General features: G+C 37.0%; 14 protein-coding genes and 3 pseudogenes across 28 annotated transcripts; 9 read left to right on the top strand and 8 right to left on the bottom strand.

Annotated features, from left to right (window-relative positions):
- Positions 1-13842: 13842 nt before the first annotated feature.
- Positions 13843-16420, top strand: LOC137728690 (F-box protein At5g46170). The gene is made up of 2 exons (XM_068467431.2): positions 13843-15433; positions 15954-16420. Exon 1 carries the CDS (start codon positions 14103-14105, stop codon positions 15411-15413), a length of 1311 nt encoding a protein of 436 aa, XP_068323532.2. The 5' UTR covers positions 13843-14102; the 3' UTR covers positions 15414-15433; positions 15954-16420.
- Positions 16421-20581: 4161 nt separating this feature from the next.
- On the bottom strand, positions 20582-27427 carry LOC137729771 (transcription factor TCP2). Of its 3 annotated transcripts, none has more exons than XM_068468792.2 (4): positions 27125-27424; positions 26602-26762; positions 24219-26149; positions 20582-20798 (listed from the first exon to the last, which is right to left on the bottom strand). In XM_068468792.2, the coding sequence occupies exon 3, from the start codon at positions 25709-25711 to the stop codon at positions 24266-24268; it is 1446 nt and encodes a 481-aa protein (XP_068324893.2). In that variant the 5' UTR covers positions 25712-26149; positions 26602-26762; positions 27125-27424; the 3' UTR covers positions 20582-20798; positions 24219-24265. The 3 variants fall into 3 exon arrangements, with proteins under 3 accessions (XP_068324893.2, XP_068324894.2, XP_068324895.2); XM_068468793.2 differs by having other exon boundaries at positions 26957-27419; XM_068468794.2 differs by lacking the exon at positions 26602-26762 and having other exon boundaries at positions 27125-27427.
- A 19222-nt stretch (positions 27428-46649) lies between these two features.
- LOC137728064 (endoplasmic reticulum oxidoreductin-2) lies at positions 46650-50965 on the top strand. 3 transcript variants are annotated; one of them, XM_068466952.2, is made up of 10 exons: positions 46650-47085; positions 47419-47550; positions 47712-47967; positions 48120-48230; positions 48751-48869; positions 49008-49112; positions 49270-49472; positions 49695-49818; positions 50350-50663; positions 50758-50965. In XM_068466952.2, exons 1-10 carry the CDS (start codon positions 46939-46941, stop codon positions 50759-50761), a joined length of 1515 nt encoding a protein of 504 aa, XP_068323053.2. In that variant the 5' UTR covers positions 46650-46938; the 3' UTR covers positions 50762-50965. The 3 variants fall into 3 exon arrangements, with proteins under 3 accessions (XP_068323053.2, XP_068323052.2, XP_088533844.1); XM_068466951.2 differs by having other exon boundaries at positions 46668-47085; positions 50350-50659; XM_088677718.1 differs by lacking the exon at positions 50758-50965 and having other exon boundaries at positions 46668-47085; positions 50350-50667.
- A 242-nt stretch (positions 50966-51207) lies between these two features.
- On the bottom strand, positions 51208-53753 carry LOC137728065 (uncharacterized). Its single transcript, XM_068466953.2, has 3 exons — positions 53374-53753; positions 52326-52438; positions 51208-51620 (listed from the first exon to the last, which is right to left on the bottom strand). The coding sequence occupies exons 1-3, from the start codon at positions 53507-53509 to the stop codon at positions 51534-51536; spliced, it is 336 nt and encodes a 111-aa protein (XP_068323054.1). The 5' UTR covers positions 53510-53753; the 3' UTR covers positions 51208-51533.
- A 631-nt stretch (positions 53754-54384) lies between these two features.
- LOC137728991 (uncharacterized) lies at positions 54385-57800 on the top strand. Its single transcript, XM_068467808.2, has 3 exons — positions 54385-55130; positions 56888-57185; positions 57458-57800. The coding sequence occupies exons 1-3, from the start codon at positions 54474-54476 to the stop codon at positions 57517-57519; spliced, it is 1017 nt and encodes a 338-aa protein (XP_068323909.2). The 5' UTR covers positions 54385-54473; the 3' UTR covers positions 57520-57800.
- Positions 57790-60026, bottom strand: LOC137728990 (pentatricopeptide repeat-containing protein At1g11290, chloroplastic-like). Its single transcript, XM_068467807.2, has one exon. The coding sequence runs from the start codon at positions 60023-60025 to the stop codon at positions 57881-57883; it is 2145 nt and encodes a 714-aa protein (XP_068323908.2). The 5' UTR covers position 60026; the 3' UTR covers positions 57790-57880.
- A 15191-nt stretch (positions 60027-75217) lies between these two features.
- Positions 75218-77885, bottom strand: LOC137728501 (DEAD-box ATP-dependent RNA helicase 1-like; annotated as a pseudogene). The gene is made up of 5 exons (XR_015952455.1): positions 77829-77885; positions 76698-77209; positions 76426-76631; positions 75732-75837; positions 75218-75418 (listed from the first exon to the last, which is right to left on the bottom strand). The product of XR_015952455.1 is annotated as a DEAD-box ATP-dependent RNA helicase 1-like (transcript).
- Positions 77886-78553: 668 nt separating this feature from the next.
- LOC137729058 (thymidine kinase a) lies at positions 78554-82031 on the bottom strand. Its single transcript, XM_068467880.2, has 4 exons — positions 81578-82031; positions 79246-79390; positions 79006-79127; positions 78554-78896 (listed from the first exon to the last, which is right to left on the bottom strand). The coding sequence occupies exons 1-4, from the start codon at positions 81886-81888 to the stop codon at positions 78650-78652; spliced, it is 825 nt and encodes a 274-aa protein (XP_068323981.2). The 5' UTR covers positions 81889-82031; the 3' UTR covers positions 78554-78649.
- Positions 79722-81438, bottom strand: LOC148693830 (pentatricopeptide repeat-containing protein At4g16470 pseudogene; annotated as a pseudogene).
- A 2823-nt stretch (positions 82032-84854) lies between the features above and the next one.
- LOC137728500 (CBL-interacting protein kinase 23) lies at positions 84855-89921 on the top strand. 6 transcript variants are annotated; one of them, XM_088678242.1, is made up of 15 exons: positions 84855-85614; positions 86396-86458; positions 86769-86840; positions 86934-87041; positions 87225-87305; positions 87487-87540; positions 87620-87745; positions 87893-87982; positions 88109-88228; positions 88314-88439; positions 88608-88724; positions 88859-88915; positions 89024-89098; positions 89374-89452; positions 89538-89921. In XM_088678242.1, exons 1-15 carry the CDS (start codon positions 85435-85437, stop codon positions 89591-89593), a joined length of 1404 nt encoding a protein of 467 aa, XP_088534368.1. In that variant the 5' UTR covers positions 84855-85434; the 3' UTR covers positions 89594-89921. The 6 variants fall into 6 exon arrangements, with proteins under 6 accessions (XP_088534368.1, XP_088534369.1, XP_068323372.2 ...); XM_088678243.1 differs by having other exon boundaries at positions 84886-85614; positions 89544-89921; XM_068467271.2 differs by having other exon boundaries at positions 84935-85614; positions 89532-89921.
- Positions 89922-92332: 2411 nt separating this feature from the next.
- LOC148693829 (uncharacterized) lies at positions 92333-98458 on the top strand. Of its 2 annotated transcripts, none has more exons than XM_088678236.1 (8): positions 92333-92533; positions 92944-93211; positions 93679-93802; positions 94599-94927; positions 95029-96790; positions 97101-97354; positions 97641-97742; positions 98057-98458. In XM_088678236.1, the coding sequence occupies exons 1-7, from the start codon at positions 92478-92480 to the stop codon at positions 97710-97712; spliced, it is 2865 nt and encodes a 954-aa protein (XP_088534362.1). In that variant the 5' UTR covers positions 92333-92477; the 3' UTR covers positions 97713-97742; positions 98057-98458. The 2 variants fall into 2 exon arrangements, with proteins under 2 accessions (XP_088534362.1, XP_088534363.1); XM_088678237.1 differs by having other exon boundaries at positions 92376-92533; positions 94611-94927.
- A 320-nt stretch (positions 98459-98778) lies between these two features.
- Positions 98779-99986, top strand: LOC137729057 (transcription termination factor MTEF1, chloroplastic pseudogene; annotated as a pseudogene).
- A 527-nt stretch (positions 99987-100513) lies between these two features.
- LOC137729895 (solanesyl diphosphate synthase 3, chloroplastic/mitochondrial) lies at positions 100514-107598 on the top strand. The gene is made up of 12 exons (XM_068468946.2): positions 100514-100963; positions 101059-101154; positions 101525-101605; positions 101750-101821; positions 102006-102134; positions 102566-102652; positions 103250-103321; positions 104102-104187; positions 104783-104915; positions 105153-105242; positions 106336-106437; positions 107072-107598. The coding sequence occupies exons 1-12, from the start codon at positions 100823-100825 to the stop codon at positions 107249-107251; spliced, it is 1269 nt and encodes a 422-aa protein (XP_068325047.2). The 5' UTR covers positions 100514-100822; the 3' UTR covers positions 107252-107598.
- A 398-nt stretch (positions 107599-107996) lies between these two features.
- Positions 107997-111589, bottom strand: LOC137729894 (uncharacterized). 3 transcript variants are annotated; one of them, XM_068468943.2, is made up of 7 exons: positions 110908-111589; positions 109413-109963; positions 109218-109294; positions 109063-109119; positions 108870-108959; positions 108474-108650; positions 107997-108322 (listed from the first exon to the last, which is right to left on the bottom strand). In XM_068468943.2, exons 1-7 carry the CDS (start codon positions 111384-111386, stop codon positions 108278-108280), a joined length of 1476 nt encoding a protein of 491 aa, XP_068325044.2. In that variant the 5' UTR covers positions 111387-111589; the 3' UTR covers positions 107997-108277. The 3 variants fall into 3 exon arrangements, with proteins under 3 accessions (XP_068325044.2, XP_088534364.1, XP_068325046.2); XM_088678238.1 differs by having other exon boundaries at positions 108474-108587; positions 110908-111496; XM_068468945.2 differs by having other exon boundaries at positions 108134-108322; positions 109413-109942; positions 110908-111492.
- Positions 111590-115203: 3614 nt separating this feature from the next.
- LOC137729359 (Tetratricopeptide repeat (TPR)-like superfamily protein) lies at positions 115204-119095 on the bottom strand. The gene is made up of 2 exons (XM_068468294.2): positions 116289-119095; positions 115204-116067 (listed from the first exon to the last, which is right to left on the bottom strand). The coding sequence occupies exon 1, from the start codon at positions 119012-119014 to the stop codon at positions 116384-116386; it is 2631 nt and encodes an 876-aa protein (XP_068324395.2). The 5' UTR covers positions 119015-119095; the 3' UTR covers positions 115204-116067; positions 116289-116383.
- Positions 119096-119815: 720 nt separating this feature from the next.
- On the top strand, positions 119816-124273 carry LOC137729033 (Metallo-hydrolase/oxidoreductase superfamily protein). 2 transcript variants are annotated; one of them, XM_068467852.2, is made up of 10 exons: positions 119816-120097; positions 120204-120339; positions 121361-121488; positions 121837-121984; positions 122074-122179; positions 122820-122878; positions 122970-123005; positions 123081-123190; positions 123385-123445; positions 123800-124273. In XM_068467852.2, exons 1-9 carry the CDS (start codon positions 119934-119936, stop codon positions 123440-123442), a joined length of 945 nt encoding a protein of 314 aa, XP_068323953.1. In that variant the 5' UTR covers positions 119816-119933; the 3' UTR covers positions 123443-123445; positions 123800-124273. The 2 variants fall into 2 exon arrangements, with proteins under 2 accessions (XP_068323953.1, XP_068323954.1); XM_068467853.2 differs by having other exon boundaries at positions 123385-123464.
- Positions 124274-127957: 3684 nt separating this feature from the next.
- LOC137730106 (uncharacterized) lies at positions 127958-129916 on the top strand. The gene is made up of 3 exons (XM_068469170.2): positions 127958-128246; positions 128374-128439; positions 129238-129916. Exons 1-3 carry the CDS (start codon positions 128073-128075, stop codon positions 129754-129756), a joined length of 759 nt encoding a protein of 252 aa, XP_068325271.1. The 5' UTR covers positions 127958-128072; the 3' UTR covers positions 129757-129916.
- The last annotated feature ends 2364 nt before the right edge of the window (positions 129917-132280 follow it).

The following is a 132280-nucleotide window of genomic DNA, read 5'->3' as shown; positions in this document are numbered from 1 at the left end:
CACGGGGATATATATTCTCACATTCTCTGTCTTGGGTGTCACTTACCTTTTATCTTACTTATCACATTTTACGTGACACATATGACCGAGAGAGTTGGAATATATTCTCATTATAAGTAAGATAGTCGTCCCCTCACTGGATTAGACTCTACTACTAGGATTATAGTCTAATAATATTCATCTTCACTTGTAACGAGAGATCTTAAGTTCAAACTCTTGTGAACGGTGAGCTCGATATCTTAACTTTTTTGGTATTTTGTGCAGATTTTGTGATCACATTCACATGATATGTTTAGTCCTATGGTGTTGGTGTTGGTTTGGTGATGAGGGGGGAGTGGTTGTTAATTTACTTGCAATTATGTAGTGTGCGCTGGTTTCCACATGTGAGATGTCACGTGTTTACTTCTACATTATATCAATGAGGATCCTAGTATATATAATCTTCTCTGTAAATGAAGTTTATTTTAAAAATTTAAATAAAATTTTACAATCGTCTACTCTCAACTAACCAACTTTCAGTATATCTTTCTTAGTTCAAAGTAAAACAAAATATTTGATGAAAAAAAAGGTTAAAAAAAATGTACTAGTTTCTTTTCTTTAGAATATTATTTTAATGCTCGTGACATGTATTTTTGCTTACATAAAATGAGAATGAAAATTGCGTTCAACATGGTGAGAAATTACCTTAATTCTTGACTTCCTCTATATTTTGTAATACATGTAAAATATAAAAAATATACGAGTTCCACATTAACCGATGTCAAGTAGCTACAAGATCATGAACCATATCATGCAGTAGTGCTAGTTTACCACATTATGGTTCTTCTTTTCCTATTCTACGATTCAGAACTCTTATTTCAAGTGAGTAAACATATCGGGCTAATTAGCCGAATAAAACAAATTTTCCTCCCAATGTTTTCTTTTATTTAGATGGGAATATTGCAAGCTTAAAAGTTTCTTTGTTTTATTGGTATTTGATAGGTAGGAGGGGACATGGTAGAGACACAATAATGCAATACTTTTGGTTGTTACGTAATTGTAAGGCAAGAGACAGCTTCTTAATGACTATATTAAATCAAATTAATGTAAACAGATCATGTTAACCCATGAGATTGCCCTAGGAAGCTTATTATAATTAGACTTAATTATTAATTAATAATTACTAATTAACAATAATATTAGTCTAATATATTTGCTAGGTGGACACATCACATAGTGAAGCTTAGCTGGATTTCATTAGCTTAGCTGTTTCGAATTCCATTAAAATTTCGATGTGCCCCAAAAACCAAGTGCACCTAAATATCTCGATATCAAATTGTCCAATTTCTATCGAATATCAAAACCATATCATGTGATGTTGTGGCCACCATTTTTGTTGAGATTTTTTTTTTGCAAGCACTAGTCGATTAGTGGTGGTTGTGTTTTCTTTTTTTAATAACAAACGATATATTAGAAGCGAAAACACCACCTCAAGAGCTATCAAATTCATATCGCAACATACTTTTCAAAATTTATCAAGCAAGTTCGTACTGGCCAATTCTTCAAATCCACCGGGAAACTTTCAAGGAGCTGCCAATTCCCCCAAAACTTTAATTTTAGCCAATTATTATTTTTATAATTGGCAAATTCCCCCACCCCTTAAATTTTGATTTTAGCTAATTATTCCTTGAACTTTTATAATTGGCCAAATTTTCTCCTAAACTTTAATCCCCTTCCTAAACCCTAAAAATAAAAATGTATAGAGTGAACTAGCGGAAGAGAAAGAAAAAAAATATGTTGTCCACATTCGAACAAAATTATCTTTTTCCAATTACAAAAATAAAATTCAGAGAAAGATTGACTAATTATAAACATCCAGAAATAATGGACTAAAATTAAAATTCAGAAAAAAAATTGGAGCTTTTTCGTTGATTAATCCCCCTAAATACAGTTCAAATTTCAAATACGTTTATTTGAATTATTTTGGTAGAGACTAGAGAGATCTCCATTAAAGCAGGCCCCATAGGTTTTAATTCATAAAGCTTGTACAAAGAAAAATGGGGAAAAAAAGTTAGGTTATTGACCTAAGTCCTGTCCATTCCTGATGTGGATGTTTCAGCATGCATGCTGCCTCTTTCAGCAAAAATGATGCTCTAATAGTAATCTGTCCCTGTTTTCCATCCAGAATCGCCTCACAAGAGACAACAAAGAAGGAATGAAGAGGGAAAAGCAGGAAAAATTCGATGTTGTTTCGGAGTATCTTATATTACAAAGTTTTTTAACGTTAATTTTGATCATCGTATATTTAATTGAGGATCTGAAAATTAAATGCCTTAGAATATAAGATACTCCAAAGTATGTTACAAAATCCCAAAATGCGTTATACTTAATTAATGCCCACGTGAAATTGCACAAATTAGGGCAAGAAAATTGACACGAGAGAAAGGAATTTAGGTCAAAGGCTGCGACAAAAGATATGGCTGCCTATGCACCAAATGGTAATGGTGCTCTATGTCCTTCAACTTTGAAGCCAGAGCCAATGGTTTGGAGTATACGGTTAGAGCCGGCCTTGAGAATTTGGAACCTTAGGCGAGCCTTCGAAATAGGGTTTTAGAGTTCTCTGACTTCCAATCCTTTGTACATTAACATGTGTAAAAAAAATTCACTAAATACATGAAAAGTCTATTTCTACATCAAATGTCATTAAAAATTAATATCAAAAGAAGAAAGATATACAAACATTACTCAAATACTAGTATATTACCCGTCTCACATTTTTAGATGCAAATGCACTTATTAAGTTTACATAATCTAATTTTTCAACAAATTCAAACCGAAAGAGAAGTCCCTACCCAGTACGCCAAATTCAAATCATTTTTCTATTGTTACAATGTTACTTATTATATTCAATAAATAAATGAATGGTTGGATTACAGAGATAACATCTTACAACTAGGAAAAATACTAGAGTAAAGAGGATAGTTGTCACATCTCAGCCCGGGCCCCCACTACATCCCGAGCTCGACTCCACCCTAGCACGATATTGTCGGCTTTGGGCCCCGACCACACCCTCACAGTTTTGTTTCTAAGAACTCACGCGAGCAGAACTTCTCAATGGGTCACCCATTTTGGGAATGCTCTAGCCCCCTTCTCGCTTAACTTCAGAGTTCCTACGGAACTCGAAACCAGTGAGCTCCCAAAAGGTCTTGTGCTAAGTAGATATGGGAATATACCTATAAAGCTTATAAGATCTGCTCCCGTGGGCGATGTGAGATGTTACAATCCACCCCTCTTAGGGGCCCGATGTCCTTATCGGCACACTTCCAGCCATGAATTGACTATGATACCAAATTGTCACATCCCAGCCAGGGCCCCCACCACATCCCGAGCTCAAGTCCACCGTAGCACTATATTGTCCGCTTTGAGCCTCGACCACGCCCTCACGGTTTTGTTTCTGGGAACTCATGCGAGCAGAACTTCCCAATGGGTCGTCCATCCTGGGAATGCTCTGGCCCCCTTCTCGCTTAACTTCAGAGTTCCTACGGAACCCGAAGCCAGTGAGGTCCCAAAAGGCCTCGTGCTAGGTAGAGATGAGAATATACCTATAAGGCTTACAGAATCCACTCCCCTAGGTGATGTGAGATGTTACAATAGTAATTTTCGAATACGCGCCTAGGCGGACGAAATGGATTTGAATAATTTATTATATATTATATAAACTAATTAATTTGAACATTTAACAATGTCATTTTTCAAAAAGGTGAGAGTTTTAGCCCCTTAGGTACATAATAATGATATATGTGGTGTGATCTTAAAATAGGATAATAAAATCCCAAAAAAATAAACATAAAGGTGATATATAAGAGAGAAGCAAAAAAAAAAAAAAAAATGGTGGGACCATCTTAAGTAATATCATGCAATTAAAATGATATTGGGAATAGGGTTGTCTTCTTCCTCGCATGAGGCTGATTCTGCAACAAAAGATTTCCAAATTTCGGTTTTTACATATAAGCCCGCATAGCCCCCCCCCCCCCCCCCCCATCCTCGTCCAGACCCGCCTAACTCCACCTAAAAATTGGAGGCCCTAGGCTGGTGCCTACTCTGACTACCCTTAGGCCCCGCTCTGTATACGGTTGGCAGTGACTGGCATCGAGGAATGATATAGAGGAATAATTGTAGGAGATGAAATGAAGATCAAACATGACGCCTAATATGTAAACCTTTCTCATTGCCAATCTCAATAATTTTGAAGCAAATTCGAACACAAAATTGATACGAATTGAAGAGAATCACACAAATGCAAAAAGGATGACGGGGTCGGACTAGAAATTTTGTTCTAGATGAGATGGCTTTATACTTATTTTTACTTCTCACACACTATTTGTTAATTTATGTCATTTGATATTTTTTTTAATTAATTCGATCCGACGTCGAAAAGTGAGAGCGATATGAAAAGGTAAAAAATAGTGTGTGGATAGCACTATCCTTTTAAAAATGATGGGAAAAATGAGGTTAATGAGAAAGGAAAACTAATGAAAATAACTTAAAACTTTGAATTTTAACCAAAAATCATCTAATAACTTTATTTAATGATGAAGACAAAAGAAAGAAAATGACAAAAAAAAAATTCAACCAAAAACGCATGCAAGGGCATTCTAATCCGTGTTTAGTTTTATAAATAGTACCCGTGTTCAATTCAAGAACCTGTGTTTAGTTTCAGAAATAGTCAGTTTAAGAAATAATGAGTATTCAGTTTAAGAAATAGTGATAGTACCCGTGTCCAATTTTCAGAAATAATCAATGTTTAATTTAAAAAATAATGTATTATATGTGATCCGTAAATAATTAATGTTCACTTTAAGAAATAGTGAAGGACAGGGGAGAAAGTGTGTGATGGACAGTTAGGTCCCACGTGCCAATTTTTTATTATATTAAACATTTTCCATACTCATTAAAATCTAAGCCATTTTTAATAAATAAATTTATTAGACGGTTTTTAGTTAAAATAAACTTAGCCCAAACTATTTTTATTAAAGCTTCCTTTCCTAGGACTCACTACGAGTAATCTTATGAGTACTCTTCAATTGTCATACACAAAATTGCTATGCTCACTTAATATTAGTGAAGGGGTAGGATCTTGTATTTAAAGGTATAAAATGGTCCGACAAATAAAAATGCATTCTGATTTAAAAAATAAGAGACAATTAGGCGATTGACAATGCAATTAGGAGATTGATGTGCATTGTCAATCGCCAGGGTATCTCACATCCCACTTCCGAAGCTGCCTCCACTCAACTTGAAGGATCTTATACAAAAGGTTATGTGTGTGTACATAAATGTACACCTTATCTTGTCTGATGGGGATATGGATGTTTCCTCTATTGTCACTATCATTAGATTGTCACGCATTAAAATGTGCTTATCATTGAACATCATTCACCTAATAATTATTAATGGGTAAATGGAAATTTACACTCAATGGGATCCTTCATCACCACAATTTAAGGTAATCACTAATCATAACAAGGTATGGATCCAGATTATAAAAAGTTAGGGGACCATATCATTAAGATTTATGAATCCAAATTGAATCGAAACTTTATATATATAAATTTTTTTTTTTTAAATGAGACACATCAATTATATCGTCAATTAGTTTTATAATAAATAAAAAATATATCACGTAACAAGTGTTTAAGTTATACCAAATAAGGTTTTTTTAGCCAAAATGATCATTGAGATTGTCATAACTCCTCACTTTGGTCCTTGAGATTTAAAATCGATAGAAGTGATCCATGAGATTATTCACCGTCAATTATTTTGGTCATTCTATAAAAAATATATGTTAAATTGAAGAAACCACTAGTTTTAGGAGAATGGTTGATTTAACAAAAATGCCCTCAACTTAACAAAAATTTCTCACAAAATGACTAAATGGTTGACGGTGGACAATCTCAGAAACCACTTCTATTCATTTTAAATCTCAAAAACCAAAATGAAGAGTTACGCTAGTTTCAAAAACCATTTTAGATAAAAAGCTAACCAACAAATTTGTCCCTCTTGCCCTTTGATTGCAACTTTTATTTATTGCTCAACTATACACTTCTTGTGACATGAATTCAATTCAATTTCCCAGGACCATTTTTATGCATGTTTTTACAGTTTCTAATGAGTGCCATTAAAAAAAAAAAAAAAAAAAAACAGCCTGTCTCCTTATGAATGGGTCTTTCATGGGTTGTGAAGATATGGTTCTTCTCTCTTTACATTATAAAGTTCCAAAGTATATTTCCAAGTTTTTGTTTTAGGGTTCTTTTTTTCTCCCCATACATGACAAATCTAACCTTACGATGAAACCAAGAATTTGTTGCCCTACCCATGAATGATATAGTTCACTCGATCATAGATTATGAGAAATACAAAAAAGAAATGTGCTCGTGTTGAGAGTACGAATTCCATGTTGAGAAAATAAGAGATCTTATACGTGCTTATAAGTAATTGGGTGATCCCCATATATGTCAATTGGTTTTGTAGTTGAACCACAATTTTCTTCATGGTATCAAGGCAGGTTGCCTAATGTGTGAAGCCTACGTGTTTATAAGTAATTGAGTGACTCTTCATATTAGCAATTGGTTTTATAGTGGAACCTCAACTTTCTTTGTGGTATCAGAGCAAATTGTCTATGTGTGAAGCCTAATGACCACATATTCTCTACGTCATCTGATTTGTGTTGTCCACGTGTTAAGCTTGAAAATTCTTCATGTGAGGGGGCGTGTTGAACATATAAATCCTACATCTAGGAAAGAAGAGACCTTACATGTACTTATAAGTAATTGAACAACTCTCCATATTGCCAATTAATTTTACGGTGAAACGTCAACTTTCTTTACTAAAAACTATGTATTTTATATGACTTCCATATGTGGCAGATAAAAATGTGCCACTTGAACATCCAAATGGGGGAGAAATAGAAGTACTGAAATGGTTATATTCACTAGCTATAAGCAATAGTGTCATGCATGGGAACCTTTAAATTTTTGTATGGATTGGACTAACTGAATTTGAAGTCTCAAAACAAAAATTTCAGACACATATATGGAGAGTGCTATTACACACCTATTTTACTCTGACACATTCTTATTAATTTTTGGAAATTGATCTTTTTCAATTTATATAAGAAGTAAAAACAGATGTCTGGTTAGCACTACCAATATATTAGACGTATATGTGTTTTCATAAGCCAAAAGAAGAAGATTATCTTCATTCGTAAAATGAAATGAAATAAGGAGAAAAGTGCTAAATTGACAATGACACAAAATCACGTCAAAGTTCAAACCGAAAGGCGAAATTCCAAGTTTGATTGGGCAAAAGGAGAATTGAAGAATTTTATCACGGCGAAAGCAATTTGATAAACAACAAACCGACTTTAAATCTTGAAAATGATAGACTTGAGAAAATTCTCCAACCTCCAAAACTTATTTAAATACTCCAATATTCCCACCTATCAACTCTACCTCTAAAGAATATAAAAACGAAGGATAATGTTATTTACATATCATTTTTAACAATTTACACTTTTGTTAATCACTCAAAACAAAACACTTACAAAAATAACTAAAATCTATAAATGCACAATTGACCTGGCAAAAGATATCGAAATACCAAAAACGATTTAACTAACTGCAAAGTCATGCAATTTGATCGTTTGTCATTCTATTCTAAACAACGTATTATGAGCTCAAATTAGACGGTAATATCTCTAAATTTACGAATTCTAAAATTTATTTTTCTCAAATTTACGCCTGTCAAGTTGTTGAATAATCCGATTCGCATTGTGCTTTACATCAATTTGTCAAATATAATGTTCAACGTCCGTTACAAACGCCAATCTCGCCGTGAATTACACGACACAAGACATCATGAAATGAAATAGGTGATTTCATGTGTTGTAGTTTGTACCATGATACCGTCTCAAGAGTACGGACGCCACGGCACGTGTGAAAACGTTTTTATGAAGACACACATGCCATCCCAAAAGGGCCCACAACGTGCGTTCGTTTGTGATTTGTATTTTTCTTGGATCTGTTTTAATTAATTAAATAATTATTGTGCTTAAGTTCAATTAATTGCACTTGCTTAATCTGCATTTTATTCAGCCTTTCGAAGGCCATCAAGTAATTAATTATATGGTATTTAGTATTACGTGTGGAAAGTTAATTACTTTATGTAATATAAGTGGATTTAAATGTTATTCATATCATGTTTTTATACAACATTTCTATACCATTTTAGATGACATCTGATGTGGACAGTCACATCATTTAAAAAATTTGCAAAACCTAAGGAAATGAAGGAGAAAGACTTCTCGTATACCACAATCATAATTTAATTAACTAGTTTTTCTTAATTATTATTTTATTAAATAATGAACTAAATTAAAAAAATATGATGAATTCAAATGATGTGACTGTTCACATCAAATGCCGCCTAAAACGGTTTGAAAATATGGTATAAAAACATGATATGAATAACATTACTCATTTAATTCATCTGAAAAATAAATATTTCATGATATGAATTTGATTCGTTTTGGTAAAGCTCGTGCTCTATTTTTTCACAACACATCATCACCAACTATTTTCTGTCATTGGGTTTAGTGTAAGCAACCTTATATAAATATAAAGTCATGGACGGATGCACACACAGGAGTTAGAGTACGCAATTTTGCTCGCTTAATTACTGGTTAAGATGGCTAAGAAAATGCCTCAAAGAGGCTAAAGTGAAGGTATGTAACCAAAGGCAACTAGTTAAAAACTTAAAAGTGTCTTGAATTGGTTATTAGCTACGGCTTCGTGTAGATGAGTTGCATCCAACAACTTGAATTGAGGGCAGATTTTGGTAGTGTTTTGGGTCTTGTTGGCCCTGAGATTTCAGGACCCTGTACGAAAGTCAATTAGAGGTCCTAAAAAGTACTTAAATTTTTTATTTTTTTATTTTTTTGTTCAAAAAAATAATTTTAGTTTGCATTTGAGTTTCTTTAAATTCTAATAGCACAAACAAATTTAACAAATAAATAAGTAGAAAGGTGGCATATTGTTTTTCCTTAACTATTTAGAGAGTCAAGGTTTGAATTTTCATGTTATTATGTGAAAATTTTATATTATTTTGTGGAAGCTTATGCATTTAATAAAAATAAACTGAAAAAAGAAGAAGATGGAGACGAGTTTTAAACCCATCACGTAGGCCGATGTAAAGAAGCGGTAATACCACTTGCGCTTAGACTCAAGTTTATAATATTTTACGTATACTACTATATATACGTATATACATGCAAATTTGAAAAATCGGGAGCCTTTTTTATTTTGGGACCTTGTACGGTAGCACCACTTGCATCCCCTCAGGATTGGCCTGGGTCTTGTAGGATGGCGAACCTTTGTTTGAGACGGTAGCAAGTGTGTCGCCCGAGGTATAAGAAAAATGATGAGTGGTCGTCATCCCCGCCTTCCTCATGATGTGGAGAGATTTTTCAGTATGACCGGCACACGGGGTGGTACACCACGTGTCATTATACAAATAGTGAGATATGTGTGTTAAAAAGTTAATAACTTAAAAAATAAAATTTCTCACCACTTACATAAAAACACGTGGTGTACCATCCGTGTTCCCATCGCAATGAAATTTTTTTCCATAATATGTTGGGCAATGGGGGATGTTCAACTGGGGTTCGGTTCTCTTCAATTGCTCTAAGCGAAAGATGAGTAGGTTGGTTGAAAGAATAGTAGCCGACGAATAAGCTCAGGTGTGCAACTTACGAGCCTAACTTTATGTGGCCCCAGGTTTATGGGAAAGAAGAGGTTCCATACTTTGCTTTCATCTGAATCAAAGTTACCATTAAGCTTCAAGCAAATCCCAAAGCGTCATTCAAGGTACAAAACAGCAATAAAATTGTTTAAAAGGACGGGAAAAGCAAACTTGAGAGCACAACAAAAAAAAGGTGAAAAATGAAATAGGGCCGGACCAAAGCCTTAAACCAACAAAACTTGACCTACTTTGCGGCCTTATGTTGCGGCTTTTTACCGTCTTTACCCGACAATATAATCATCTAAGGATCACAAGTTGTGGACATCCGCTACCTATCCACCCACCCACCATCTTCTTACTTTCAACCACCGTAAATTTTATTTGATTCTTACTAGTTACCAATTGAACCGACGTGGATTATTCGAGTTGGTCGGAATTTAATGTTTGTTCATTGTACTTAAATTCATTTTCAATGAATTAGAGATATATTTTTTGTAAATCATCATGGGGTGGTCTAGTGGTTGGGATGAATTCCAGACACATATTCCACACGATAAGTCTTGGGTTTGATTTATGTAGTTGGTGAATCGCACGATGATGGCTAGGGAGAGGCTGAAATGCCTCTGTGAGTCTTTCCGACTTCTGAAATGATCGCCATAGATGATCCCCTTTTAAATAAAAAAATTAAAAAAAAGAGAGATTTTTTTTTTTTTTTTTGTAATATTAGATGTTTTATTAAAACCTTCGCTAAATGAAGCTCACATATTATGTGTGTAAATATAAAATTTTATGAAAAAAAAAGAGAAATGTGAGAGAAAGAGAAAATGAAAGTTTTTTTTCTTTTTTTCTAAATTATAGATGTTATAATGACATGTGTGAGGTTTTATTATTATCTTTTTTATTTTATTTTTTAATCAAACGATATTACATACACTAAGGTGGTGAAGGAGCGAGCTAAGTCTCACAATAGACTAGCAATAATGTGGTTCAAATTCGTCTTTGACGATAATTGAACCTAAGACCTCTCACTTACCAATGAAGAGAAATGTCACTATACCGTAGTACTAAATAACGACATGTGTGTGACGTTTAAAAAAAAAAAAACAGTAAAATTTAGTTTGTGTGAATTTACATTACTACCCATGATTTTATTTTGTAATAAAAGACAAACAATATTGTCTTCTCACCATCTTTTAATTGACAAGTAACTATTTGTCTAATGATACTCTTTTTTTTCAATATTGTAAGCGTTCAAGTTTGTGCTAATTACTTTATTGCAATTAGCAGAAATAATCACTGTTTGATATTTGATTGCAAAACGATAACATAACAATCACAAAATGATGACATACGACACTTGATTACTTTTGCAATTAAATGTCAAAAAGTGATCATTTATGCTAATTATTTAGCATGTTTTTTAAGGATACTATTGGACAGTGGAATTGAGATCGGTCGATTGCCGAAAAATTTGATCAACTGGTTGCAGGAAAAAGTTGGCCCGTTGTCCACACATATAGCTCCCGTGGCCCCGGCTTTTGCCTCTATCATGGTATGTTTGAGCGACAATCATGTCATTATTTTGAATTATAGCGGTATATTTTGGTTGACTTTTTCAGTGATACCTAAACTAAAAACAAGTTATATTAGCTAAAACTTTTCTTAGAATTGATACTTTTTTTTAGTACGAATTGATACTTAAACTAAAAGATCCCTAGCCCAAAAAAATAAAAAAAATAAAAAAATCTCACCACAGTCCTCTCACAGCTAGTCTATTACATGCACGTGGCTTTCGTTTACCATCGATATTAGGATGGGTGGAATTTTTTGCCAAATTACCATACTAACTATACCATATTAAAGTTGTGTCAAAAAATTTGTACCATTGGTAATGGTACGGTATTTGTACCGTACCATACATTTTTGGTACGGTAATGGTTCAAAACCATTACTAGTGGTATATCTTACCGTACCACTACTATTAATATTATATAATTTATTTATTCATTTATATATAATTAGGTATTATTATCATTATATATACATTTTATATTTTTTTCTAGTCATTTATTCAATCATCTTACCCTCTAACCTCTACTTTCTGAATAAAAAAACCTAAGCCTTCTTGCGCTGTGACTTTTCATCTTTTCACTCATCTAGCCACTGATTTCATCTCTGTTGCTCCATTTCCGGTGACTCTCTCTCTCCGAAGTCCATCTCATCTTCTCCTTCATCAAATTGGGATGTCTTTCTCCCTGGCTTCGTCTATCAAGTTAATTTTTTTTACAATTTTAAAGAATGTAGAGATGAAATTTAGGAATATTTGTACTATTTTTTTAGGGATATTGGGTTCTTTCAACAATTTTTCCATCTATTTACTTCTTGTTTCTTAAATGAATCTCTATAAAATTCTCATAATTAAATAAAAAAGTTTGAGAAACCCAAAAGGGGTGGCCAAAACACGTTTGGGCCTTGAATTGGGTTGGAAAAAAAAAATCAAATTTTGGCCCAAAACAAAGTAGTAATTACCATTACCATATCATGTCAACCGAACTATTTAGCATAGGTATACTGAAAATTTGGTACTGTAATAGTAATAAATTTTGTCATACCAAAAGTTTGGTATGGTAATTGGTACATGAGTTTTGATACGGTAATCGTACCAATACCACCCCTAAGGATAGAAGGATTAAAACTCGAGACCTCAAATGTACGGGTTAATATTTTACCAATTAAGTTATAAAATTTTTACAGTAATTATAATTGAGAGGAAAAACAAAGCGTAAACGTTGATAAGAAAAATTGAAATAAAGAATAGTTCCTCATTTTACACTTAACATATTGCCATTCCTTTTAGGAAAAACAAATTATTACAATATTTCATGTTTTAAATAGTATGGGTTCATGTCAAAAATAATTTTTAAAAGTAAAGCCTTACATCCCGGAACCATGGGGCTCTATCGGCAGCGGTCCTACGCCAACGCCAATGCCCAGGCGAACTCCAAAATTGGCATTGCCAGCTATGTCTACGGAGCAGAGAAATGCTAAGGAGAATTTAAAAAAAAAAAAAAAATCAGATTTTTTATACTTTCTGTCATTTTAAGTTTTTAGTACAATATCTTATAATATTAAGAAATAAATTAACGTTAAATTGTAGAGTGACGGAGAATCCATAAAAAGAGAGTTTCTTTAGTATTTCTCCTATAAAGAGATGTTGTCATGCCAACGCTCAACATTCAATCGCTCGCTATTCATGTATTGATGCCAACTTAATTATCATAAATGTGATAAAAAAAATATTAATTAGCAAAAGTAGGTTAACAATAAATTTCTCAACTTGTAAGAGAAAAATTTCATATTTGATATTTACGAATGACGATTTCAAGTTTCGTTTGACCAATTTGAATCTAGTCTCATGCCTCTTACATGAAAATGAATATCACAAGACTATAGTACTAGTTTGTAAACAAAATAGAGTTTTAAAAACATAAACAAAAATACAAAATAATTAAGAAAAAAACTGATTTGATTGTTTAGTTAAAATTAAAGAAAACTAATGAAAATGATTTGAAAACTTTGAGTTTATCGATAACGAAAAAATAAAAAGTAAAGTGAAATAGTGAATAGCACCATGATTGATTTTTTAGTGTAAAAATGTGATTTTTCGTTAAAGTAAATAGTTTTGGGAGTTTTTCATTAAAGTTCCCTTAAAATTAATATATTTTGTTACTTAATATTATGGTTTAATGGATCTGAACCGAAACTTGATATTTCTTTTTATTTATAAGTATAAGGTTTTAAGTTATTGTGGGTGACCCAAGTTTCTATTATATGTTTTCCGGGAATTACTTGAAATCATAGAGAAGAGATCCTCTCGGGATCTCTTTCATCAAGATTACCGGATTAAATAATCTGAACTTTTTAAATTTCATCTAACGATACACTTGTTTTGATTCCTTAAAAGTTGTAATAATTTATCTCTTCTCGAAATTATAAGCTCAAATAGAATTTACCCAAGAGGGAAAGGAATCAAAGTTAAAGGGTGAGAAAAAGGAGGGTAAAGCCAGCAAAGTAGAAGACAAAAGTAAGAATATATTTTACAAACAAACATAATATTGTGCCGCGTCTCTCTCTGTCAATCCTCTCTCTCTCTCTCTCTCCTCTCTCTACTCTGCGCATCGTAAAATGACAGAACAACAAGCCTAACCCATCAGCGTGGATATATCTCCTCCTCCTACCATTTCTTCCCCCATCTCCCCCTCTCTCTCTCTAAGATTTTCTCTCTTTCTCTCTCTAAAATCCCTCTCTGCAACCTGCGATCTGCCATGCGTTTCCCCTCTCAGATCTACGCACCTCCACCCCAATCTGATCTCTTCCAACTTTCCTATCCGTTTCAATCCGACCCAGAATCCACAAGCGAAACGATGTCCTCTGTGCGCTCAGATCTGACCTTCTCCTCTAGAGTTTACCCGGAACCCTACTCCTCCGTCGACGACGACCACTTCGATCGCCTCCCGGACTCCCTCCTCCTCCTCGTCTTCAACAAGATCGGCGACGTCAAGGCCCTCGGCCGCTGCTGCGTCGTTTCCCGCCGCTTCCACTCCCTTGTCCCCCAGGTCGATAACGTCGTCGTCCGCGTCGACTGCGTCATCTCCGACGACGACTCCTCCCCCTCCTCCGCCTCCTCGTCTTCCTCCTCCGACAAGTCCCGGGCCCCCTTCTCTGCCCTCTTCCGCCTCGTCCTCGGCGGCATTGTCAAGCCTCTGCAGGCGCTCGGGCAGTTCCTGGGACCCAACCGGCGATCCCCGAATGGGTCGCACTCCGCTCTCTCCGTCGATGACCCAGATTCCTCCGCCGCCGACAGCAACAGCCTCGACCAGTCCGGCGTCACCCACCACTCCCCGACCCAAGTCTTGAAGAATTTCAACGAGATTCGATTCCTCCGGATCGAGCTTCCCAGCGGTGAGCTCGGCATCGACGACGGTGTTTTGCTCAAGTGGAGGGCCGATTTCGGCTCCACCTTAGACAACTGCGTCATCCTCGGCGCATCCTCAGTCATCCACCCGGGACCCACCAAAGCATCGCTCCTTCCGGACACTGGGTCCGATGGGTTGTGCGCCACCAACAACGCCACCGTGACGGAAGACAACGGAAGCATACCCGACTCGTTTTACATCAACGGCGGCCTGAAGCTGAGGGTTGTGTGGACGATCAGCTCGTTGATCGCCGCCTCAGCCAGGCACTACCTGCTTCAGCCAATCATTTCCGAGCACAAAACGCTAGACAGCTTGGTTCTGACCGATGCCGACGGTCAGGGGGTGTTGCACATGAACAGGGACCAGCTCGAGGAGTTGCGGGTGAAGCCATTGTCGGCCTCTTCGGCGTCGAAGCGGACGCTCGTGCCGGCACTGAACATGCGGCTCTGGTATGCTCCCCAGCTGGAATTGCCTGATGGGGTCGTGCTAAAGGGTGCGACTTTGGTTGCTATAAGGCCCAGCGAGCAATCTCTGACCGCCAAGAAGGAGGTTTCCTCTGATCTGTCCTGGATTTCGACCGCCTTCGAAGAGCCGTACGGGACGGCGGCCAAGATGCTGGTCAAGAGGCGCACATACTGTCTTGAGATGAATTCCTTCTGATTCTATTTCAGGTGTCTCAGGTAAATTTGCTGTTAATGTATTCGTGTATGAATTATTCGGATTGAATTGGATGATTGCTTGGGTTTTAATGTCTTTTGGCTGCAATTCAATGACTGGTTGGCTTCAAATGTTCGGCAAATATTTCCTGTGCATTAGAACCAGAAGTCATTTATTTCGTCCTTGTTCTTGCTTGCAATCCAAAGTTCCCAAATTTAATGGTATTACAGGGAATTGGGTTGATCTGCATGTTGCTCTCAGTCCAAAGTTCCAAACCTTAAATTGTATTAGGTATTGGATTGCCAAGACAATGCATTATAAAGTAGCTTAGAAGCATATGTCATTTGTTAAATAATTGAATGAGAGTTTGGATAAACAATCAAATGCATAATGTTAGGTAGCGATTTTGGCACGAGTATGTTTTTGGATTTCTTATTCCGCTCTGGTTGTCTCTATGATTGCTTAATGCTAATGTACAAGTTTTCCATGTGATTACTCATTCATGGTTTGGTACTGATTTAGTTCAACTTGGGATTTTGACAGGGGAATCTCAGTGTCCTTCAAGGGAAAATGGGGAGCTGCATAATTGAAAGTGGAGAAGGGGAGAACAATTTTGCCTCATCGGAAGACTAAGTTAACTGCGGTGCCTCTCAGTTGAAACGAATCTTGATTGGAACGATGCAGAAAGAGGAGATACACTGACGGAACATGCACTGCAGATCCTCCACTCTTGTATGCTTGAGCTGAGAGTTGAAAATGCTTGCTGCATCTGCTGGATGTTACTGTTTCGGGCATTACGCTTGTAAGAGTGAGTGCTCGCATGCAACTAAGATTGATGGGTTTGCAGTGATCTAGTTTTACCTTTCTTTCTTCCAAATGTATGTGAATATTGTAGGTATCATGAAACTGTTCTCTGGTTATGTGATGTATGTCAAAAGTTCATTTCAGAAACAACTTCCATTCAAAGTTTCCGTCCTCGTAGAAAATAACAGAAATGTGCTTCGTTCTCATGACTGCGGGTATAGAATCGATAGCAGGAAATGTCCGAATGGTGTAACGTTTGAATGTTCTGTGAGAGAACTTCCATGGAGATAATGAAGTAATTGTTCCCTTTTCTTCTCCCATTTATGTGCTAGGATCAGTTTGTGAGATCCACAAAGGAGGACGAGTTCCGGGCAACCGATCCTCCTTTGTGGGTATCATGTTTGTGAGACCCACAAAACAGGACGAGTTCTGGCCCGGGCTACTGATCCTCCTTTGTGGGTATCATGTTTGTGAGACCTATAAAGCAGGACGAGTTCCGGGGGACTGAACTTGCTTTGTGGATCTCACAAGCACTTGCGATGGCGAGGATAAAAAGGAAATGTTCTTTGCGTCACTGTGTCGTTCACTCAACCTAAAAGGTCTCTTGGCTTTTCAATTTCATCACATTAAGCCATGGAAATGTTCTTTGCGTCACTGTGTCGTTCACTCAACCTAAAAGGTATCTTGGCTTTTCAATTTCATCAAGAGCTTAGTTTAGTGAAAAAATTTACCTAATAATTCTGGAATAAAACATCACTTTCTGGCTCCCAAATAGAGAGGGAATATCATCTTCTCTTGGTTTGTGAACAAATGCTTTGTCTCCCAGTAGAGAAGCAGCAGGTGGTTTAAAAATAATTACACAAATAAAATTCTGTTCAATTGCCAAGTGGGTTGAATTTTGTGTGACTAGATTAGGCGATAAATGAAGCATGAAAAAATGCCTATTAGTTTGCGCAAATAGGCCGTGTACGTATCGTTTTCGTGTTATAATGATCCAATTCGTTAACGGATTGTGTCGTTTTGTGTCAAGTTAACAGGTCATGCAAGACATTGTCATGTCTAATGTCTAGATCAGGCTAACGATATTTTATCGGATTCTTAACGTACTGGTAACCGATAATTCAAAATCTGTTATTTTCATATTATTTCGTATCAGATTAACTAATCGTGCAAAAAATAGTCAATTCTATTATTAGTATTCGTGGCTGCCCTTGCCCTGCCCTACTAAAGGGAGAGATGCTTCAAATATGTCGTCCATCGTCGTTTTGTTCTTATTTATTTCAACTTGCATGCACCAATATAATCCTTGTTTTTTTTTTTTTTTTTCCTTTCCCATAAAATAGTATGTCTTTATTTAAAATGCGATATAATATTTTGACTGGGAAGAGATCTCTTCTTCCTAATTCATCAAGACCACAAATCCGGACATTTGAAATTTGATCCAATGACTACAAATAAGGACTCACTTTAAAGGTTATAATAACTTTAATCGTTGAATCAATTTTCAAATGTCCGAATTTATGATCTTGGTAGATTAGAAGAAAGGGATTGGATTTGTGGTCTAGATTCGTATAAATCTCTATACTCAAGCGTCGTTGTATTGCCACCGTCATCTTGTAGATCGAATTCAGCCACCATCGTGACAAATTTTAGTGGGAAAGGTAACTTTCACTGTAAAACATTTATATTGTTTATTGGGAATATATTCCAACTTCCAAGTTATGGACGCATTTAATCGCATCTTCAATGCCCTTGTAGGCTGGGAGTCGGAGGCAACAGCGTATCGTTTTCCTTATATATTTTAATTTCGTGATATATCAACTATATCTTCTAATTATATTATAACATCTAAATTATCAACGAAATAAATACCACGTGATAATATTTCGTTAAGACTATAAATTCCAGAATTTCTCCAATATCATAAGCGGGAAAAAAAAAAAAGGGGTTTAGGAAGTTTCCAGGTAACGTTTTCCAGCCACATTATTTATTTAATTCAATTTATTTTGATATAATTTAAAAATATGAGCTGGTTGTGCTTCCACCTTTATCTGTTTATTATCACATGAGATTTATTTGCTTTGTACACCCACACAGTCACAATCCACGTGATTTAAATTAAAACCTGGACTCAAAACCTAACACTCCACTCTGTTAAAAATAGATAGTTTTAAAGAAAATTTTCGGTACCGTTCATTTTTAATGAAAATGACATTTTTACTCTAAAATGTCACTCCTGGTCCTTTTGATTTGATTAAAACTCAAAGTTTTCAACTTCTTTTCATTAGTTTTCCTTTAAAACTATGCTTATAGATTGACACCTACTGAAAAACTACTCATCTTAATGTTTTGATGTGATGGTCATGTTGTCGCACGCTGTTATTAATTTATTGTTTTTGTAACCAGCGTATGGTTGGAAAATAAAAACATGAAACTCAATAATCAATTTCAACAATTGAAGAAGTACACATGCTCCTTGAATTTTCCTGCTAACAGTTGGAGGGTTTGTTGATTTTAATTATTGACATTCATTGTAGTAGTACTAATTCTTGTTTTTCTATTGTTCTTCCAAAATTGATATAAGTTATGTTTAAATTGACAAAGAATCCGCCAACCAAAATTTTTAATGCATACTATGCTTCGATTCATACTAAAATACGTCATTGCGACAGACTCTGCGTATGAATATATTTAGGCATTATTGTTTGGGTACGTTGAGGATGAACTTTAATTGTATGTGCGAAAGCAAAACTTACTTCGAGTGTGTGCTCTCAAAAGAATGAAAGTACTTTGAAGAAGCTTTCTGAAAAGTACAAGTACTGCATTTGGACGTATGGATCTTTTCTTTTTCTGAAAAAGTACTTTCAACTATTAACTCTTAGATTATTTTGCCCTAAAAAGCCTTGATGCTTATATATTTTGGGCTTAATTCATGTGACCAGATTTTTGGGCTAGTACATAGGTTCTTTTTAAGTAAGTGTGAGTTTGGTTTCAGTCGGTTCGGTTGTTTGTCAAAATTGAAAATCTTATTTAGTTCGGTTTTTTGGGGTTTTTTAGTTCTATTCAATTCGCTTTCATTTTGTTTAAGTTCGCTTTTTATTTTATTTTTTATTAAAGCTGAAAATTATTATTAATTTTTTCGAAAAAACAAATCTAAAAGTTAGTCCTTTTAAAAGTAGATAACGTGTTTTGAGTTTGAGCTTGAACTTGACACCTTTGAACTCATTTGAATATAAATTTTTTCTCTATTAACATATTGATTTTTGTTATTGATTGCATCAACCAGTTTGACAAAATAAAACAAACCGGTACAACTGAACAAAGAAGACGCACCAGATAGAAACTAAGAACATAAGACCATTATTATTAAATACACTCCCCAGCTCCCATCTCAGAACCTCAAAACCATAGCAATCAAAATAAATAGCAGACTCCCCAATCGTTTTAAGGGTTTCTGAGTTTCAGTTTGATTCGGTTTGGTTCGATTTTTAAATTCTGAAACCTAAACCAAACCAACATAATTCAGTTTGGTTTGATATTTCTAATTTGGTCCTTTTTTTTTTAGGAAAACTAATGAAAAGGGTTTGAAAACTTTGAGTTTTAATGATAAGGACAAAATAAAGGGTAAAGTAAATAGTATCAAGTTTGACTTTTTAATGTAAAAATATAATTTTTCGTTAAAATGAATAGTACCATGAGTTTTTCATTAAAACTTTTTTTTTTTCCTTATTTTGGTATTCAATTTTTTTTTTTTCGATTTTCGGTTTTTTTAATCCACCCGTGCTTTTATGATGTATCAGGCAATACAAATCTGCATGCATCGTGTAAGTGGCAGTTAGTTAAGAAAGTATGTTCGTCCTGTAGAAGATATTAAATTATTTATTTGTTAGTGTTGCTTAAGCCTTGTTACTTTTGGGCCTACCTCATACACCTCTGTACCTATTAGGCTAAAGTATTACACTTAAGAAATTTTTGGGCCCACTCTAAATTGAATTTCAACAGCAAACTTTCCTGAAAAATACTTGCATTTCAAGTTCAAACTTCAAACAGCAATATCACTAAAAGAAATTGAAGAGGAACATCCTATCTGCCAGAGCAATCCACCACTTTCTCTAACTTTCAAGTTACGTTAAGCAGGATTTTATGTTTGATATGCATATAAATCATGTGCGCACGAGTTGGGCAAGACCTTGAGTGCAAAGGAGCGGGAACACTATCTCGGCCAACCTACCTAACCCCGTATCGAAGATTACCAACTTAGCAAGCATGTCAAGTATATGCATGCACATTTTCCTAGTCAACTTATTGGTCCAAACTTGAGCTTCAACAAAACCAAATACATTCAAGATCACTTGAAGAGTAAGAAAAGGAGAAAAGAAAATAACTTCAATCAAATTGTCAGTTACATCTTCTCCAACACAGACAAATAAATATATATATCCGAAAATAAAGAAACGGAAAATGGTTAAAAGCAGAAATACCAACAATTCCAGAACGATTATAATATTAAGTTATCATCCGATATGCAGAGAAAAGCACATGAATTCCCTCGCAGCTTCCCCTTGCTTGTTTAACTTCACTTTCCTGCATAAGAATTTATGATCGAAATTATCATGCATGAACTAATAAATAACTAAAGAAATAATTCCAATTGAAGATACTAGTAATAATTAGTTAAATACAAGTGAAGGACAAAGCCTGCAGTAAACTTAAGGGAAAATGCAGAAGATATTATGATTTGAGCAGTATAAATCGCAAGAAAATTGAGACTGCATGCAAATACCATTAACATCCGTCAGTGTACCAGGAACACGACCCCATATGTCATAATATAAGTGGAAGGACACTTGAATGAAAAACTTCTCTCCACCTATATTATGTCACGTGATGTAACGGGCCATGTTCCGGTCACATAGAAAAATCTCCCCTACTGAATAAAAGCAATCAACAAGAACTAAGCGTGACTACAGATTTTCTAAGATCTGACCCGTGAGCACCTTTAAATCACAGCAACAAGCAATATCTAACACATGGAGAACATGCTCGGTTGGAAAACTCAAAGATTAAGGGCTGGTTTGGTATTGCTGTGCTTTGAAAAAAAACTGCTTCTGCTGTGCTGTAAGAATAAGCAGCTGTGAAATAAAGCAGCAGAGTGTTTGGTAAACTTTTTTGTAAAAGTGTTTTTGAAAAAAAAAACAGTATTATAGTGTTTGGTAAATTTTTATGTAAAACAGATGTGAAAAAAAGCCAGTTTTTCAAAGCTGGGTTTTGCAGCTTCTTGTTTTTGGCTTTTTTTCACCAAAAACTGTGAAAAAAAGCTGAAGCTGAATGTTTACCAAACACAAAAACAGCTCCCAGCTTTTTTTGATACCAGCTTTTTTCAGAATCACCTCAGTACCAAACCAATCTGCAAATGATCCGAGGTCTCAAAGTCCAAATCTCGACCGCACTTTTAAAGGCACACTATGAAGCATTAAAAAACACTACAAGGGTTGATCACTACTGAAATGGACTAGGTTTGAAATACTACCAAGGATAATTCGATCCGACTAAGAAATTATAATATCCATGAAACCTAATTATATCTTTATTATCTGTCTGCCTCTTACCCTAATCCTTTAATCTGGAAAGATGAAATAAATACCCTTTCACAGAGTCCTTTTTCGGAAACTGTTTCGTTTAAACTACGAACAGAACTGCAAATATTTGCCTTCCTGCATTACTTAATTAACTAGCAACATCAATAGTAGTATTGAAGAAGAAGAAGAAGAAAAAGAAGACACATGCTTCAACTCTTTCCTCCAACTGCCAGTCTTAAAACACTAAACTATACAAAACAAAACAAAGATGAGGAAGAAAGAAAAGAACAAATTGGGTTGCATGGATTGTTGAGCAAAAAGATTTACGCACAACTAATTTCAAGAAATGTGTTTTGAAAGGAAGGAACCTAAAGGATAAGAAATAACTAAGCAAGCAAAATGTGTACTATAGTTCTTAAAATTTTGTCATTAATGGCAGTTCTTTAAATATGGAAACCCTAAAGGGGCGCATTGTACAACGTCTTGCCCATTAACATAAACAGATTAGTAAATATTCCGAAAGAGAAAAAGTATATTATTACTCAGAATATATGTATGGCAATTGAGGAGCTTTAACTAAATTGGAGTTGTGGTGGTGTGGCTCAATGCAAGCCAGAGATGGGTAACTGTGATCACACAGAAACATATCACAACAATCTATAAATTAAAAGTCTATTTTCCCTACAAATAACACCGAGGTCTTTTATAATAAGAGAAATATTAAGGAGACTCTCAAAAGTGGGACTCCCTATGAACTCTCTGTCACCTCATATGTTGGCACCATGTTTTATAATACTGTCACGAAAATAAACGTTAAACTGTAAAATGACACATAATCCATGGAGAGTCCCACTTTAAAAGAATCTACTTTTCATTTCTCTTTTAATAAAACACCAACTTATAGAGGTATACTTCTGAGCCAGAAACAAACTACAAGATACCCAACTATTAGATTAAGTTAACTGCCATCTAATCACTTAGGATAGAGAGTCGAGAACATACCCAATTTATGATTCATTTTAACCCTTATGTAATCAACTAAAACTAAATAAAATTCTATACAAAACATATATAGTTGTTATTTTATAAATATTTTGCTCCTTTCCCTTAACATTTATGACTTAAACATATTTCTTCTCCATTTCAAACCCTTTCTTTTTTCTCTTTGGTGTCTGATTTTCATATACACTCCTATTTTATCTATTTTCACTCATTGTTTTCTTGTTTTGGTAATTGAGTAAAGAAAAAGTAAAACTAAAGCATAAAAATACAAGGACCTGCGAACGCATAAAATGAGTGTCAAAATCGCTCCAACTTTTCTGTAAATAGGAATTATTTTTTTTAAATTCTTTTTCCATATATACATGTATTCTTATGTTTCTTGTACATTTTAGAGAGAACAGATTGAAGCAACTTAGTTTATTAATGCCAATGCTTGCCTACGTGCATGGGATCCTAATAAAAAGGAACCAAAAAGTTAGTTAGGGCTCATGCTAACTGCTATATCCTATATGCTAAATGCTAAGCAAACAAAGTTGAAAGTTAGCTCTCCAATACGATTCACCATGCTAATTAGCAAAAGACAACAACTCCTGCCAAATTATTTACAAGCAAAGACCGACAGGCCACCGAGCAGTTTGTCATGTGGTGCAGCTTGGAAGGGCAGAAAACAACAAATTAGGGGAACTGGATCCTCTCCTGAGCTCAGGATGGGGATCCTCATGAGCAGCCATCCAGGCCGTTCAAACTTGATCCAACGGCTGCAATTATTATAATTTTTAGAGAGGCCCCCTGTTTGAAGCATTTGGACCAAAATTCAACGGCCCGGATGGGTTGCTCAGGAGGATCCCCATCCTGAGCTCAGGAGAGGATCCAGTTCCCAAATTAAGTATCCTAAAGCTAACCAGAAAAGCAAAGCCTCCTCCGAGTGCCAAACGACATGGCCTGAGCCAAGTGCTTGCCAACACCTGTCAAGCCTCCATGGAGGACCTCATATGCTAAGAGAGAAGGGAACCAAAACAAGAGAACAAACGAGGAGACAACCAGCCGATCCCCCCATTCACTCCAATCCATGCAGGAATCAAAAGCAGACAGACAACAATATATTTTAAAATCTCCATGAAACCTTTGACCCGATTCCTTCACTTGTTTATGATTACCAAGAAAAGCAAGCAAACCCTACTTCTATGCAAAATTATAAACAAATTAACAATTATATATCAATAATGCTATAAAAAGATGGTATAAATAGGATTAAGTAGATACACACACATATATATATATATATATATGAGGCAAAAAACAAGCACAGAAATAGAGAAGCAAGCAACCAATGCAAAGAAAAGAAGCAGAAAATGTATATCATATGTAGAGAAAAAGAAAAGAAAAGATAAGATAATAAAAAATCAGATCGTTGAAGGTTTACCAGAAAGAAGCTTAGATGGGTTATCAAGTACTGATCGTGGAAAAAGATCAGTTCTTTGCCTTGCCCTTGTGGTCTGAATGCCGGGTTCCGTCACCGTAGAGCTGCTGCAAGCGGCGATCAAATCCACCAGGGAATTGCTGCTGGTGCTGCTGATGGTGGTGGTGGTGGTGATTCTCCATGGTTGGAGAAGCCGCAGCCGCGGCAGCTCCGATGAAGAAGGGTACATTGGACGATCCGTCTATGGGAGAAAACCTCTGAAGGTGATGAGGCAAAAGAGACGGTGAAGAGGAAGAATTGGACTGAAGGGTCCCCCTATTGAAACCAGCAAGGCCGCCGGAAGAAGAGATCGAAAAGTTCAGGTTGTAGTCAACGCCACTGCCCGGTTGCGACGAAGTAGTGACCGGGATGAGGTCGGGAACAAATGAGAAATGCTGAAGCTCCGAACTGTGATGTCCGTGATGTTCCCCGGACACATTGAACGGGGAGACAACCGACATTGTCTGCGGAATCGAGTTCATCCCCAGATGGATTTGTCCGGAGAATCCGGACGAGTGATGGGTCCGGGCCGAAGACGACAGCCCCAGAAGCCCGGGGCTGAAGTAATCCATCGGTGCTGCTGCCTTGTGGAACAAAATGGGCTCGCCGCCGCCACCATGATTCTGCTGATGATGCTGAGCAGATGCGGTCGGAGAATTGTTGTTGTGAATGTTGCCGATGCCGGCAGTGAGAAGCTCAGTGAAAGAACCATTTTGTTGGGATATGTTGTTTATGTTCCCTGGATAAGTTGACTCGATGCTCTCTTTCTCTTTGTCCTTAGCGGCTCTCTCCCTCGCTCGCTCCCGGGCCTTCGACCGGTTCACCCGAATCTCCGACCGAGAGAGGGAAAGCCCCGATCCCTTGCTGGTCTCGGAAGTACTCGAGCAAGCAGATTTCGACAACGAAAGGTGCTGGCTTTGATTCCCGGGCTGGCTCTGATTCGGGTGGTAATTCTGATCGAACTCAATCTCCGCCGAATCAAATCCGCCACGCTCGCAGCTCGCCCTCTTCTCGTCGCTGAGCTGCTTCGGCGTGTCGGGGAACGAAGAATTGTTCAGAGAAGGGAGCTCAGCGATGGCATCGGCAGCGGCTTTGATCAGCCACTCAACTGCTTTGCTGGGCTGGTCGTAACCCAACCGATCTTGGAGATCATAGAACTGAATAGCGGTGGTTACAGACAAGCGGACCCTCCGGTCTCTCAACCCTTTTGAAGTCCACACCTTGCTGTGCCGATCCTTGCCGCCGGATGCTCTGGAAACGCGGATGATGCGGGAGTGGTGCCACCCACGGAGACGGTTGCCCGCATCAGCTGCGGCGGTGGCGGCGGCAGCCCTCTTGAAGTCTAGGCATGATGGGTCTTGATTGTCTTCGTCTTCGGGTGATGGCTTATGATCTCTGCTGCTGCCATTTCCGATTCTTGGGAACTTGTTGCTGGCTTGAATCTCCTCCACCTCCATAGCAGTAGTTTCATGCCTTTCTCACATAAAGACTCATTCAATTTGGGCACTTCCGCTGTTCTGCTTTGCTGGCTTCTTATCCTTTTCACCACTTAGCTCTTTCTAGAGAGAGAGAAAGGGGAGGAGAGAGAGAGAGGGAGAAAGGGGTTGAATTTGGGGGAGGGAGAGAGTGGTTTTAGAGAGAGAAAGAAGGGGAGGAGGAGTGCAGGAGGTGGGGTTGCAGTGTCCTATGCATTGATGACGATAACTCAGAGGGTACTTTGGCTGTGTAGTGATAAAAAGGCCTTTTTTACGCTGCTGATATATCACAATCTAAGTCAGGAGAGAGAGGCTCTCTCTCTACTCTCTCTCTCTCAAGCTTTTTGCAGTTCCCGCAGTGTGCTTTCAAAAGCAGCAAACCAAAGCCTGCACAGTTTTACTCTTCACAGTCTCTCAGCTCTGCAAAAAACCATCAGCAGTAATTTTGATATTTCATTTCCATTTTTAATTCAATAAATGAAAAGAAAACGAAGAAAATTTTCCCAAAATACACATAACACAAAAGCAAGTAAAAACAGCTGATCAGATGCCTAAATACAGTACATATTTACACTAAAAAAACCAGCTTTCAGAGATCTCAAGCTAATAAAAGTTAAATGCTTAAACCTAACAAAAGGGTTTTTAAAGATGAACTTTTCAATATAACCAATTTAGAAACCAAAAAAAGTATAATTAGTATGCAATCCCTTTTCTGCTTTAGATTCAAGCAGCAGCAGTAAATTTCACACAATTTTTTTCCTGAGCCCTAAAAATGCCAGGCATGTTCTTGCTCTCCTCTATATATATTAAACAATTAAAAACTAGAAGAAATGATAATTGGTAGCTTAAATAAAAAATGGGAAAATTAAAACCTTGAATAATGTTGTGGGTTTTGATTGGGACAGACAGATGTCAAGCTCTCTTTGATTGTTAAAACTTAAACAAATGTAAAGACAGCAGAAATGGAGCAGTGTGATTCTTTGTCTGCAGATTCATGAGCAGTTTGAGATTTGGAGCACGCAAGCTCACAGATCTGCGCATTTAAACTTGATGGGATCAGTTCATTTGCTGCAAAGAATCCGTCAAATCAAGACAAAATGTTGAAACTTTATCCCTCCCATTGCCTCCAATCTCAAACCCCATATTAATGACAACCTAATTAACACTAATTAGAATTAAAAATGCAAAATTTAAACTGAATCAAGAAAATTAGACTGATGAGATGACCTAAGAACCTCCCAGGTTGCAAGGACTACCCTTGGCATACAAATCCAGACTTCCAGAAACCAGAAAAGCACCACTAACTGGCCTAACCAAAGAACCCAGAAACAAAAAGTAAACAGATTTGAGCTTTATCTGCAGAAAGTTGAAAAATTGAGTGAGAAAAAGACTCACAGAAGCTGGATATGTGTTTGTGAGCTGAGAATTCGAGAGGGGTCGGGAGGTGGGAGCGAGTTAGGGTTGATGTTTGGCGGGTAAGAAAATAATCAGAGAAAATGTGGGAAATTGATGGAAAGCGGAGGGGAGAGGTTTCAAAACTGAAAAATGGAAAGTGGGGTTTGAGAGGGTTAAGTAGCAGAAGAAGTGAACAGTGAAAGAAGAAGAGGAGAGAGATGGAAGAGGAGAGAGAGAGTTGTTTGCTTCTTCCCCATTTGAGCAAACCACCGGGCTTATCGGGAAAAGACAGCACACAGCGCCGTTCTCTCCACTTTATAGATATATATTATCTTTCTCTCCCTTTTACCCCTTATTCTCTTTCCTTTTTACCTCTATGCCATTACCCTCTTTGTTTGTTAATTTTATTATTATTATTTTTTTCTAATTATAAATTCCGACAAGAAAATTAGAAAATGGACGACTAAATATATTTTGTATTTTCTTTCATTTGGAGGGGTGAAGAGTTTGAACTAAACAATAAGATCAAATCTATTAATATGTTGTTGATAATCTAATGAATATTGTCAAACTTTTCAGTATTTTAAAATTTCCGTCATATGTAGTTAATTAATAGCAACTAGTAGGCAATTAAGAAGGCAAAAGCGGGTGAACGTGACTCATGCACGCACGATGATAGTTGGCCAAACTCAGTGTAGACTTTAGTATAACACCCACATCTATAAATGGTTAGCAATCACCAAACAGTCAGACAAAGCAAAAGTTAACAAACATCGTTCATGCATGAATTGATAATTGCTAATTGTAATTCAATGTAAATTCGAAAAAAAATTTTTGTCGAAATACAGTAAATTAGAAAGAAAGACTTTAAATATATTTTTATTTATTTCTTATATGTATAATCTGTTCAAGATAACATGGATTCCCATTATTGGAGTGCACAGTGCAGCCCATGTTATGACTTAACAGTCTTAACTGTACAAATTTAGGCTGCAAAGATCCATTATTTTACCATAAAAAGTTGATTCCCAATTAAAATCAGACTTCTTTAGATCCCCTAATTTAATAAAATCTGCCTCAATTTTCAGCCACCACTGACATTAGTTGTCATCTGATCAGAAACAAGTTAATTTGCCTCCTTGTATTTGACTTTGAAAACTTTTTTTTTTTAGGACCTGCTGGTAGTTTTGTTACGATAATTTATTTTTCCTGTCAAAATAAAAATGACTCATAGAAACATTTTATAAATCCCTCTGGCCGGATTAGATTCTCTCCCTCCAATTCCCTTTCCTTCCCTCTCCTTCTCTCACACTTTCCACTTTATCTTTCTCTAAGAACTCATCACAAGATGTTGACGTATCTTAATCGTAAGCATTCAAATATAAGGAGAGGGAAGAGGAGGGAAAAGAAAGAGGAGAAAATCATGCTCTCTTGTAACTACCATTCATACGATTCACTAATGTTAAAATTGAAACAAATTAAAGCATGGAAAAAAGTGAGAAATAAGTTAATTTTACCGGTTTGTTTTTGCAGTTATTTTAACTTTTGGTGGTAAAAGTTTTAGCATTGAATATTTTTACCCAAGAAATTAAATATTGTGTTATTAGAGTACAATGTGATTGCATAATTTGAAATCAATGAGAATCTACCAAGTTTTAAATTTACAAACTGAGGGAAAAAAAATATACCAAGAGATAAAAGTTCATAAAGAAACACTTATGAAATTAAATTCTAGAAATGAAAATGATTTCATATGTAGTGCAATAACAATTGTTCATGATTTGTGTTTTTTGACATTTGCTTTTGTTGGTTTGGCATTTTCTTGTGATTGGTTTGAATGTTCTTATCACATCCCATATCAACTCCGCTGTAACACAATATTGTCCGTTTTGGGCCCCGATCACACCATCACGGTTTTGTTTCTAGGAACTCAGACGAAAACTTCCCAGTGGGTCACCCATCCTGAGATTGCTCGCGCCCGAACTCGCTTAACTTTAGAGTTCCGATGGAATCTGAAGTTAGTGAGTTCCCAAAAGGCCTTGTGCTATAGGAGGTGGGCATGTACATATAAGGCACATCACCCCCTCTCCGTTGGTCAATGTGGGATATTAAAATTCCGAAGTTAAGTGAGTTCGGGCGAGAGCAATCCCACGATGGGTTACACATTGGGAAGTTGCTCGTGAGTTCCCATAAACAAAACCGTAAAGGCATGGTAAGCCCAAAGCGGACAATATCGTGCTACAGCGGAGCTGGTTTAGGATATGATAGTTCTGCTCATCGTCGTTGATTGATAACAAGATTTATAGATGCGTTAGAACAAAAACTTTAAATGTTTTTAAAATGTATTTGAGTTTTGAGAGGCATGTTTACGAAGAACCCATTAATTAATTATTGTTTTGAAATGGCAAAATTGTAATTGAGAGTTAAGCAGGAGGATTAGTGCTAATTAGAATCCATCACAAAAAGGAGAGCACCAACAAGTTCTCCTCCAAAAATCAAGTACAAGAATAAAAGGCCTTTCCCACCACCCAAATGTCGAGTTGAGAACTTACTCACCTTCCCAACCAATCAGCCTTTAAATAAAGTGTCCTTTGGGGGGTGATTTATATTTAATTAATTCACTTGAAGCAAGGACTTGAGGGGCATATAAAAGAGATAAAAAAAATAAAATTCTCCAACAAAATTAACAAGAATTCTCTCACCTATATTTTTTTTCTTTCCCTTCTCTCTCATTCTATTTGAATACTCAGGATTTCATCTTGTAGAGAGAGAAAGAAGAAATAAGAACAAAAAAAAAAAATTAGTTCGTGGCAGTCGATCTACTTTTTCGTGGACTAAAAAATTTACAAAGACATTTCAATATCTCTAGCCTTCACTGTGTAATTCCTACGTTTCAATAATTGAATTCATAACGTATTACGCAAAATAAGAGCATGAAATTCGTTTTCGATCACTAGACCTTCTATGGTGGTTATTTAAAAGATTTAATTAATGGGATTAAGCCTTATTGGTCCGTACGGATCATGATGTGTCTCTTTCCTACCCATCCTTATTATGTAATTAAATATTTTTGTTCTTTTTCTTTAATTATGTTTAGCGTATATACAATGTGGCAGCAGTCTATGGGCCAACCATATGAAACAATGATCTCTTTGCTGGAAAACAATGTACAAAAGGGGGAGATCAATTATTTTGATTTATTGAGCACCTATACTTAATCAAAGGGATAAAAAGTTTTGCATTAATATTAGTGACTACCGGATAAATAATTCGAACTGTTCGGTTTTAAAGATTAAATTTTGGGTATTTTATGGTTATGAGTAACTACCGGATAAATTTTTCAGTTTTGGATTCAATTATAGTTATTGTGGCATCCACCTCGAACCCATACTTGAAACCGAACTATTTTCATATATATATATATATATATTGTATTATATATATAGAGAGTTATCAATGGTCATCCATTATTAAATATGACAGTTCGTGCTAGTAATTATATGCTTATAATTATCAATAACATAATTTAATATTATTTTATTATATGCATTTTATCACTTGTATTAATAAGTAATCTAGTTAATCTTATTTTTATTTAACATTCCCTATTTACTTAATAATATAAACAGATATATAAATATCATAGTGGGAAAAACCGTTTTTTGATAGAAATTCATTATTCGACGAGTTCATTTACAGGAAAAATCCGTTCAGGGTTATTAAGGTTTCAAATTCAAAGAAAATATATAGGTTCAAGTATGGAGATGGCACATTTAAACTCGATCTGACACGTTGTCATCCCTACTCTAACATGACAAGAACAATTATATTTTTATAATTGTGTAAGGGGAGACAAGCTTAGAACCCACATTCTCATATATGCACAAACCTACAAAAATCCCATGTAGGCCACTCAAGTTATTATACTTTGGAATGGAGTGGTGTTATTTTTACCAGAAGTGCATTATTCGTGTCCACTTATGTCTTTTTATATGTTGCTATCATGTTTCGGTAAAATAATGTAAATAAAATGTATGTAACGTTTTCACTTGTAAATAGTATTACATGTTTACTTTTGAAACATACATAATTTTTTAATAAGTAGACAAAAAAAAACATCTATGACGTTGATTAAGTTAATTTTAAAACATGATAAATTTTGGTTTTAATGAAGTTTTCTTTGAGAAAGAACAAATTGTAGCAATGTAGGCCAAAATTGTTATAGATATGGAGGTATTTTCTTATTGTATAAAATGTTACAAAGAAATTTTGTAGATTTTAAAATTTTGAGAAGTTTTGCATTGCATACTGTCCTGCATGGCTTGACCTTTATATATTGAGATTTGAAAAACCCGAATACCTGGAGTATATAATAAAGCCAAAATTCATAAATATTATATATGCATAATAAAAAATAAAATAAAAACATCACTCTTGACTTCGACTGGTGGATTTATCTTGAAAGTTAGAGTCAAAATTGTCACTTCTTCCTGGGCTATCCAACGAGTTGGGCCGTTATCAAGTTACCTATTAACGAGTCAGGACGTTATTATGTTACCGATAAGATATCATTTGTTAGATATAGACACTTGGCATGACAAATTCTTAGATGACCCATTAACTCAACATGAAACAATGCGACTTGTTAACAAATCGAGTCACTATCAAATCACATGTTAAGAACTCATTAAGATAACGGGTTTAACACAACACGACCCGTTAAGACAACATGTATAACACAAAAACAACATAAATGTGACAAACACGACTTCATTGCATTGCACATTTCGTATTGGGAAGGAATGATAAGAAAGATACCATGCTGGATTTGTCCGGGTAGGGTTTGAAAGTAGAGTTGTTTGGGCCCAAAATAATATTGTTGGGCTGAGTGTGGGTTTATGCTCGGTCCAAGGCTATTTCAAATATACTACGGGCTGCTTGGTGATCTCGAGCCATTCAGCAAAGATGGTCGAGTCATATCGCAAGAATGAGTAATTCGGATGAGCAAAGGGGTCGAAAAAGTCCTAGTGCAATTTGGATTCTCGACCAACAATGAATGTAGCCTAAAAAAAGGGGTGAGTTCAAAGTCTTAATAGGGGTAGGATTGGTCGAATTAGAGTTTGAACAGAACAAAAAGTCTCAATCTAGATATGATTGTAACTCGATCTCAAGGAGGATTTGGTGCTATAAATTCAAGACATCATGCAACAATTAAAGGACCGCCAATTCAACACACAATTGCCATGCGCAAAACCTCTCAACATCTTGAGATTTTTTTCATTTTCTTTTCTCCGCCGACACATCTTCAGTTTGGATAAACAGCACTGTGAAGGCAACCGGCGAACACCTTCAGTTTGGATAAACAGCACTGTTGCCGTAGAATCAGCCAACCGAGGAGCACCTTCAGTTTGGATAAACAACACTGCGTCAAGGTCGAATGGTTAGCTATCCAAGTCTCGGTCGAGAAAGGTTTTCGAACCATTATTGGCAGAGGTCATCTTATTAGCCTTATTGGCGAAGTAAGGTGTTACGAGTTACGACATTCGGCGTATTAGACGCCGAGTGATTTTATGATTGGATACTCATAAGTGAGTTTCAGAGTTCGGCATTCTGACGGCCGAACCACATTCACCATCAAGACATACATCACATTTGAATACTTGTGTCCGTACAATCTGATGTCGATTCGACGTGCTTATACTCTTACGAATATAATCACTGTGAACGAATCCGGCACCGACGATTTGTGAACTTCACAAAACTAGCAGCCTTGTCTTCAGGCTCAAGAATCCAAAGGCCGAGATTTATTCCTTCCTCGGCCGCAGTCGTAAGATAAAGAAGTCAACGACGCACTCAACGCAACATCAACAAATTTTACTCCTCGGTCGTGCTCGGCTGACGAGTTGGCACGCCCCGCATTCAACCAAATGACGTAATTAGCTTATTAGTTACTCAGCCTGCTTACCACGTAGGCTTTGTAATTTTTAGGGTCAACAAGAGTACTACGTATACAGTTTATCCAACCTTTCATTTCTAGGCACCAAGGTTGAGTAGTTTAAACACATTGTATAATCTTTGTGCTTAGCTAATTTCGGGTTAGCAATTAGGCTGGAATGTCATGTGAGAAACATGAACCAATTTCACCTTAATCGAAGATGTAATCAACTATGCATTCGAACAAATAGACCAAAATGGATTCATTACTAAGTTTCATGCCACATTGATATTTTCTCAAACTTAACTACCCAGGTTCATCACCAAGTGACTCAAGATCAATGTTCTCATCCAATTATCTGAATGTTATGTTATTATATGAAATTGTCTTGATACTATTAGAGCACCGCCACCCATGGTCCCGATAGAGGCAATTTGGCCAAGGGCTTGTGCCCTTTCAGCTACCCATGCAAGAATTGTCTTGGCTTGTGTCTTTGTAGTTGCCAAATTGCAGCAATGGGGCTCACCCACAAGCACAGTCCAACGCCCTTGTAGACCGTTGCCTTGCCTTTGCAGACCGTTGGATTTCCAATGTTAAAAAAATTGAAAATTAAATGTTGTCCCACTTGGCACAATTTAATGCATTTGAGTTAAACAAAATTTAGTAAATCAACAGCCTGGATTAATTCGAATGTAACAAAATCTAAAAAAGTACAAATGTTTTCAATAACACACTTAAAATTACACACTTAACAAGCCTACAAATTTCAACCATCTTCTTCATTTGCCTTTTATTTTAATTAATTATTTTTGTTTGTAATGTTATGATCTGTTTTGTATTTAAAGATAAATTACGAAATTAGATACGGAGTTTCATTTTCAAATAACAAACTTACTAAGTACACACTTACGAGGCATAAAACATAAAAAAAATTATAAATAGTAACTGCATTTACCTTTGCCCTTCCTCTTCTCAAATGAGTTAACTTGTACAAAGACAATTAGTTTCCCATGTGAATAATAAGAAAAGGTCATTGTCCTTACGGGCCTTACCCTTACTTTATAATTGCCCTTCTGCCAACTACTTATATTATAATTTGTTGTGATATTTTTCGATATTGTATTTAGGTCTAGCATCAAAACAGTACTAGGCATGGAAATCATAATTCATACCATTGCCAAAGTGATGGCAAGGACGGTAGAGAATAATGAAACACCTATTTCTTTACTTAATTTCCCATGATTAAAACGGAATACGCACAGTGTCATATGCTTTTCTTTATGTCAGACAGCTCAGTAGTTTACTATTACAAATTAGACATTAATTTTTTTTAATTTTTTAATTTTTTTATAGAAAATGTGAAAACTAAGAAAAATTGGCAGTTGCACATAAAGCTGGTAAATTGGATTGTATTTATTGTGTTCGTGTTATATTCGTTATTTTAACGAGTTTTTAATAGGTGCTATTTAGTAATATGATTTAGTGGTTGTCCTCTTTATTTGTAAGTTAGAAGTCTTAGGTTCGATTTTCGTAAAAAGAGAATTTGAAGCACATTATTGCTAGCTCATTGTGAGACCAAACCCACTCCCTCCCTTTAGTGTAGATAATATTGTTTGTTCAAAAGAAAAGAGTTTTTAACAGGTGACCCGATATCGACACGATTTGTTAATGAGTCATGTTATTTTGTGTCGGTTTAACGGATCGTGCAAGAAATTATCATTCTTAATGCCTAGATCTGGCAAATGATACTTTATCTAGTTCTTAACAAGTAACCTAATAACGACTCCATTCGTTGATGAGTTCTTAAACGGATAACCCGATAAAGACCTGATTCATTATCATATTAACCCGAAAATCTGTTATTTTTGTATTATTTTATATGGATTAACGAGTCATATAAAAATTTGCTAGATCTGTTTGCACACAACACAAACACTAGGTATCTAAATCATAGTACTATGCACAGTCTCCTCCGACAGTAATTACGAAAAAACGAAATTAACGTACATGTTTAGACTAATTAACAGCAAAAAAAAATTGATTAATTTATTAAGAGAGCGTGTACTCAGAGTTCCATGCTCAATCACTTGCCGGGTAAAAAGAAGCCAACATTAATTTAATCTCCCAAAGAAAGAAAGTACTCACTTTATGCTTCTGCACTACTAATTCCTTTATCGTTGTTAGCCCTAATTATAAAATTAAAATATAATATACAAAGAAACATATATAATTTCGTACTAAACAAAAGCCAATCTCACGTACTATATACTATTAAACAAATGTAGACTTGGGTTTAACAAAATTGGCGGAAACAATGTGCTTCATTTTTTGCACTCAAGTTTACAGCTCTAAATGATATTGGTACAATTATTTTGTGCTTTGTTAAAAAAAAATCAAATAATTATTTTATTAGTTGATAAAATTTTGGATAATTACCACACGAACTAAACAATTTTACATTTAACCACTAGAATTTCATGTTATGCTGTAATTTGGTTCCCTAACTTCACGAGAACCATTTTTTAAGAAGTCATATTTTTTTTCTTGAATGAACTCTATTCGAGTGAAAGAAAAACCGTAACAAAATGGGTACGTGTTCTTCTTGCATTCTATTGTCATTATTTAATAAAAAAAATGGTGTGCGAAAATTGGCGAAATTGTAAGTTTGAATCGTAAACTACTGATTTGCATGAGTAACTTCACAAAACTGAAAAAGTTGAACTGCATGCAATTTATCCAAGTTTTTCATAAGTTAATTAAGCATGCATATGATATGAGGAAGAAAAAAGGCTGATGAAAAAAGCTTACGTTAAAGGAAGTGGGAGATGCAGAAAAGTTGGGTTATTTTGAGAGACTAATATTCTCTCTCTTTTTATTTGCATCATATTCTCTTACATTCTTTATTTTATAGAAAATTAATATAAGATATTTGTATAATTTAATCCTCATCGTTCAAAGTAAAGAAAAAGAAAAAAAGGAGAAAAAAAGAAGGAAGATAATCCTTCCTCTATTTTGAGTTAACTAAAGCAAGGCCAACTTGTGCGTCTGTGTGTGAGTGACAGACTTTGTGAGTGACACGCTCGAGAGAGAGAGAGAGAGGGGGGGTTTGAAGGAGGAGGAGGACGACGACGAAGACGAGTGAGGGAGGGAGAGAGAGAGAGGAGGCAGGGGCGCGTGTCGATGTGTAATGCATCAATACATATGCGTTGGGGTGAGATATCGATGAGTGGATGAGAAACAGAGACCAGAGCACGTGTCACGGTCTTCGTGAAGCAGTAGCCCCATCGTGCAATGCAGCTCCTGAGTCCTAATGCTGCTAGTGCTGTTGCTATTGCTTGCTAGTTGCTACCTGCAGGTGCAGGCAGAGGCAGCTGCTCCTCTCTGCACTGCATCCAAGCATTTCTTTGCTTTCCTACTTCTCATGACTTCTGCTTTCTTTCTTTCTTGCTTTGTACTTGTGTCTTTTTTCACTTTTATTGACTGCATTTGTACCCCCTTGCTAGTTTTTTGATTTTTCACTTTGGAAGATCAATTATTTTTGGTGGTGTGACAGAGAACTCCTCTAGCTTTTCAGACCAAAAGTATGACAGCATGAATCTAACCCACCCTATATATGGTTTAGTACATTACAGCGTCAGTACTCTCAATTAGATTGTTAACCACATAACATGTTTGATTATTTGGCAAAGGAGTACTACTTTTAGTGCCACTAAAAGCAACGATGTTCTCCTTTCAAAAAAAAAAAAAAAAAAAAAAGAAAAGAAAAGAAGCAACAATGTTCTTTTCTGATTCCAATCATAAACAAGGAAGCGAAAGCCAAACTATAATTGCGATCGCAATTCATTTGTATGTTCTATCATCGAAGCTACACATATCATGATAACATTTCATTTACTCGATAGCTTTAGCCCTTTTAGTTTAAAGAAAACATGTGAGACCATAAAATATGATAGCATGAAAACATGTCTTTTAAGTACATAGTTACCCTTTTTCGGTTCTCTCAAAAGAAAAGATCAGTTAAGTATCAAACCTAAGAGTAACTCCACCCCTAAAAAATGAGCTGGTTCAAAGTCCATTTAATCCAACTAAATGAATAGTAATTGACTTCAATGAACAATAATTGGCCAAGTGCACCTCCACTCGTAAAACTAAATAGCCTAGTCAATTTTATTAAATTTTTATTATAAAATAAAAAATAAAAAATTGATTTTTAATTTATGACATTTTCTTTATTTATAAAAAAAAAGTATTAACTTTTGACATTTTATAAATTTATTTATTTTAAAGTTTTTTTGTCGAAAAATCTAGACTGTTGATCTAAAAATCGAACGGTCCAGATTGTGACACGTCAGTAGCCGTTAATTTTGAATGTCAAATATTTTTTACCGTTGGAAATCCAACGACCTAGAAAACTAGCCATTGGAAATCCAGTGGACAAGGAGGTCCACGTATTCCCACGCCAGAATCCCATAATGCGCCTGCACGGTGGGCCCCACCTCTGCTACGCTGTCGGCAATTCGCGCCCACATGTGCGTGTTTTCCACATGTCTGGCGCAAAAAAAGGGTTTCATGTGGCTGATGTCAGCTATACCGCATACAACCCGGTTTCTTGCTCAATCCACTATGTGCTATGCTCAAAGCTGGCCTCCATTTTGGGCCAGCCTATTGGGTGGGGTGGGGTGGTTTTTTTTTTTTTGGGGGAGGGGCCTGAAAAATAGACTTTAAACTAGCACATTTGTTAGGGGTAGAAGTGCTCCAAGAAGTCGTTCTAACTTAGGTGCAAGTTCATAGAACCAGAAACAGATCCAACTTGGCTTTAGAAGAATGAGAAGGTACTAAGACTTGCCTTGAGGCCCAAGGAAAATTAGACTCCAAGGTAAGGGCTAAAAAAAAAACAACTAATTAAGGAGTAATCCCTTGACAAGATCCTCTCCTAAACTTTTAGTCACGCGTATAGTCTAGGTGTACGACTACCATAAGGACCCAAACTCCAAGCTATATACATACATACATATATATATATATATATACATTCATATATATATATGTAAACGCTACTCATCGTAACCCTAAGATAAAACACTTTCAAACTTCAATCAACATCATCATATTGAGCATATGTCGAACGATCCTTGGTCAGCACTACACGGATGCTTCCTAACTCTTCGAAACTCTTGTAGTTGTTGAACTCGGGATAGAATAATAGTTGAAAAGAAAAATCCTAACCAATAGGGGGCAATCCATCTCTTCTGTTAATTGTTAATATGAAATGAACTAAATTCTAACGTATTTTATCGTAATTCTATATATCAATCTTAATTATATACAAAATTAAACTTTAAACATGGAAAAAGAAAAACAAAATAGAATCTTTTGTCAGCATCACTCAAGGCAACTAATTAATGAAATTTGGTTCAAGGTTCAAACAAGTATGCATAATTTAACCACCAAGTTGATACACATGATATTTCATTTCATTAATGAAATCATATTGGTTAATGGTTTCTTCTTCGATATATCGTTTTCAATTAGGCATATGTTCTCGCAAGTGGTCATTTTTCACAGTGATGAAAAAGAGTTGAGCCCTTGCATAACAGTATGGGTTCGAATCTCGTCAATGCCTAATCTCACATCTATCGTTTGACAAAAAAAAAAAAACGAAGAAGTATATGTTCTCGAATTAATAAAAATCTTTCTATTATTATTATTATTTTAATTTTTTAAATGGACCTGCGGTCTAATAAAATCTATCGTTTGACAAAAATAAAATAAAATAAAGTATATGTTCTTGAATTAATAAAAATCTTTCTATTATTATTATTATTATTTAAAAAAAAAAAGGCATATGTTCTCGCATTAATAAAAATCTTTCTATTATTATTATTATTATTTTAGTTTTTTAAATGGACCTACGGTCTAATAAAATCTATCGTTTGACAAAAATAAAATAAAATAAAGTATATGTTCTTGAATTAATAAAAATCTTTCTATTATTATTATTATTATTATTATTTTTAAAAAATAGGCATATGTTCTCGCATTAATAAAAATCTTTCTATTATTATTATTATTATTATTATTATTTTCTTTAAATGGATCTGCAGCTTCACCGCAGCAGTTCGCATTTTCGGAGGTTGGAAAGACTCATAGAGACATTTCAGCCTCTCCCTAGCCATCCTCGTGTGATTCACCAGCATCAGAAATCCAACTCAGAACGTGCCGTGTGAAATACGGGTCTATAATTTGTCCCGAACCACTGGGTCATCCCATGGTAGTTATTATTATTTTTTAGAAATCCAAGGGACCAAGAGAAAAAAAAAAAGAGAGCTCCTCTTAGTTTAATGGGGCATGCGTCTGACTAATTGGATTGATTATCCGTTAATCACAATCTTAACAAACATGCTCAATCATGTACACGCACAAGCTTACTCATTAATTAATAATATAAAGTATAAATATTCTCTCCTAAACCCTAATAATATCTCTGTGGGATTGTACGAACTTCATACTTCTTTTAATGGAAGACTGCAATCCAAATTTAGTCTTAAATGGCTTTCTTTAGGAGATACAAAGTTGTACGAACTTTATATCATGTGACTTACAATTACAACACAATTTAAATGGTCCATCACAGTTTTCTCCCTCCCTCACACTATAGGTCATTTCGGGAGTGTTTGTTTGCCCTCACTAACTCGGACTGGACTGGACTGGACTAGCTATTAGTCCAATACTGTGTTTGTTCCATGCTGGGACTAACATTAATGAGACTAAATGAGACTAGCATGGACAAAACCCTTCACTAAGAGGTCTTAGTGAGACCCCCCAATAACCATGGGACTAGCTAAGACTATCCTCTATTTCTCGTCCTTGTCATGCTCAACGACCACTCCCGACAGACTCCTCGTCATCGCCGGTCACCTAAATCAATCATTAACTTCCCGACTCTCTTTCAGATCCATTTCACAACCAACTTTCATATAAAATATACCAAATTGAAGCTGGGAGTGACAAGATTACGATTTTACTTGAATCAAGGCCAAAAGGTGGTCGAATGTGGCCGAAAAATGGCCTGGAAGTCTCGGCCTGTTTGGGCTTCTTCAAATCCATGACAAATTCGAGCATGCAAAGCTAAGATCTCGGTCCAGGGATGGTGATGAATTTTTTGGCGGTGCTAACTTCATCCAATTTAATGAGGGTTGGCCAAAAAACACATCAGGAAACCTGCAACTCGTCGGGAAAATTGGAGCCGTGAGGTTCCGTTCGAACGCATAGCTAGAGAGGGAGGGAGGACATAGAAATAGAGACTGGAATCAATAAGGAGTTTGACCAGGAATGAGAAAGAGACATGAATTGAGAGGTTTGAGAGGAAAAAAAAAGGGAGAGGGTGGGACGATGAGAGAAAAGGAAAAGAGTGGGACGGAAATGGTAGGAAAAGATGGAGAAAAAGATAAGATCATAATAAAATATTAATAATTTATATATTAAATAAAATAATATTAGAATTTGTTATTATCCAGCTTCTTAGTCCAATACTGCATCAAACGCTTCACTAAGTTAGTCCAGTTTAGTCTAGTCTAAGCCAGTCCAGCTTAGTCCTTGAAGCTAATTCAGTCCGAGATAGTCCGGCGCAACAAACGTCCCCTTCAAGTATAAATGGTCAGTCGTTTTTTAGAAGTTTGGCTCTACCGTTGATTGAATTTGACATTTGCACATAAATTGCACTTCAATTGGATCACATCCTTAAACTCAAATAATATGCAACTCACACCAATAAAATATTTTAATGAAATTAGATTAATATCAATTTTTTTTTATAAAATAAAAGTGGATAAGTGAACGAAAAGAAAAACATCTCTTTTAAAATACAATATTGAAAATGTAGAAGAGGCCTTCCTTTTGGGAAAGATGTGACGGGCAAAGTGAAAGCAACATGTGGTATAAATTATAAAAGGCTAGAAAAACAAAATACATAGATAAATAATTAAAACCTCTTTGTTTATGATCAGTTCGTCTAGCACTATTCAGTCTCCGGTTGATTAAAAATTTACAATTTGTGTGTTCACCTCATACAAATACACAAACAATACATATGGTATACATTTAGCGAAATAAATATTAAGTTACAACCTATTGTGAGTTTTTACAAGCAAGTTAACGTCACGTTGTAAAAATATAAATAAAACCTCTCCCACGTCCAACCTTCATTAAGAGAAAATTTTAGTTGTGACGAGAATATAAGTGGTATACCACGTGTTTTAATAGGGATGGTGAAAAATTTTATTTTTTAAATTATTAACTTTTTAACACACATATCTCACTATTTATATAGTGACACGTGATGTACCACCCTATGTACCGATTACATTGAAAAATTTCTCCCTAACTAGATATTTCCAGTTTGGTAGAGAGCAAACTGTTCACTTGTTGTACAAGTGGTCCAAATCCAAGCTTGGAGTTGACTGCTTCCTCAGCCGCAGGGGATTTTTTCTGCTTTTGTTGTCAAAATTGGACCATGCATTTGCCTGATCTGATGAGCTTTGGTTTTGCTTTCAAAATAATGACATTTGAGACAAGTCAAATTATAACGACAGAGATGCATAAATCATGGTTATTATATCAAGGCATAGAGAGAATACACATTTGACGTAACGTATGGGAAGAACAATCCTTTTAGGGGAAACCCTACATGCTTAGTTGAATTTGACCTAAATGTCTAGGAATTGACCCTAACATGTAGGGTTTACTTTACTTCCACGGTGTGAATTCTCTAGTGGAAAATGGTTTGTTAGAATTGCTTAATTTTGGTAAGATTTTATGCTCCTACAAATTTTGACCCCCTCCACAACGAATGAAAGTTAGATTAGGATAATATACTGATTTTCTTTAAGAGCTCACATCGACAGAAATGTTGGCACCTATATCGGCTAATTATATTGTATATGTATGTGGTTTTTGTATCTTTAGACAAATCACGTAAAAGGAAATCATTCAAATATATGTATTAGTTGAATTTGTGAATGAAGCAAGCTAGTTAAGATAATATGTTTGTATTTTGAGCGACAATTTTATGAATTAATAAATGAGCATTGTCACTTGAGGGACAAAATTTTTAGCAGACGGCATGTTAATTCGAATGCTTCCATTGTATGGCAATAGGCGCTTATGCACTTGAAGAAACTATATCCCTTATTGGAGCATTAATTATTAATAATTTTATTACATGTTATGTTATCAAACTGTTAATAATTTATTTATAAACAATTCTCACAATTAACAGTTTTAATATATAACCACTTAGTACTATGATCTAGTAGTATTCCTCTTCACATGTAAGCAAGAGGTATTAGGTTCGATTCTCATCCCTTAGTGTAGATAATATCGTTTGTTAAAAAAATACAATTTAAAAATACAAGCACAATATGTCCGATTCTTGTTTTTTTCTTTCAAAAATACATCCGACTCTTTGATAAGACAATATTTTCTTACTTCTATACTTTAATTTCATGTACTACACAATTATTTCATTCCATGCATGCAAAGTCGAAGTGTTAAGTTCGATTACCGTCTTCAATTATCGCTTGTATTAAAAGTGGTTTAACCTTTTTATTTACTTATTTTCAGTAACATCATTAAGAAAAGGTTTACAATAGGTGGCTACTCTTCCCAGTTCTCACCCCTAAACCATAATTTTCGTGGTTTTAAACTCCCACTTAAAAGGTCAGAGATAACAATTAGTTATCAACAAATTCGACAACCTCATGATTACAATAAAATGTGCACGAATCAACAAACTCCATGACTTGATCATTTTTCATAACTTATTTTAGGGTTAAAATTTGGTAGGTCAGAGCTTTCGCATGGACGGATTACGCAATTTTTAAATACGCACCCCCCTAAAAAGGCTTCAAATACTCCTATTGGGCTAAGTCGGGCAGGAACCGCCCAACCGGGATTGTTTTGGGTGGAAAGGATTACAAAAAATCCCACGCATGATACTGCAACATGTATGAAAAATTGACAATTTGATCCAAATTTTGGGAAGAAAGTAAACCACGGAGATAAAAGTTAAACAAAGTTGACATCACAGTAATTAACTTGAATGACAATTATGGTGAAACATTCATTTAACTCAGATCATTAGTGCTCCAAACACCTCTTTTCATATCCCGCCTAACCTTTTCCATCTCTCTTCTTCGTCTCCTATTTCTCTCATCTATCCCTAATAAAAATTTTGAAAACTATAATGGAATTTTTAAAATTAAAAACAAAATAATTATCAAACGGAACTCTCAATAAAGTGTTACTCTTTTGGTTAAAATGGGATCCCATAAAGCCCAAGCAAACAGCAAACGAAAGGGAAAAAACTAGCTCACTAGGCGTATACAAACGGCCTTCGGCCTTGCAACTTCAGCCAGTTCATCGATCCGAAGACAGCAGGATTATAACCGATAAGAGAGGGAGTAGATTCAAAGGAGCATCCTATATCAATGGAGAACAAACTTAATTAGTCTGAAAATCTGCCAGTGTTCTTTTTCAAAAAAATTCTTCAATTTTTAGAAAAAGTCGATGAGTAATCTCTCATCACAACCAAGTATATTGTATTTTTGTGAGATGTGATCAATTAATGCATCGAGTCACAAATGATCTTCATTACGAAGAACAAAGTTATCACCCGTCACCTACACAAATGTTTGTGAATGCAGACTGCTAATGCAAGAGAGGCTCACATTACATCAACGATGCACACCGATGCTAACAGAACTTATGTTCAAAAACTTCAAATATATATGGGGGAAGGGGGTGGTTTTCAAAAGATGCATGATGAACTTGCAAGAACCCTAATTTAGCACCATCAATTATAAACCGGCCATATGTGAGTTAAATAAAATCAATCTTTATATATAGCATTTTCCCAGTTTAACTGTCCTGTATCAAAGGAAACCCGCAAAAAATGTAGCTCCTAAATCTACCAATATAACCAATGAACAAAAATATAAACCGGATTGGTTAATTTTGAATCCAAATTCATGCATAGAAACCTCTAGCATTTTCCCTCTTTCACAATATACAGCTTGCAACCCAAAACCAGTTAACCTACAAACTTCCCTTCAAAAACCCTAATAACTTCCCGATCGGCCTTTTCCAGAATGCCCATATTTGTTACACGCAAAACTTCATCGTTATCAAACTCTCATGCTTTGTAATTATAATGGACGCAGAACTTCACCTCACAAAAAGCCTGCCTGCCATAATTCTACGCAGAAACTCATCAACAAGCAGCAGAACGGACCCCGAAATCGACGATGAACATCGGTACACAAGTTTGAAGGACATCATGTTGAACTCACCGCAACACAGCACGACAGTTCCGGAGGAAAACGACTTCGAATTCGACCCTTCGAACATAACAATTCGGAACAAGCTGGTGCAGCGTGCAGCTTCGGCGTACGTGCAGTCAGCTTTGTTGGCCAGCAGTCGGAACCAAAACTTCATTGTGAGCTTCTGGGAGAGGGCATTAGGGTCACGCTGGTATGCTTTTGTTAGGAATCCTATAGACGCTTGTTTTCGGCCTATTTTGCAATTTTTAGCTTGCATGGTCGGGAATGTGAGGAGTACGTTGAACAATATTCCAATATCTTGAAGCTATATAATTAGTTAGCAAATATGATTGATTAATTAATATTGATGTTCTCTAAGACGGGTTTTTTTACTTTCCGGATTTTTACCCCATAATTTCTGCCTTTTTTTTTTCTTCTAGGGTTTCAGTTCCATTTGTATATAATAACATTCGTTTTGTATTATAATTTCTGAGTTACATATATATGTAATTGTATTGTAACTTTTGACGGTTTGATAGAATGCTTCTTTACTTTATAAGTGGAAGATCTGAGCTTCTTCCAAAATGCACTTAAAGTGTTTTTAGAACCTAAAAATACTTTCGTAAAAAACGCTTTCAGTTATTTTAAAAACATCCAAACGAGCACTTAATCAACTGAAACAACGTTATTTCATACAAAATAAATCCCATAACAACAACTTAAATTGGTATTGGAAGTACCTCAGACGTAAAATTGACACAATTGAAATCATGATTGTATACAGAGGAGGTTGAATTGGCAGATTATCAGTCACATTCCATAAAGACATGCCATTCATTGGCTGAATCAAATGGGAGTATGTTTCCAAGTATTTTGTCTTGGAATAGCATGGATGTACATAACGTAGTCCTCGGGTTGCTCCATCTTCAAGTTGATACCAGCAATTGCTTGAGTGCAGGGTATGCATGTGAGATCATATATACTTTCTGCATGAACAAGTCCTTTCCACTAAGGCCATGTTGGATTAAGACTTACTGAGTTCACCATCTTCCCAGCCATGCAAAACCAAGGGCAATCTCAATTGCATTCTGCACCAACCTTGTATCTTTCGTTCCATGGGAAATGTACATTTCGTAGCCATGAATAAAGAGAAAGTGTGCTTACAGCCTTCTTGAACTGCATTGCATCTCTAAAAATCAATCCAACACTCAACTGTGGGTTATTCATATCAGTTTTCTCCTCGACTATTCTGGATAAGTAACATGTTCTGTGCCTCCTTCCTCATCCTCTGAATGACAATGTTGTAATCTGACTCATGCACAACTTCAGCGTCAACCTCAACATCTCCTTCCATTTCTCTAACCTCCTCATTGAAGTCCCTTGCTCCTGATGACCTTGCCTCCTCCTCATTCCATTAAGAACTCCATCTTCTTGTACATGCACCGAAATCTATCCACATACTGCATAAACAAACTCCCCATGGCCTTATCTTCAGGGTACTCCACTACAAAGTCACTGTCATCTTCATCATCTAAGTGTTTGGATTCATCCACTTCAACATCATCACGTGGAGCCTACGTGACACTTTTTGTCTGCGTGTCGAAAATTTGGCGAGAAACAATCTCCTAAGGTGGGCTCCGCATGCGCCACATCATAATTTAACATGAATCGTAACGACAAGTTAAACCAATGTACGATATTGGTACGAAAACGGGAGTGGTTGTATGAGATTGAAAACATTGAAAAATGTTGTGCGTGTTGAAAATATTTGTGGGTTAATGAATGCTCACACAGTAATATTGATTAGGGAAATGAATAAGGATTGTATTTTCAAAAGGTGTGTGCTGTAAATTTCAAGGTGTAATTATTACGCTTGATTGAAGTTGCTCTATAAATACAGCGCTTCATGTGCTATCAAAATAGACTGAGAAGAAGAAAAAATCAATAACATCATTATCTATCCCTCCCTCTTTTATTTGTCATCCCCTTGTGTTATAATTATAGTATGATATTTTACACCTACTTCACTCCTGTTACTAATAAAGATCATCTCTTTAACTTTTACCTATTTATAATAGTGCGACATTAAAATTAGGCTAAATGTTGAAGGGCAAAGGGCCCTTAGCTCATTGCATATTCAGATTTGGGTTTTAAAACCAGCTCAGCCATAGATTGAAAAACACTAATCCAACCCAATATTTCCTGACTCGGCCCAGCCCAAAATTCTCACCTCCTTCCCCAAGCCCGCTGGCGCCGATTTTTCTAGGACCTTGCCCACCCGCCCACAGTCGGCCGTTGATCTTCCCGGCACTTTCCTTCTCGCCCACAGTTACGCCGCCTAATCAAATCAAATTAATCACCCCAAAAACCATCAAACAATACTTACCGCTCTTTAATTCTTCCCAATTAAAACTTAACCGTCCTTATAAATACATTTCCTTCCCAGCTAAGCTAGCAGAGATCACAACCAAAAACCCATAATTTTCCTCCTCATTTTCTCGGGAAACAAACAGGGTTTTATTGAGATTTATAGGCTTTTGCTCACAATTTTTGTTGCATTAATGGTTGGGGCGAAGGGAAAACCGAGGCGATGGGTTTGGGTCGTCGGGGCGGTGATCGCCGTCTTCGTTGCCGTCGCCATGACATCCCTACGTGCTCCGAAGATATCGTTCTTTGGACGGTCTAACAAGGCTTGTAATTGTACTCAGGTATGGTTTCTTGCATGTTCTGTTTGGTTGCCGAGAAAGTAGAGGGAAAATGTCATGAGAAAATTGAAAAGTTGGTTTTTGGTTGTGAAAGTTTTGAGCTTTAAATTATTGGTCATTGTAAGTAAGATGGTATATTGTCGAAATTGTTTAATCAGAATTGTGCTGAATTTAAATCCTGCTTTACATTAATCAGATGAATGATTTGTTGTTTGAATATGTGCAAAAATTGGACTTGATGTTAGTAAAAGTTAAAATTTTATTTCTGTTGGTTGTTAAAATTGGGATTTTGATTGTTCTTTTGCTTAACTTTTACCCCTGTCATGATCTGTGTAGGAAACGCATAAGTACAGTGGGATAGTGGAGGATTGTTGTTGTGATTACGAGACCGCAGACCATCTTAACAAGGAAGTTCTGCATCCATCACTCCAAGAACTTGTCAAAACTCCGTTCTTCCGGTATTTCAAGGTTAGATGATCTGTATAGTGCTAGATTTGCATGTCTGAGTATCAATTAATCGGATATTTGGTGCTTTGCTGCCGTATACGATTCTTGAAATTTATTATTAGCACTCGGTTGTTCTGCTGTGTATCTGATTTGTGGAGCATGGTTGATATAATTTGTATTAGGTTAAGTTATGGTGCGACTGCCCTTTCTGGCCTGATGATGGTATGTGCCGTCTGCGGGATTGCAGTGTATGCGAATGCCCAGATAGTGAGTTCCCCGAGTCGTTCAAGAAACCCTATCATGGCCTTCCAGTGGATGATCTTGTTTGTCAGGAGGGAAAGCCTGAAGCAGCTGTTGATCGTACACTAGATAATAAAGCTTTCAGAGGATGGACAGAAATAGATAATCCCTGGACAAATGACGATGAGACAGACAATGGTTTGTATCCTTGCTTTTCTTTCTCAACTTAACAGTTCTATTTCGTATATGTTAGCTTATGTTTGCAGTTGAATGCCATTCCTGCCAATTGTATCTTCTTCGAAAATATTTTATTGAGTTTGCAACGATTAACTGCACCTTTAAATTTGCAGCTGAGATGACATATGTGAATCTTCAACTGAATCCTGAACGATATACCGGCTACACTGGTGCATCTGCTAGAAGGATATGGGATGCTGTCTACGCAGAGAACTGTCCTAAATGTAAGATATTTTCTCCTCTTTTTTTTTTTTTTTTCACTCTAATGAATGTGACTAAAATGTTCTTGTTTATTGTTTCTAGACATGTAAGTTAGTCGATAAATGCTTATTAAAGCTTCTTAAAAGTTGCTCTACTTGCACAAGTTTAATGGGAGCTCTTATCGAACCCTTTTGTTGGACTATTGCGGGCACCATAATCTTATAACTTGGGTTAGCCGGGATCTTGTGATATCATTGTGTCCATTTCCGGTTGTACTCCATTCTACTTTGGGTGTCTATTCATTAGCAGATTAACTTCTGTTGACCGTAATTATGTTACGTAGTGGGTTTCGATCTTCCTATTCAAAATGTTTGCATGTGTTTTTCAGTTGACTTGTATGCTTATTTTTAAAATTACAAGTTAGCAGTGCTTCTGAGATATATTTCAGTTTATACACTTAGTGTTAATATTTTGGACAGTTGCACTGCATGTTTCATTGTATTTAAGACTAAGTATCGTGTTCATTTTCAACTTCGTCTCTAGATCCATCTGAAGAGTTATGCGCTGAAGAAAGAATTCTGTACAAGTTGATATCTGGTCTTCATTCCTCTATTTCAGTCCACATAGCTTCCGATTATCTCCTTGATGAAACTACACAGACGGTACAAGTTCTGATATATAATTTCCTTTAAAACTTACATTTTATGCAGACAACACACTGTTTCCATTCTGAAACATTTCATACTGTTTATATGTAAAGATCTTACTTCTTTTTCTTCTTTCTAAAATTTCTGTTTCAGTGGGGTCCAAATCTCTCATTGTTGTATGATCGGGTCCTAAGATACCCAGACCGTGTCAGAAACTTGTACTTCACGTATCTCTTCGTTCTCCGATCAGTGACAAAGGTGGGAATAAGCTAGAATCCTTTTCAAAGTATTATGTTATTCTTACTGGCAGGGATACTGAAGCATGCTGAGTCTACTGACAATAGTTTTATCTCTACGTTTTCATATTGTTTATCTTTCTGAGACAATAATATCAATCTTGGTCAAATGCATTCAGGCTGCAGATTACTTGGAACATGCTGAATATGACACTGGTAATCCTACTGAGGATCTCAAGACACAATCCTTGGTGAGACAGCTACTCTATAATCCCAATCTACAAGCTGCTTGCCCTGTCCCATTTGATGAAGCTAAGCTGTGGAAAGGCCAACGTGGACCTGAACTAAAGCAGAAAATACAGAAACAGTTCAGAAACATCAGGTATCATAGGTTTTCTTTTGGCCTTAGTGTCTTATATATAGTAGTTGATCATGATTATCATTTTCGTAGAAAATGTTGAGGGTAACCCAAAGTTTTAACTTGCATCAACTAAGTAGTGCATTGATGGGTATGAGTGTGTGCGTGTGTATTTTTGTAGGGCCGGGTGGCTTCAGAACCATATCATTTATGTGACTAATTTAAATGTTTGCATTATCATTGTAGTGCATTGATGGATTGTGTCGGATGTGAAAAATGTCGACTTTGGGGGAAGCTTCAGGTCCTTGGTCTTGGCACCGCACTTAAAATCCTCTTCTCTGTTGACGGTCAACAAAATGCTGTTCAAACTGTAAGTATCTCGTTAAAAGCTAATTCTGTATGGCACTCGGTTGAAGAAACATGTTTCCTGCAATGGTATTTAGTAAGGTCACAACAGCTATTTTATATAGTAACCAAGATTTTTTGGCTTATCTGATCGACCCTAATTATAATAGAGGTTAAGATTCTAGTTGTGATTTTATGGCTTATCTAATGGATCCTAATTATGGAACTCGCAGTAAGCCATGTCGACATCATTTCCTAGTTTGTTAAAAATGACATACGGCACATACAAACTTACCATCAACATCAAGAGTGATTTTTGTGGGAATGGACCGTATGGTCATCTCTATGACTCCTGTGTTGTGGACCGCAGGTGTACCTGCATCCCAAATGAGTATTCTCATCAATTTAAAATGGAAGTGCAATTTTATTTAATTCCGTTTGCCAACTCATGCATGAAGATTCAAATGCTACTTGTCATTTGTACATAATTTGTAGGTGTAATTGAGTGTCCGACACACTCTGTATTTCAACTGAACTCTATTGTATTGTTCTTCAGCTGCACCTGCAAAGGAATGAGGTGATTGCCTTGGTGAACCTACTAAATCGGCTCTCAGAATCCGTCAAGTTTGTTAATGAAATGGGATCAGAAGGGCAGATTTCTTCACCCACCACCCCAAATTGCCCTTTGCAAAGGATGTGGGCGTCAATGTTTAATACACCAGCCCCAAGTTGCCCATTGCGAAAGATGTGGGCGTCAATGCTTAATACACCAGCCCCAAGTTGCCCGTTGCAAAGGATGTGGGGGTCAATATTTAAAACACCAGCCCCAAGTTGCCCGTTGCAAAAGATTTGGGCATCGTTAAAACGTAGGTAGGTAACTTGATGTTCAACATGTTTAATCACCCTTCCTATTCTAGCTCTTCGATTTTTGTTGTTGCTAAGCGGATTACCTATGTTTTCGCAGGTAAGGAGAACTAATCGGCGAGACATCCATACAGAACATCTTCAAAATCGTTTAAGCAACAGCAAAGGGATATAGACGTGTACACAAACGTGAAGTAAAACAACGTGAGCATTGTAAATTTTGTACTTCACTGAAATTTGAACTTTTGGAATACAATTACCCTACTTGACTTTCTTGCGAGGATAATGCCATTGTTATACTTAATTAAGTACCATTCTTGCGAGGGCATGTTTGCGCCTTCTTTTGGAAGGTCTAAAAGCACTTTCTAACAATCAAGAGCACTTCCAAGTGAATAAGTGCTTCCAACTGAAGCAGTCCCACGCATGCCCTTTGTTTCATCTGCAACATGATTATATGTTGGCAGTTTTGTACCCTGCTACTGGAGAAATTTTTCAAAGTGTCCAGTATTCAAACGCGTACGTGTCCAAAGCGTCTAAAGAAACCCAACACTTGGAAAAATCCCTCCTGTTATTGATATTTGATGCACTCAAACAAGATACATTCTGACAAATAGCATTCATCTGATCCACATTTGATAAGTAAAACCTACACAAAACTAGACAAAGGAAGCTCCCTTGCGATTACCAATTTTTACAAACTGCTGCTTCTGCAACCGTTATGACCAAAATAACAGGGCACTTTTCGTGCATCGTTCCAAATTTACATTCATCATATGAGATGATAAACTTTTGTATCCTGTGTATATCCGAAAGTCGGGAACTACGCTTCAAGGAACTTTTCTGTGCATATCCGAGAGTAAGCTGCTAACAACAATATCAGCGTCTAGTGGGTTTCTTTAGACGCTTGGGGGGCCGCATTATCTCCTTCTTCATATCCTCTGGAGGTTTCAGGTCAATAAATGGCTGCAACCATATTCAAAATCCAACAAGAGTGAGAACCAATTGAAAGGAAATCATCATTATATGTAAAACTTAAAACCAGCGATCACGACATACATACAGCGAAATTCCATAATCGAGAAGATTAATGAGAACTAAGCAATTTTTTCAAGGCATAATAAGTTTCCGAGATATCCTTCAAGCCATAGAACGGGAAAACTATTCACCGTAGACCTACCAAACTCCAACCTACACTACATAGCATTATCGCCTAAGCCAAGAGTCATCAACGCGTTACTAGCCAAGCCCCATGCGGACCAGTCCCGATGGGAGTGAGTCTAGGGACGGAGAGAGTGCTTATACTCTAACTCCGATTTCAAGAGATGTAATTACAACTGACCAGAATGGGAAGGCATCACAGGAATTCTAATCAAACGAACCCCAGTTTCATCAGAATACTCTGGGAGCAAGCGTAACATCTCCCCGCCACCCATTTCAACTCTATTAGCTGGACAAGGTGGGGACGGAAAAACTGACCCTGCCTTTGCTTTGTTGCCGTTCCTAGACAAACTGTTTAATTTGAATATACAGATCACTTGACGAGGGAGTTAGACTGTACTGTCAAATTAACGCATTCCACAATGCGTAAACATGCATAACGTGTTCATCAGATGAGTAACAATAAATCAAAAGAAACTTGTAAATAAATAAGAGTGCATCGTCTCTGACCTCATCCGATTTCCTTTGAAGTTCCAAAATCTCTTGACAGTATGCAAGGCACTCTGCGTGGTATGCAGCAGCTAACTCTTTTATCATGGCCTTTCTTTTGATGATGCCAATCACTTCAAAAAATAATATGACAAAGGTTAGGATCTTTCTAAAGGTTCATTACAATGTCAGTGCTCGGAACCCACAAGGAACAAATAACAAATCCTGCTTTAACAGTAAATGGCAAGAACAACACATTTGACCTGAAGTTTCCGAAGGAGAGATAGCACTTGAATTGGGGAATGAATTTCAACATGTGATTTGGACGCATGACAAATTATGAGTTGGTTTGGATGTGCTTTTAAAATAATTGAAAGCGCTTTTGATGAAAATATTTTTAGAAACAATCTTTAGTAAAAATGTTAGTAAATCTTGGAAAAGCACTTAAAGTGCTTCTTGGAAGAAGCCCATAACTGGTGCTTCTTGTATAAAACACTTCATGGAACAAAAAAAAAAAACATTTTCTCTAAAAGCACTTTTAGTCATTTTAAAAGCACATTCAAACAAGCCCTCTATCATCAGTTATTGAAGTATCAACGCGTGTTCTGAGCTTCATATCAAAACCATCTCAAAGAGAATGGGAAAGATTACAGAACTCTCAATCATAAATTACATGGAAATATGTCAAACATAAGAACAAGGATTCATCTTTGTTCCAACATCCTACAGGGAAATACATTACTTTTAACACAGATGCAGTTACACAAGAAATCGCAATCACTGACCCGATATTTCAAATATCACAAGAACTCGCCCAACATAAAATTTAACAGATTGACAAGCTCTAACACGTAAACCTTAACTAAATCGCATTATACAACCTGCAGAAACTCAACTTAGATTCTGAAATTCAACACCTTTCAATAAACCCAGATTCCATAAGTAAATAAAAAAATAAAAAAACAGATGCAAAAAATTCAGATACATAAAAAGGCATCTTAAAAACATTAGTTGCAGAGAGAGAGAGAGAGAGAGAGAGAGAGAGAGAGAGAGAGAGAGAGAGGGTTACTTCGACTGGGATCGAACGGGGGAGGAGGAGGGGCGGTTTGGGTGGAGGGTTCCTGAGAGGTCGCCTGAGAAGAAGGTGGAGGAGCTTCTTCTCCTTGTCGCTGTTGCAGTTGTTGCTGTTCTTCTTCTTGACCCATTGGGTAGGGGGTCCCTTTCCCTCTCGGAATTCCCAGAAATCCTCTCCGGGCAAATCACACTAATATGAATAGCTCGGAATTACCAAGGATGTTTCTGTACACGTATATAGGTACAACATCGGTAAACAAAGTTAGGTATAATTATAAGCCGACAACATTGTACGGCAAAGGTGCCACCCTGACCTTTCTTCTACATCTCTTCTTCCGTTTGCGGTTTATGCCACGGACACGGACTCACGACCGCGTTTCCTAGTTTCCCCTCGAGTCTCAAGCATGTTGTGTTTGTTTGGGCCTCTCACCTGTCCTTTGGGCTTTTTGGGTCAATTTTTTGTCATTTAAAACATAAGAAATTTTAGCTACAATTCACATAACTTCTTATTTTGATTTTTAAGATTTGAAATTAATAGAATTGGTTTCTAAGTTTGTCAATTTTCAAGCATTTTCATTATTTCATGAAAAGTTCTGTTAATAAAAACCAAAATGATAAAAATGCTTTCAATTTAATAAATAATGAGCCAATGATTTTTCTTTTAACAAAAAAACAAATAATAGAAAATTTTCACGTAATAATCAAAATAATTGATGATAAACAAAGTCAGAGATTACTATTGATTTCAAATCTTAAGGACTAAAATGAGAAATTACGTGAATATGATGGAACATATTGGCTAAAAAACCAAAAAAATAAGGAGACTTTAACGAAAAGCTTCCGGTACTATTCACTTTAACGAAAAACCAAATTTTTGCACTAAAATGTCAATCCTTGTACTATTCACTTTACATTTTATTTTGTTCTTATCACTTTACTCTTTATTTTGTGTTAAAACTCAAAGTTAAGTTTCCAAGATCAGTTCTCCTAAAAAATAATTCCAGGTAAGAGTACTAAAACCCTTCTCCCTTCCCTAAAACCCTTGCAGACACACATCAAGCAAAATCAGCAGAACCGCTAGCGCCAATTTCCACCATGAGCCTAATCGCCGGCTCCTACGAGAAATTCATATGGGGCTTCAAGCTCAGACCCCTAAACCCTAGCCCCGATTCTCAATCCCTAACCCTAACCCCTCTCTTCTCCTACCCCTCCCACCTCTCCTCAATCACCTCTGTCGCCACCGCTGGTTCAGCCGCCGCATCCGGCGGCACCGATGACACCGTCCACCTCTACGACATGTCCTCCGCCACCTCCCTCGGGTCCCTCCACGACCACTCCGCCACCGTCACCTCCCTATCCTTCTTCACCCCTCCCCACCTCTCCTTCCCCCTCAACCTCATCTCCGCCGACGCCGAGGGGTCCCTCTGCATCTATGAGGCCGACCCTTTCGTCCTCCTCAAGACCCTCAAGCCCCACAGGAAGGCGATTAACGACGTGGCGTTGCACCCGTCCGGGAAGCTGGCGTTGACGGTGGGGAAAGACGAGTGCTTGGCGATGATTAATTTGGTGAGGGGGAAGAGGAGCTTCTATTGTAGAGTGGCGAAGGAGGCAAGCTTGGTGAGCTATGATTTCTCCGGAGAGAAGTTCTATATGACTATGGAGGAGAAGGTGATGGTTCATGAGGCTGAGGATGCTAAGTTGCTTTGTGAATTCGAGAATTCGAAGCGGGTTCTGTGCATTGAGCCCGGTGAGGTGAGTTTTCGGGCATTTGGGTTTTCGGTTCCGGGTTAAATTTGTCTCCTTTTTGCAGTTTATGATCTGCACATTGATAATGTGAGTAATCGGGTTATCTGCTGTTGTGATTTGTGCGTAAGAATCCCAAAAATTGTATCCTAAGGCACTTGATGCCCGTTTGGATTGCTTCTGTAAGCACTTCTGATCATAAGCACTTATGCTAGAACTTGTTTTATTATAAGCACAGCAAAAGTTTTGTTAAAAGTCCAAGTGCTTCCAGGAGAAGCACCTGAAAGTGTTTTCTGAATTGCAGGTGCTTCTCTAGAAAGCACCAAGCCAAACTCTTCGGGCGAAGATTTCTCCGGAGAGGGCTCCTCGGCTCTCAGCACAACTCTCTAAGGGATTGGCACTTTGGATGTCTAGTCGGGCTCTTGCCTGATGTGCTGCAAGAAGAGGGCATAGTTAGTTTTGAAAGGTGTCTTTGTGGGGTCTTAGGTGTAGGTCTTGAGGCTCGCAGTCAAAACTAACTAAGTGCTAGGCATGCCACTGCTATCTCAGTATAGCAAATGTAGAATAAGATTGTGTTTAGTCGATTACTTGCGCCCTAAGTTACTCAGACTTCTTGTTATCAAAGAATTGTCGTGGATGGGTTAAGTTCACATTAAGTTCTTTTTCTTGTCTTGTGATCAAGGACTTTCAGTTCATAGTCTTGTATATTCGAATGAGGAGAGTCCAGATCCCTTAAGTCATTTGTTTGGTTCTTGATTGGTTTTAAATGAAAGCATGTCCGTTAAGCTGACCAGATTCAGATACAAATAAGACTTTTAAAGTAGGAAAACAGGCGAAAATGAGTTGAATACATACTGGAGAATACATTAAGCAGTAGATCTATTATCTTAGAAAACACACAAAGAACTTGAAGCAAGATTTCACCTTGTCGGGCAAGGTTGAACTTCTTGCAATCACTTCTCTTTGCGTTTACAGAGGTTTCTATGTTAGAAAGGGATGGATGGTAAACCAGTTTACCCAAGGGAACCCATACTACGCCACTAGGGGTGATAGCAAAGCTTCTAAACAAGACAAAAGATAGCTTTTGTAAGGGGATATCCTGAAAAGGACTGAGATCTGAGCTAATTACAGGTTTTAGATGCAAATCTGGCTTGAGAGCAGAGTTTGTATGTTTGTTTGATTGGTTGAGTGTCCTTGTCTCGGGGGCCTCTTCCTCCTTTTATAGGCAGATTAGCCTGACTGCAGTAACTTTGCTTTTACCCGAAAGCACTTGGAGGGTAGTGAGTCATCAGCTTTTTACTTGTATTGCCATTGAAAAGTACTTTTTGGCTGATTGTGAGTTAGTCCCCATCACTTGACATTTAAATCATAGGCACATGGCCTATGCATTAATGGGAAGACGCCAATTTGTCTTTGGGCTTGATGTTGTCTTCTCTTAATTGGCATCTCTGGGTTTTCACACACTTGCAGCCCAATGTTCAAATATTAACCCAAACACAAACACTGCCATAAGCGCTTTTGGTTATCTAAGAGTGTTTCTAGCCCTTCCGAGGGCATTCCCAAATTGACCCTTACACAAAGCTATATGTGTTTGTTGTATATGGGGTAGTTCTGTTGGGTTCAACCCGTGGGGGAAATATTTATTACCCATTATTATACTGTCTTTAAACTTCCATTTGTTTAAGGGAATTGCTCCATTGCATTGCCTTTTGGTAAGATCTTTCACCTTTCAGTTTGCCTAAGTTTACATTCTTAATGTTTGCCAGAATGGAATTTTATTTACCGGTGGTGAGGACCGGAGTATTACAGCGTGGGACACAAACAGTGGGAAAGTGGCATACTGCATTGAGGATGCACATCCTACCCGTGTGAAGGGAATTGTTACGCTTACAAGCAAAGCTGGTGCTGAAGTCAATGAGGATCCCTATCTTGTGGCATCTGCCTCGTCAGATGGGATTATACGTGTTTGGGATGTTCGCATGGCTGTTACCGAGAAGCCAAATCCATTGGCCGAGGCTAACACAAAATCAAGGCTTACTTGTCTGGCTGGATCATCTCTTAAATGTAAGATTTCTGCTTGTGTGGTTGCTTGAATTACTTTATTGTTGGATGTCATGTATAGTGAATTATTAGTCGTATTGTTCTAGAGTTATCTTTTTCTCCCGAACAGTTGGATTTGCTTGTGTAGTACCATAGTACCTATCTTGATTTTCCAATTTACCTGCTCCGATGCTGCAATGTGAATATGCGATTATGTTTATGAATGTAGAATTGTTCTGTAATTCTTGTGTCAAGTGGCCAGTTCTCTTATTATTCTCTCGTTCCTTCTTGTACAGCTTTCAAACGGCCACAGGTTGGAAAAAGCGTACCAGAAGAGAAACACGATGCAGAAACATAAGGCATATAAGTTATAACCAAATCAAACTAGCTGACCAACAGAAATTGGCTTGACGGTCTTTGTAATGGCTTCCTGTGCGTGTGCCTGTGTGGTTATTGGCGTTGCTGAGAAACCGGAGACATGAGAGTTGTTACCGAAAGTGGCGTTGCTTGATCCAACATATCAATTTTGCCTTAGAACTTGTTTGTATCGATGTTAAAGCATTTAATCGTGAGCTTATTATCTGTATTTCTGGATGCTGTTTGAGTTTTGAGTAAAACTTTATGGAAGTAAAATCAAAACTTAAATGTGTTTAAGAATTTAAGTGAAGGCTAAAATGTTCCTCCAAATCCAATGTACAAATCGGAATTTATGACTGTTTCTATACGCTATCTCTGTCTCTTGCATCCTTGATTTCCCACTCCAGGTTTCTTAATGTGGCATATATACCGTCGGATCTCGGATGAGAACGGTCCGCTACTCGGAATTCATGTTGAAGTCCGTTTATCTCAACCCAGCTCAATCCGGGAGTTTTCTTCAGGCCTAAGTTTCTGAGGGAACTCCTCATCTTAGCAACTCTATCCCACTTTCCATCTGCAGCATATATGTTGGCAAGCAATATATAATTTCCGGGATTTTTCGGTTCCATAGTTATAAGCTTCTCAGCAGCGAACTCCGCAACTCCAGTCTCCGAATGCAACTTGCACGCGCTCAACAAAGGCCCCCAAACCCGAGCATCCGGTCTGAAAGGCATAGATTTTACTAGCTCTCTGGCTTCGTTGACATGCCCGGCACGCCCTAGCAGATCCACCATGCAAGCATAGTGTTCATGGCTTGGTTGGCAATCGTATTTTTCAACCATCTCCTTGAAACATTCCTTTCCTTCTTGAACAAGACCTGCATTTACACAGGCTGTCAGTACTCCGAGAAAGGTTACTTGATCTGGTTTCAAGCTCGATTTCTTCATTTGGTGGTACAACTCGAAAGAACGAGACCAGTCTCCATGCTTAGCATACGCGCTAATCATAGAATTCCACGTGATTACATCTTTAGTGTTGATGTTTTCTTCGTCAAAAAGCTTCCGGGCCATCTCTATGCATCCGCATTTCGCATAGCTGACTAGAAACGCCGTATTAACAGATGAAAGCGAGTTAAGGCTGAGTTTCATCGAGTACCCATGAAGGTACTTTACATTCTCTAGTGCCCCAAGGTTCACACAAGCAGGCAAGATGTTAATAACTGTAATGAAATCAACAACTAATCCATCAGCTTTCATCTTGGAGAAGAGAGAAAGCGCATCGAGACTCCGATCATGGGTTACATATCCTTTGATCATTGCACTCCATGAAACCAGAGTCTTGTTCGGCACCAAGTCAAAAATCTTTAGTGCCGAATTCAGATCATCACAAGCACAGTACATGTCAATAAGAGAATTGTGAATAGAAACTTGATAATCTGAACCATTTCTTATCACATGAGCATGCATTTGCTTGCCCCAATCAGTAGCTCTTAACTGCGCAATTGACAAAATTGCAGGGATTGCAGTAAATAAATCAGCTCTAACCCCTGATCTTCCCATGCATCTCAATAGCTCAAGTGATTCCTTAGGATGCCGATTTCGAGCATAAGCTGAGATCATTATATTCCAAACAACAGAGTCCTTGTCAGGCATTTTTCCAAACAACAATTCTGCATATTTCAAATCACCCAACTTGGCATACATAGACAACAATGCAGTATTCACAGACAAATCCTCACACAAATTTCTCACAACCACCACACAATGAACAGCCTTTCCCGCCTTCAGTGAGTTCAAATCCACACTTGATCTCAGCAAGTTAATCACAGTAACTGAATTAACCGATTCAGGCTCAAGTTTCTCCATTGCTTTCCCACTTCGCGAAGCCTCGGAAATCGAAAAATCCAAACCACCCTCCCAAACAGACATTTCATCAACCACCTCTCCTGCATTTCCAAATCCACCATAATTTCCGTACACATCAACCAAAGCAGCACCCACCAAATCATACGAATCAAAACCCAATTTCACCACATGCCCATGAATCTTTCCCCCAATTCTAGTATCCGAACACGATTTCAAAACAAAAGGATAAGTATTTCCATCTGGGTAAATTGATTTCATGACCATATCATTGTAAACCAAAAGGGTTTTCTCGAACTGACCAAACTCCGACAGCTTTCTGATGATTGCGTCGTAAAGAATCGGACTTGGGTCGGTGACAGAGTTGAAGACCTGTTCGGAACGACCGAGGAGGCCAAGGTTGGCATAGCGGTCGATGAGCTGGGAAGAGAGTGTTGGGTTTTGGTGCAGGCCGTGAAGGACGAACCTGGCGTGGATTTGCTGGAGCTTTCTAGGTTCGGTGCAGAGGCTGAAGAGGGAGGAGAGCGTGCTGAAAGGGGTTGTTTGGGTAGCGGGAAAGTGAAGGAATTTGAGGAGGAGAGGGTTGTGGAGAATGTGTGGTGACCGTTGAAACATGTCAGGCAGAAGTGAGGCCACCGGGGGCATATTCTTGGTGTGATGGTTTCATGTAAAATGTAAGGCATATTCAACCGATGACTGGTCACATAACTCGTTTTAACCCTCTGGTCCTCCAAGATTCTTCAAGATATTAATATTTTAATGAACAGTACAAAGCTATATTTGCATCCGTCTCCAACCGAGGGCCAGAGAGCCAGAAGGCTTGTTTTAGCCTTGTCACAAAAAACCGTCTCCAACCGAGGGCCAAAAGGCCAAACATAATTTATTATTCAAATTTAAAAACTACAACAACTTAAATTTAAAAATTACAACTAAAATTTAAAAACGACAAATTAAATTTAAAAACTACAAATTAGTTTGACAATTCCCTCATCTTCCGACACCCATCTATAAGCCTTGCAAAGAGCTTCATCTTCTTTTCGGGTCCAAGCCCTACCTTTCATTGCAGAAGAGGCCATTTCAAAATTATTAAAAAAATTGAAGGATAGATTTTTGAAAGAGGAAGGAAAATATGAGAATTGAAATGGTAGGAATGGTGAAAATTTTGTGAGGAATGGTTTAGATATTTATAGGAAAAAAAAAAGGCCCAAAAAACCCTAAAAAAAAAAAAAAAATTTGAATCCAACGGTAAATGGCGCCAGCTAGCCATTGGATTCAAAATTATTTTTAAAAATTCCTGTCGGTTATAACCAACAAGAATACATTTGTATTAAATCATATAAACGTATTCCTATCGGTTATAACCGACAGGATTTCCGGTTTTTACGGCCAGCCATTTAGCCCTCTCCGATGTCGTGGGGCCCTCTGAGATTTCACAGCCCTCTGGCCTAACCCTTGGTTGGAGACGGTTTTCAAGCTATTTTCGGCCCTCTGGCCTTTGGACCCTTCGGTTGGAGATGACCTAAGAACTACCTCTTGCTTCGGAGCACAGTAAACTCCTAATTTTTAAAAAATATTTAATCTCGATTTTTTTTATTTTAAAACAAAAATTTAACGGTTGAAAATTCGAAATATTTCTTGTTCTGGTGAATTTTAGAAAAATTTTATTTATTTAATGGAAGCATAAGGAACACATAAAAAAACACATAGCCAAACAACACAATACATCAATCTTAATTAGTTAGAAAATCCGTTACACTTATATGTGCGAGAATGAAATTTAAATTTGGGTACATCGGCGAACACAACCATCTTAATCAATGTGACATCACGTCTGCACATACCGATTTCCAAATAGAAGAGGTGATGATACTTTTTGAATAGTTTGAATCAAGTGGAAGTAATTTAACATCAACACTCACACACGAATTATCGAAATGTCAAGCGGTTTCAAAATTGTACTTGGAAAAATAGAAAGGGGATCCTTTTTTTTTTCTTCTCTTTATATTTTTTTCTTTTTTTCATGAGGAAGATTTTCTCTGTATCCTTGTACTATAAGATGAATGAAAATTTATTTTGGGTGAAATGCAAGTTGGTCTCTATTTTTAAGTAACCTACATGGAAAATGCTACAGATAGCACATTGGTGTACCATTTCACGTGGTAGATGATGTATACTTGACACATCAATTAATGAATTAATCTCATTGGCTAGCAATTGTAGGAATCATTTGCCATATCATGTAGTGCAACAATGTGGTATAAATATGTGGTTTCACAACGACTATGAATTTTCTACTATCTTTCCTAATTTTATGAAAATTGATATCCTTTTGAGTGAAAAAAAAAAAAAAACATTTAACAAGTTTCATGGATTCCATTGGCTAAAAAAAACCATAATTTGAAATTTAGTTTTAAGACATGTTCAAACATGGATTTGCCTGCAATATATTGGTTGGTGCACGTTTCCGAAACCCATCCTTCCTTTCCCTATTTTCGGAACCCTAATCATCCTTTGAGCCCTATATAATCTATGTCACTCTATCCCAATTAATTCCCAATTGAAAAACGCAATAATATTGACGATCAATTCCCTACACCATTGATTTGCTAGTTCCTTCAAAACCTTTCTTCATTCTTCTCCTAATTAAAACCCTTCACCCGAAAAATCTTCCAAAAAGAAGAAGACGACGACGAAGAAGAAGGAACTAGCAAGTCATCTTCAAAAGCAATCTTTATACAAAGAGTTTGGAGAGAAATAAAATGGGGAAGGGGTTCAAAAGCATGCAGAGTTGGGGAGAGGTTGCACCGGCGGCCATTTCGACATCCCACAACAGAAAATCTTCCAGCTTTACAAAACTAGAGCCCATAATCGAAGAGGGGTCAGAAGGGAGCTTCCAAGTTGTGCAGAAGGGGGTGTTCTTCTATGCTCTTCCTTTGTTCCTCTCTGGATTTACGTATATCTTGTTGTTCAATGAATTTGTGGCTTGACATATATATATATATATATATATATATATATATATATATATTGGTGCATGAAAGCATATATGTGGCGCTGGGTAGTCATCGCGTTCACTTCATTGTCTCTATTGATCAGCCTGATAATGTGCTCACCTAGCCTTTTTTTTATGCAAAAGTAGAAGATATGAGATATCTAGCAAATGCATGCATGTCATGTATTAGGAAGAAACTTATTGAAACAAACATTACGTTGCAATGTGAGGCATGGAATGGTTTTTATCCAAATTTTTTTGGCAATAGTGCCATCAATTGAAAAAGGAAATTGGCTTCCCACAAGGTACAATATTTCTTATCTCTCTATCTCCCCTCTCAAAGCCTTCAAGTATGATCTGGTCATAAATGAATTGGCTAACTTAATAGATTCTTTAAGGAAATGAAGTAATTTTTTGTCCTAAGGTGAGGTGAAAATAAAAATACCATGAGGAAAATTCATTCATTTCGGTCCCATAAGATAGTAGAATTAATTCTTCTAATCCCCCAGAAAAATGAAAATCGTACGCTTCTATCTTCACTTTTTCATTCATCACACATTGAATTTTATGACATATACCATCCACTTCAATCCTAGACACGAAGTGAACCATAATGATGATTGGGATATATACTACATTAGTGATATATTTTTCTTCATCAATGCTTTAAGGCGCATTTGGTTGGCGAAAAAGAATACATGGAAAATAATTTCCCATGTCTTTTCTTAGAGGATGAGAAATACATTTTCCTAGTACCATGTTTTGTAAAGATAGGAAAGTAAATATGAAATTCTGGAAAAAAAAAATTTGTATTTTTATTTCGTACTAGGGATAAAATTGAAAAAGAAAAGTACGAAGAGTAATTATGGGCATATTTGGTTTTTCAACATTTAATGAGGATAATATTGTCCTAAACAAATGTGATTGATGTTCGCAGTGCGTAATAAATGACGGGAAAAAAGAGTGGGTAATATGCAAACCCTCCATCCCTCGTGGGTTTTATTTTCCCACCTCATTTTTGGGCATTAATTACATTTTTTTCCCAGCCTGATTTACGAAAGAGAAATTTTATTTAAACTCATGTAATCTCTTTCTACACTTAATTTACTTTTTTCACCCATATTAATTTGAATTAAACTACCAATATCTTTTTAAACCCAAATTTACTACCTAAACTATTATCACAAACTTAATTCAATTTATAAATTTTTCTCCACACCCATTTAGAAATTAGAAATCCTAAATTTGAAAACAGAAGTCCATTTCAAGTTAGGACTATGAAAAAAAATTGACAAATTCATAATATACGCAATATGATCGTCCTTGCAATTATATTATAATAGGGTTACCAATCAATAATATTTCTTTTTCTGTTTCACTAAACTAAATTATGAAACTATAAAAACCATGCATTGGGTTTTTTTTTTGGAGAGAATTCATCAAAAGTTGAAATCAAACCACCTACTGAAGCATGGCCCTTTTCTCCATGGTTTAAAATCTCTCTCATTCTCTAGCCCTCTCACTCTCCCATTCGTTTATTGACATTAGTTCAGTCAATTAGGTATATTGTTACTCTTTCATATCTGAAATGGCTTTATCAATTCTTAAAGGACTTCTCAGGCGAAGTTTCATATAATCTATCCATACCAGAAGTAGATGAAGTTTCAGTGGTAGTCAGTTTCATGGCTTGAATGAATCATGTCTCATCCTTGGTACTGTATCTGTAGTGATTTAATCAAACGAAAGAACCATGCATACACTAGAAGGCCGAATGAAATCATTACATGGATTATTTGGATGAAATAAGGGGTGATGCTAGAGTTTAATTATGCAGTGGGTTTATTGATAAGTTTTAGTTTTATTGTTAATTTCATTTTGTACTTGATGGTAATTATGCAATAAAATAAAAAAGACAATTAAAATTAAAGTTTAAGTTGGGTGTAGAAAGAGGTTATTTGGGTTCAAATAAAATTTCCCTTTACAAAACATAGGAAAACAAGTGATTTTCCATTCCCAAACCAATAAATTGATTGCACAAACACACAACGAGTAAAACCCCTAAACGGCTACCACATGCACAAAACTACAAATGAAACCAATGCAAATCTATCACTAAACACGATAGACGCAACATATCCGAATCAGCATCCACACCGGTTGTCGTTGAATAGAGAAGCCACATAAAGTCATCACCGAAGAGCAAGATTATGCAATGTCATTGTTAAAAGATGAGACCACATACAGTCATCATGTGATCAATACTTTATACAATAACAAAATTTTAAGATTGAAATGCAAAATGTTATCAATTCATGAAGTCAAAGAATCTGCCTTTATACCTTCCAATGTGAATGCCATGAGCATGTACATTGCAATGAAATTAATCAATCTGTTATGATACATAATCCGGATCCATTAGCAATTAATCCTAAATATCTTCGGAGACGAATCTACCCTCGATCTATCAATCTATTCCATGTACACCAGTCAAGAATCAAACATCATATCTGTACAACAAGAAATAAGAAATACAAGAAACAAACACTGGAACCAGAAACAACGCCCTCTTTGAAAACGGTAGAATTTCAATGTTAATCTGAGGTCCAACTGGTCCCGCTTCTTCAACAATTGTCTCCAGCTCTGGACATTTCGAAGATTTCTGATGAGATATGAAAAGGGTCGGTGCAACTTCACCCCAGTTGTGCATGTAGCTCACCTCCTTCACCATCATGATCTCTGTGAGATAATACAGCTTCTCTAAATTAAGCACCTTGAAAATACAGAATATGATCAATAATCTTGTAAGATTACTAAGAGAGAAGTGGAGATATTGAGTTTGTAGGAATCGATATGTGCAAACGTTCTATATATACTGAAAACTGATCCGAGATTCTGGAAGGTGGGAGCTGGCAAATGACCATGGTGGATCAATCATAGGGTGACACGTAAGGCATTAAGTTTGAAGAAGTCCAGGAACTTTCTAAAATTTGCAGATTTGTCGTTTAACAACGTCGTAATTTTCACAAAGCCACATGTTAGAAACCGCGTGCGATGCCTCAGCCATTTGGAATTATACAAGTGTTAGGTACACAGGAAAAGTCGACGGAAGGAAATCTAGAAGACTACAAGTTTGTAACACAACGATTTTGTATACATATCCTTTCTTTTACAATTTGCCTATCATATGGCGGTTTTTTATTGTTAGAAGTGTTTCATTCTCAAGTAAAAATTTTGTAATTCGAGTGATTAAAATGTATATATATTCTTATTTGTACGAAAAAATTATAAATAAAATTTTTAGGTACTTGGCATATAACAAGCCACGAAGTTCATGTTGTATTGTATTGACATTGTAACTTTGGCTTCTCACTTATATATAGAGATAAAAACGAAATCTCCCCCAATTGCCGAATAAGATAGAGCTCAACTTAGAGTATTTTAACACAACGGCTAGTCAAAATTTGGTTAATTTTACTCAATGACACACAAGTTGCCAGTTTCATAAGGATAATGCTTCTCCAATAATTCTATTAATTGAATATGTAATTGTTTTTTTTATTGAGATTGAATCATTTAAGGGGAAGAGATCATTCACAAAGCTGATTCATAGATCGGTGAAAGATTTAAATTTAACTTCAAAGTAATAATGCTTTTACGAGTTACGAGAGTTAGGGGGTAAAATTTGAGTCGTATTGTGTTCTTGTTGTGTTAGTTTGATTTCTTTCAAGCATGACCTATTTAATTAATCGTGTCAAAACATTTAACTTTAATCTGTGAGAGAGAGAGAGAGAGAAAGAGAGAGAGAGAGAGAGAGAGAGAGAGAGAGATCAGCAATGAAAGAATCGTTTATAATGTGCAAAATGTATCATCACTTTTTTAGGTGAATACACCCCAGATTCTAGTCTGCGAATGGATCCATTCGACATACAATTTTGCCTCTAATGGCCACATCACACGAGAGAACTCCCCATACAGATTAGGCAATCTGTCTACAGAAGATGAAGTATGTCATTAAAGAAAGAAACACTGGAAAGAGAAACACCACTCGTTTCGGTAGAATCTCGAAGCTCTGGCATTCAGATCCTTCTTCAGCAATGGTCTCCAATTTCGAAACGTTATTCGAAGGCTTCTCGTGGGGGATGACAAGAGCTGGTGCAACCTCACCCCAGTTGTGCATGTACCTCAGTTCCCTTTCCATCAAACCCATATTTTACTGAATGTATAATTCTTGAGGTGGAAAGGTAATATTATATATGTTCTCTTGTAGGAATTGTATGCTCATGAATATTGTTGTGTTGGAGAAAAAGGGTTTGGTGAAGCATGGTATATATAGGTGCAGGTTCGTGAAGGAAGAAGGGTGCAAAAATAGGAGGGTGGTGGGTGGCCCTGCTGCAGCAATCAGCGGTTGACAAGATGCCTAGTCATGTGATGAGCAAAACGATCGGAGAAAATGTAGGAAACGATAGATTTCAATTTTAACAGTTAACAGAATGGCAAAAGCACGCACCTCACAAGTAGTAACAAATAAGCGCGTAATTGCCAAATTGGCAAAATTGCGTAACCCCAAAACCGCTTGTATGGGTTATGCACGGACACGTGGACGGTGTAGACCCAAAGTGCATGCATCTAGCATGGCATTCGTAGATTAATTATATAAAGGAGTAATGTTAAGTAGACTAACATTTTATACCAAATTTGTAAATTATATGATGTGTTATTAATAGAAAATAAATACGTTAATTAACACTTAAGTAATAATTCAATTATCAACAATCAAGTAATAATTCAATTATCAACAATCACTGCATATAATTTATAAAATTTAATTTAAATAACCACTTAGTATTACGGTCTATTAATATTTCTTTTTACTTGTAAGTGAGAGGTCGTAAGTTCAATTTCAATTATCGTCAATAGTGAATTTGAACCACATTATTGCTAATTCATTATGAGGTTAAGCCTACCTCCTTCTACATAATATTTTTTATTAAAAAAATTTAATTTAAATAAAAGCTCTCCCGAGCATTATCCTTATTCAAGGACGTGGAGATTTTTCTCGACCACACAATAACTAGAGCTAGGTTAATCCGCCAAAGAAGTGTCTGATGGAATCATAATAATTTCAGCATATTTTTCTTACACTTGTTGGTGAGTTGGCTCGATCAAGTACTAGATTATTTAAGGACATACATGTGAAAATGATGCTATATTAAAAAATTTGGGCCACATTTAGGAGAAGGATAGTGTTATTCATACATTCTTGTTAATTTTTAGTCATTGATTTTCTTCAATTCATTTGATCCGACAGTTCAAAATTAAAAAGAATGTATAAGAAGTAAAAATAAGTATGCAGATAACATTATTTTTTGGAGAATGGATCTCCATCAATAGTCAGAGTTGCATTATACGTGATATTACTTTTAAGTCCTCACTTAGTTTTTAAAATTGAATTGATATAGATAATTAATTAATTCACTAAAGTTAAGATATATTGGAGATGGAAGTAAATGATTTTTTTTTCTCTTCAGGTTAGAATAAGGCATTAGGCATAATTATGTACTCTCTCATTTCTCCAATTTTGAAGAGAATTGGAACTAACAAGTTTTTTCAATGCATAATCTGTCTTTACCTTTAAGTTGGCCACATTTTTATCACTTCCTTTTTTTCAACATATTTTAAATATATTAGTTTTCCATTCCAATGCAATCTTAGAGACCAAACGATCAGGGAGTTATTGGTGTTTTCTTTTATCTTCAATGACATTAGAGACACTAAGAATTATACTAATTTTTGGTTACCAACTGATGTGGAAGTATTTAATTGATGTGAATAAATTAGTTGCAAAGTAAGGTTAAATAAAAAAACAGATGAAACATCATATAGTATCTAAAAATTTAGTGCGAGAACCTTGAACATATTTCTGAACTAAGTTTATTTCCATATGGTTGCGAATTGTAATAGGGGTGGGCATGGGCCGGGCAGGTCGGGCCCAAAATTGAAAGAACCGGACCAAACTTTTTTGTAAATAAAACAGAGCGGGACGGGGTGGGTTTTGAATTTTTCAAAATGGGATCCAGACCTAACCCGGTCTCTTTTGAAACGGGCCAGTTCGTACGGGTCCAAGTGTGGGAACCTCAGCTTCCCTCGCAAGTCCACGTGTCTCCTAAACTCTTCCATCCTCGGGTACCTCGTGTCCTTTAGCCGCTTCACTGTCATGATAAACCCGGACTCCATCACCGTCCTGTATGTACTTCCTATTGTGCCCCTTCCCAGCGCCTCCGCCGACGCCTTGAGCAAATCCTCCAGACTGTAACCCATCTGCTGATCCCCTGCTCCGCAGAACACCAAACTCCCCAACCCTTCACCGTCCCAAGAAAACCCACCCTGTTTCCCACCATTATTACCTCCCTTGCCAATGGGCCCCTCCCCTTATCCTTCTCCTCTCTCTATTGCTAGCTTAGCACCCCCAACGACGACGCATTGAACAGAATCAGAGTTGGTGTCACCGGAATTTCTCCGGATAGCTGGTTAATCGACACGTTGTAGAACCGGAGGGAGGTCTGGTTGAGCGGTGGAATGGGACCGATGAACCTGTTGTCCTGCAAGTATAGAACGTAGAGGCGGCGGAGCCTGAGCAGCGATATTGGGATTTTGCCGAAGATTTTGTTTCCAACGAGGATGACGACTTTGAGGCGGTGGAGGTCGGATATAGAAGAAGGGAAAACGCCGGAGAAGTTGTTGTCGTTTAGGAAGAGGGATTTGAGGTTGAGGAGGCCGGAGAAGTCGGGGATTTGGCTGGAGAGGGAGTTGCCTTTGAAGCTGAGGACTCGAAGCTAAGCATGGAAACGGTTTAGGCCGGGCCCACTAATTCCATGGAACCGTCCCGCCCCGCCCCATTTGGTGTTTATAATTTTTGGACCCGTCCCAAACTGCATGAACCCGCCCCAACCCGCGAATCCAGAACCCATTTGCCCACCCTTAAATTGTAGCATGTAAACTAATTTCTTATCCAAAAATCTCCGCACAAATTATAGTAAAAAATGAATTAAGGCAATGGGCAAAATTAATAGAGAAAATAGGCTGGGGAAGGGGCACAGAGATTATTACAAATTAAATACTCCTTAATTTGTGATTTAATTAGGCTTAACTAGGAGCATAAATGACATAACCAGTTTACAATGGAAAAGGCTTGTAGCCAGGCAATGAAAGGATAAATGGAAGCATACACTTTTGGCTTAAGCTTAACAAAACGGTTGAAAAGAAAAATTAATTAGCTAATGGATCCTAAATATATTTAATTTCTTTTCTAAGCACAGTACTGGCATGCAATTGTAGGGCGAGTGCACGATGGAAGGGGCTTGTCCATCACTTGCAAGAAGCAGGCTGTCGAAAAGAATGATGATACCGGTGAAGAAGGCATCTGAGAACACACTTCTTCGGAAATCATATTATCGCCTTCGGATTCTTCCTCGTGTATTGTTTCCAAAATTTGCACCCTGCTAGAATTTTTAAGCAGTGGAAGAAAGCGAGAAGGTGCAACGGCAGATAATGGGGTCAATGAGGAAGTTTCAGTAGCGTTGGACATTCTGTTATAAATATAATAAGTAGGTCGGACCAGATTTTAGAACCTCAATAGGCTAAGCTTAATTTGTATATGAATATTGCAGAGGGAGAAGGAAGGATAAGTTGTGGGTTTGGTATGCCATGGTCGGTTTATATAGAGGTCCTGATGTGGTTGGAATTGAACAGGGGTATTACTTGATCATGTAGTAACTAATTTTGGATAATGGATATTGTATATTGAAGTTGAAACTTTTCAACTTGCTCCATTTCCTTTTTTGTTTTGTGGAAAAAGAAAGCAAGTTGCTCTCCTTGTTTGCAAACAAGTAGCTCACAATTACCTGCCTACTTCAATACCATTATCGAATAATTCCAGATATTTCTGAGTTTTTTTATTTATTTGTTTCATTGAATTTTGGGTACAATTGTTGGAAAATATTTTTTTGAAGAGAGTGTTGGAAAATAATTAAATTAGGACACTGTTTTTTTTTTCCCTTAAGTTAGGAAGTTGGTTTGTTTTTACGTTAGGGCTTTTTGATATTTATGTACATGTTTTTTTAGTGGGATAAAGATTGTGTTTTATTCCCTGTTTTTTATTAGGGTTAGATTGCTACTCTATTTGTTTCAGAATTAAGTCTTTATAAATACACCTTGTAATTTAGTAGAAAAATGAAGTCTTCACACGATATTTTTCTTTCTTATGTGTCTTTGAAATAAAATTCAGAGTTTTGCAATATCAGTATCTCTTTCTTTTCATCATTTCATCATTAGTTAACAACGTTCCTTTACAATTGACTACACTATGACTCAATAATGTTGAATGATCGTCGTGCTTAACCTAAATCTGTTTTGATTAATGTCTCATATATATATATATATATATATATATATATTATATAGGAAAATATGAATTCACGTAGTATAATATATTTGGTACGGGATTAAACTTTCGTTAAAGGTCGTGTAGGTTAGGACCTATCATTATCTTCTCTCCGCCGCCCCATGTGAGCTGAGCAGCCTGAGCTCAGAGGTGATTCTTCAACTAGTACAACTTTATTTGAGGAAACATTACTATAATTAACTTCATTTTAGGTAAAGAGAGAAAATTATAACATGTATTGACTGTAACTCAGTAAAATTAACAAGCACATGTATCTTCCTCTGTAAAATTTAGAACATTTACTGATCATGTATTGCATGGAATTAGGGTTTGGGGGATTGAAAATCAGATGAACACTTTGCTGCCAAGTTTAGAACTGCGTCGATCGCTTGGTAGGCAGATGAGCACGAGTACTTTATGAATTGAATGGAAATCTTGGAGCTATGTACGTACTCAGTCTTCATCCAGTAAGGTCTTTTTAGTTTTTATCCACATAAGTCAATGGAGTCATTTGACAATTTGGGGTAAGGGGGGCCTGACTGATTGTCCGTTCTCGATCACACGGCTTATTCACAGACCAACATACTGTACCAATTTCGACAACTTTATTTTAGCTCTTCGCATTTATTGGTGTCCTACTTCACACGGCACACGTACGTCAAGATCGTCATATGCAGAGGCAACCCAAAGATAAGGCGAACAAGACATGTGTTTTGAGTCTCACTTTAAATTAGGCCTCATTTATACCCTTATTATATGTCTTAAAATTTTCCTCATTAACAAAAAAAGTTATATATTCAAATAGCTATCTATAGTTATTGTTACAAAACACATGTTATTCAAATATCTAGATAGATGTATTGCATTTCTAGACCGCATTAATGAACCACATTATGCGACTAATAACATCATATTACGATCCATGGGTATTGGCACATCACGGATCATTCACTATAATATGGCCCCTCTGGCATTATTATCAAATTACTTCACTAACATATTCTTAAGATATATATTAGTCATTGGTCACACTACAAGTTGATCTGTTACTGATTCGGCGGCCGACATATTAAGCAGGGTTTGAAGTACATCAGTAAATTCCTTTCTACTATGCTCACAATGCAGTGTTCTCTATTCATGCCGTCTTAGGTCATCATTCCTTTGTTTTATCACGATCTAAAAGGCAAATGCCACGTCCGGAAAAAAACTAATTGGAAAGAACCAGCAGAAAAAGGCCCTAAATATCTGATAGGATGCAGACGAAAAGGGAAAGAGCATGGAAATTGTTAGAGCAAGAATATGAGTGTGGACCATTTGACACTTTTCTCCAAGAGTAGTGACTGTTCATGAATCGGATAAGAAGCAATTTATAAGCATGGAAGAGAAATAATGTATGAACTTTGACCAATGCATGACGATCGAGCTGAATAAATGAGGATGATCATATGGCCGATTATGCTTGGCAACCATGTATAGTGATTGTAATTTGACAACATCCATATCCCTTTCCCTTTGAGCATTCTTGTCCAAATTAGCACTTTCTAGCATGTGATTTGTAGGACCATGTATAAGTTCGTCTGTATGCCTTTTTGCTTTGCAATTTTCTTCAAGGATGTATAATTGGGCTAAGGCTAGCATTTTTTATTTAGGATCATGGGCTATGGCTGGAAAATCAGGCTGAGCAATCGATCAAGTTCCAATTAATTATAGATCGAATCATAGTCGTCTAAAATGTTCATCACTTGAATAAAAATTTGAGAGTTGTATTACGACCAGTCGCTCACGCTTGCAATAAAAAAATTAAGAACTGTGATATAGTTAGTTAGTCGTGCCAACAATACTGGCTCAACCTTTAGAAATGTCATGAAACCACAGTCGAGTACAATAATTTCTACATTCACAAGTCAGGGTTTCACTCGAAGCAAAACTTTCAAAGTTGATTAACAAAAATGAATTGGAAAAAGTTCCAAACTCAAATCTTCTTACTACATAATGATACAAGAATTGGAAAAGATATCTATCCCATCAACAATCACAGCGATTCCTCCTAATGTAAGGAAGGATTGTCGTACGAGAACCTCACCTAGCATTTTGACATTCGATTGAGTGTTGGATCACACACAAATTAGTGGTATAATCTAGGTAGGGGAACAAGTAGGTTTCCCTATGGAGGAATACAAGCATTATCCTTGTTTGAAACTTTCCTTGCAAGTGTGAGCAACTAAGTTCTGAAACCCTTTGAGTTTGCTGATGGCTTGAAGCTCTTCTCCCGACTATCATCAAGCTATGAAGGCATATGCAATGACGATAGTGGCCATCTCCTCCCCCCTCCTCCTGAAATGGGATGGGATCACTACTCTCGTACAGCTATGAAGGTTGAAGGCGATAAGACGATGTGAAATTTGCCTGTAGCTGCGAACTCAGCTGTATCTTTGATTATAGGAGCAGATCCGTTTCGAACTGAACTAATACCGAGAGTGCGCCTGAGCTTTCTTTTTTCAATTGAGCTCAAGGGCAAAGTCATTCCTGGCATACGACGCCTTAGGTCAATCAGACCCGCTGCTTTCAGAAGGGCTTGCTGGTGTGGTTGTGTTTGATGGTTTTTCCTACAACTAATTGGAGCTTGAAAGTTAGGTTTTCCCAGGGTAGCCCTTAATCCAAATCATATGCTACTCTATACCGGATGAAAGATCTGATACATGTTCAAAACTAATCAAACTCCAAACAATAATAATCACTAATCAATCATGTTTAAAAGCATACTGTTACATAATTTAATGGGCTAAATAAACTGATTATCCTGATCATTGTCAGCCCAACAAACACGGTACGTATCGCGTACTGGTAAACCATGATTGGGATATTTTCCTAACTTGTCAACCCAAATGAATTTGAGCCAGCCAAATGGTTGGACCATTATTTTCTCGGAAGAAAGAAGTTTTCTCGAGAAAATTTTGTCAGCATCACTGTGCCCAAATCAGGCCGACTAATCCGAAACGTGGCACGGTAAATGCCTACTTCGGTTGCGGGTGGGAAAAGTGCAAATTTGGAAGCCATCGTTCCCAACAAAGACCCTATCTCTCGCAGATATCTGACTTCCACCCAAGAATCGACACCTAACAATACATGGGTCCGACGTCAGCCCTAACAATTAATGTTAAAAGCAAGTGGCGGCACTAACTATTAAAACATGATTTAACGTTCTTGGACTAATACCTGTGGGCTTAATTACTACAAACCCTAACAAATTTCATCTATATAAGTTTGTGTTCATATGCTCGTATTGACGAGCAATACCTTTTTCTTCAACACATTTCTTTCTCAGATTTTCTTCTCTTTGCTCTTTCGTGATCACTTCTAAGTTCTCAATCGTTACTATAGTTTTCTTCAACTTTTAGTGAAGGAAATGGCGAATTCACGGCTAGCAAGGTTCGTCACAGAAGTTGCGCCACCACAGTTTGTGAGTGTGATGAGGCACAGAACTTCAAAGGTGTTGGATACAATCTATGAGGAGGAGAGAGAAAATGCTCATACCCCAAACGATTCTCTCACTTCTTCATCATCCAACGGTTTTGCTCATTCCTCTTCATCATCGTCATTGTTGTCGCCGTCATCGCCACCAAGTTTCGCTTCTTCTTCTTCCGCCAGAGCTGAGTCGAACTACTTTCTGAGGAAGGTTCGTAGGTCTTTGTCGGTGTTTGGACACTAAACTTACACCTTTGAAGTCCGAGCAAATAAACCGTGAAGCTCGCTAGCTAGCCTTGAAGGCGTTATTTTGTGACAAGTATATGAGTTGCAGCCGTGTTTTTGAGGCCCTATTTTATGCCAACAGGATCCCCTCTGGATGCTTTTGGTGAGAATTTTAGAAATCCGTGAATCGTGTCCTTTTTATTATACATCGTATAGTCAGTTTTTGTTTTAAATAAAAATATTTAAAATGATTTCTGATCGCACAATGTACGATGAACAGATATGATTCACAGATTCCCGGGATCCTCACAAAGAGGATCCGGACTCTATTTTATGTTCTCTCTTTTTCTTTTTTCGGTTCAACAAACATGGTCATGGAGAATTTTAGCGAGATGACCAAACCAGCTGAGCTGATGAGAGATTGTGAAAGGACCTTTTCTATTAGGCCAATGGAGGAAATATAAAATATAATATGGAAATTGAGAGGCAATATTAATTATGCTGTACCGAGTCACTAACTATTTACTTTTCCATCAATCAATGTTTCATATATATATTTGCTCTTATTCGTTTTGAGAAATATGATGACTAATATATCAAATCCTCGCACACTGATTAAAATATCAATGCGAGACTCTTTAACATTCACGTGCTTCTTTCACCAATGTGGGAGTACTCTTTAACCTTAGCTCTGTATCAAACTATACGTGCCTGCAAGGTCCTGCTATGTCATCTGAACCAACCATTTACGACCAAGAAGGTAGCAAAAATGTTTTGTTGATAAAATTACCCCTCCCGAAATCTTCTCTCTTAGGCAGAACTTGCTTCAATTCAAGGATGCTCTATTTCATTTCCTTTCACCGCTTTCTCTTCCGCGATGTTTCCATTTCAACAGTCTCTTTCAATTTCTCCAGAGCTGTCACATTGAGAAAGAAAATATATGATAAGGAGGCATTGTTCGTTTAAGCATCTAAAGTCACTCGACTAAAAATCTAGCTGGTGTCCATATAAGCTTAAAACCATTAAAAATAACACGTAAATTCGATGAGGCCAAACATTGTAATGGTGGAAGCCATTAGAGCGAACACCGATATGATTTAAAAACCATTGACCCAAGTATGTATAGTTCACCCAAACCAGTGTATTTATTTGTAATAAAAAAATTAAAAAAAAAACACTATGCAGTGCAGTTAATCTATATAGACATGAAGAATAAGCAAAGCAATTACCAGATTCATAGATAGAGTGGAGTGGTTCAATGTAACTAGAAGGAACAGAGTATTTAGAGCAAGAGTTATTCTCAGCTTTGCGTAATAGCTTGTTGAAACGCTTAATCTGCAACGAAAGGAGAAAATTACAAATATCCCAGCTTCTAATCAATAGTTCAAGTAAATGATGTGTAAGCTTAATCTGAACAACGAACGATAATTAACACCTAAATGACTTTCTTCCAACCATGTGCTGGTGTGCAAGATCAGCGAGTAATTTTTTATGAGCTAAGATATTTGATCAAATAATAGGACTCAAAAGGGCTGCAAAGTGAGCCAAACAAACCCAAACTCTGAGCAGGTCGTCCTTTGAATGATTTTGCGTATTTGAGCTCAAGCCTGCATCTAAATGAAAGGTAAAGTACAAACGTTCATTGGGAAATTGATTACTCGCATCGCATGGGCCAAACCAAGGTTAATATTAATCACCCTTTTCGAATAGACCTCAGTTGATATATAAATTCGTTCCAAACTCAAAGCAAATATCTACCTTACATGACAAGCTCACAACGAGTTGACACTGACCAAGTGGCCCTTTAAGTTGCAATTGGACATAGAAGCACCAAGGAAATACAAAAATAAGAGAGAGAAAAGAAAAACATGGGCCTTGATCTGAAATGCACGTTGAAGTGGAGATTAACAAGACAATACATACCTATTCTTTGCGCAACAGCGTGAAGCAACGACCAGTTTGGCCTGCTCTTGCCTGTCCGACCTGCACAATGTATGAATGTCTTTGCGTACGGAGGCATATCATAATTAATGACATTCCTCACCCCTTCAACGTTCATTCCACAAGTCATTGCATCAGATGAAACGAGTACTTGAATCTCCCCTTTCCGGAATGCCTTCAATGTCTTGCTGCCATAATTAATCAAATATTCACAATCTTATCCCTTTAAATTTATTAAATATCCAGGAACTTACCTTCGTATAGATTGGCGTTGAAGGCTTGTGTACTCCTTAATCTGGAAACGCAGATGATCAAAAGAGTTCAACAAGGTGCATAGACGATGAGTCGACTCCACAGAGGATGTGAAAACGATGCACTTCTCTGCTCCTAAACTTTGCAGGAGCCCAACTAAATGTAATGGCTTGTACTTTGATTCGCAAAGTGTTCCCCTTAGACATCAAAATATTAAAAATTTATCAAAATACGATACACAGGTTTTTCAATTTATTTATGCTACGGAGAGACTAATATTGCTCAATTCTGTGCCATGGCAAAGATCTGAAATAAGTAAATAAATTGACAGAGGAATAGGAAATGGACATGGAACTTACGATCTCCTTATGGTTTTTAAGGAACCGAATGGGGAAGGTACAAAATTTTGAGCACAGGAAAGGAAACGTTCATCGTTAGGGCGAGTGATTTGAAGCACAGAGGGTAGCCAAGATTGGTATGCCTCCCTTAGCAATCGATCTGTTTCATCAACAACCTATAAACCATCATGTGCTTTTCCACATAAGAGATTACCAAAAAATTCTGAAACCAATTTTGAAAGTTTGCAAAAAGAGATACTGTAGTGTAGGAACTCCGTAAAGCTTTTGTAATTCATCACAGCATATATATTAAATTTGGTTATGTTATTTAACCATCACGGGTTGGCTTAGTGGCGGGGTGACTTTTAAACTTGTATTTCACACGGCACATTCTAAATTTGATTTTTGGTGCTGTGAATCGCAAGTCAAGAGGAGACTCTGTGAGCCAACACCCGGAAGGGTGAAATGCTATGGCAAAACTATTAGCCAACCCCTTTTTAAGGGTTTATCGGCAAAATCTGGGTCGATTTTTTTTCAATTATTTAGGGCTTTTCGATCTTCGTAAATATTTTCCCTTTTCTGTTCTAAATTTTGATGCTTTTTTGTTTGTTGTGAATGGAATTTGCTGTGACGGGGGAAATTGATCCGTCCCCAACTGAAAGGAGCGAGCAAAATCGGTGCCTGTACACTTCAAAAGTAAAGTTAACGTCGCATAAAGATTATCGTCGACGTTGACTGTCCTTCCGGCTTCGGCTCGGGGGCTCCTCCGTCGACCGTGGTGTCATATCCTGTTGCCTTGTGGTGATGCGGTATCACTGCCTCCACCATTTTGGCGGGCCATGAGACCGACATTTATTGGTAATTAGCCGGTGATAAAACACACCATCTTTCGGGACTGAATGTTTCAAGAAGAAGAACGACCCCTTAAATCAACATATAAAACTGGAAAATTGCATTTTTCTCAAAAATTGTGAATTATAACCCACAATTTTCATTCGCTTAAGAAATAATAAGACCTGTTCCAAATCGCTAATAATTTTTTTCAATTACCATCCACAACAAATCTCACAAAAACTCAAAAGTTGGGATTTACAACCCATGATTTCGATCGGTTTTGCTCAAGAAATAATAAGACCGGTTCCAAAAAAAATTCTGATTATCATCTACAAAATACATCATAAAAGCTCAAAAATTGCATTTTTCTCAAAAGTTTTGAGTTATAACCCACGATTTTGAACGGTTTTCAAGAAATAATAAGACCGGTTCCAAATGTCTAATAATTTTTTCCGATCATCTACAAAAGATCTCACAAAAACTCAGAAATTGCATTTTTTTTTCTTAAAATTTGTGAATTACAACCCATGGTTTTGATCGGTTTTGCAAAAATCTTCAAATCCATAATAAAACTTTTTCTCATGGTGTTTGCGCATTCTATGGGTGGTGAAAAGAAATATATACATTCTTGATACTCAGTAACTGTTTAAATAGGAGGGGAGGAAAGGGTAGAGAGATTAGGAGCGGAGAGAATCATACTCCTGTAAAATTTCCAACAAGACATGTAACGATGTTCTAAAATACATCATCTACTTCTTACTAACCGGAAAAGGTTACCATGCCTACAACGCGCACTGAACTTGAGACTCCAGCACAACTCTCGCAGCTTCTACGGCTACTTGACCACCAACGTAGTGTTGCCGGCAGACAGGCATGTAGACATCAGCCCCGCCAATGAGTTCAGTCTGCAACTCCTCCGTCTTTCTTAGTGTAAAGAAAGCACGTTTCCCACAAAGTTCGCATCGAGCAGTTAACTTGCTTACAGAGTCAGCAAGGGGAATTATATCTAGCACAGAACCGAAGCTCCTCCTGCCATCAAAGTTAGAATTAGAAGGGAACAACAATCTCCGAGTGGCAAGGAAAACTGGTCATTGCAAAGTCACAAGAACGTCAACTGGTGGAGATATTGAACAATTACCTTAAATAGTCACCATCTAGTCCGGCAACTATCACTTTTTTACCATCATGATCAGCAGCTTCAGAGCAGAAATCATACAGGTCTTCAAAGAATTGAGCTTCATCGATGCCAATCACATCTAGCTGTCACCGCATATTGGTTATGAGTAGATAATATGAATCATACATGACAAAAAGATGTAACCTAGATAATCATTTGAAACATGAAATGCTTATTAATCAAATAACGGTGCTAATATACCTTATCATATGCCTCAGGGGTAAACTTTTGTTTGAACGATGATAAATCTTCTAAAGGCCAGCATGGCAACTTGACCCCGTCATGTGTCACTATTGAATCCAATCCATATCTTGTATCCTTGATCGATTTGATTATAGCAACATTTCTGGCAAAAGGTTAAACAAAGGAATTAATGAATGATATGCAGGAACTAATTAATGATATATAACATTCAAGCAAAGATTTGTAACAATCAGCCCTCTGCTTACAAAGAAATCAGAAACTATTACATCAAAAGAAAATCCATGCAGATACTTCGAACTTGCAAGTACATAGATAATGTACAATACCATTCAGTGAAGCACCGAAAACCTAAAGGAGAAGAGTCAGAAGACGCTCGGTTTCATGTATCAGTGTCATGCATGGGGTACACGTACTGAAATTTGAATATAAACAATATTCTCTCTCTTACATGCTTTTCAGCCTCCTAACAAATGAAATTTCTCACTTATGACACCGTTTAAATAACTTTGCATGAGTATATCACTGCATATTCAACTGGTGTTTCAGACAAGACTGAGAATACCTCTCAATCATGAAGCTCTTAGATAGCTCCTTTCCTTAACATGAATTCCCCTTACCAAGGAGCACAGGCTGAATCCTTTAGAGAGAAATCAACCAATTTAGCCATTTCATAAATCTCTTCGGATTGTTTGTGATATGTATCAGCCTTGAGAAAGAAATGGACCTCCTTTGAACCTCTATTTTGCTATAAGCGGGTTCCTTTACTATCCCTGATTCCTTCATCATATCCCTAATCTTAGCAACATTGTCCCACAACCCAAAAGTGGCATAAGCATTAGACAAGACCACATACTTCCCAGCATTCTCTGGTTCCAATTTGAAGTACTTCTTTGCTGAAAGTTTTAACAAGTCTCTATCTCCAAGAATTCTACAAGCCCAAAGAAAAGCACCCCATATCACTGAGTGCTCCTTATAAGGTGAGTTTGAAACAAACTAATAGGCTTCTTCTAATCGCCCAGCACGTCCTAAAACATCTACCAAGACTGCATAATGTTGTGCTCTTGGCTGAATTTCATAATCTCTTGTCAAGGAAGAAAAGTATTCCCTGGCAATCTGGCATCGTCAACTAAACTTCCATGACTACAAGCAGAAAGAACTGAGATAAAATTAAACATAGATTGGTCTGAAACCTTCACTCTTAATCCTATGAAAAAGATCTAAGACCTCTACAACTCTTCCATTCTGACCATACCTGGATATCAAAGCAGTCCAGGTAATGGCCTTCCTATTTTGAGAGGTATCAAATACCCTATGCCCGTCAGATATATCACTACATTTACAGTACATATCCATGAGGGCACTACTGACTACAACATTTGTCAATTTGGCACTATATCATGACACCATGGGCTTGCTCCATGCTTCAGTGTTGCTAAAGAGGCACACGCTCTGAAGACCAATGCAAAGGTATGTTGGTCTGGGATCAAACCACTCTGTCTCATCTTATTATAAAGACTCAACCCCACATCCTCAAGCCCCTTTTGCACATATCCTGCAATTATTGGGTTCCGTGAAACCAACCTTTTCTCAAGCAACATATCAAGCAAACTGTGAGGCAGTTCCTAAATCCCCTGATTTTGCATACAAAATCAATAACTTGGTCTTCAGATATTCGATAAGAACAAAACCCACAACAATCATTTGCGCATGGATTCGCTTCCCCTTCTTATACTCTTTCCTAAATATAAATTTTGCAACAGAAGGGCATATGCGGCTGGATTCAGCTCTAACTCTGTATGGCACAATAGTCCAACATTTTCCGCCAATCTTCCGGAATAGCAGAGTCCCTTGAGTGTTTTATCCAGTTGGATGTGCTTTTGAGGCTTGACCTGAAGGCTGGAATATCTTACTGGTGATATATGTACTCAATCAAGAGACCCGAGACATCGGTACAAGACACAGAGACTGAATGTGCACCCCAATTACATGTAAATGAAAAAAAAAGCCGCCAAATACTTACATTTAATTCTAATCTATTCTCTTTATACAAAATTTCCATAAAACTCAGCATACAAGCTCTGAATTGTCAGTTGCAGAAAAAGGGAGCCATTAACTCACATGGAAGAACAACTCACATTCAATATACAAATTAAGAAACTTCAAATTTCTCCGGCATACTACAGATATCATCCAAACATTCAAAATCTTAATAGCCAGCCAAATTATTCCTCTTCAGCACAAATGGAAATTCATACTTTTTTTTTTGTCAAGCATAAAATTTCAGACTTCAAAACTAAAAAATGCAACAGAAAAGGTGGGGGAGTCAAACCTGCCATTTCCTCTCTCGGACTGAACTTTGCGAAGAAGCGTGGTGGTCTTGCCGGCGAACATGGGGCCGACGATGACGTGAATCTCACCGGAGCGCTGGTGAGATTCCGCCTCCATTTGCAGACATCGGACTTTCTGAGGTGAAAAAATGGATCTTTTGGGGAGAAAAATATTGGGTTTTTGGAAAAGGGTAGGAGGGCTGAAGGAGAAGGACTTGGAGGAGGAGGCGGAAGATAAAAGGGCGAAAGGTGTGGTCTTGAAAACGTGAGGGGCGGAGGAGATGAAGGCCTTCATCCTTGAAATAGCTAACATCTACTTGGAGTGGGTGGAGAGACAAGGCCGGAGAGAGATGGAGAGAGCGAGAGAGAGAGAGAGAGAGGGTTTAAGGGTTTTGCTTATTTCAATTTTCTTCGAGAAAAAAGGAAACAAATTGGCATCGGAGAATGCTCGGAAATTTTTTTTTGGAGGGAAGGAAACCTAGGCAATTAACCGAAAAAAAGGTAACCTAACACTATGTAACTATGTTTGGATGAGGATAAACTTGGAATTTGGATAAAGTCAGAAGTTATAAATTGACATATATCAATTTTATTTTATTTTTTATATTTATAAACATAAAAATTTAGAATTTCCATGTGGAAAAAAAAAACTTGGAATTTGATACCTCCAATTTCCAAGTTTAAATTCCATGTAAATATGTGTCATTTCCCAATTTTTATGATTGAAAGCTTAAAAATAACAAATTATGTATTTAATTCCATTGTTCTTTTATGTCACATCCCTACTCGGGCCCCCACCACATCCCCTGCTCGACTCCACCGTAGCACGATATTATCTGCTTTGGGCCCTGACCACACCACGCCCTCACGATTTTGTTTCTAGGCCCTCACAATTTTGTTTCTGGGAACTCAAACGACTTCATAGTGAGTCACCCATCCTGAAATTGCTCTCGCGTGAACTCGCTTAACTTCGGAATTCCTACGGAATCTGAAGCCAATAAACTCCCAAAAGGCCTTGCGCTAGGTAGAGATGAGAATATACATATAAAGCTTACAGGATCCACTTCCCTAGGTGACGTGGAATGTTACATTTTAGGTTAATCAAACAAGAAAATTCACAAATTCTAGAAAATAAAATATCGTCATTTCAATTTCCGTTATTTTAATATTCCTTAGTAATCTTAAATTTCTTCGTCCAAACATAATGAAATGTTTGAAAAAATACATATATTTTTTATATAATTCTATTGTAAATACATCGGTGTATTAAAAAAAAAGTGTCGATCTTTAATATAGTAAAATTTTAAAATCCGCCTTTGGTTTGATCCTAGTCCCATGCGTCTCAATGTTAGGTTTTTAATTTGGAAAAGTTTTGTCGTTTTGATTTTGTAGTGCGGTCCTTGCTTAAGCGGACGATGAGCTTTTAATCACAAGATGAATGTGAATGGCAGAACCAGCTAAGTTTTGACTCGCTTTTAACAGAAAATAAATAAAGAGAAATGTTATTGATACCAAAACTTTCACTTGCTCACAGATTAAATAAATATAAAAAAAAAATAAAGACAAACCAATTGTTGTTTCAAGTTCGTTTGCTCACAATCCCACATCACGATTAATCATAGCCAACATAACACAATGACTATTAACTCGTTTAAAAGTATTTTTATAATGACTGTTCTTATAATTTTGAGAGGAGTAGTTTAATTAAGCTACTAACTTAGAATAGAATTAAGCTACTCCTCTCAAAATTAATAATAATAAAAAAAAACCCAAAACAAAATTAACTACTAAAGAACACGCGCATTTACACTACCTTAAAATTATAAGAACACTTACCAAATGTTGGATAGAATAAAAAAATGAATTATTAGTAGCATTCCAATTAAAAAATGCACAATTAGTTTCTTAAGTAGCAACAATAGTTTACAAAAAAAATGTTTGAATGTTTATCAACAAAGGTTATGAAACGTATGAATGTTTATCTTAATCATATCGTGATTAAGAAATGCATAATTGTTAAACCTTAATTCTAATGTTACTTAATGATCTTGAAATATTAAAGCCGCCATATTCATTGAATCATTGATTCTCCTTTTTTAATATCATATTTAAAAAAGTCTATCCTACCAAATAATAAAATTCTTTAAGTTAATTAAAAGTAGGCGAAAAGATAATTTAATTTTCTCTTCACAATTCAATAAAAAATCATAGACATTAAAATAATTTCATATAAAAAAATGTTATTATTTTCAAAGCATCTTTCTATAAATCCTACATTTACTTTATCTCTTCTCCCTCAAAAATGAAAAAAAAAAAAAATTCAATAAAAATTGAATTAACCCACTTTCTCTCCTTATTGCTCCTATAAAATTTTTAAAAATTTCACACACATAGTGTATGTATAATCACTTTTTAATGTTAGTGTCAAACATAAATTTTTTTTGTATTTTTTATTATTACATATAAGTTTTACTGAATTGGCATCCTAGTGTGAATTCAACTCCCACCCATTTTTCGATTTTCACCGACCCTGTACTAAAATAACACATTACTAATTTAGGGTAATTTAAAAAGACTAAAATTTTAAATTAAATTTAATAAATTAAATAATATAATTATAAATAATTAAATTATTACTTAAATATTAATTAACATAAATTTTTTTGTTCCGTGGCACATTATTTAATTTAAAATTTTTATGTACCTAATATTAGGCCGCACGTTATTTAATTTAAAATTTTTATGTACCTAATATTAGGCTTAGACTTGGTTTGGTACTGAGACGATTCTGGAAAAAAGTTGGTATCAAAAAAAGCCGGGAGCTGTTTTTCTGTTTGGTAAACATTTAGTTTCAGTTTTTTTTCACAGTTTTGGGTGAAAAAAAGCCAAAAACAAGAAGCTGCAAAGCTCAGCTTTGAAAAACCGGTTTTTTTTTACATTTGTTTTACATAAAAGTTTACCAAACACTATAATACTCCCTTTTTTTTTTTTCTTTTTGAATAGCACTTTTACAAAAAAAATTTACCAAACACTATGCTGCTTTATTTCACAGCTTCTTATTCTCACATCACAGCAAAAACAATTTTTTTTCAAAACGCAATAGTAAACCAGCCATTAACATTATCGCTCTATTAAAAAAAGACACCAGAACGGATCCGTGAAGAGGCGGCCTGCAAAACACCCGATCCCAGCTTCCGAGGTTGAAAAAGTAATTTCGAAATATCCGCAGATGCAACCTTCCTCGTATAGAGACGAAGTAGACAAAAAAACCCAATCATCGCCCCAGAATATTCGCTTTTCAGTTAATTACAAAAAAACCCCGCGGTGCCATTTATTTCCAATTTTTCACCCAAAAAATCACAAAACCAAAAGCTCCAAAAAACAGAATCAATCATCAGATCCACCGTCCACGGTCCTGATTCAATCTCCTGGAGATCTCCGATCGCTTTCGCCCCAAAACAAAAGCTTTCAGATTCTCTGCATGCATCGCAATCCGTTCGATTTTTGTATGATTGGAAATCCGAATTGATGGGTTTCTTGTCGGATCGGACGGTCAACGATTCTTCAACCTTTTCTTTCTCTTTTGCCTCCGAGTCTCCTTCTTCTTTCCCGATTTGAACCGCCAAATCGCGTCTCGGATTCGTTTGTCTCTGCGGATTAAGGATTTCGGGTTTTTTTTTTTTTTTTCGGATTAAAATTCAGGAAGGATGAGCGTGACGAAGTCTCAGGTTTGGCAGCCTTGCAAGAAGAAGAGGTAGTTTTAGAGAGAGAAAGGAAGAGGTATTGCGGACTGGAATTTTGAGAGAAATTTGGAAGATTTTAGAGAGAGAAGCGAGGGGAGAGAGAGGGGTTGGAGGAGATGGCGTCGAGGTCGAACACCGGAAGCAGGACGCGGGTCGGGCGGTACGAGCTGGGTCGGACTCTCGGGGAGGGGAATTTCGCCAAGGTCAAGTTCGCGCGCAACGTTGAGACAGATGAGAACTTTGCGATCAAAATTCTCGACAAGGAGAAGGTCCTCAAGCACAAGATGATCGGCCAGGTTTGATTTTCTTTTTTTTTTTCAAATTTTGTTAATTTGATCAGTTTTATTTAATTTAGCGTTTCGTTGCATGTTAGTTGGATTATTTTCTGGGAATATTCGATGACCCGCTGTTTGGTTGGTGAGAAAGTGATGAAAGAATCACGGAAAATGAAAAATATTTTATTGTTTACATAAAATTAGAGGGAAAATAGTCAACTTTGAAAATATTGGGGTTTGTCGTTTGATGACCTGAACATTTTACTGTTTGATTGCTACTGCTTTGTTGACTTTTTGAATTTGGAGAAATTTATTGACTTTCTTGACTCCGAAGAAATTTAGAGGGGTTCTTGTTTTGTTTTCGGATATCATCAGTTACGCAAGCAAAACGAGATTAGGGAGATTATGATTTTTCTTAAACATATTTGAGTTTAAGTTCGACGATTTGCATAGGATATCATCAGAATTGAACTAAACTTGATGAACATCAGAATTGAATTGACATAATTTGCTATTGGCATACCCTGTTAGTAGATGTTATGTACCATCTCCAATGATTGAAGGTTGAGTTGAGATTAACTTCAACCACGAAAAAACAAACCGATCACATGGTCTGATTTGATGGATTTGCTCGGCACCCTCACCTTGCCTTGCTGATTTCTTCAGCTGCAGCATCTAGATTCTATACGCACAAATTTAATTGAAATTAGAAATTGAACAATTTACACAATCATTTTTCTTTGACGGTACAATCCTAATTCTGATTTCTGATGAATTGCAGTCATATTCTCTCCTTTTGCAGATCAAACGAGAAATATCAACAATGAAACTAATTAGACATCCGAATGTCATCCGCATGTATGAGGTAGTCAAATCTGATCTTATATTGTTTTTGGATTCCTAATGGTTTATATGTATAGGCTAAGATGAATTACATCTTTGGCATAGACTTATACATGTGTTTAATCATTATCAGAACAAACATTTACGATGATGTGATGGTCATTGCAGTTGGATTTCTTTCTATTTCTTGTTTTCTTTTTGGTTCGTGGCACGAGTCATGACAATAGTACAATGTCCACTGTCAATATTGTTGGTGCTTGGTGTGGGCGGAATTTTAAAACTGTGATTTATTTAGTACTTACAAATGACTTTTGGATGTATTTATGATGTAGGTGATGGCTAGCAAGACGAAAATATACATTGTTTTGGAATTTGTCACTGGTGGAGAACTATTTGACAAAATTGTAAGATAGTGCTTATTCAATCCAATTGCTGGACTTTCTATTTACTTCCGATGATATATATAATTAGAATCCTTGCGCTATTTGTATTGTCAGGCAAGTAAAGGAAGATTGAAAGAAGATGAAGCAAGAAAGTATTTTCAGCAGCTTATAAATGCTGTTGATTACTGTCACAGCAGAGGTGTTTTTCATAGAGACCTAAAGGTGTGAATTATCGTTGCCCCCTTTCATAGAGACCTAATATCTACATATGTATATATGATATTTTTTTTTGTCGTAATAAGTTCAGATCTATTGTTTGCAGGAAGTTTGGATCTATAGTTGCCCCGAGTGATGTATATATATTATAGTGTACCACTAAATTGATTTTGTGGTTGTCAACTGCAGCCAGAGAATTTGCTGCTGGATGTTAGCGGGACTCTTAAAGTTTCAGATTTTGGACTGAGTGCACTACCTCAGCAAGTTCGAGTGAGTGCTATGCTTCCATGTATCCATTCAAATTTGATAGTCAGGATTGGATGGCTTCTTTTAGCAATACCTATCTCATACTTTTAGTCATAAACATACCATGGTGAATAATTAGGCAGCCAGTTTCACACGTTCATTTGTTACAGATTGTGTGAGTGATTATCTTATTCCTTTCATTCAGGAAGATGGATTGCTTCATACGACATGTGGAACACCAAATTACGTTGCCCCTGAGGTATATTAGCTTTTGCTCAGACTATCTAGTTTCCCATTTTGTTACCCTGTTCCACTTAATGACATTTTCTTTTCTCTAGGTGATCAACAACAAAGGGTATGATGGTGCGAAAGCGGATTTATGGTCTTGTGGTGTGATTCTTTTTGTCTTAATGGCTGGCTATTTGCCTTTTGAAGATTCCAACCTTATGGCATTATACAAAAAGGTGATTCTCTCTCTTTTTCTCATCACTCGTAGACCAACGCATGGCGATGGAGGAAAAACAGACAGCACAGCCATAAATTTGGTCAATATATGGCTCTGTTATCTTTGTCTTACATGATTACATCTATCGTTTTTATGTGATCACCAGATATTCAAGGCTGACTTCACATGCCCTCCATGGTTCTCCTCAAGTGCAAAGAAGCTAATCAAGAGAATCTTGGATCCTAACCCCTTGACAGTATGTCCCTGTATCCTGTCCTTTTTAACTTTATACAATAGATTTGTCTGTTTTTCGGGCATTTCAGTTTCTTGATGTTATTATTTATATCTTGCATTTACTGTACAAGCTAATTTCATGTAACAGAGAATTACAATTGCTGAGGTCATTGAGAATGAGTGGTTTAAGAAAGGATATAAGCCACCTAGTTTTGAACAAGTTGATGTCAGTCTTGACGATGTGGATTCTATATTCAATGAATCAGCGGTAAGAGCGAGACATTATGTATTATGATTTATTTTGGTTCATGATGCCAGGGCTTGACTTTCTACTCGATTCTTCCCAAGCACAGGATTCTCAGAACCTTGTAGTGGAGAGGCGAGAAGAGCGGAATATGGCGCCTGTCACAATGAATGCCTTTGAGCTTATCTCTACATCCCAGGGCCTGAATCTCAATAGTCTTTTTGAGAAACAAATGGTATGGTTAAATTTGAAAAACAAACGTAAAATTGTAATTTGTCGCACATTGTTGGTTTTCTGTTTGCTTAATTGGCAAGTTTTAACCTTTCCTCACTAGTTCTGTTTATTTAGTTTATTCATAAACATAAAATGTAAGGAAACAGCTGACATTTCTTTTACAAACCAGGATCTTGTTAAACGAGAAACAAGGTTCACATCCAAACGTCCAGCTAATGAGATAATTTCTAAAATTGAGGAAGCTGCAGGGCCTTTGGGTTTTGGTGTAAAGAAAAATAACTTCAAGGTACAATGGCTATTCTCTTTTGCATTTTGATTTTCTTTTTCTCTTTTACTGGGGAAAGTGGGATTGTAACTGGTAAAATTCTTTAAAGAGAGGAAAATTGCATAGTTATGTGACACATCTTTTTTATATATCAGTTGAAGCTGCAAGGTGAGAAAACTGGACGTAAAGGCCATTTATCTGTTGCAACAGAGGTTTGCCTCGTTCATTTTCATTTTTTGTTCATGCCTTTCACTTTTTTTTTAAATTTTCTTTTTTGTGTTCTGTTGACAAATGTGTTACAAAATGACTTTCTTTTCCAGATTTTTGAGGTGGCCCCCTCGCTTTACATGGTTGAGGTTCGCAAGTCAGGGGGAGACACTCTGGAATTTCACAATGTATGTTATTGCAACGTCGATGCACTTATTGATCTATTAAGTATTGTATATTCATCTAATTAAGAGCAATTACCGAGAACTACACCTTGGAAGAGTGTCCCTAAGGGATCAGATGTGTTATTAATCCCCTACGGCATTAGAGTTAGTGCACGTCTAGCTGCAGCTTGGGCAATCACACAACATTTGAAATTGCACCTATCTTGCACCATTATTTGTTCTGTGTTGTGAACTTTTTGTCTTTTGCGCATATTTAGTCGATTGTCTTGTATTTACAGTTCTACAAGAACCTGTCGACGGGGCTGAAGGATATAGTGTGGAAATCAGCAGATGAATCAAGGAAGGAAGCACATGATGGTAAGTATCACCTCCTAATCTGTCTAAATTCTAGGATCCATCACAGAGCAAAACCCTCATACACTTCTTTCTCCCACAGCCACAGCCGCAGCCGCAGGTGCAGCCGTAGGTGCAGGTGCAGGTGCTGGGCCATCTAGGTGATTGACTTCCTCGGCCGAACATGTTGATGGGGTTTCTTTGTTGAATGCTGTTTCTTTTTTTTTTTTCGAGTTTTTCGGTGAACATCATCGGACGTCCGTTGTCTATCGAGTACAAACAGTATTATGGGAGTATATACAGTATTATGTATAACTAGTACTTTGGGTTATCTCCTTCGAGTGACCTTGTCATTCAGAAGTCAAATGAATGCAGTATACTTGTTGGGGGTTGTATCTTTTGAGAGAGAAGAAGATTCAACGTCAAGTTAGACTCTCTTCGCAATTGAAAAACATTTTAAAGTTAATATGAAAACATATGCAAATTGTATTTACTTGGAGGATGCAGGCAAAAGGTAAATTCCGGGTGTTTTACCTCAAGAATTTGAAGAAGTGGGTCGTAAATTGCTTGTTCGGAAATACTTCTAAGGGTAAACTATTTTACCCTCTCAGGTTTGGGGTCGATTTCAATTCCTTACAACATCTTTAAAATATTTCAATTTCATACATTTACTTATCATTTTATTTCAATTTCATACATCCGTTAGAAAATATGTTAAATCGACCCCAAACCTGAGAGGGTAAAATGTAATTTATCCTACTTTTAAATGATTAGAACCACTTTTAGAGAAAATGTTTTGTGGACCGAAAAGCACTTGAAGTGTTTTTTGTGCTTCTTGCAAAAAGCACTCTAAGTGTTTTTTCAGGATTTACTTGCACTTTTACAAAAAATTGGTTTCAAAATATTCTCACCAAAACGTTTTCAACTATTGAAAATACTTCTAAATGAGGGAATTGAATCCGCTCCAGACCTTAGTGTTCAGAGCCTAAGGATCAATTCATTTGGATCGTTGATTGATGTGTAAAAGAAATCATAGTTGTTGATTAGTGTGCGGTGGGCCAGTGAAATGAGTTAATGGAGGCCGTTGTATTCAATTTGTGCGAAGCGGATCCAATTCCCTAAATGAGTTCTCAAGCTACTTTGTATGAGGATTAAAATCTATTTCATTTATAAGTAAAGATAAATTTCACATTGAAATAAGAATTTATATAGCATAGATACACTGTCATGTGGCATTGCATGCTAACGAAACAATAGTAGCGCATAAACACGTACACACATTTTTATGTCATTAACACGAAATACTACGTAACAATGTAATTAGATCATGTAAGTCATTCTCTGATATAAATCACTAGCTTAAAGTAAATCGTATTATAAAATATTAGTAAGATAAAATTTAGGAAACTTTAACGAAAAATCATATTTTTACACTAAAAAATCAATCTTGATACTATTTATTTTACCATTTATTTTGTCTTTATCGCGAAAACTCAAAGTTTCCAAATCTTTTTTTGTTATTTTTCTTAAAATTTAAGGCTGCTAGGCTGGTCTAGCCAATAAAAAAAAACTAGGCTGGTCTAGTCGCGTTGTCCAGTCAAATTGGGGCCGGATCCGGCGCTGAGGGAGGCGGTGGATGGGTCCACCCAACCGCAAAGCCGTGACTCAATGCTACCTATCTTCAAACTTACTTTATTATTTAAATTTTGTCACTTTTTCGTACAACGTGTATTTTATTAGGAGATAGGACTTTTGCCGGGTTTTCTCTGTTCGAAGATCCTTCAATCATATCTATTCATCGTGCATTATATGATCAATTTTTATCAAGTACCATTTATATATAATTTTAAATAAAAAAATTTACAATGATTTTTTATCGCATGATATACAATGAACGGATATGATTGGAGGATTCCTAGGATCCTCACAAAGAGAATCGGGCAAAGATCCTCACAAAGAGGATACGGCGAGGATCCTCTTGGATTTCCTAGGATAGATGATTCTTGCCAGGTCTTCTTTGTGAGGATTCGGGAATCCTCTAATTACATATGTTCATCTTGCACTGTGCGGTCATTTTTCGTCAGGTACTATTTATATTCAATTTTAAATAAAAAAATTTACAATAATTGCTGACCACCCGATATACAATGAACGAATATAATTTAAGAATCTTTGAAATCCTCACAAAGAGAATCCGACAAAGATCTTCACTCTTTTACTAGCACTCATAATTATATTAAAATTCTCATTCCCCTTCATAACTTAAATTTTAGTTTATTAACTAAACAATAATTAATTTTAATAAAATATGCGCGACATGAATAAAACTGAAAAAAATTAAAATAAAAAGATAAGTGAAAAAATGTTGCTACAACTCCATTTCCTCCCGGCCTAATTAGAATAATAGTCCTAGTAGAGATAGGATAGTCATAGTGAAAAGAAGAAAAAAAAAAAAGATTTAAGCTCATGCAATGCAGTTTGTTAGAATTTAGGGTAAAAATTGAAAACTTTGTCAACTTTTAATTGTAAGCACTTGAGGTTAAAAGAATAAAATTAACCTCACAAGTAAGCATCACATGTTAACAATTAACAAAGTTTTAGAATAATAGTCCTAGTAGAGATAGGTTAGTCATAGTGAAAAGAAGAAAAAAAAAAAGATTTAAGCTCATGCAATGCAGTTTGTTAGAATTTAGGGTAAAAATTGAAAACTTTGTCAACTTTTAATTGTAAGCACTTGAGGTTAAAAGAATAAAATTAACCTCACAGGTAAGCATCACGTGTTAACAATTAACAGAGTTTTATTTTAGTTTGATATATGTGGTTTAAATCCTAACGGTTTTACCACGAAAACTTGAATCCTAACTCTTTTTAGCACGAAAGCTATCTTTGGACTACCTTGTAGACTAATAAGCCTTTCCTCCAAAGCGGAAAAGGAAGTGAGAGTACCGTTTACGCGCCACACCACACGCATTCGGTACTTGGTATAAAAAGGAGCTGCCAGTGCGCACACTCTCTCGCATTCTCTGCTTTCGAAAAATCAACAGAAGCAATGAGAGAGGAGGTCATCAGCTCCGGAGGGAACATTGATCCTGCTCCTGCTGCCAGGTACCCTATCCTCTCTCTCTCTCTCTCTCACTCTCTCTAAATCTCCGTCTTCGTCAAGCTTCTCGGTCTTCGTTTTCCTCCAATATCTCCTGCTGATCTAATTAGGGTTTTGCATTTGCTTGCTGTTTGGTTCGAGCTGCGAGTGTAGTGTTCCAATTTGTATCAATTTGTGCAGTTAGTGTTAGGGTTTTGGTCATTTCCGTGACGAATTGGTCGATTAGTGCCTCTGTATGGTTGCTCGGATAGTGGAGATTTCAGCTTCATTTCCTAGTGTTGCGTGATTTTCAGCTTAATTTAATTAAACGTGCTGTTCATTTTTTTGGTGAAAGAATTGATCTTTGGTCGATTAGAATTTGTTATGTGTATTATTGTTCAATTGTGGTTAAATATGTCTGCTTCGCGTATGTTAGTTCGGCGGGGGCATCGTCGCCGACTGTTCCGGCAAATGTGGGCAGTGTAGACGGGTCTATTCATGGACAAGGCTCCAAAGGAGCATCTATATCTTGTGTTGGTTCGCAACCACCGGTGACTTCTTTGAGCACCAGTGCTGGCGGTGGTGGGGGTGGGGATAGTTCTGTTTTTGGATCATCAAGGCTGTCGTGTAGACCTTGGGAAAGAGGCGACTTACTGCGCCGCTTGGCTACTTTTAAACCTTCAAATTGGTTTTCAAAGCCCAAGGTTTGAACTTTTGCTGCTATATCAATAAACTCAAGCCTTTCAAATTTGAAGTCTTTCTGTACTTAATTGAGTTGTTAATACTTCCATTTTAAGTCATTTAGAACATATACACACACGCGCTCGCGGTCACACACACACACACATACATGCATCTATAGTTATGCTGTATGTACATTTAATATATAATTATGTATTAGAATTACGTTACATAAATGACGCACCTTTTTGTGGATTCATCATTTGGTAAATATCTGCTAAATTTTTTGATACAATTTACGATATTCATATTAAATGTTATATACGATGTATCCTTTGAAGTGAAAATATGATATACTTGGACAACTCTTAAACGTTCAACTGTAAGCAGTCGAACATACGTTTCCCTCCAGAAATCTTTCATTTCCTTCCTGCAACAGGCTCAAGACAATTTCAAAGCATCTAACTTTTGCTTATGTCATTTCTTTCAGGTCATCAGTTCATTGGCATGTGCTCGGAGAGGTTGGGTGAATGTTGATGTGGATAAAATTGCATGTGAATCATGCGGTGCATCCTTTGGTTTTGCTTTGTTGCCATCTCGGACTCCTGACGAAGGTTGGCTATAGCTGTCTTAGGGGATTTCTAGTAATTTAAATTTAAAACAATGTCTTTTAAAATACATGTTTAGAATTCATATAAACCTACTTAGCCTCCATTTTATATTGCGGATTACATCGCAACTCCCTAAATATTTCTGAGAAGAATTGCTGGACAGCTTCGCATGATAGACTTTTTATTTCTGATTTTACACATAAAACGCTGTGGTGTTGCTTTTGGCATGTCCATTATACTAAAAAAAAATGTACGAAAAATTGCTACAGTCAGCTTACGATGACTTCTTATGTTATTAAGGCATTATATTATTTTGGTTGAAAGTTGTTTTTCAGTCTTCTACATCCATATTTATTTCACTTGCAAAATTAACATCTAAATGAGTAGCTGTAGTCCAAACTGTGGGTGCAGTTAAATTCCTTGCTTATAGTTAGGCTTCCTTGTGACCTTGTCCAAGCATCTGAAGGATGCACCCTTTGGTTTGATCCAACTGGATTTATTTTCTGTTTTGGGGTAAGTGTTTGTTTGGTTTAGTGTGGTCCTGCCAATGCTTTTAGTTGGATTTTCCTGCTGGACTTCTTGAACATCTTGCTTTATACTTCAATTTTCAGCTGTTAATAATTTCTTGTTTCTTATAAAAGAAAGTATAATGATGCTAATCTTCAGTTTTAGAATATGCTATTTCCTCTTTTTTCATTTGATCAGAAATTGTGTTAAGAATTCAATGATATCTACATAAGCTTGTCTATTCCTACTTTTTAAAATTTTCTTGTTCTGTCCTCTTCATTTCAATGCAAAGTTCAAAATGCAGGGGATGCCTTTGTCAAGCAGCTGGATTCCGGTCACAAAGTTGCTTGTCCTTGGAGAGGAAACAGCTGCCCAGAAAGCCTGGTGCAATTCCCTCCTACCCCTCAGTCCGCTTTAATTGGGGGATATAAGGATAGATGTGATGGACTTTTGCAATTCCACTCTCTACCTAAGGTAGCTGCATCTGCAATTGAGCAAATGTTGGTTTCTCGGGGTCCGCAGGTTGATCGCTTTCTTATGGCAGGGGAAGTAGATTTTAAACCAGAAAGTATACCAGAACAGGAAAGCTCCCGAGATGGATCGATCTGTTTATATTCTCGTGTAAGAGTTATTTATAAACTTGTCCTTCTTTGTGATTTGTTGTATTGGTCAAATTAAACTGAAGTATATGTTCTTCTAATCCAGTTCCTTTCTATTATCAGGCTCAGAAGCTTATAAGTCTTTGTGGATGGGAACCAAGATGGCTTTTAAATGCACAAGACTGTGAAGAACATTCTGCCCAATCAGCTAGAAATGGATATTCTCTTGGGCCGACGTATGCCCAGGTCCATCTTTCACAAGAACCTGGACCAAGCAAGAAAGCAGTCTCTGCTTCTGCTAGAAAAGATGCTGGAAAGAGTAAAATGTTGGTTAAGGAATCTAGACGTGATCCCAGATCACCCTTACTAGATTGCAGCTTATGTGGGGCTACGGTTAGAATATTGGATTTCTTAACCATTCCTCGACCTGTGCGATTTACTCCCAACAACATTGATATTCCTGACACAAGCAAAAAATTGGGATTGATACGTGGCGCAAGTGCAGCCAGTGGAATTAGTGGTTGGGTTGCTACTGATGATGCCGAGAAAGAACAGACTGAAGACCGCGATGAAGTAGCAACAACAACTGAGGGGAGCTTGTTTCCAAAAACAGATGTTGATTTGAATCTTACAATGGGAGGAGGTTTTACTTTTAATCGGTTTGGCAGACCAGAAATGTCAGAAAACATTCAGGACGCAGATATGGGAAGGGATCTGATGATTGGGCAACCTGCAGGCAGTGAGGTTGGTGATCGAGCAGCTTCATATGAATCAAGGGGTCCCAGTTCTCGTAAGCGGAGTTTGGAAAAAGGAGGCAGTTCTGTTGATAGGCCACATTTAAGGACACAGCACGCTGATAGTGTTGAAGGAACTGTCATTGATCGTGATGGTGATGAAGTTACAGATGGTGGACAATACTCAGCTGGGCCTTCAAAACGTGCTCGTGATTCAGATATGTTCGATACGTACTGTTCATCTGGTGCTGGTCCCAGTCATTCAATGGGTCTTGATATTTATGCTGATGCTAATAGAGTTGCTTCGTTTCCACAAGGTAGCGACCAATTTGGAATCCATTCAAATATGGATTCAGCACGTGCATCTTCAGTCATTGCAATGGATACAATTGGTCACGGTACAGATGACGACTCTATGGAAAGTGTTGAAAATTATCCTGGAGATGTTGATGATGTTCATTTCCCCACTTCTAGTACATATGGAAATCTGGACATGAATGATACATCAGAATTGAATTATAGTAATCAAGCTCAGCAGAGTGTTGGTTTCCAACCCGCGGCTGATGTAGTTATTGGGGAAATAGGTGTTAGTAGTACAAATGATGGGGAGGAAATTTTTAACACAGAAACTGTGACTGCTCAGGCCAGGGATGGTATTAGTTTCGGGATTAGTGTAGGAAGTGTTGGAATGTGTGCTAGTCATGAAGCTGAGATTCATGGGGCTGATGTATCTGTCCATAGAGCAGATAGTGTAGTTGGTGATGTGGAACCTAGAACAGAAGATGCTGAAAATCAGGGCCAGACTGGTGAATCTGCCCCAGATCCTGGACTAATGGATGAAATTGTCCCTGATGAAATAAATAGGGAAGATCCCCATGGTGATAGTCAGGAGATGATATCTCAGTCTATAGGGAGGGCTGATAGTGGCTCAAAGATTGATGGTTCTACCAAGGCTGAATCTGTGGAAAGTGGTGAAAAGATTAGTCAAAGCTTCAAGTTCGAGAACAGTGCCCGCCCTTCTCTTTCATGCAATGCTAATGTCTTCTCCAATTATCGGACAACCAAGAAGGAGGTTAAAAGTGCTGGTAAATCTTCATTTACGAACAACTGTGTGTACCAAGAATCAGAGTATGCAGTTGCCAACGGGCTAGGTAAAATTTCTTTTAGGGCAATTATGCATATTTGTCCATCTTTTCTCATTGTTCTTCTAACAAAACCTCTGACAAATATGAAGACATGACTTCTATTCGTTCTTGTTTTTATTTTTGAGGATTAGGATGATTTAAGACTTTAAAATTTTAATGTGATATTGTGAATGACTCCATCCTACAAAAAAAAAAAAAAAAAACACACTTTTACTGCGTATTTTGCATTTATTTAGTTATACCTGTAAAGGAGAATGATGTTCTGCTCAGATGTATTCATTTACTAGTATTTTGATAACTCTATTTGGTTATCCAGGACCTCCAAAAGGTGAAAGCAATTATGAAGAACCTATGGAATTTGATCCAATTGGCCATCACAACCAATTCTGCCCCTGGGTCAATGGGAATGTTGCTGCTGCTGGTGGTAGTAGCTGTGGCCCTGGTACCAGTGCTGATGCTGTTGCACTTTGTGGTTGGCAGCTAACCTTAGATGCCCTTGATGCTCTGCGTTCACTGGGGCAGGATGCAATTCAAACATTACAGTCCGAGTCAGCGGCATCTTTATACAAGGTTTGTTTCTTTACATTTACACTTTGGTGTTGTAGATCCTACATTTATACATGGTGTTGTACGTACTCTGATGCTAATCAAGTACACCATATGAGTAGATGAATGCATAAAAAATGGGGTGGTGCTCCACACCTCAATTTCCGGCCATCGGATTGAATGAATTGAAGAAGATCAAAAGACATAAATTAATAGGGGGTGTGTGGATGCAGCACCCATAAAAATAACCAATCATTTGAACAATATCTTCTCGTTGCATTATACACGTTGATTGCATTTGTACTTGCAGGATGATCACCAAACCCCTAGCCAGAAACTCCTTCAAAACCACTCTATACGTCGAAGCCAGGGGCAATATTGAGAGGAGCAATGGAGCTATTTCCAATTAAAGGTAAACATTTCACTAGAACGAAGCTCTTTTGGTAGTCATGAAAGGATTCATAGTCATATTTCATTAGCAAACACGTGGTTTTATATCTCTGTAAATCTGCATCAAGAAGTTGCGGTATGCTGAAATGATTATAACTACCCACGAGGGGGTGAATATCGTGGGTAGGAAACTCAGTTCCTGTTTTATTACAGTTCTGTAAAATTGGCGCCAACTGCACAGCTAAACTGATCTGCATCTTCTATATATTACAAAGCCAACAATCTTTTTCTTTGGTGCTTTTTATTTTAATATATTTGTTCATACGTTCTTTGCAGGATCAGAAACCTCATTCAGTGTCGAAAGAAAATTGAGAGCAAAGTTTCGCTAGTTGCAACTGGAGCCGCTCCCCCTATTCCCCCTCTTTACGGTGGTGTAATTTATATAATCGCTGCAATTTTAGATGCGTTTTTGTTCTGGTAAGAATTTTAGATGCATTCTCATTCGGAGGAGTTAACTTCATTGTCTTTACCTTATTTAAAGGTTTTTGTTTATGACTAATCGAACGGACGTGTTTGAACAATCATAATTTCCTGAATTTTGCTGTAATGTTGTTATAACGTCTTAGACTGCACATTATGGTGAACTGTGATGGTGTCGAGTGAGATTTCTTATGGGCAGTGATGGGAACCCTTCCTCTGCTCGATCGATGAATAAATTTTATTCCGCGTTTGTCCCAATTCGATGTTTTGAAGCATTTTGTTGTTTTGCAAATGTTGTACACAAACACCACTAATGATTAGGGGAGGCTAGATTTGGGAAATAAATATCCGCACACTCTTGTTTATTTCCGATTCGTGATTAATCCAACAAACCCAGAAGTAAACATGGATGTGCAGGGAGAAAAAATGGTCTGTGGGAATCGCTTCCCTTTAGATTTTCATCCACTCGTTTCACTCTGTTTTCCATTGGTATGCAGCAGAAATTGGTCTGGTCTGGTTTTAATCCCCAAAAAATCTTTGAAATCCAACCTCAACCATTCAGATTCAACCAAACTGACTCCCTGTCCACCCATACCATTAAAAACTTCCCAGCCGATGATATTCCAACGGATTAAAAAAAAAAAAAAAAAAAACAAACAAACAAACAAACTCTTTCTCCCTCCCTCTCCAAAAAAGCCATGCCATTTTCAGCAGCAGCAGCAGCTCTGCAATCATCTCTCTGCTGCTCTTCTAAATCTACTTCTATTCCCTTCAATTCCCAGGCATCATCATCATCTAATCTAGACACCCAATTGGCTGCAAAACCAAAAAGCCTGCTCCACAAGTATCCTCTCTACACACCCACCCACACTAAACTCTCCCTCCAATTCAAAGAGAAAATCCTCTGCCTTGAAATCATGGGAGTTGTTATAGGCAAAGCCCTCTCCCAAAACCCTAATCTCCACTCCGCGACTCTCGACTCCATCCGCTCCGTCATCTCCTTCCTCCACTCCAAAGTCATCCACCAAAAGGACCTGGCCAAGATCTTTGGGATGTGCCCCAACATCCTCACCTCCAGCATCAAGTCCGACCGACCTCAACCCGGTTTTTGCCTTCCTCTCTGAAGACCTAAAAGTCCCGGACTACAACTTCCGAATGGTCATCAACAAGTGCCCTAGATTGCTTGCCTCAAGTGTGAAAAACCAGCCCAAACCCGCCCTCTCTTACCTCCAAAGACCTGAATGCCCTAGCCTACCATGACTCTGTGCTGCTGGTTTCCAATGTGGAGAGGACATTGGTCCCCAAGCTGGAGTATTTGGAGCGCTTGGGATTCCCAAGAGAGGAGGCTGTGGGGATGGTGCTGAGGTGCCCTGGATTGCTGACCTTCAGCATTGAGAACAACTTAAAGCCGAAGTTCGAGTACTTTTCCGTGGAGATGGGGAAAGGGTTGGAGGAACCGAAGGGGTTTCCGCAGTACTTTGCGTTTAGTTTGGAGAAGAGGGTAAGGCCGAGGCACTTGGAGGTTGTGGAGAGGGGAGTGGAAGTGCCTTTGCCATTGATGCTTGAGAGCACCGATGAGGAGTTTAGGGAGTTGCTCAGGGAATTAGGGGGTGGATCAGATGAGCATTGAGCACTGCTCATTGTACAAGGTTATCCAAGATGTATACTTTCTTCTAAGCTCGTAAATCGTTTAGTTAAGAGCGTCTTTATCATGCACCCGAGATAATGTGTTTGATTCTCCCTTCTCGACCACTAAAATTTTAATATAATTTTATTTTACTTCTTACACTCTTTCAGTTTTTAGCCGTTTGATCAAATGAATTAAAATAGATTAATCATAAAAAATAAAAAAATGTGTGTGGGAGGTAAAAAATGGTGAACAACACTATCTTATTGGAGAACAATATGCGGGGTGTGGAAAAATTTATAAATTTTAAATTGCTAGTATTATGGTTTGGTGAAATTTCTGACCACTAAAATATGATTTTTCATAAAAATTGGATTTGACATTAATTTATTATGACTAGCTTATTGTATGATTTAATCGAAACTCCTTACTCTTTTAAATGTAAAAATATCATTTTCTATAAAAAAAATCAGTCTATCTAAAGTCCACAAATCGAGCAAGTAATGAATTGTTCTGATGATTAAGATCTTCCTATATGTAAACCCCTTTCATCTAATAAAAATAAAAATAAAAATAAAAATATCATTTGTACTACAACTACCCTTTTTTTATTTATTTATTTTTTTTTTTGGGGTTTAGGTGCACTCTTTTCCTTAAACCCTAATAGGTGCCATCCCTTCCAAGATAATTGCAACTTTTGCTGCATTATTGGCACTTAATTATGTATAAAAGTAAAACCTTGAGTAGCAAAAGTGCGCGTTTTGTTACATGCTCTGCGTGCGTTTGGCCGTCGTCAATTCATCACATGGCTGTGGGGCTTACACATAACCCGCACACCTCGCTCCTCCCTTGGGCGTTCCTTCTTCTTCTTCCACTTTGACCCTCCTCTCCCAAAAAAAACCCAAAAATCTCTCTGAAACTCTCTCTCTCTCTCTCTCTCAAAGTTCGTCCCTTTAAATCGCTTTCAGTTTTACTGCGACAGAGAAAAGAAAAGTATGTTATTTTCGCGGGGATTTTCTCGGATTCAAAGAAGCAGCTTCAATGGGTTGTGTCGGTGTTTTCTTTCCCATCGCCGGGACCCGCAGTTCGTTGCCGCCAGCGCTTACTCTCTGTCGCTGAGTGATTCGACCCAGAAGGTAATTTCGCTCCGTAAATCTCTGGGATTGAAAGCTTTGGGAATGTGTTTGTATTATGTTATGTTTCAGGGTTTTGATTGGTTGTGTGTTGGTAGATTATGGGTTGCAGAGAGTTCTTTTCGTGGGGCTTGCCGCCGGTTTTCCATGTTTCGAAGCACCAAATTCACCAGCAAAGCAGCTCCGTAGTTGAGGTGAGGTTTTTGGGTATTCATATTTATGGTTATTTTTTAATTTTCCCACACGCCCATTTGGAAGTTCAATGTCAAATGTATGAAAGCATGAAAATTTCGAATTTCCAAGGTGTTATTTTTTTAATTGAATCCTGGCTGATTATGCAAAAGTTTAAGTAGTTAGTTTATGTGAGATCAGCCTCTTGAGCGAAATGTATGAGATGTTTATTGTTTCTTGTGGCCAATTACAAAGTTGGAAGTAAGTTTAACTTGTCGTCGTTGTCAAGGCTCAAAATTCTCATGTACCATTCTCTTAGAAACTTTAGTTTTCGTTTGTCATAGATAATTTTGTTTGTCCACTCTACTAATGTGCTTACATACTGATTTTCAGGAACCACTTGACCCATTCTCACTTGTTTCTGATGAACTGTCAATTATTGCGAACAGATTGCGGGCAATGGTAGTTGCTGAGGTATGTCTATTTTCTGTCTCCTTGGATTTGATTGATTTTACTCTTAAGGACATACATGTTAGAGCGGAGGGTTGATCCTGATGGTTTCGTAAGATTCAAATGTTATATCATATGATCATGGATCAGATTTGTTCATTATTCCAGGTCCCTAAGCTTGCCTCCGCTGCCGAGTACTTCTTTAAAATGGGGGTAGAAGGAAAGAGGTTTCGTCCCACGGTAATATAAATAGTACTATTTCATTGTTTCACTTTCTCTGTTTCACAGAATATTGTTGGAATAGATAAGTGGCTGAAGATTATTGTTCTGTGACTAACATGCAAACTCTTGATCCCAACCTTATGTTTTCAGGAATTATGATTGTTGTCAAGGTTTAAAGTTGCTCAATTTATTCTATACGCAGGTCTTATTGCTGATGTCAACTGCTTTGAATATCACTGTACCTGAACCTCCTGCGCAGTTGCGAGAGGCTTTGTCAACAGAGCTACGCGCAAGACAACAATGTATAGCAGAAGTTACAGAGATGATTCATGTTAGTTATACCGTTGCTAGTGATTTTGTTGGTATCGTTTTTATTTTAATATATGCTACATGGTACATATTATTTTAATATTGTTTTCTAGTGTACTAATAACATTCATCATCTGTGGGGAACCCTACACCAATTCATTCATGTCCTTCCAAAACTGTTTTTAATGGGTTGTTATAAATTCTTTCTGAGTTGCACTTGCTCGAATTAGAACTCTTTTTTCCCCAAAAATTTTTGGTAAGCATAAATGTATCATCTTACCTTTCCGCCCCAGCAAGTTATCTACAGTAATACTATTAACTTGGCATGTACTTGATAGGAATGGTATATGTGTTATAATGCTTAATGAGTAAGTTGTTGACATTGAGGATATGATATTGTTCTCAAGATTGAAGCCAAAAAAAGCTTGTAACGTAACTATTTTTATGTGTCAGGTGGCAAGTCTTCTACATGATGATGTATTGGATGATGCAGACACAAGGCGTGGTGTTGGTTCATTAAATTGTGTAATGGGAAATAAGGTGTGCTTTTGGTCCCTTTAAATTGGTCAAATTGCCTTTTCTTATAAGAACATAATTCATTTTGACCCATTTCTTCTCTCCTTAAAAGTTACTTACATTTTAATCAAACTTATAGGGACAAATGTGTTTGTTGGAGTTTTGGAGAGTTTCTGTTATTATTTTACATACGTCTAAGAGTGTCCATATGCATCATATTTAGCATTCAAATAAGGCCCATATCATGTTCTAGTCGTTGGATAATATCCAACAATCAATATGATAAAGGCTCAGAACATGAAGGAATGGTATGTTTCCTGTTAAATGCTATTTGGGACAACTGCTAGTTATGTAATTTCCATTCCTATAAGAGCTTATTTTGATGTCTGAAAGTGGAAGGGGATACATGGCTGCTGCTGATCACCCCTCCCGCTGAATGATATTAATTATTGCTAAACTGTTGAACATTTTAATAGAATGTGAGATTGATTGCAGTACAATATCAATTTTTTCCCTTTTTTCTTTCCATTATTAATAATGATTCTGCTTTGGGAACATACAAAGTTATGAATGGGTATTGTATGATATGATAGTTACTCATCTTTCCACTATTGAATGCAGTTAGCTGTTTTAGCAGGGGATTTTCTGCTTTCCCGAGCTTGTGTCGCACTTGCCTCTTTGAGAAACACAGAGGTACGGATGGATTATTATGTACTAATATACTGAGATAAGCAATAACACGTGGGACTATATTTCATGCTTTTTGGCTCATATTGTTTCTGTTATTAGGGATATGAGAGACTTGGCTACAAAGGTCCACATATTTGATAAAAAAATGTTATTTAGATTTAACGCATAATCTTGATTCTTATTAACCTATAACTAGAAAGTTTATTTGGTGGGGTCAGGCTGCAGGGAGGTGGGGGTGGGGAGGGAGTGTTGTTAGTCCCTTAATGACTGGGATTTGGGACTCAATTTGGAATGGTATATTACCAAGGTCCATACTATCTTCCAGGTCCACCTCGATGCCGTTGCTTATTATTTTTAGCACATTGCAATGTTCCATGTCATGTAAGCTACCACGAAAGATGATGGAGCAAGAATAAAGTATCTTAAGGCCATACAAGTAATACGAAAGAGCTAAATCCCTGATATATTTTATTCAATCAAATGTGTCAGCTCCTTATCTTGTCAAGCAAACCAGTTAATTTAGTTTTGCCTCCCCCTTCCTTCTTATGAACTTTCACACTCGGCGATAAACTACTGAATCAATTTTTTCATCACCAAACACGACAACCTTCAACATTATCATCCACCAGTGAGGTATGAAGGTGATCTGCCTGAAAGATCACTAAGTCTGGACATGGATCCCATACCTTTTCATAGTTATATTCCCAAGTATCATAGACACAAGGATGCGCTTTCACTTCAGTTGTTTTAACATGTTTTTGCATCATTTTTGTGCATTTGTAGGTTGTATCATTACTGTCAACGGTTGTTGAGCATCTTGTGACAGGTGAAACCATGCAAATGACTACCACATCTGATCAACGTTGTAGGTACACTGCTCCGCTGCTTCTGTCATATATTTACATTTTGTTTGCTTTTTTCTATTTGCTTGATACATGATGTGAGTAGATGTTTAGGCCATGTAGTGTTTGTAAACCATTGACTCCTTAATATTTGTTCCTTTTCCCTTGAGGTAATAAACTACTATGTTATAAAAGTATATCTATAGGTGTGGCATTATTAGGTTGGGATTTGGCTTGTCTCGTCTTGTATGTAGTATGCTGCTCATCTTTAGAGTTTTTTAATACATGAAAAAATTCTTGAATAATGCCACTTAGGGGTGAGAATTGGGGATTATATGGAGGAAAAAATTAAAGTTGGGGGATGTTACAACTTACAACGAAGCGTGTTGTAGAGAGAGTGGAAGTGAGAGAGACAAAATAGGCATGCATAACTCATACTTACAATACTCAATCTTCCATTTTCAAAAGCTTCAATTAGTTGAGTGTGTGCAAATCATTGTTGATGTTATGTATATAAACAGATTTTTTATTTATTTTTTATTTTTTTCTATAGATGTCTTGATTCAGGTTTCTTTAAGATTTAAGTATTGCTATTTATGATCAAATTTGGTATTCGTTGCAGCATGGAATTTTATATACAGAAGACTTATTTCAAGACTGCATCACTGATTTCAAATAGTTGCAAGGCAATTGCCATTCTTGCTGGGCATACAACTGAAGTTGCTACATTGGCTTATGAGTATGGAAAAAATCTGGTGAGTAAGCTCTTGGAATTCTTTTGTCTAATTTTCTTGACGAGCAAGCTTAATTCTAGGATTTTTTTATGATTTTAATAGTCATGTTCCAAACAGAAGCACATATAGAGAAAAATAATAATAATAATTATATGCTCAAACAATGTATATTTTCCGATGGTTTTTGGACATGCATGTTCGATTGATGGGTCGATGTGCGTGCGTGTGAATCAAGCTGACTAATTTTTTTTGCTTCAGGGATTGGCATTTCAATTAATAGATGATGTTCTTGATTTTACGGGCACATCGGCTTCACTTGGAAAGGGCTCTTTATCTGACATCCGCCATGTAAGTGTTGATTGGTAATGGAATATTTCTAGAGTTTTTCTATTAAAACACCATCTCTCACCTGACTTCACCCCAATTTCTTTCTACAACCCCTTAAAATTTTATATTTTAACTTCTGCTAAGTTCACCATATTTATTCCAAAAACATCCTTAAACACTAACACCACCCCCACCAACAGATAAATTACATGTTTGTATTTGTTTTAGTTGTTATCAATCCCGATTCCAATTTAACATGAATTGCCCCATTTCTAAATCAAACCCAGTGGGGAAGTCCAGATCAATCCGTCGAAAGAGAAGCCATCTCAGTAAAACTATATATTGTAATTCCGTTAATTAGAATCATTAACCAATTTGTTTTGTAACTAATTGTCTAATCACTAAGTTCAGCAGCCACCCGGATTCCTATCGAGTATGAACCCAAGTAAGTTTTATAGGTTGATGTGTAGATAAGTATGAGCTCAAGTGGTAGAGAAAGATGAGCGATAGAGGAAGATGCAGGTTTATTTTGTTTTTGAAAAAGATTAGGGTTTGTAGGGTCTATATAGATATATGTCCTCTTTTGTCGTTTCATACAATTAAAATTTTAAAACAAATTAGACTTAAGTGGTGGCGTGAACTTAGCTAGGATGTGGTGTTTAAATAGAAAAACACTATTTCTTTGTTTAAACACATGAGGTTTGTCTCTCTCTCCTGCTCCTTACTGGGCTAGGTACATCTCATGGCTGAGTTTGGTAGCTTAAAGTGAGAGTATATCTGTGTCTGTCAGCCTGAAAATGTTTTGGTTTTTCTAATTTGCAATAACAGTATTCATCTTTCATTATTTCCTCTCTTTTCCATATTTGCATGTTCAACAAGCTTGCTTGCTTGCATTTTCTATGAAGAAAATGCATGGTGCACTGGACCTTAAGATACTATGTATTTCATGGCCAGTATTTTAGCGTGTTGAAACCTTCAGTTCATAGTAAATTGAGAGAAATCCTCAACTATTCTAAATCACGTCATGCTATGTTTTCAACTTTCATGATTGAGAGCCCCCTTACTTTTTTGGTTATTTGTCATAATTTTGTGCTACTATATAATTGTTTTGTAGGGCATCGTAACTGCTCCAATATTGTTTGCCATGGAAGAGTTTCCTCAGTTGCGTACAGTTGTTGAACAGGGCCTTGACAACAACCCTGCAAATATTGAACTCGTAAGTTTGCATAGTTTGCTTCACAAGTTTTATTACTGTAATGTTTATTTTAGTGTGATTGTGATGCGATTTCATGATGAATGCGATCTGGTTTTTCTTTTCGTTGAAAGTCTTTCCTGCAATTCCATTGTTAGTAGCTGATATTGAAAATTTGTACAGCCAATGTCCCAACTTTTCTTTTAAAATTCGACAGTTTTGACTCATTTCATTGGTCAAGAGTTTGGCATGTCAACTGTTTGGAATTACTTCTAAATCCGTCTTGGCAGACATCAAGCATGATGTAGTAATCCCTTTAAAAAGAAATATTAAGTTTGAGAAATCCGCCACCCAGTAGTGCCAAGACTGAGACTAGTCCTCAGGAAGTGCTGTTGGGGGCTAGTTTGGCGTTGTTTCAAAGAACCACCCGTCTAAACCTGTTTCTGTCGTCCAGTTTTAGATAATGTTTCCGTTTCCTATTTTTCGCCTCTCATTAAATGTCCAACTCTAACCAGTATTGTTCATGCAATCTTATTAATGAGAGGTGAAAAGCAGAAAACAGAAACAATTTTTGAATGAATATGAATAGTTGAATGCAGTCGACTTAGTTTTATTATGTTCAATTCTTGTTATTGGTTTTCATGGTATATTTCTACAGGCTCTTGACTATCTAGGTAGGAGCCGCGGAATACATAGGACAAGAGAGCTAGCCACAAAACATGCAAACCTTGCCGCTGCAGCAATAGAATCTCTGCCAGAGAGCGAAGACGAGAATGTCAGAAAATCAAGGAGGGCACTCCTAGATCTCACCCACATAGTCATTACAAGAACCAAGTGATGGAGAAGATCTGGCGCCATATTGACATAATAAGGTGTCGAAGTTCCAATTATTTGTCATTGCCCCTATATTGAACTTCATTGTCCCCATAAGAACGAGGGACGATTCGGTTTTCTTCATCATATTCTTTCAATCATTTCGTTTTCTTTTCCAAAATTTGTTACGTAGACTACATTTTGTTATGTAAAATTCACTTTACCCTTAATTGTGTAAATTAAACTCTCGAGTAACAAATGATGCAATTGGATCGTATTCGCTTGGCTTCAAGAGTGAAGCTAGTAGCGACTTTCGTCTCTGGTTTCCGATGTTTGGAGGATGCTCAGAGTATTTTGGAGTCTTATTTTGCCTTTCCTTGTTCTTAAAATGTTTAAATGTTATTCCTCGGCTTCTCCGAACGAAAATGGCATGCAGAACTACAGCGTCTAGAGCCTGGTGATCTCTCCAATTGTCATTGCTAGTGCTCATCTTGTTGATGCTGAGCAAGTGCAAATTTAGATGAAGGTTGTGAGAAAATGGGTTACATAAACGGGGCGAAACACCAAGTGGCCAACTACTACAATTCATGTGTAATCGTTAGTAACGGTGTACCCATGTCATATAATTCATTCCTCCATGCAGGAGGCCAAGGTTTTGTCTGGGGTTATATGCGTGGTCCGTCCGCTGGTCGTTTCTTAGAATTTCTCCTTGCGAGACCACCTTTCTAAATGATGATTGTACATGTCAAAGCGCACCCCATCAACAAATGTAATCAAAGTTAAAGAACATTGAGTAGAAATATGATTTTCTCAACACGTCTGGACGGTCCGGACAGGACGGGACTTTGTATGAGAGTCAAAAAGGGACTCCAAAATAAAATATACAGATACAAAAAACCAAGCGCAGTTAATCGAACAAATTAATGTACATATTTTCCACAAGAAAAGGACAGCGACCGAGTTTTCATACAAAGTTGCTGATGCTTATTCTTCACTTGCAACCTTGGAGTAAAAAATGAGTTCAAAAGGCATAAGTAATTCAGATCATCCACTAAATAATGAATACATCTTTGGAGATGAACACAGCCCATGCATCCTACAGTTCCCACATCATTACTTGTCAGAATTGGTCTAATTGTTCTTTGTTAACAATTAGGGTTAGTAATTTATCCCTCGAGGCGGGGGGCTGTTTTTCAAAATGGACCACGAGGTTTTAGTTCTCGATAGATAACCAAATATTTATTTACCTGGAGGATGGTGAAGGCCTTTTCAGCAATATATTTTTGAGCAGATGTTGCTCCTCTTTGTTGCAGTTTGTCTGGGTGGAGGCACAGCCTTGCTTTCTGATAGGCTTTCTTCACCTGTGAACTTTCTATTAGGCTTGTCAATGGAATTGCATACCATCCACTGTTGGGCCATACAATCTGATCCCCAGTCAACACCACACAAAACAAACCATGTAACGTGAACTATCAGTGGCCGATCCTCCTTACAGATTAATCAGAGTTTGATCCGCATGCATAAATGTTTTCAGTTGTGCTTTCAATAAGTTACATATTCGCACGTAAGAAGAAACAAATCTTTATCTGTAAGGAGCCGTGCAGTATTAATTATTCGAAGTAAATCCAAAGATCTTTACTTACATGGTGTAGCGTCGAAAGCAGCATACGAATGTTGGATTCCTTACCAGATGACCATAACCTTATGTCTTCATCCAAGAGCTCCAATTCCAACTGTAATAATATATAAGACACAAAGCATTGCTCAAACTTATGGTATAATTATTCCAAGTACAAATTTGTGCAGCAGAATATCATGCAAGAAGAGAGAGCTTACATCTTTCTCTGAAGGTTTCCTTTCGTCTTCAGTTATCCATGTCCTTTCCTCTTCATCCTACCGAACAAGTCGATGTTGGAAAAATGATAAATAATGTATATATACACGTAGAATACAGTTCGCCCATGCCTTCAAGATTAACCAAAATAATTTACCTCTGGAGATTGAGTCAATTCAAGAAGTAGTTCATCTCGCTGCTGATGATCCGAGTACTCATCCACATTAGGCCTACCTGAATGATCCATATATATATATATATATATTATATAGTTAGTACTCAAGCATAATTTGAAATTCCAGGGTTTAGGGTTCAAGGTTTCGGGTTTAGTTTAGAGAGTAACAAAAATCACCTTCATCCATCGACTGCTGATTGTCTCGTTGTGTCAAGTTCTCTTCTTTCTCGGAATTACTATGTGTTTGAAACTTCTCTTTAGCCCATGCAATTGCTTCTTCAATACCGACTGCGTCTTCTCTTTGCTGATCAGAATTGATCTCAATCACATAAGAGCTCATCATTTCATCATCTTCTTCTTCTTCTTGTTCCAATACCCCCACTTCTTTCTCCTGCAAAACGCTATCCCAAATCCCGGATTTAATCTCATGTTCTTGGCAGAGTGAAGAGACTGCTGAGGATGGTGAGGGGAGCTCCAGATCATCCACAGGTAATTTGACACTTCGACGCGAATTGGGTCCAATACTAATGGTTTCTGGGGACAAGACCTTCCTTGTGAATCCGAAATTGTTGGAGCTCCTGAACTTTTCATCATATAATTTTTCCAGGACTTGGTTTTCATTGAAGGAAAGAGGGTTGCAATGCAGAGCTGATGTGCCTTGTTTCTTTGGGTGTTCATTTGTTGGCTTCATAGTTGATGAGTTCCATCTACATGGTACATTTAGTGGTCTGTAGAAATCAAGAATATGTTGGGTTGAGAAAACTCATTGATAATTGGATTACTAATTTTTTTGAAAGATAAATTGGATCTTAATCTTCTGATTAAAAGTAGAGAATTTTAACGAAAAACTCTTGGTACTGTTCATTTTAACAAAAAACCACATTTTACCACTAAAATGTCAATCCTAATCCTATTTACTTTACCTTTTACTTTGTCATTATCGTTAAAACTTAAAGTTTTCAAATCATTTTAGTTTTCTTTTAAAAGTAATGCTACCACTTAGTACTACAGTCTAGTAGTATTCTTCTTCACTTGTAAGTAAGAGGTCTTAAGTTCAATTCTCACCAAATGTGAGTTTGAATCACATTATTGCTAGCTTATTGTGAGGCTAAGCCCACCCCTCCCCTTGCCTATTGTGAGGCTAAGTCTACCCCTCCCCCTTAGTGTAGATAGTAGATAATATCGTTTGTTAAAAAAAAAAAAAAAGTAATGTTATAGATGACACATTTTTGTACTGCGTCTGAATGCCAAATGATGCATACTGCGATAAAATTATTAAGATTTAATTGACGCAACATGTACACATTGCTTAACAGAAAAGAAAAAAAAGTGTTTAAAATGTTTTAACTTAGTTAACTTGACCCAAATGTTAAAATATTTTAGCTATTTTATCCAATCAAAATCTTAAATTTACTTGGTACCAACCCAATAAATCCAAGGCATAAATAAATTAAAAAACACTAATAATAATTCTTAAGAATAGTTATTCTTTATTTAAAATCCAAATATTTTGGCCAAAAACAAGATTTAAATACCCTTAGTATTTAACCAAATTCAAGGCAGAATGAGAGCAAATATAAAGCAATGTCAAGGGTATAATCGTCAAACTACATAACAGCGGCAAAAACAGTTGGCCGTACCGCTAACTGACACATTCACTACAGCAAACTACCTGAGCTTCGAAGCGAAGGAGGAGAATGCCACGTCATCTCCGATGACCGCCCGGAGAGGACTCAGCTCCTCGGAGCTCAGCACCGAAGACGAGTTCGATTTCGCCTTCGAATTCGGCCTCGAGCGCTCTCTCGACTTCCGCTGGCGGTCATCGTCGTCCGATCCAAAAATATCACAATAAAATCCCTCGTTCCTCGCCGGAATTCTAAACGCCGGCAAGCTTCCCCCTCTATTCTTCGCCGTAGAGCAGAAATTCGGCGGCCGGAAAATCTCCTCGTATAAGGAAGTCGAGCCACGGGAGAGTTGGCGCAGAAGTACGCTCCGCGGCGGTCCGCCGAATACGTCGGCAAAGTCGTCGGGATCAAGGGTCATATGGGAGTCCTTGGCGGCAAATATAGAGCGCGTGGAGGCGTGCTCAGCGGAGCGCCGCCGCGGGAGGCCCGGCATTAATCCCATGCGCATGCGCCACGACTCGTCCATTTTAGTCGGAGAATTTATGTGCGGAAGAGAAATTAACTTGGAGAAATTATGATGTGTGTTGTTTTGATATATACAGAAGAAGGAAGAAGAGATCGTATGATATACATGATATGAACAAATGGAACTTTGTGACAAAGTTTCCCACTTTTTTATATTTTGGATGGGGTTAGTTGGGCCCTCTAATTTCTTTATGAATGTGATAACTTTTGTGATGATTTGAAATGTTGATGATGGAATGTGTTACTATGAACTCTACGTCGGAAAAATGGGAGATTTTACATATGAAGTTTTTGGGATATTTTGTATATTATCAATTAATTTTATGATGGAACTTTAATTTCTTTCGTGGTATCAGAACAGTTGTTTCATGTCTGAAGCTCAACGGTCACACGTGATCCACGTCAACCGATTCGTGTTGTTCGTGTGTTAGGCTTCCAAATTCATCACACATGAAGGAGGTGCACTTAGAGTACTGAATCTCTCATTGAGAAAAGAAACGACATTGCATGTGTTTATAAATAATTGGGTTACTGATTAGTTTTATGGTGAAACCTCAACTTTCTTTTATAGTATCAAAGCATGTTGTTCCATGTGTAAAGCCTAATGGCTACACATGCTCCACATCACCCGATTTGTGTTATCTACGAATTAAGTTTGAAAATTTATCACACGTAAAAAGATCCTAAAACCTCAATTTTCTTCCAAATGTAACGTGTGAAGGATAGTGTGAGGCATAACACAGGCTCATTGCTTCTCTGGAGATGAGAGGGGAGTTTGGTTGATTTCGTAGGGAAAAATGATTTCTACAGGCTTTTTTTATATTTTCTTTGTACATATTTATTGATTTTTTTTAATTTATATAATTCAAAAGTCGAAAGTAAATAAGATACGCAAAGAAAGAAAAAAAATCATTTCTTAACGGGTTTGCAATTCATTGCTTAATTTGTCCCCACAAAGATCATCCAAGGTCATTTTTTACCAAACTTTTCTTTTTGGATTCTGGGTGAGTTTTATGCTTATGTTTGTTGAATCCCACTATTTTTGTATCTTTCCTAACCTAACACCTCTGGTTGGTAAGTGATTCCCTTTACTAAAATAAATTAATTTCTAACTAATTAATATCAAGTAAGTGAGAATTTAGGATTCGACTTTGAGTTGGGTAAACCTCACAAGCCAATTGTACTATTTAGGTATCAAACTCATTACCAAGTGCGTTAAACCTGAAACCTTCAACTTCAAGTGAAGAATATCATATCACTAGATCGTAGAGTTAGTATGAGTATGCCCTGCTTTGATATATGGTTTTGTTGCGTATTTAGGGATTAGCTTAAAATGACATTTTTAGTGTCTAATAACAACTCTCTTCAATAAACATAAAATGAAAAGGTTTGTTGAGTGTTGATGTAGATAGCTATCTAGCTTAACGAGAAAAAAATTGAGTAAGGATTGTCCAATACATCATTTGTAAGACAATTGTTGTTTAAGTATGATATTCTTTGTATTGTATGATTCTCGTGAATCTCATCAACTCCGTATAATCTTAATTAATATGAGAGTTATCGTAATAAAAAGAACATATCAAAAATTTACTCTAACTTAACTAATTATTTTTTAAAAAGGGTTCCTTAGTTTCTGTCATCAGATGTCTTAAACTCACTCTCCAAGGGCAATAGTAGTTGACAATGCATGCATGGTGGAATGTACACTTTTGACTATGCTAGTACAAAACTTGGTATGTATAAGTGCAATTTCAAAGTCTCAGTTCGGTTTATGAAGAGTGAACAAAACCCAATCATATGATACCACTTACTATATGTGTCTTATGCTTTATGCTAATAATTAAACAAAGAATTAACTTCAAAGTTAATTATCAATCAAGGAGAAATTTTTCATTGTGCCAGAAACACTGTCTAATATTGTGATACACCAAGCGTCATAATACAATCGGTTGAAATTTTTTTTTTTTTTTTCAAGTTTTCAACCAATTGTATATTACACTTGATGTAACGCTCTATATTCCCAGCACATTAAAAAGTCTGTCCCACTCAAGAGATGAAGGGAAGAGAAGTTTAGAAGGAAAAAAAAATGAAGTGTGGACAATAATTGACTAATATTCTCGTTCAACATCAAAGATTTGTTGTCATGTATGATTAAAAAAATATGAGTCACAGGGGGAAGGGAATGGACTATTGGAATAAAATAATTAAAGGAAAGAAATCATGCAAAGCACTTTGATGCCCCTTTTTACCACTTTTTCCCTTTTCGCATTGCATATGGGGTTCAACAATTAATTCTTGGTTCTTGTAGTGGGGTGCATTTCCTGCCAATTATTCCAAGTTGATTTCGTTGGCTTGAGAATCTTTCTAAAAAATTTGAGACTTTTAGCCTCATGGGAGAGTTTCGTTTGTTTAATTTGATAAGATTTATAGTCAACATACATGACTGAAAGTAGAATGATTCTATATTAACTGCATTTTCTTTAATGTAGACTTGTCGTGAATGTGAAATTTGATATTGTTGATACTGAGAACTTATAGACATAGTTATCGACATGTGATTGATTCAATTGTCAATTGTCAATGTGTGGTCGCATGTGATCGATTCAACAAGAAAGGAAAGAAATTGGTTATTTAGTTAGTGTCGTCAACGGCCGAGTTAGAAATTTTTCACCGGATGGGCTAACTTAAAGGTTTAAATTTTTATAAATAAAGAAACTTGATACTATATTTTTTACAGTATCAGCTAGCTTAAGAATATTTTCACAAGGTGAGCCAACAACTTTCGTTATTCAAACAAATTCAAACTTGTACATGTACAAGAAGCGATGAGAAAAAAGATGTGAGAAAAAAAAGATGGTTTGTAAATTGTATTATATAATTAAACCAAGAGAATTCAAATTAGTGACTAAATATATGATGGGCTACTTTTGAAAATCAATAAAAATTTCACGTAAAATTTTATTTTCTACCAAAAGCTACCTGGGCTACAGCCCAGGGTAGCCCTTAATGTGGCTCCGCCGGTGAGTGAATTTGAATGTAGAGTGACTTGCCTGCAACGGAAATGCACACCCTTCTGTGTGCCATCTCGCCAAGAGTGAGAAGACACGGAAGGGGTCTTATTCCGCTTTAGGTACAATAATCTCAGCAGTCCTTGAAGGGCCACCTTCAATCGATTTTAATATTGGAGGCACAATAATGTCAGAGTCTTCAAGCTTCACCAATTATGTGCCCCTCAATTATTCTAGTGCTCACTGTAAACAACTGGCTGAGTTGATCACACATATGGTCGTCAGTTTTGCTGCAAAAACTCTGCAATGCAACGGCATGTGGGATGCGTCGCTGCAGTGGACGTTCGTAGTTCCCGTGCATCACTTACACCAGTGTACTGTAGGACACAGCATCACTTCTTTTGAAGTACTTCAAACGGAAAAATAGTTGAAAGATCAGATGCGATTATCTCGTTCAGTTTCGTATTACATCGACAAGAGAAGCAGCAATCGGGCCGGCCAGGCACGAAAATATGAAACATCAATGAAAGTAAATTCATCAATCCAAGAGAAACATCTCCAGAAAAAAGGAGGAAGAAGAAGCAAACGTACTGGTGCAGACGTAGTGCACACGCGATTACTGACTGTTACGTTGGAAAAACCCGAAAAAACCAAAAGCTACGCTCTGATGATTTTATGCATTATGCATGTAACATATGGACTTTTTCTTGCGTAATCAGTAACTTGTTCCCCAATGCAAGCAGCATCCAAGGAAATGAATGAAAATATATAAGGGCCAAATCAAGGCAGTACATACTACACACTACACACTAGGAAACAAACGTTTGTGCATTCTTAGGGACAAATATACGGTAGACTGGACACGTTTCACAACAGTATCCACAAGACAGGCATACTTCCAACAAGAATGAACTCAGTCTCAGATATTTTACACGGCAGGAGACGACGTGGGCAGAAACTAAACGCAAATGCCAGTGTTCTAGTTGCACAAGTTTCAACAGGTACCTCAAATAATGCACTAATCAACATACTACTGCTACAGAAGTTTAAGAATATACAGCGGCAGTAAACAAAGACTACTCACAGAGCTGAATGAGATACTAAGCTGCTTATGCATGCAACAGTAGAATCTTTGGCAGCGGATGGGCTGTCCTCGATGAAGCAGACATTGTTTCATCTCTTCAAATAATGCAAAAGTGAAGCCCCACAACATAGTTGCACTGAACGTCGATATTCAATAATGAGATAACGTTTGATGGGTCACAGTAAAGAAGAAACCAGTCTGTTGCAGCCGGGAAACCCTTTTGCTTGATCGAGACAGAAAAATCAACGGATCCCTCTTCAAAACTAAGTCACTTATCGCCTAATCTCCGCTAATCAGCTCTTAGGAGTTGCACCATTATGAGAAGTTTGGTTCCATTTCTTGTGGAATCTCATATTCCGTTCACTGGAAAAAAGATCTGCATCAACTTTTAACCACATAAGCTTCCTTTGTTTCCAAACATTGTAGTTTCTATTTGCTAGGTGCTCGAAGTTATTCAGAGTAAATTAAACACTCAAACGAAGCCATTCACCGAAAGCTCACAAAAGCAAGTCTCCGAAAGCACCAGCTGTGGAAGATACATGTAGCTCCATTCTTGCGAGGGCCACAAAATTGTGGATTTAGTTTTCTTACTGCAAATGCATAAGGGACATAGAAGCTCTATGGTTAGTGCATACGACTCTCTTGACTAGTTCACTGGGGTCAAGTAAACGACTTCCCTATCCAAGGCCATACTCTATTACATTTCATGAATATACAAGATAAGTTCACATTCTCCAAATAGAGAAAGAATGCTACGAAAATACGCAGTCAATATACAATCGAGAAACCAATAAAGAAAAGAAGGCCCTACCATACTAAAGCCCTTCATGACAGAACATCAGCAGCAGATGATGCTGTATGGAGAGAAACGATACTTTTTGCAGTCTGATCTCAGAACAGTTCTCTTTAGCTTTGCAAATGTTCCTGATGTTGGTTTGATATGCATCCACGCTCAACAAAACGTAGCATTAGGTTGTCTGCCTCTTTGGAGTTTCCATCTAACATCAGTCTCTTGGTCACCTTCTCACATAACTTTAAATCAGGAATAAGATTCCGGTTGAACATTCGACAAGCCACTTTGTATGCTGACAGAGGATCCCCATTTCTTAAATAACCACCCATAAGAGAATGGCACGTCTTAGCATCGACTCTAGAAGCTGTTCTCAACACCTTACCTAATAGTTTATCAGCCTCCTCAAGGTTCCCAAAACTACAAAGCTTCTCAATCACTTGATTGTATGCTGTTTTGCAATTTTGTCTTAAGAACATCTTCTCCAATAATTGTAATAACTCGTCCACCTTACCCATTTGACAATACCAGTGGATGACTGTCCTGTATGTTACTGGAGTCGGATCCAACCCTTTTCCCAGCATCTTCTTCATAAGTTCGGTCGCCTCTTGAATTCGACCATTCTTTCCCAACGCATGGATCACTGTTGTATAAGTGACCGTGTCTGGGTGTTTGTTGCTCAGATACATGTCATCAAGCAATGACAAAGCAGCGTCCAAGTCATCCTTTTGACAATATCCATGAATCACAGTTGTAAAATTTACAACATTAATTGCACATCCCTTACTCAGACACTCCTCCATGAAACGTTTAGCCTCAGTTATCTTCCCTTCTCGGCAAAGAGACTGAATTAGTAAATTAATTTCGACTGGGTTAGGGAAAAAACCCTTATTAACCATCTCTCTGACGATATCACAAGCCTCAACTAACTTCCCTTCCCTACGGAACCCATGCATCACAACACTATAAGTGATGGCATTTGGAGTCCACCATTCTTCCTCGCTCACTTTCATCATCTCTCTTGCCTCTAATGAGTTTTGACTACGACAAAGCCCATTTAACAAGGCTGTATATGATACGGTATTAGGCCTGCAACCATGCTTGTACATGTGTTGAAGCATCTTTTTAGCTTGATCCACCTTCCCAAGCCGGCAATACCCATCAAGAACGGCAGTGTATGTTACAACATCTGGAGTGCAACCTTTTGAGAACATTTGATTCACAATTTCTTTTGCCTTATCAATCCTACTGTCCTTACAGAATGAATGAACAATTGCACTATACCCAACCTTATCAAACCGAAGTCCCCTCTCTTCAGCTTCCCTTAAAAACTCAAGAGCCTCATCTCCATAACCGTGCTTAGAAAGCACATGGACAAGATTATTATAAGTGACCTGGTCCGGTAACAATCCACTGTCCTTAATCATCTTCTCCATCAATCCCCTCACTTCTTCGACCCTATTCTCCTTACAGAGGAAACCCATCACAGTATAGTAACTAACTTTATCCGGCGCGCACCCTCTTTTCGGCATTTCATCAATCAGCTCCAATGCATCCTGGATGCGATGCACATCACAATACCCCTTTATCAAGCAATTATAAGTGACAACATCTGGTGTAATTCCAACAAGTTGCATCCTTTCCAACACCCTCAAAGCCTTCTCCAACTTATTCCCCATCACCAAAACATGAATTGCAGTGTTGCACATTGACACATTAAGCTCAACTCCGGCCTTCTGCATCAATGTCAGCACACGCAGGGCATGCCTCAACTTGCCCGCCCTGCTATAAGACACCATCACACAACCAAAAGCTTCAGGGCTACGCTCAATTCCTCTACGTGCCATAAGACGGAGAACCCTCTTAGCACCTTGACACAACTTAGTCTTGCTTAACACCTCAAGCATTGCATAGTACACAACTGGGTGATGCTTATACCTCCACTGCCTATCAGCCCAATAGAAAAACTTCAAAGCAACTCTCTCATCACTCTGAGACTTCAACACGGCACAAACTTGCCTCGGCTTCAAGCTTCTTAACAAGTTCTTTAATTCTCCTTCAAGCTTAGGGCTCCAACCTGACCTAAACTCAATTAACCTACAAACCTCTCTCACCAATGGATGCCTGAATTCCTCTTCATCTCCATCAACTCTCCCAAAGTTTTCGCCTTTTTCGTGAACCCGATTCGACGAATCCAACACCGTTAAATCCCCATCACCACCACCACCACCACCGTCATCATCCTCGTCACCGCTACTCTCTTCTTCTCCACCATCAGACCCTTCAATGTCATCAAAAATACCAAACTTTTTACTCTGATCATTATCGCAATCATTCTTCCTACTCCCTAAGAGACTCAAATCCCCGAAATTTTCAGAACCCATTTTCCTAGCTCTATCATACCCATTACTTGAATCTCCAAAACCATCAATGTCAAAAGAACGAGCTTTGAATTCAGAGCTAAAATCAGAACCTGGGTCGGAGTTTCTCGAGGAAAACGATGAGAAAAATGCAGCCAGCTCGGCGAAGATCAATGGGTGCCCAGAAAAATGGCTAGTGGGCTCACAGGCAAGCGCCTTTCCGGTAGTAGAGTTATGAGGTCCGACGCGAGTTCCAACAGTTCTAACGCAACGGCTACGACCACAGAGCATTGCAGTTGCCGCAGAAGCTCTGAAATGTGAAGAAAATACGAATGGAAGCAATCTGAGATGAATGAGTAGAAATGGGGTTTTCGTTTGGGTGTTCATTGTGGAGGAGGAGGAAAAAGCGGCGTGGACGGGCGGGACGACGGCGTATCGATGGTGGGCTATTGTCTCACTCTCAACCCAGGCCCGTCCACAGGAATATCTATATTCTTTTGAGCCCATAACGTTTTACGTTTCCCTTTAAAGTCATATTTAGCGGGCAGGTTAGGATGCGATAGGATCAATTAAAATGGATCTGAGTCTCTACTGTTATTTGAAGCGAGTAAACAACATTACGGATGAGATACTATTTTAGATTTCTAATCCAAGGTAACAAGGGTTTTGTAACCCGTTGCCCAACATGGATTACAAGTACACAATTTATTTTATCCGACTCACCAAACAGCCCTAAAAGTTTTTACAACCCACTATTCCTGTTTTCTAAAGAAAAAAAAAAAAACAAAAAAGAAAGATGACTGAGTTACAGAAGTGACATTCAACGGATCTTTAAACCATACATATCAAAATAATTTTAATTACAATATAAAAATTGATTTTAGTTATGACTTTATTAGTTTGTTGAAATTTAATATAGTGAATTTGTCTTGTTATCACATTAATTTATCTTCTTTTTTTTTCTTTATTGCAGTATTTAGATTAAAATCTCATAGTCCTCTTCAACGGTAACAGAAAAGAAAAAGTTAATTTTTTAACGCGACATAATAACGTGATATCAAACTCGCTATTTTTCCATTCATATTTTTCCAACTTACCAACCTCGGAAACAACAGGAACCAATAGATCACGGCCACGTAGACAAATACCCACCTACGCAACCGTTAACATTTCCCGGGCCATGTGTCGCCCCAAATATTCCCATATTCATTTCTCCATTCCCTCTTCCGCCAGTTCTCTCGCTCTTCCTCTCTCTCTCCCTCGCCCCCAAAGACCGAAACCCTTGTCTTCCGTGTAGGAGACCCCAATGGCGGCCGGGAACCAAGACGGCGGTCGATCGGCGCTGATCTTTCTCGGAACCGGGTGCTCCAGCGCCGTTCCCAACGCAATGTGCCTGATCCAGGCCTCCGATCCCTGCCACGTCTGCGCTCAGGCGCTCTCCATCCCCCCGGACCAAAACCCTAATTACCGGTAATTTTGAGATTTAGATCTGCCCTTTTGTGCTTGTTTGTATCCCGAGAAAGTGAAGGAAAGTGGGGAAAAAAAAAAAAAACTTTTGAACGATTTGTGTTTGCAGGTGCAATACGTCGCTTTTGATTGATCGTTGCGGAAGCGATGGTAACCACAGCTACATATTGATCGATGTCGGAAAGACGTTCCGGGAGCAAGTGCTTCGATGGTTCACTCGCTATAAGATTCCGAGAGTTGATTCTGTGAGTTTTGTTTGTGCACATTTTCGTATGACTAGTTATGATCTTCGGAACATTTGGCCGATTAGCATCAATGGTTTAGACGAATGCATGTTTAGCTTTGACTTGGATGCTTTTAAAAGGGTTGAAATTTATTTACGCGATGTACATTTGCTTTTCACAAGGAGGGATTCCGAAAAGCAAGAAATTAAAGGAAAGAAATTGGTTTTGTTTGGAAAGCATTGTAGTGCGATATGGTGGTGGGATGCTTGCTTTCTATGAATTATTTGCTAGAACTTCAGTAGCATGCCAGATTAGGAAGAGGTAGTTTCATGGTATGAGTGTGCGGAACCATCTTGAAGTGGGGGAGCTTACATAGGTTATGGGTGCTTTTAATCTAAACTATTTGAAAGTTGATAGAATTCCCCCCAATGTGACTGTAACTTGTCCTTGGAAGAGAGAAAAAATTTATGAAGTGAAAATGGCGAGTTATTTGAAAGTAATTTGTGGATGTTGGTTATGTTCATAGATTGTAATCGCAGTTTTGTATGTATACAATGAATTTTTGTGCACTGGAAGGTCCCTGCAATCATGATGCGCATGAAACGTGGTAAGAGTTGGGGATGGAATGAGAAAGTTGTAGGAGTGTCAAAGAGAGGAGTGGGTATTTGACAGAGATCATAAAAGTAAACATTTTAAAACAATGGGCGGTTGAATTGAAGATGTGGGTCAGTGTGTAATTACCATTTGTGGCTGGAGTATATTGGGCATTGCATGTACACGCAGAATAGTAATAGAGGTTTCTTCAGTAATAACAAAGATAACACGATTACTGTTACGTCCAAGTTTTTATTTTAGGGAAGTGTTATTGGCACTCCAAAAATCTCATTCTACACTCCTCACAAGTGTATTTTTCTTTCTAAATATAGAAAGTTTGGAGTGTAGAATGAGATTTTTGGAGTGCCAATAACAATTCCCTTATTTATTGGTATTTGAAAGATTGTAAATACAGGGAGTATAAGAACTAATTTTTCACCAACTGCAGATTATTTTGACTCATGAACATGCTGATGCAGTTCTTGGTCTGGATGATATGCGTGCCATTCAACCACATAGTCCCACAAATGACATTGATCCTACTCCCATCTACCTAAGTCATTATGCAATGGAGAGGTACAATCTTTTGGGTGAACTTGGTTCAAAGGCAAAGTTTTTCTTTTTTAGCTTAATCTGGATACGGTTGCAAGTAGTGCAATACTTATGACCGTGTGATTCTTTGATGTTCTTTTTGGTATTTTGTTGCTCCATCTCTTTTGATGGAAATAAATCCTTAGTCTGCTCTGATTACATTATAGACTTAAAATCTAGGATTCACATAAAAAATAAAAAATTGTAACTGTGGACTGAGGAATATGTAAAAGAAATTACTCTAGGCATTATATCTGATATTTTTGTTTTTCAGTTTATGTGTAAATACTAAATACAAATGAATCTTAATGTGTCTGTTTTACCTTTGAATAGCATTGCAGTGAAATTTCCTTACCTGGTTAAGAAAAAACTTGTTGAAGGACAAGAAGTGAGACGAGTATCACAACTTGACTGGAGGATAATTGAGGAGAGTATTGAAACACCGTTTCTTGTGTCAGGCCTACAATTTGTTCCTTTGCCGGTTACTCTCATCAAACCTTACTCAGTCATGATATGAAAATCCTATTTCTTGTTATTCTTGGAGTTTCTTACTGCTATTCCTTATATTAGGTGATGCATGGGGAGGATTATATTTGTTTGGGTTATCTATTTGGTGAAAGATGTAGAATAGCGTATATATCTGACGTTTCACGCTTTCCTGCAAGCACAGAATATGGTGAGTATTACTTAGTTCCTTGGTACTTTATGGATATTTCTTATACTGTCAGTGCATTTTGTAAACATATTAGTGTTATTTTCTGAATAGATTAATAGTTAGGGAATTTTATTGTTAGACATTTCCCAAATGATGGGTTCAATCGTGATTAAGGGAAATGTAAACTATGTTAGAGTATTTGAAGATAAGATCTTTAGGATTCCCTTCGTAAAACACCTTATAGCTGAGTTCGTTTTGACCTTCCTACTCTTTAATCTGCTAACAAAGCACTTGGAAAACCCTTTACACAGGAGAGTATAAGTACTCTGAGACATTTTATCATTTCCATTTTAGTTTATTCTTTGTCAATAAATTTGGATTAACTTATGCAGTGATAAGGATGAGTCTTTCACATTTTATAAGAAAAATGACTTCTTAAGTGAATTGGTTGCTTGGCTATGGGGATTGTTCCTTACGGAGAAACATTTCGTAGAAACTTTCTCACCTTTAGTAGGGAGAATTAGTTCTTGGCATAAAACGCCTTCCCAAAACATTTGATCCTTTGAACATGCCCTTGCTCTTGATCTGCTGTGTCATTTACGAAACATTCTCTATGTTTCTTACCTTTTATTTGGAAAAACCATACATTTGAATCTTGCAGTTATTTCAAAAGATGGAGCTGGACAGTTGGATCTTCTTATCTTGGACACACTATTCAAGGTCAGGAGAAAGTCTGTTAGCTCATCTTGTGTTTCCTGTTATTATTAAGGCATATTCTTCATAATCTGCTTTGCCTTTTGTTTCATTGCAGACTGGATCCCATAATGTTCACCTTTGCCTCCCACAGGTTGGTTTATACACGAAAAAAATATCTTTATTTGTTATAGCCAAATGTTCATGGCAGCGACTATAATGTTCACAGACTCTTGAAGCCGTGAAGAGGATTTGTCCAAAAAAAGCCCTGTTAATTGGAATGACTCATCAGTTTGATCACCATGTAGACAATAAGTTTCTTATGGAATGGTCTGAGAGGTAAGAATTATGATCGCATTCCTTTATCAAATTGGATAACAGTCCAGGGGTTCTGTGGCTTTCATCATCTAGCTTTAGAGTTGAGACTAAATTGAATTATGGAACTACTTTTGCAATTCACTTTTCTGTACGGGTAAGAAATATTGTTACTTAAAGAAACTTAAGCTTTCAACTTTTCTGTTGTTTGCATATAGGGAAGGGATTCAAGTGCAGCTTGCGCATGATGGTTTGAGAGTGCCTGTAGACCTATGAAAGGTGCGCCGTGAAACATTAGGTGAATTTTGGTATTAATGCAAGTACGTATTTGAAATGCAAAGATTAATGAGAACTCGATTAGGTGGGCAAATGAAAGTAACTCAATCCCTTTTTTACCTCTACTCACTCGTGTCACTTCGTTCAATCCTTTCCTCAACCCCCCTCCACTCAGAACCACATGCATCTTCGAGTCTACAAGTGACTTGAAACGAGAGAACATGTGATAGTGGGATTCCAACTGAACAGCGTTAAAATCTTTTGAACTAAATTTTTTTCCCGTCTCATGTTACCTTACGCAGATAGAGTCGAAAGATGCACAAAAAAAGGCTCATACATTTTGTGCTTTACGTGCAGGTTAATGCTGCTGTGCATTAAGATGAATATACCATATACAGTTTCCATCCCCATGTTGATGGGAGGAAAGCAGATGCATGCAATATTCTTGAAGTCCATACTCGGTGGTTGTATCAACCAGTGTCTCTGAAGACGTAAAATTATTTTACAGGGATTTTAGAACAGTTAGTTCACCAAAACCCACTTCACTTCGACGACAGACGGAAACTTTACGCTCATCAAACTTGTATTATGGTGAGCCTACATTTACGTTAATACAGTGTGATGTTACAGCATTTGATCACTAACTATTTCAACAATCATTTAATATTGAACGATTACGCTTTCTGGTTAGAGAGAAATTTAGCTACTACTACTGGGTGTTAGAATGCGGTAATCCAAGCCAGGTTCGCATTGTCATGCGTTTTTAACTTTTTCTACTTGACTGTGTAATTGACTTGAGATATTGTTGCAATCACATTTCGTTGCATGGAAGTTCCTTTCGTGTGGTTTAGGTTTCGAAACTCGAGCCAAATGGTGTTCTTGCAATGCGAATGCGTTTGGTATCCTCATAGCTGGATCTGTGGGTTGAGTGTGCAACGGTACTGGAAGCATGGCGCTTTCAGGAATCTGGACAGTAAGGCCATCTCCAATCGAGAGGGGTTTAAAGTTCAAAACCAAAAAAATAGTCTAATTTGTCCAAAATTATTTTGAACCGATGGTTAGGCTATAATTTTATGAAGTTCACCAAGCTAGTTAAATGTAGCTCTCTTTTAGGGTTCAGCTACTTAGTTGCAATAATTGGTTCAAATTCAATTGTCAGATTTGAAAACATCATATGGTAGTTCAATTAAATTAGTAAATAAATGTAATGTATAAGCTTAAAACTAATAAATTATTGATGGGCTATGTTTATTCTATTTGGTTGAAGATGGTATATGAGTATGACCTGATACTATTCATTTAAAAATAAATTTATTTACAAAATTATAGTTTTGGACAGTACTATATTTAACCATTTCGATTGGAAATGATTTAAAAGCACTTTCAGTATGTAAAAGCTCCTCTTGACATAAGGCAATTTAATTCCGTCAAACGAATAGTAACTGTTCAAGAGACTTGTCCTTGGCAAGTGGTATCTCCTTTTTACTCAAGTTTATAAATGGTGGGTGGTTTTGATCATTTCAAATGAAATCTTCTAATTGACCAGTCAAACCCAAACTCATACTTTGAATGCCAAATATCTCAAACTAATCAAAATTTCATCGATGACGTTTTTCCTCTTTGGGGAAGGAGGGACCACCGGACGTTCTGACTGCCACCGTCAGTCATTTTGTAAGGCCGATGAAAACGTGCCACTTGTGCGTGAATTGTGTCAATGAGGACAGAAACAGCTCACTAGTTCTTCCAACAAGAAGATTCTACTACTGGGTGTTAGAATGCGGTAATCCAAGTCAGGTTCGCATTGTCATGCGTTTTAACTTTTTTTACTTGACTGTGTAATTGATTTTAGATATTGTTACAATCACATTTCGTTGTATGGAAATTCTTTTCGTTTAGTTTAGGTTTCGAAACTTGAGCCAAATGGTGTTGTTGCAATGGGACAAGGATTGTCTACCCTCCCACTTCCGGTGCCCTCCCGTGCCCTCCTATTTTGTGTGATCACGGTTAAGCCACGTCAACGTTTTATATATTTTTTTTTATAGAGATAATAAGACAAAAATAAATAGTAATATAAAATATTGACGTGGCTTAACTGTGATCACACAAACAGGAGGCATGGAAGGGCACCGGAAGTGGGAGGACAGAAATCTTTGTCCGTTGCAATGCGAATGCGATTGGTTTCCTCATAGCTAGAGTTGTGGATTGAGTGTGCAACAGTAGTAGAAGCATGGTGCTTTCAGGAAGCTGGACAGTAAGGTCATCTCCAATGGAGAGGACTAAAAGTCCAAAAGCAAAAAAATGGTTTAATTTGTCCAAAATTATTTTGAAACGGATGGCTAAACTATAATGTTATGAAGTTTACCAGGTCATTATTTGGTCAAAAGGGCATCAAGTTAGACAAATGTAGCTTCCTTCTTAGCTCTTTTTTAGGGTTCAGCTCCTCAGTTGCAATAATTGATTCAAATTCAACGCCCAGATTTGAAAACATCGTATGGTAGTTTAATTAAATTAGTAAATAAATGTAATGTATAAGCTTAAAACTAATAAATTATTTATAGGCTATGTTTATTCTATTTGATTGGAGATGGTATATGAATATAACATGATACTGTTCATTTAAAAATAATTTTTTTTCTTCAGAATTTTTGTTTTGGACAATGTTATATTTAACCACTTCGATTGGAAATAACTTAAGAACACTTCCAGTGTATAAAGACTTGTCTTGGCAATAGGCAATTTAATTACTTCAAGCGAATGGTAACTGTTCAAGAGACTTGTGCTTGGCAATTGGTATCTCCTTTTTACTCAAGTTTATAAACGACCTGACTTTTCTGCCCTTCCACTTCTCGTACACTCACATCCCTTCTTATTCGTGCGATCACGATTAAACCACATTAACATTTTATATCATTATTACTTTTTGTCTTATTATCTCTATAAAAAAATCAATATAAAATATTAACATGACTTAATCGTGATCGCACAAAATAAAAGATGATAAAAATGTATGAAAACTAGGAGGGCAAAGAAGCCGGGTCTGTTTATAAATGGTGGGTGGTTTTGATCATTTCAAATTAAATCTTCTAATTGACCAGTCAAACTCAAACCCATACTTTGACTGCCAAATTTCTCAAACTAATCAAAATTTTCGTCGATGACGTTTTCTCTCTTTGGAGAAGGAAGGACCACCGGACGTTCTGACTCCCACCGTCACTCTTTTTGTAAGGCCGACGAAAACGTGCCACGTGTGCGTGAATTGTGTCAATAAGGACAGAAACAGCTCTCTAGTTCTTCCAACAACAAGATCCTACAATTTGTTGACCCACCAATACCAAATTACTAATTACCAATTATTTTCTCAATAATATTTACTAGAAGTAAGCTTCATATGTCTCCACGCATGTCTTCTTAACGGTGGTGTGAATCCGCAAATGGTACATTGATACCTTATCGGAACGAAGACAGTTTTAGATTCGACTAATAACTTAACTTAACACAAATGCGAGAACGATATATATATTTATAGTAAATTTGATACTATTTGTAGTTATTGTGTCTTGTTAACGGTGGTGAAAGCTTGTTAAAGGCTCTTGTAAATATTATTGATCGATTCCACTTAGTATTACAATCTAATAATTTTTTGCTCACTTGTAAGTTAAAGATTTTAGATTCAATTCTCGTCAAAGATGAATTTAAACCATATTCTTATAGTTAGTTTATTGTAAGACTTAGCTAATTTCTTCATCTCCTTAATGTAGATAATATGGTTTGTTAAAAAGAAAAAATATCATCGGTCGCCAAAATACTGGTAAGTACCACCATTAGATGCCTAATTTTTGCCACGGTTCCTATGCTTTTATAACTCAAGAAAAGTTCGAAATTTATTTTTTCAAACATTGTCAATAATGTTTTCTTTACTACTTGAAAGCGCTTCTAGTTTCCATATGCCTTAAAACTAAATGATTGAAAGCACTTTTAGAGAAAATATTTTTTGTTTCAAAAACACTTAAAGTGTTTTCTGCAAGAAGCACCGGTTATGTGCTTATTCCAGGAAGCACTTTAAGTGCTTTTCCAAAATCTACTTACATTTTTACTAAGGATTGGTTCCAAAAATATTTTCACCAAAAACGCTTTTAATCATCTTAAAAGCACATCCAAACCAACACTAAAACAATATATAATCATGGATGATACATGTATCCACCTATCTTTTCTGCTATCTTGTATGTTAAATTTGGAACACAAAATTTCAACATCTGCAACACTGTCAATACGTCTAGAAAGAGTCAAAGCATGCACAAGACCAACAACCACTCCATGTTTGCTATGCTTCCAGCTTCCAAGTCTTTTATTTTTTATTATTTATTTATTATTATTATTACTGGTAGCCATCCCTTTGTCCTTTTCAAACCAAGCCAAAGAAGACCAAAGAAACAGACTGCGATGCCCCCTTGATCAAGTTTCATTTTCTTTCTAACCACCTCCATAAATAACGCCACACTTTCTCTCACTTTCTCGTCGAACTTTCTACTTTCTAGTCATCTCTTAGTTTCTGCTTTTCTTTTTCTTGCTAACCAAACAGAAAATAAGCTGCAGAGGAAAAAAAGAGAGAGAGAGAGAGAGATTAGAAATGGCGTGCTTTGTGCCTTTCAACAGTAAAAATTTAGACATAAGCATGTTTGTGTTCAGGCCAACAATTGTGTTCGTCGATGACCTTCTTAATGCTCTCAAGCAATTCTCTGTGTGCACTGAGTCTCTTGGTTGTGTTCAAAGTTCCATCTTGCAGAGCATCCATGGAAATATGGTACGTACACATTTATATATCAGACGATATTGTTTACCCTATTTTATATTTAAAATACTTGTTTATATTCGTCGCGATAATTCGATCTTAATTAATCGGGTTGTTTTTTCTCCTTGATCATCAACAGTTCATATGGTTTGGAGCGTGGCTGAAGAGATCATGTGAAAACAAAGATTCATTGACTGCGAGCCTTGTAAGTCCATTTCTTGTTAATTACTCATATCTTGCTCTTATATATTCTCTCTCACCTCTCTTTTCTTTTTATTTTTTGTTTTTTGTTTAATCTCAAAACAGAAATTAAGCTCTTTTCCTTAAAGATTATAATAATTTTATATATACTTTCTCAGCTTGATGTAAATAGATGACGTGTCAAGCATTGAACCTGAGCATAAATTTTGAAGTAAATCCAATAGCCAATGATATATCAAATATTCAAACTTACAAATCCAATTGCTAGATATTTATAAATCCAATTGCTAAAAATTGTTATGCGAATTTTGACGCACCATCCTCGCTCTCGAACGGATCATGTATGGTGACTACATCTTACGCACAAAGAGCTCGTTTGAAACTGATTTTAAAATAGTTGAAAGTGTTTTATGTGAAAAAGTTTTTGAAACTAATATTTAGTAAAAATACAAGTAAATTCTGGAAAAACGCTTGAAGTGCTTCCTACAAGAAGCATTTGCAAGGAGTATTTTAAGTGCTTTTGAAACTCACTTTTTTTCTAGAAGCACTTCTAGTCATCTTAAAAGTATTTCCATACCAAGACTTTAGTATAGAAGTGCTTCTATCTCCACCTCACATTACCTATGCAATTAGTCTAACATACGCATGAAGAAAGAAATGCGCATGTAACACACTCAAAATGTACGTGTAGTGTTGGAAATCCAACGAATAAGAAAACCTCTTTACCCCTTTATATAATTTCGAAGATATCAGAATTTTGAAATTCAGTACCATTAATTGGAGGTTTAATGATCCCATGCAGCTCTCAATGTTAACGAATTTATCGAACATGGCTATCTTACTCGATCACTCCTTCTTCGACGCGTATGCTGGAGAATCAAGTGACGGTTCTTGTGCAGCAAAATTTCGCAGAGGTGACACAGTATCACTGAGCACAGCCCTCATCAACGGCGGTGACATAAACAACGTCTCTTACGCATGCTTAGCGTTGTTCAGGTCGGGTTTTCAAAGGATGCAAGGCGTGACAGCCGGTGTTTGTTTGAAATGCCAAACCGGGCCAAGAATTGCTTCTCTCTTCGTGTGGAAGTCTCTGCACTATTGTTACTCATGGATTCTAAATTCCGACCAAAGAAAAGCAATGCTGCCCTATCTCGAAAGCGTCTCGATTGAGATTAAGTACGACATTTTTCGAGTAGTCTATGTCAGCGGCGACAGTGATATCAACCTGCAGGTCTTATATCCTCCTCATCAGATGTTAGAACCAGCTGCATGCGAAAACAAAGAAGAAGGGCAGCTCATGCAAAGTACTTCCATAGTATAATCGTACGACTGAATTGAATTTATATATATATATATTATGATGATGAGTGTATTATCTAGCCATCGATCATATCAATTTTTTTGTAAACCTACATATATTTATAAATAATATGGTCAAATCGGATAAATGATCCATGTGATCATATGCTATTCGGAAGATAGTTCTTGTGTTAAAAAAACTCAGATTTAAACTCCTGTGGTGTACTCCGTTAGCAAATTTAGTCCAAAAGTGATTTTTCCTTTAATTATCTGTTAATACATGGGTAAAATTTAGTCCAAAAGTGATTTTTCCGTTAACTATCTGTTAATACATGGGTAAAATTGTATTTTGACATGTGCACCTTCTTCTTCCTCGTCTTTATACTGTCCAATGTATAAGAACAAGATCCGTAATTTGTAGTTTCACAACACCCGCAAAACGCTTGATCCTCCAGAAATCCAAGACCTGACTTTGTCTTTTAGATCCAGTATTGAACGATCAGGTATTCCCATAGAATGGCAACAACCCAACAAAGAACAAGGAAGCCGCAGCTCTTCCTCCTCCTCCTCCTCCTCAAAGCTAAATTTCAGTATAATCAACAAATAAAAATAAAATCCCCCACAATAAAAATGGTGGGTGAATTGAACTAAAAGGTATTTATTTTCTTTCTTTTTATATGATTTTGGTTTCCCTTTTCTCTTGTTTCCTCTTTTTGCAAAAATTTGGAACGAAAACAGAAAGGCAAATCCTCCTCCTCTTCTTCCTCCAAGAATCACACAAAACAATATCACAGGAGGAAATCAGACGGCTTAGGATGCACAAAATCTGACAATATTTACAGCCAAAATAATATCACCAACGGAAGTGCTTAAAAATTAAGCAGCAGCAACAACTCGAAAAAACTTTAACAGTAAAGAAACCCTAACCGATTCCAGAGTCTTCAAGAATGCATCCGGCGATTGATTGGAGCATATACCGGCGATTCAATCGGAGCAGCAGCAAGTCCACGAGTCCAAGCAGATTGAAAAACCATGAGAAATCCAAGAGATATGGAAGCCAACGGCAGCATAGAACAAGATGAAGAGGACAATACGACGGGGTATGAGCAAAGCAAAAGCAGATGAAGAAGAACCAGAAGTCTCTATGTAGAGAGAGAGAAAAGAGGAGAGAGAGATTGAAGAAATTAAATGCTGGGAAGAATGAGGATCAAAAGGAGGAAAAGGAGGAGTACGGGGAAGGTTCCCTTTCTGTCGGAATCGACTCGCATCTCAAGAAACGCATTTGCCTGTCTTTCACTTCTTCTTCTTCCTCCGCTTTTTCTGCCGCCACCACCGACGCCGCCTGCAACTGCATCAACACTTTCTTCTCTTTTGTATCATCTTTTATTTTGCCACCTTCAATTCATGTCAAAATACAATTTTACCCATGTATTAACAGATAGTTAACGGAAAAATCACTTTTAAACTAAATTTGCTAACAATGTACACCACAAGGGTTTAAATCTGAGTTTTTTTAGCACATGGCCTATCTTCCGAATACCTTACGACCACATGAATCATTTAAATAGATTTGGCCTAATATATAATATATAAATACACACGATTGTTACGAACCCTTTTCTCTTTAACTTGCATGGCAAGCAATACATATATTGACGCAGCTATGTCTTCTGGGAGAATAATATTTGGCTTCTTAATGCTCACTCTTAGGGTTAGCTCAAGTGGTGAGGGAAAGGCAGGGGCAATGAGTTAGGATTATGCATCATAAGTTCAGAGTTTGATTCATTCCAATGTAATAAAGAAAAATGTTCAGCTTCTTACATATAATTATGTGTCATCGATCACGCTAAAAGCAAAGTACAATTTTCTACACATTTGAAGAGTAGTTTGACATCAATGTGCAAACTGTTTATTAGGGACCCAATTAAAAGACCTCGCCTGCCAATTTAAGGATAATAAGAAGTTAGGTTTGGATCTGGCATGCATATTAGATATTTAAATCTGCATTTGATGCTCTTAGCTGGGATAGTCAAAATTACCAAGCCATTTCATGACTTTTCAATCATTTAAGGACCCTACTGGAAAATCTCTTGGAGAAATCATAACCAAACTAACAAATTGTCAAACTTTCCAAGGCAAATCACCTTTATTAGGTATCATATCCTTTGCTTTCTCTATCCATCTTCAGGAAGCTAATGCCTGCAATGAACTGCAAAGGCCCACAACGCATGACTATAAACCCAGAAATGAGAATTTCCCTTTCCTAATTTCCATCTTCAACGAGAACCACATCCAACATTAAGATAATAAGAATGATGGCTTGAAAACACTTTTGCTCATAAGTACAACTAGAAGTGCTTTTAAAATAAAAACGTTGAACGCTTTTTTACTAAAATATAAGTATTTCGTAGAAAAACACTTGAAAATGAAAGCATTTAGCAAGTATTTCTTTCAAATTCACTTATATGAGCCAAAAACATTTTAAAACTTTATGCTACACACATATATTTACAACTTTTGGCCGTCAGAAAGCTATTTTAGTATTT

This window comes from Pyrus communis, chromosome 10, assembly GCF_041283825.1.
Source record: "Pyrus communis isolate YQ-2024b chromosome 10, ASM4128382v1, whole genome shotgun sequence".
Taxonomy (NCBI): Eukaryota; Viridiplantae; Streptophyta; class Magnoliopsida; order Rosales; family Rosaceae; genus Pyrus; species Pyrus communis.
The sequence above is the reverse complement of the archived record's forward strand: the minus strand, read 5'-3'. Positions and strand labels throughout refer to the sequence as shown.

What these genes read in the sequence shown, in the direction of transcription:
- LOC137728690 (XM_068467431.2), top strand. Translation starts at nt 14,103, where the DNA reads ATGCGTTTCCCCTCTCAGATCTACGCACCTCCACCCCAATCTGATCTC.
- LOC137730106 (XM_068469170.2), top strand. Translation starts at nt 128,073, where the DNA reads ATGGCGTGCTTTGTGCCTTTCAACAGTAAAAATTTAGACATAAGCATG. An exon ending in AGAGCATCCATGGAAATATG is followed by an intron (nt 128,247 to 128,373) that starts GTACGTACACAT and finishes GATCATCAACAG; the next exon opens with TTCATATGGTTTGGAGCGTG. An exon ending in ATTCATTGACTGCGAGCCTT is followed by an intron (nt 128,440 to 129,237) that starts GTAAGTCCATTT and finishes GATCCCATGCAG; the next exon opens with CTCTCAATGTTAACGAATTT.
- LOC137729894 (XM_068468943.2), bottom strand. Translation starts at nt 111,386, where the DNA reads ATGGACGAGTCGTGGCGCATGCGCATGGGATTAATGCCGGGCCTCCCG. An exon ending in TCCTTCGCTTCGAAGCTCAG is followed by an intron (nt 109,964 to 110,907) that starts GTAGTTTGCTGT and finishes TGATTTCTACAG; the next exon opens with ACCACTAAATGTACCATGTA. An exon ending in TGCTTTCGACGCTACACCAT is followed by an intron (nt 108,651 to 108,869) that starts GTAAGTAAAGAT and finishes ACTGGGGATCAG; the next exon opens with ATTGTATGGCCCAACAGTGG.
- LOC137729771 (XM_068468794.2), bottom strand. Translation starts at nt 25,711, where the DNA reads ATGGAGGTGGAGGAGATTCAAGCCAGCAACAAGTTCCCAAGAATCGGA.
- LOC137728991 (XM_068467808.2), top strand. Translation starts at nt 54,474, where the DNA reads ATGAGCCTAATCGCCGGCTCCTACGAGAAATTCATATGGGGCTTCAAG. An exon ending in TGTGCATTGAGCCCGGTGAG is followed by an intron (nt 55,131 to 56,887) that starts GTGAGTTTTCGG and finishes AATGTTTGCCAG; the next exon opens with AATGGAATTTTATTTACCGG. An exon ending in GGCTGGATCATCTCTTAAAT is followed by an intron (nt 57,186 to 57,457) that starts GTAAGATTTCTG and finishes CTTCTTGTACAG; the next exon opens with CTTTCAAACGGCCACAGGTT.
- LOC137728065 (XM_068466953.2), bottom strand. Translation starts at nt 53,509, where the DNA reads ATGGGTCAAGAAGAAGAACAGCAACAACTGCAACAGCGACAAGGAGAA. An exon ending in CCCGTTCGATCCCAGTCGAA is followed by an intron (nt 52,439 to 53,373) that starts GTAACCCTCTCT and finishes TATTTTTTGAAG; the next exon opens with TGATTGGCATCATCAAAAGA. An exon ending in TTCAAAGGAAATCGGATGAG is followed by an intron (nt 51,621 to 52,325) that starts GTCAGAGACGAT and finishes ATATGGTTGCAG; the next exon opens with CCATTTATTGACCTGAAACC.
- LOC148693829 (XM_088678236.1), top strand. Translation starts at nt 92,478, where the DNA reads ATGAGAGAGGAGGTCATCAGCTCCGGAGGGAACATTGATCCTGCTCCT. An exon ending in ATCTCGGACTCCTGACGAAG is followed by an intron (nt 93,803 to 94,598) that starts GTTGGCTATAGC and finishes TTCAATGCAAAG; the next exon opens with TTCAAAATGCAGGGGATGCC. An exon ending in CAGCGGCATCTTTATACAAG is followed by an intron (nt 97,355 to 97,640) that starts GTTTGTTTCTTT and finishes TTGTACTTGCAG; the next exon opens with GATGATCACCAAACCCCTAG.
- LOC137729359 (XM_068468294.2), bottom strand. Translation starts at nt 119,014, where the DNA reads ATGAACACCCAAACGAAAACCCCATTTCTACTCATTCATCTCAGATTG.
- LOC137729895 (XM_068468946.2), top strand. Translation starts at nt 100,823, where the DNA reads ATGTTATTTTCGCGGGGATTTTCTCGGATTCAAAGAAGCAGCTTCAAT. An exon ending in GAAAGAGGTTTCGTCCCACG is followed by an intron (nt 101,822 to 102,005) that starts GTAATATAAATA and finishes TTCTATACGCAG; the next exon opens with GTCTTATTGCTGATGTCAAC. An exon ending in CTTTATCTGACATCCGCCAT is followed by an intron (nt 105,243 to 106,335) that starts GTAAGTGTTGAT and finishes ATTGTTTTGTAG; the next exon opens with GGCATCGTAACTGCTCCAAT.
- LOC137728500 (XM_088678239.1), top strand. Translation starts at nt 85,435, where the DNA reads ATGGCGTCGAGGTCGAACACCGGAAGCAGGACGCGGGTCGGGCGGTAC. An exon ending in CAAATTACGTTGCCCCTGAG is followed by an intron (nt 87,541 to 87,619) that starts GTATATTAGCTT and finishes TCTTTTCTCTAG; the next exon opens with GTGATCAACAACAAAGGGTA. An exon ending in CTATATTCAATGAATCAGCG is followed by an intron (nt 88,229 to 88,313) that starts GTAAGAGCGAGA and finishes TCCCAAGCACAG; the next exon opens with GATTCTCAGAACCTTGTAGT.
- LOC137728990 (XM_068467807.2), bottom strand. Translation starts at nt 60,025, where the DNA reads ATGCCCCCGGTGGCCTCACTTCTGCCTGACATGTTTCAACGGTCACCA.
- LOC137729033 (XM_068467852.2), top strand. Translation starts at nt 119,934, where the DNA reads ATGGCGGCCGGGAACCAAGACGGCGGTCGATCGGCGCTGATCTTTCTC. An exon ending in AGTCATTATGCAATGGAGAG is followed by an intron (nt 121,489 to 121,836) that starts GTACAATCTTTT and finishes ACCTTTGAATAG; the next exon opens with CATTGCAGTGAAATTTCCTT. An exon ending in TTCACCTTTGCCTCCCACAG is followed by an intron (nt 123,006 to 123,080) that starts GTTGGTTTATAC and finishes TAATGTTCACAG; the next exon opens with ACTCTTGAAGCCGTGAAGAG.
- LOC137728064 (XM_068466951.2), top strand. Translation starts at nt 46,939, where the DNA reads ATGGTTGGGGCGAAGGGAAAACCGAGGCGATGGGTTTGGGTCGTCGGG. An exon ending in CGTTCTTCCGGTATTTCAAG is followed by an intron (nt 47,551 to 47,711) that starts GTTAGATGATCT and finishes AATTTGTATTAG; the next exon opens with GTTAAGTTATGGTGCGACTG. An exon ending in AAACAGTTCAGAAACATCAG is followed by an intron (nt 49,473 to 49,694) that starts GTATCATAGGTT and finishes TTATCATTGTAG; the next exon opens with TGCATTGATGGATTGTGTCG.
- LOC137729058 (XM_068467880.2), bottom strand. Translation starts at nt 81,888, where the DNA reads ATGTTAGCTATTTCAAGGATGAAGGCCTTCATCTCCTCCGCCCCTCAC. An exon ending in TCCGAGAGAGGAAATGGCAG is followed by an intron (nt 79,391 to 81,577) that starts GTTTGACTCCCC and finishes ACCTTTTGCCAG; the next exon opens with AAATGTTGCTATAATCAAAT. An exon ending in CTAGATGGTGACTATTTAAG is followed by an intron (nt 78,897 to 79,005) that starts GTAATTGTTCAA and finishes CTTTGATGGCAG; the next exon opens with GAGGAGCTTCGGTTCTGTGC.